Below are 144,179 nucleotides of genomic sequence, written 5' to 3' on the forward strand. Positions count from 1 at the left end.
TAGCTTAGCTTATGCCTAGGAAGAAGCAAAGCCCAGCCAGCCTGTGAGGATGGAAGCCACATGGAGTCTGCTGTGTTCAATTCCTCTCACTGCTATTATCTTTGCAAAAGCAGTTTCAATGCCATGAAGAGATGCTGGGAATAGCATTCCAGACCAAAAAAAGTCATGTGTGAAGGCTCTACTAGAAAGAACATGACACGTTCTAGGAATCTAGGCACCATAAATAGGCCACATGTTACAAGAATGATATGAGAGCCAGTGACTAATTGATCATAAATGCTTTAGTGAGATAAATTCCTAAAGGAACAAATAACAGATTTTGATGGAGTCAAACACCTAAAGCTTGGATTTGCTGCTGGAAAAACATCTTCCTCTATATTACTATGAGCTCTTAGCATAGAATTGCCTTACTTTACCTCTTCTGCTGGCTTATAGAAGCAAGCTTGCGAAAGTCCAGGGCCTAGTGTGCTAATCTCTTTCTGTCTCAGACAGGCATATTAAAATGAACTAGATTAAGTAATACCTAATGAACACCCTTAAGTGTAAAATAATAGTTGCTTTAAAATAATTTTTAAAAAATAAACTATATTGTCAACATTAAATTAAGGGCAGAAAAATGTATTAAAGTTCTAAAACTACAGAATGAATAATTGAAATATTCTAACCTAGAAGAGTAAAAAATTGGTGAATGTTATTAAAGGTTTCTAACAGAAGAGCCACTTAGGAAGAGATGTGGGATACAAATTGCTAGTAAGAAAAGGGAGAGGGGGAATAGAATATATGTATGTTTAAAACTTCCAACATCTCTTTCCTAGCCCCTGGTCTATGCAAAAGGAAGTCTTACTAAGTCTCAAAACAGTATTCTTTACATTTCATTTTCTTTCCTTTTCAATCATTGTTTTTTGAGAAAATCCTAAACCAAAGCAAAAAAGAGAGAATCTGCCAGTGAAGCAGCTGAAGTTTCAGGAAATAACTAAACCAACCCATGCTCACCCCAAAAAGTATTCATTTGACTCTTTTTTTTCTTTTTTTTTAAGACAGGTCTTGCTCTGTCACCAAGGCTAGAGTTTGGTGGCAAGATCATAGTTCACTGTAACCTGGAACTTCTGGGCCCAAGTGATACTCCTGCCTCAGCCTCCTGAGTAGCTAGGACTATAGGCTCATGCCACTGCACCAGGAATTTTATTTATTTATTTATTTTTATTTTTTTAGAGATGTGGTCTTCCTATCTTGCTCACGCTGGTCTCAAACTCCTAGCCTCAAGCAATCCTCCCACCTTGGCCTCAGCCTCCCGAGGTGTTGGGATTACAGGTGTGAGCTATACCACTCCTGGCCCCTAGGAGCTAATTTCATCTTGATGTGAAGAGTAAAGTTGCTATGTATTTTTGTGGAGGCAGCCAGTTAATGCTTGTTAAACAAACAAACAACAACAACAACAACAACAAAAAACAATATATACAAAGGCACCTACAGAAAATCTCATTTCAGACATCCCTATCAATATAAATAGTATCACCATGGCAAGCAAGTGCATTGTTCATGTGTGTCCCAGTGTTACTTTGATGATCTATTAAATCATCAAGTATATTTTTGTGCCATATGAAAAATACACATCTTTCCTGTTAACTCTTGCATTCGATCAATTGTAACATTTACCCAAAAGGTCTAACTGTCCACAAAATTGTCCCTGCCTTTTATCATTTTTGCTTTCTTTCAGGGTTCATTCTTCCAAGTTGTTAAAGGGTCTCAGTTAGATTGCAACAGAGGTTGCAACTCTCATTAATCCAGGAATCACATAAAAATGTTCTCAATTTCTACCACTGCCTCCAGTTAGAAGCCTTTCTGACTATTGATGCCTGTAACTATGTAAATGTACGTGATTTAGGGGAATTGCTAACCTGGCCATATCTATCAGGCTGACTTGAGAAAGGGCACTGGAGCTATCTCAATAATGGCATAGTCTGGCTTTAAGGATTAAGGTTACTATTTTTCTGGGGAAGATTTCTCCCTAATGATACAATTCAAAGTGAAATTCTACTTGTTTCTTCATTTAAAATGAGACTAGAGTCTGTCTTTTCATCTCTCATATAGATAGATAGATACAGATATATATATATATAAAACAGTTCTTCAATAGGTACTAGGTTAAACTACGTACATTCCTATCTATCATCATTCCTAGGATGAGAACAACAGTGAAATGGATACTTATATCTCTGCATGATCTGTTTTGACCATGAAAACATGGCCACCTACACAAACCATTTGGTTCTTAATGAGCCATAACATCTGTACTGGGTAAATGAACACAAAAATAGTGGTTTAGAAACAAGCATTTCAAACAGTTGTGTTTGTATTGCCTAAGAGCCTCACAGGGCCTGTAGAGTTTATTATGAACATGTCATAGGTCTTACACTGGGATGAGGCTTTTTTATTTTTATTTTTTGGTGCACGTTTGAACAACAAATGGCATCTTCACAAGTCTCAAAAGCTTTTATGGGCATTTCAGGTCCTAACATTTTCACATACGTTGGTTTGACTGCTGGACAGTAATGTCTTATCCTAAATTAGTAAGGGACGAATTTCAATAGATATTTCATATCATTTTTCTGAACATCGTAAATTCATAAACATTATTTTCTGGACTTTTCTTTTTCCTCCCTGTGGTCATCACCTACCATTTATCTGATTATGACTCAAAAGGAAACGTGTGTGTTGATTTAGACTGCTTGAACATTCCAGTTCCAATCTGAAGCTATCTATCTTCCCAAATGGAATGTTACGCAGACCTCTTGTCCTCCCTCCTGCTTGTTGTGGCAGACAGTTATACTTGTAATCTCCCAGAACATTTGAATTAGAGATGTGAGTCCCGATGCCAACTGTCTACAGGTTGAAATTATAAAGGTAAAAACTTGGTCCAGCAAATCTTCCTCTCCTTTCACTCCAGGATTCACTTTTCTTAGTGCCCAAGTAATATTTATGAGGCTCTTGTTATTTAGCTGTTGTATTATATTTATGTTAAATACATTTCTAACAAATTCTACTGCATTTACCTTTATTATTCAACAAGACATCACAATATGATAGCAGATAATGATGAATCTCCAGATAATTCTTACAGCTAAGTCTTCAGTTGTCTAAAGTCACACACACACACACACATACACACACACAGAGTCAGAGTTTGGATTACCAAATGAGACATAATTCCTTAGTGTGTGCAGTACTTTTTGCTCTCAAACGTTTCTTTTCTTCACACATACTTATTTGACCCATCCAGCTAAAAGCAACATGCATCTTACTAATTCTATAAATGTGTATACTAGAGTTCTTACCTTTTTGAAAGATTAATTAATACAGTCATGGCTAATTATCTGTAACTGGTTATATGAGCAAGGCCATTATACACAGCGAACATTATAAAGATAATCATTTTTTTTTAGCCTCTCAGCACAGGTCAGGATAAAACCGTAATATCCTTCATAAATAGGAACACTGGCCATCACTGGAGAGTAAAATGACCACTGGTCCAGTCTGGTAAATATTCATTCATGGTTATGGTCTTAAAAAGTGTTTAGGAAATAAGAGAGAAAAAAATAGGAAAAAATCTACAAAAAAAAAACAAAAACCCCAAACACATACAGACTTGAAGAGTTGCTCTCAGATCAAAATATCCTGCAATATTCTGAAGTAGAAAAGTATCATAATGACCTAAGAAGGTTCATGAAAATGTTTCTCATCATAGCAGCCCAGAAGGACTGATTTAGAATGTTGCCCATGGATTTCTGTTTGCTTGCCTGTGTAAATAAATACATGTATAGATGGGGGAGAAATTTGATTTTAACACATAGCCTTAGTGTTCAACTTTAAGTTACATAAGATGGGTCTGGGGACATTATCTTAAATTTGGATTTCTGAAAAATATGTAGGTCTGGCTCTGAAATCTGAGTTTTAATCCATATTCTAAAAATTTGCAAACTAAAGCTTCCTCTTTTTTCTTCACAGAGGCTTAGGCACATCATGTTGAAGGGAGCAATTTGGGAAGGTAGGCAAAGCTATAATCAATCAACCAAGGCTGCTGAAAGTCGGGGTGAATAAATACTCAACAATCAGTCTATCTAATGTACATCAACCCTAACTTATTATAAAAGATCGTTAAACCTTTGAAAGGTCAATGTGTACACTGCTATCCATCACAGGTGGGCACCATTCATTATGTCCTGTCAGTGGCTCTCCACTGGCCAACCCTTCAAGGTGTCAAGCCGAGATGCTCAGAGGCCATGTGGTCATGAGGGCCCAAGCTTCCTCCCCAAATATAGTTTTTATTTTCCATCTCATTCTATTGCCTTGCCTTTTTTCTACTTTGGTTTCTCTTCCTGCTTCCCTCAATTTGGAAGTCTCTCATTTCCCCATGAACCACAGACATTCTTCATTAACCAAGTTAAGGGCCATGCCTTTTTGGGGGTTATTCTTTAGCTATTCATGCCTCTGCTTTGTGAATTCCATTTCAACCAATTTTTGTTTTCATTTTTATAAATGGTATTGTTGTTGTTGTTTTGTTTCCTCTCCGCTACGTCCTTTCAGCCATGAAAGATGCATCTTCTACTTTTATATTCCCCTCAATATCATATATAGCAAATGCTTTATAAAAATTATAATAAAGCAGATTTTAGGTTTTTTTGTTTGTTTGTTTGAGGTTGCTTTTTTTTTTTTTGACAGAGTCTCACTGTGTTGCCCAGGCTGGAGTACAATGCTGCCATCTCGGTTCACTGCAACCTCCATCTCCCAGGTTCAAGCAATTCTCAAGCCCCAGCCTCTGGAGTAGATGGGATTACAGGCACATACCACCAAGTTCAGCTAATTTTTTTGTATTTTTAGTAGAGATAGGGTTTCACCATGTTGGGCAGGCTGGTCTCGAACTCCTGACCTCAAATGCCTTGGCCTCCTAAAGTGCCAGGATTACAGGCCTGAGCCACCACACCTGACCATAAAGCAGGTTTCTTAAACAGCAATCTGTAGACCAGCCTTATAGGAATTATCTGAAGTGTGTGTGCAGTATGCACATTTCTGGGCCACACCCTAGACTTGCTGAACAAGAAACTATATTTTTAAGCTAGAAGGGAGACACATATATGCCCTGAAGTTTGAAATCAATTGACCTAGAAACATAGTTTCCCTAAGCAGTCCAAGCATAAGAATCATTTGAGGCAGCTGTAAAAACTACACATTCCAGATCTCCGTCACATCTTCAGAAGGAAAATCCCTAGAGCAGTAACATGGGAATGAGCCTTTTTCACCCCACCCTGGCTCACTAGATCATTCTAACCATGAGGCAAGGTGACGAAACTTTCTCTAAACTATTAGTAGTGCTTTTCCAAATGGATAAAAGCACATTTTGCAGAATAATGTAATATAATTATTTTCTCAACATTTTGCCTTAATTATAATCAGTTTCATAATTTAAAGCATTCATAGTTTGAGAAATGTAAGCCAAAGAATAATGCATTTGTTTTCTAAATTATTATCCCCTGATTGAGTTAATAGCCTTGTAGATAAACTGCAATAGCATAAAAATAACAAAATTTGCAGCTGCCAAAATTTATCCTACCTTTGACATTTATGGACTGGTGGGCGTGAGAAAGTTATCAAATCCCTAGGAAATTCAGTTTCCTCTTTAAAAAAAATGGGGAGCATGATACCTAACTTGCAAGAAAATAGATGTAGCAGACTACAATGTGAGCCATAATGCTTTATTTATTCAAAACTCTAGAATTCCAGCAAACTGAGGGAAAGTGTGAAAGGTTCATGGGGCTGGCCATAAGAGCCTTCGTGTACCTCTTGGTTCCTCTGTGCCAGCAAACAGAAGACTTCTCTTCACAAGACCACTTGGTAGCCTATGTGGATTGACTCTGCATTACAGATCTCTGACTTCCATACTGGTTTGTGGCTGCAATAGAGGACTCTTCACCTCTTTCTAACCCTCCTCAATTGTAGAAAAATGGAACAGCAACATTCTTAAATGCTCATGTACCTTTATTAAAGTATTATATTTGCAGTGATCACTTAATAAGTAGATAGGCTGAATATTTTATAATCTTTTCTGAGCCAATTGTTTGTGTGTGTTTTGCTGAAAATGACCTTTTTAAAAAATAGCCATAATGTTTATAGAGCATAAAATAATAAAGGGGAAATTAAAACCACCCAATGAAAATCACTATTGCTTTTAAATACACGTTTCATTTTTTTCCTAGAAATATGTATTTTTGTCTTTTTTTAAATGGAAAGATATTACATAGTGATCTTTCCCTAATGTTATATCATGTGCATTGCTACATTCATTCAAATAGTCTTTGAAAAATGATGGCTAATAAATACTTAACATTTCTTACTGTAACAGTTGCATGATTTGTTTAAGTGCTCTTCTATTATTGGACATTTTGTTTTCTTCTGTTTTACTATTATAAGGAGTTTTAAAACGCTCTCCCAACATAAAACCTTGATTGCATCTTTAATTACCTTCTTAGAAGTCATTTCTAGAAGTGATATTACTAGGTCAAAAGGAGGAATGTTTCTTAAAGCTCATGACATATATCTCGCAATTACTTCTCAGAAATGTTGCTAATTTAAACTCTATCATTTTCCCTCCTACCCAAGAAGGAATTTCATTATATCCAATATCAAAGCATTAATAAATTTTTTAGGTTATTGTTTAATAACCCCTAAAGAAAATTTCATGCTTTAATTTGTATGTTTTTCATTAATATTAAGTTTGCTCTTTTGTCATTTACTTTGTTTCTGTGTTTTCTCCTTGTCCCCTTTTTATAATAAAAAGCCAGTGTTTTCTCAGTGATTTGTAATCACACTGTTTATTTGGAGAGTAAATCCCTAGCTATATTAGTTGAACATGTTTTTCCTAGGCTGAAATTTGCCTTTAAATTTATTTAGTTAAAATATTAATATTTATTTTGATAGACATATTTTTTCTTCTTTTGAACATCTTTGAAACATTTTATTATAAACATTTTTAAACATTCATAAAAGTTGCAAGAATTGTACAGTGAACACCTGATATTTAGGACTTCCATTCTTTAAAAAATATTTTATCATTTTCTTTATAATATAGCTAATCATCTACTGGAAATTGTTTTCATACTTGCTTATAGTCAATTATTTTTCCTTAATCCCACTTCTCTGAATTTAATCAAAAGAAATATTTGCTAAAGTATAAGTTTCATTCAAAGTAAGTTCTTCATCTGCCTTGCCTTCCGATGTACCCCACTATCTGGAACAGGACCTATCGCATTGTAACACTCACTAAATAATTGTTGATTGAATGACTTTTCTCAATGAGGGGAAATTTTTCCTGCTCTAGGAGAATAAAGATGACTCTTTAATATGTTGAGGCCTCAAGACTTTAAAATCTACTTGGTACAAAGAAGCATAGCATACTCTAGAACCAGTAAGAGATAACTGGCTTTTTTAATCAGTATGCTAAATTTTTCAAAATGTATGCCTTAAAATATGAGAGACATCAAGTATCTTTTATCTACAAATAAGCAAAGAACTTGTGGACAAACTGTCATAATTTCTGGGTAATGGTTTGCATCTTTTAATGGCAATATCCCATATCTGGGAGAGAATTAGAATTCAAAACATTTTCAATTCCTTCCCGAAAATGATGAGCTAATGCTGAAATGCCTATGAAGACAGAAGAACAAAAGAAAATGTTGCAGGCTAAGGTATCTGACAAGAATGGAGAAAAGTGTGTCACGGATTGTAAAATTTATCTCATTGAGAAGGGAACAGAAAAATGATGCATGATACTTCAAAAGGGGGAAAAAAGTCTGTCATGAAGCTTCTGAGTCCAGATTGTCTGGATGAGCAGAAATATTAGAAACAAGCTAATTACTGTCTGTCTTTTACTCTCCCAGTTAAAAACAAAAGGGAAAAAGAAGCCACTCGGTATTTCCTACGTGTACTAATGAAAAAAACTTTTATTGTTCCTTTCTCAGGAGTTGTGGAGCAAAGGTAACTTTATCATGTGGTTGCACTCATAATCACTTGTGAAACTTAAAAAAATAATGATGCCTAGACACTATTGCAGACCAATGAAATCAAAATCTCTAAGGGCTGGGTATGGTGGGAGGGTTGGAGGCACTGATATAAAATTTCTGCAAGTCATCCTAATGTACAGTTATGAAAGCAAAACATTGGAAGAAATAGTGCAGCAAGGAAGGCATAGACTAGTCAACCTTGTAGAGTGTTAAGTTCTGTTCCAGAATTTTGTTTGTATACAACCATCATTCAAATGGGAGCAAAGAGAAGAAAACACTTTCCAAATATTTCTGATTTCTGCTAATTCTCACCCAAATGTCAGGTTCATGCATCATTTTTTGTGGAAAAGGGTAAGGGAGGTGTTCATCATGAGTCAGATTTTTCCTTTGTATGTTAAGTACTGCATAGGTTAAGCTGATACGAGTTTAAGGAATACTTTATTTACATGAAACAAAATAAAGCAAAAATAGGAATAAAGCACCTAGACCAGGCTCTAGAGTGTTTTGGTCCCTAACTTTTCTGCTGTTGATGTTCTGCAATATAAATGAAATCAAGTATTTGGAGCTGTCCTGAAAGAACAGATTCTAGTTAAGGGGGCAATGAGGGAGAGCATTCTTCTATAAATTGACTTTCTAAATATATCATGTTTTTCATAAGCACTTCATAAGTCTTGACACATTTCTTTGAAAGTATATTATCACCACTTTATAGGCAATGAAATTGTTTTGGAAAACAGAGTTGGGATTTGAACTAGCATTGCCTGATCCTAGTGCCTTATGCTCTTATAATTACTGTTTTCCACATTTACTTAACCTTTTATCAATTTTTGACATTTAGAGCATTTCTCATTTCCAACAATTATAAAATTGTTGGATGGTTTCATGTCTGTATTTTCTTCCCCATGTTTGGATTTACTTCTTTGGAACAGAATCTCAGAAGTTATTCGAGACTGTGACAATGTTTATGTTTTTTTTTTACATATTGCCAAATTGCTTGCAAAGGAGTTGTACAAAATTACAACTCATCCAGAAAGGTATGATAGCTAGGTCTCAAGAATATTTAATTATTTTCAATTTAATAGGCAAAAAAATATATATTTTATCTCATTTCTTAATTTTCATTTGGTTTATCGGTGAATCAGGGCATTTCCATGTGGTAAGTTGGTTTGCTTTGTCCATTTATCTATTGGAATCTTCATTTATGATCTTTGATATGACTTGATTTGTAGAATTCTTGACAGTTGTAATGTACGTTTTTTGTGGCATTATGTTCAATGCCTGTCTCTCCAGATACACAGTAAGGCACCTGAGAACAGATCTTGTACCTGTTTGGTTTATTTTTGCTTTCTGGTAACTCATACTGTGCCTGGCACATAACATGTGCTAAAGCTATACATGATCAGAAAGACATATTTCTTTCCCCATATATGGGAGAACAATACATTGGATTTTTTTATAGTGTTGATTTTATGGTTGTTTTGAGTGGTTTAGGGCAGTACCAAGGCTAGTCAGTAACCTTCACAAAGCCATTCATTCGTAAATGAAATTGTCACTGAAGAGTCATAAAATTTAAAAGGCAATTTGAATGAAATGGAAATAATGTAGAAAATCTTCAGGGAAGAGGTGAGATCTCTTTACTGATAAGACCTTTTCAAATGAAGAAAATAGTTTTGTGGTATCTTCCCTGTTGGGGGTTCTGCTGATAACCTTTTATAGGACCAAGTGGAACAACCTATATTAAGTAGGCTGTAGTGGACTCCTAATTAGTCCAACTAATGTGACGGCTTTAATTTGTACGAGATCTAATGGTTTACAATCTGATTTCTTTGAAATCACTCCTCTCTAGAATGTAAAACAACAATGAAAGGCAGCTAAAGCAGTCCTGGAGTGGCTAAGTACTGCATTTAGTTATTGTATTTCCCACCCCTTCCCTCCTTAAAGAGAAAATAAAAGGTATTTTTTCCTCCATATTATTCCCCCTGGCATGCTGCCTTTGTTAGGACAACAGCAGCCAAGAGCAGATTTGAAATGACTCCTCAGCATTTTCTTAAGATGAGTCCAGTGGAGGCTCTTCAATTAGTAGTGGTCATGTGTGCCGGGGTCAATATTCCAGAATATTTAAGTTTTTGCTCTTTTCTGCAGAAATAAACATTATTATTATTGTTGTTATTAAAATCCAAAAGGAAACTATAATGTCTGAGGCAAACTGTTCTTGTCACAGCCTGCTATTCCCATGAGCCGAGAAGCATCACAATACATTGCCTGCTGTCTCAACCCATGGAAAGTCTGATTAGCTCTCTAGCAATCTGATCTCCGGAAATCGCCCTTTCCTTACTATCTCAACACCCTTTCATGGAAAACAGTATGCGTGCTGCTCTGTTCAGACTCCACTGTAAAATTTTTAAGCCAATTCCCATGGGATTCTGATGGTTTTATGTAAGTAAAGGAACCAAAGACTTTCAATGAGAACTACTGAGCCCGACAAAGGCTTATTGATTTATGTAGTTACCACCTGAAGTAAGAAAGCCACCTTGATATTTAAAAACCATTCTAGGCCGGGTGCAGTGGTTCACGCCTGTAATCCCAGCATTTTGAGAGGCCGAGGTGGGCGGATCACGAGGTCAAGAGATTGAGACTATCCTGGCCAACATGGTGAAACCCCGTCTCTACTAAAAATACAAAAGTTAGCTGGTCATGGCGGCACGCGTCTGTAGTCCTAGCTACTCGGGAGGCTGAGTCAGGAGAATCGCTTGAACCTGGGAGGCAGAGGCTGCAGTGAGCCCAGATTGTGCCACTGCACTCCAGCCTGGCAACAAGAGCGAGTCTCTGTCTCAAAAAAATAAACAAATAAAAATAAAAATAAATAAAAACTATTCTAAATTAAGTGGCTGGCCTTCCTTCCTTCTTTCTTTTCTTCCTTCCATTGTCTTTAGCATATGTTTTGGACAACTTCATGTAAATAAAATGGAAGCACAATTGGGAGCCACCATAATAACGTCAGTAATCTGGCAGGAAATTTTCTGTATTAGTGATTAATAAGCAATGTATTTTTAATGCCCAAAGTTGCATTTGGCACCAGTGTTTGTTCAGTGTTTCTAAAACAATTATTAAAACTAATTTTAATCATTTAGAACTTTGCTGGTTAATATTGTAGCTACTAGTCACATGTGGCTATGTAGCATTTGTGACTAGCCCAAACTAAGTTGCACAACTTAGCTGTCAGTATAAAATACACATTGGCTCTTGATGACTTGTTATTAAAAACATGTAAAATATATCTTTAGTATTCATGTTTATTGCATGTTGAAAGGATAATAGTTTATATACATAATTAAAACATCTTATGAAATTCATTTCACCCATTTTTCTGCTTCTTTAAAAATGTGACTTCTAGAAAATTTAAAATTACATATGTGAAATTGTATTATGTTTATATTGAATAGCACAAGATAGATATATTTAGGCTCTAGCCCTGCTGGAGTTCCCCACTAACAGGATGATCACAATTCTCTATCCAGCAGCACAATGTGAGTGGAACTATGCAGGTAAACGTGTGCTAGTCAGTTACAGAGCTAGACCTCAAGGGGAGCAGATCATAGGCTAAGGAAGTAGACCTCTCAATTCCCATTGCCTGCATGTCCCAGTCTTAGAACGTTATCATCCCTACCATCGCAAACATTTAAGTCTCCAGAGGCAAGTTGATCTGGTCATAGTCTGAGCCTCAACCCTTCAATCTTTAATCTGCACTCTGTGACCAATAAAAATTTTAGAATTCTCAAGCAAGAACTTGAATAGCATTTTTGGCATTTTTAAAACAAAAATCTGTAATGGTTATTAATTGATGTAGGCATGGTTGAATAGACAGTTAGTTTTCTTTGAAAACCTTTGCCATTGAGCAAATAAATACTTAAACCAAATTTCATCAAAGTGCAGTCCTGCTGTAGCAGAATCAAATGCAATAGTTGTTTAAAATGCAGATTTCAGAGCCCCACCACCAATAATGATAATTTAGTAGGTCTAGACCAGGGAACAGAATCTGAGTTTAAACAGCATCGTTCTAGTTATTCTCATGCAGTCTAAAATGTGGGAACCATCACTTGAAGCTATAGTTGCTTTTCTTTAATTGTTCTATTTTAAATAAGTACATTATATAGCAAATATACTGTCATATCATTATCCTATAAATTTAGAGGTTAGGGGTATCTACCCAGGAATATTTGGTTTCTCTATTACTTCATCATGAGAACCTGAACACAATTTACTGTCACAGTTTCCCAACAAATCTAAAAATTTACTGGTGATATTATTTATACTTCTAAAGTTATTTAATAAAAAACATTTAATTAACATCTTATTCTATTATTTGATTATATTTCTAAAATGTAAACTTCTATGATAGTTCATACAGTTACAAACATCAAGCTTGTAAAGAACATATTAGAAAGACTGATTTTTGTTGATGGGGAGGGAATCCCAAGAATTTGTCATTCCCTGGAAATATATTCACCAGGAATTTCCTAGAATTTATGAAATTATACCACATAAATTTCCACCCATGTCTACCCACTGGTAAACTGAGGAGAGAGAAAAATCAGTGATTATTTGTGGATTAAAAATGAGATACATCAGACAGCAACATGTCCTAGGTATCAAAACAAATCAGAGAGTATTAACCTGGAGTCGTGTCATGTAACACAGAGGAAAAAACAGTGCATCACGTTTCGAAGCCTGGATTCTTGTTTGGAGTCATCCACTAACAGTGATGTGGGCATCTGTTTCCTCATCTGAAATTTAAGACTGTGAGACAAGATGATACAGAGACATCTTCTCAGTTCTGACAGTCTGTGTTTTTTATCCACACTTGCAGTGATATAGACCTATCAGGATGGACGACTGGAATCTTGACTAGATTGAGTTAGATTTAGAGCATCTCAGAGATAAGCCTGCGTGTGGTCTCCTTACAGGATAGCAAAAAATATTGCAGGGCACGCACATAGGCAGGAGTGTGAGGTTTCTAGAATGTCATGGCTGCTGCAGGATAAGGTTGAATTGTGGGTCCTGGAAAGAGGTGACCAGGGAGCTCAGCTGTGACTGAGGATGAGGTGATTAGGGGACAGTTTCTGAGTCAGGCTGCCTGAGGTAGGGGAGAGGGCCTGAGGGCAGGGTCACTTCCTGGAGCATTACCAGTCCTGAGCATCACCACTTAAACATCAGAGAGAAAGGAAGAAAGGCGATAGGTAAGTGACACTTCCCGATATCGCCTTGGGAGAATGGCTTTTGCTTTATTTTTCTTTTATTATTTTCAAAAGAAAACATCAGGAAAGCTAGTCAAGCCAGCTGCCTTTTGAGTAAACAAAGAACCAGAGTTCAGGGAGCAAGGGTGGCAGTAAAGATGGATAAGTCAGAGGGTAGATGTTTTTCTCTCAACATGAATTGTGAGAAGTTTCTCAAAACTTACATTATAAATAAATGATAGTACTAACATGTTTTCTTTTTTCTTTCTTTTCTATTGACTGACCATGAAACTTCTGTCTCACAATTCCTCACCATTTTGCCATGAGGTTTTCTCCTTCCCCTTGCCTAGGTTCAGAATAAAAGATGCCTATGTATTAGGTCCCGCCAGAAAAAAAGGCAAGAACTCACGTGTTAGTAAAACATTTAATAAACCTCAGCACACACTTGGCCAAATTCCTGGAAGATCAGAGCTGCATCCCTGAAATTTGTTTTTATCTTGATCCATTTAACTGCCTGTTTAGAGTAAATGATGTGCTCCCACGTTCTTTATACTGTCCTCCCCATATAAGCATATACACGAGAGGATTATACCTGCTCTCCGGAAGCTTATAATTCAGACGTTATTACCCCTTTTGGAAGTATTCTCTGGGAAGCTCTTTTCACTAATGTTCAATTTCAACAATAGTATTACTATAATAGCTAAGTTTCATTTAGTGCTTAGTGTGTTCTAAGCACTCTCAAAAGTGCTTCATATATATTTAATCATTAACTCTTACCATAACTCTATGCCCTAGGTAATATTATTGTCCCCATCTTACAAATAAGAAAACAAGCACCAAGAGATGTTAACAATAGTATTACTATAATAGCTAAGTTTCATTTAGTGCTTAGTGTGTTCTAAGCACTCTCAAAAGTGCTTCATATATATTTAATCATTAACTCTTACCATAACTCTATGCCCTAGGTAATATTATTGTCCCCATCTTACAAATAAGAAAACAAGCACCAAGAGATGTTAAGTGAACTTGCCTAGAGTTACACAAAGAATAAGTGACTGAGCCACTCATTGAAATGCTGCTCTTGCAAGAAAACATAAAATTGTATGATGGTGCCACATAACACATACTTGACATGGGCTTTGAAGGCAGAGAAGCCTGGGTTCAAATAAAATTCAGCCACATACTAGCTGCATGATTCTAGGACAAGTTACAGAACCTGAGGCCATCAGTTATCATCTGTCAAAATGGAGTGAATACTTATAAAGGTTACATGAGGGTCAAAAATAATGTATAAAAGGAGCCTGGTACATAGTTGTCATTCAAAGAGAGCTGTTGATGTTATTAACATTAGTTGACTATGTAATATTACTTAAAACTCTTACTTCCTATTTTGCTTCCTACTGCAATAGAGTTTCTGCCATTTCTTCTCTCTGTGTGAAGTTTTTCTTCTTCCTCGGTCTGTAGCTGGAATGTGCCTTTCTGTGCCAAGCCCACTGACTCATGGTGATATAGCCCACAGAGTAGGGTGCAAGCAATAGAAGGGCCATACCAGGCCACAACATATGTCTGAGATTCCCAGGACAAGCTTTGTTCACGGCATGGAAGAATGGCTGGTTAACTTAATCCCAGGGTTGCATTCTCCGTAATGATACATCTCAGGCCATCGATCCATGGCTTTATTTTCAAGCTTATTTAAGCAGGAGCTATAAAAAACAGAGCATCATGCACGTGCAATATGGAATTAAGCCTCATACTCTTAACACTCTAATTCTCTTAGATACCTATTTGTTTGTCTTGATTTTAGAAAGCAGAATTCAGTAAACAGATTGGGGAATATTTTTTAGGGTTATAATCTTCCACGTAATGATATAAACGATTCTGTGTAGAATTGCTATCTTGCTGGTGAGTTGTTTTCTGAAATAATGTGCCCAAAACAGAAATCAGCATTGTTTTTTTGAGGCAATTCACTGTGGCATTGTGGCTGCTGTGAATGTTCTAGAAATTGTAAAATATGCTTTTGCAAAAGTAGAGATGGTTTTAGTTTTCTTATATCAAAAAGCAGTAGGATTAAATGTAACAGGCTTATGAGAAATGAGGGAAATATTCAATGCATTTTGCGATAAAGAGCAAAGGAAACTCAAAGCTCCTTCAGCCATAACGACATCCTTGTTTCTTCTTCCTTTTTCTTTCCCAGTGTGTGCATGAAAACCAGGAAACAAGGGAGAAGCAAGTGCTGGGTTGGGTGAGGTTAAGAGAATCGGGTTCTCTTCACATTTACCTTGGACTTTTCAGGAACTTTCCTATAATTCATTTAAGCTCAATAAGTTCTATTATCTTATTTGGTAGAGCTTGTGGGGGGGACTATAGTAATCCTGCCAAGAAAATGTTATCTTGTTCCTCAAATAACAAAAAAGTTATTTGTATAAAAGCAAGGTTCATAATGTAAAATCTAAGTATATTTGAAAGAAAAAATTTCTAAAATACTTGAGTCTGGAGTAAATTCCTTGAGCTTCACACCATACAACTTAGTTCTTGGTAAATTAAAAGTAGGGCTTCTAGTGATTTGCATAAAAACTCTCCAGAGGTGGACCTCAGATACATGGCTTATCAAACTGGCACTTCATAGAGTCTGGGCCATATCAGATCCTTGAATTCTTGCTTCTTAATAGTAACTCCTATATAGTTTCTAAGGGGTTTCGGCTGTCTATATTATGAGGAGTGCATGTTTTTAAGAGCTTTACAGGGGTCAGGAGAATTGGCTTCTCTCTCTTCATTTGCATTTAACGTTCTAAAAGTTCTTAAGCTGGAAATGATCTGAGAATGCTCTCTGGGACTCTATCTCTTTTAGTTTCTAAATAATCAAACCTATCATCAGTCAATGCACTGTTTTATCTTCCTTCAGGCAAGTTTAAAATATGTACATATATATGTTATAGAAGCTGTTTTCTTTTTCAAACCTCATTTTATGAGCCAATATGTTTGTTTCCCAAAGAAAAAAAAATGTTTGTTTTCATGATTTTGGCAGAAACAAATGTTTTCTTTGGGCTGTTCAAATAGTCATATTTTCAAGTTTTCTTGCTTCTTTCTATTGGGGGGAGCACCCCCTGGTGGAATACCATGAAAATGTTTGCCACGTGTTTTGACTGTAATATTCAATAGACAGATGTGTTTTGCAAATATTACTTTTACACTAAGCACACTCAGAACCATTTTGCCAATGTTAATGTCTTGGAAAATCCCATGCCTTCTTTCTAATTATCACCACAGTATTCAGAATGGGCTCCCTTGTTTTAGGTGTTACATAGTTGTGGTCAGAGATGCTGCAGCAGTCTCTGTGGGTGAGAAATGAGTGGGGAAGGGCACTCTGGCATTATGTTCCTACTTGTGGGAAAAAAGGGACCTTTTCTCCTTTCCCTCAGTTCTTCCTTCTTTCCTTCCATTTCTTCCTGCTACTACAAACAAAATGCCATTTGTTGGAGGGTCTGACTGGGTGAGAAAACAGTCGGCCATGACAGTGCCCAGTTATAGGTAAAGCCTAAGGTACATCTCTTTCCAGAGTAACGTCCCTGTCACTGCAAACTGGGGGAGATTAACAGAAAGGGAATTTGCTGGGAGATATTCTTAATCCCCCATATCCCCCCAAATATAAATTTAAATTAGTACTAAAAACATATCAGATTAATCAATAAGCCTGTAACTTCTGTATCTTATAGAGAAAAAAGTATCATCCCCAAGGTAACTGGAAAGGATGGGGCACTATTGTTTATCATTGCTGTTGTGTGCTGAATTGTGTCTCCCCTCCTCATAATTCATACGTTGCAGCTCTAACTTTCAGCAACTCAGAATGTGCCTTTATTTGGAAACAGGGTTTTGCAGACGTAATTAGTTAAGATGAGGGTATGTTGGGGTAGGGTGACCAATGTGACTGGCGTCTTTATAAAAAAGGGAAATTTGGACACAGACAAACACACAGAGAACACTACGTGAACATGAAGGCAGAGATTGCAGTAATACATCTACAAACCACGTTTCTAAGAAGGGACCAATCCTACCAACACCTTGATTTTGAACTTGTAGCCTCCAGAGTTTTCAGACGATACATTACTGTCATGTAAGCCACTCAGTTTGTGGTACTTGGTTACAACAATCCTAGCAAATGAACCTTCCTCTGAACTCAAGTGGTGGTCCCTTCCCACACATAACCTTTCTGAGTAGAGACCAGTTTTTGTAGCTGCTGTTGTTTTAAAGTAAGGACTGAAACAGTTTACTGCCTCCATCAACAATTGCATCATGTTATGCAGCCTGTATTTTCTTAAGAATGAAAATAACGTTTTCTTTATCAAAGCAAGCCAAAATGGACTATAAATTACACAGATGTTTCTTGGTTCACAGAGAACTATAATTCATCTGGAACCAAGTAGGAATGGATCTCCATATTTTTAAATTTTTATATTTTTAATTTTTGTGGGTACATAGTAGGTGTATATATATATATATGTGGGGTACATGAGATATATTGATACAGGCATACAATGTATAATAATCACATCAGCATAAATGGGGTCTCTATCATGTTAAGCATTTATCCTTTCTTTGTGTTACAAACAATCCAATTATACATTTAGTTATTGTTCAATGTACAATAAATTATTATTGACTGTAGTTACCCCACTGTGCTATCAAATACTAGATCCTAGTCATCCTATTTAACTATATTCTTGTATACATTAACCATCTCTACTTCCCCATCACCTCACTACCCTTCCCAGCCTCTAGTAACCATCCTTCTACTCTCCATCTCCAGGAGTTTAATTGTTTTAACTTTTAGCTCCCACAGATAAATGAGAAAACACAAAGTTTGTCTTTCTGTGCCTTGCTCATTTCACTTAACATAATGACCTCCAGTTCCATCCATGTTGTTGCAAATGACAGGATCTCATTCTTTTTTACGGCTGAATAGTACTCCATTGTGTATATGTACCACGTTTTTAAAAATCCATTCATCTGTTGATGGGTGCTTAGATTGCTTCAAATTATTGGTTGTTCTGCATAGTGCTGTAATAAACATGGGATTACAGACAGCTCTTTGATTCACTGATTTTCTTTCTTTTGGATATATACCTAGCCATGGGATTGCTGGACCCTATGGTAGTTCTATTGTAAGTTTTCTGAGGAAACTCCAAACTGTTCTCCATAGTGGTTGTACTAATTTACATTCCCACCAACAGTGTACAAAGGTTCCCTTTTCTCCACATCATTGCCAGCATTTATTATTGCTCATCTTTTGAATAAAACAAGTTTTAACTTGTTTTATTCAAAAGAGGTAAGATCATGTCTCATTGTGGTATTGATTTGCATTTCTCTGATGATGAATGAATGATATCGAGCACCTTTTCATATACCTGTTTGGCATTTGTATGTCTTCTTTTGAGAACGTCTATTCAGATCTTTTGTCTATTTTTTAATTGGATTTTTTCCTAGGGAGTTGCTTGAGCCCCTTATTCTAGTTATTAATCCCTTGTCAGATGCATACTTTGTAAATATTTTCTCCCATTCTGTGGATTGTCTCTTCACTCTGTTGATTGTTTCCTTTGCTATGCAGAAGCCTTTTAACTTCACGTGATCCCGTTTATCTATTTTTATTTTGGTTGCCTGTGCTTATGGAGTATTACTCGAGAAATTTTTGCCTGGCCCAATATCCTGGAGAGTTTTCCTAATATTTTCTTTTTGTAGTTTCACACTCCGAGGTCTTAGATTTTAATTCCTTAATCTACATTGTCTTGGTTTTTGTATATGGTGAGAGATAGGGTTCTGGTTTTTACTTTTCTGCATAGGGATATCCAGTTTTCTCAGCACCATTTTATTGAAGAGAATTTCCTTTCCCCAATGTATGTTCTTACCACACTTGTCAAAAATGAGTTCACTCTAGATGTATGAATTTGTTTTTGGGTTCTCTATCCTGTTCCGTTGTTCCATGTGTCTCTTTTTACAACAGTATCATGCTGTTTTGGTTACTATAGCTGAGTAGAGACCAATTTGAATGATCTCTGTTACTACAGCTGAATAGAGGCAAATCTGAATTGTCTCTACTGAGCCACAGTAACTTCCCATGGTCCCCAGGCCATCCCATGGTCTCCTGACCAACTACTTTCAAAAGCACTTAAGACAAAGATGGAAGGTAGATAGCAGGTTGGATGCTGGGCAATATGGCCAGTCTCCCAAGTCCCAAGTGATTCTTCCCTAATACAAAGTCCTAACAATAACTTTCACTGCCACTGCACAGAACCTAAACGTAATGGCAAAACTGCTAAAGACCTCAGAGTCTCTCTCCATGTTCTGTGTTCCCAATAACCTGAGTGTGGTTATTCTAGCAGGCAAACAAAATAGAAACAGAGATATGTGTCACCTGAAATACCTGTGTTGGTTGGAGTTTTCTTCAAAACTCTTCTACCTGTCTTTGATACAGCAGTTAATTACAGCAAGTCTCATCCTGTACTACACAAGGTCATGATTCTCTTGCCCAAGGGACTGTCCTCCATGCTGTTCCCCAAATACAGCAAAGCCTTTTCCCCATTTGATTTGCTCATTGTACAGTCTGCATCTCCCAAAGGCATTCTCTGTTGGACATTTATGGAAATCCACTTCATCTTTCAGATCCAGCTTGAGTCCAGCCTTTTACATGAAGCCTTTCCCAGTCATACAAAACCACATCTATGTCTGAATTCCTGTGAGACTTGTTGACTATGCTTTAGCCTCTGTGAAATTCTCTCCCACTTTAAATAGCAAAGTCCAATAAAAACAATGGTAACTCATTCTATTTCAAAGGTACAACTTACAGTATATTTCAGGCTGCTGTGGATACAGTGGGTAAGCAATACAGGCTTACTTGCTAAAATAAAATGAATAATACTAATTATTTTGATGGATATCTGTCTCCAAGTTATATACATATATGTGAATAATGATTTTTAATTTTTTATTAATGAGTTTTAATTTGCACTATGTCATATAATCCTTACAGCAACCCTGAGAGATAGACATTCTTACAATAGCATTGATGGTTTAGAATTAGCTAAAAGGTAGTCTAAAACAGCTTCAGAGTATTAGGATTTCAGGCATATGATCCTCACAAATTGGTATTTTGTAGAAAAACTACTCAAGAAAAGAAGGAAAACTCTACTCAGAGAGGAACTTTCAGCCTTCAGAGTTGTTTTTCCCCTCTTCATTTTTCTTCTCCTTTCATTTCAATTCCTGGTTAATGAAACCCCCACCTCACTATCATCCTTCCAACAACTATGCAGATTGCACTTGTATTTTTCATCACACGGTCTGTCTTAAACAGCTCTCCCAAAGAAATAAAAAGAATTCTGTGCTATTTACTTTTTTTTTAAATGATGAAACAAATAACAAGGAGAAAGAGCCATCTAACAAACCTTCAGTTTCCACCCTAGCAAAATGCTGAGCTGCTTGCAGCTACCAGCCAGGTTGATTAAGGTGTCATCCCTCCTCTTCATTTATATTTATTATTTTTGGAAGATTTTTTTTCCCTTTAGTGTTTGTTTATCTTTTCCAATTTTTTAAAAGTCATGAATCATAGTTTGATTTACAACCTTGCTCAGGGGAGATAGGCAACTCTAATGAAGGAGCCGTCTGCAAGTGTAATTAATACCCGCCAGACATTTTACCACGTTAGCGTGCCAGTATCCTGGGCTGGGGAAGAATGAAGCCGGGAGACACATGCACTGAGCTATGCAGCCGCTCACCCAGTGCATCACCAGAGATTAGTGATATGAAGTGGGAGGGTGCAGAGGATCACCACCCCACTGGTCAAGCTCAGAAGACTGGAAGAACAGGGAGGTGAGAGGAGCAGAGAGTCTGAGAGCCTGGTGAGGAAGATGAGCAAGGTGCATGGAGGGGGGATGTGGAGACAGAGACACTGCGTGTGGCTGATGGATCACTCCCATTTAGAACACAAAAATAAGGCAGCTTGCCAGAGCAGTTTGGGCCAGTTTCATTAAAACTCTTCATTCATCATACTGAAATGAGGCAGTATTTGTTATTGCATGGGTGCCGTTCTAGCACGAAAGCTATTCCAATACTAAGCAGTAATTCAAGAAAGGCAGAGTAGCAGGTGGGAAAGGAGACTGAAGAAAGGAAGACCAGCATGCATTGGTGTTTGTCCCATTCTCTCCCTCAGCCCTGCACCCAGCAGTACATAGGCATGTGGAAAAGGCCCAGAACCTCCATCATGGTGAAGAGCCAGGGACCCACATTCCACTCTAAAGCCACTCCCATGGGACAAAATAACCAGAATGATCATCATCTGGCTTCTCAGTAGGGATGTTATGGAGGAGCAGCTGCATTTTCATATGTTGCCTTAATGTGCTCATGGAAGAATAAGTTTTCATAAATGTACAAAAATGATTATAAGTGTGTGTATGTGTGTGTGTGTGTGCAGAAAGGTGTTCCTGCCCATCCTTAAGGTGAAATACAACTATGAAAATGGTTAAGATGATAGCACCCTAAAATTTCCCCAGTTATTTTTGTCTTCTTCATCATAAAACTCTTTTGTTTGCCTTTAAATACCTTAATGGGGAAGAGAAAAGACAGAATTAGATTACAATGTAAAAGGCCTGCACTAATAATTGGGTCTAACACTGGTACCGATACTTCCTTATACCCGATTACACAGAGGAAGAGAAAAGAAAAAAATAGCTACACAAGAAAGGCCTGACCATTGCTTCTCATGCATCAGTTGCTGCGTCCCTGGCCATGCTATGCCAGTACAAGACCAGTATGTCTTTTCTTGGTACAATACTCACCCTGAGATATTTCTGACAGTCAGATTATGAAAGCTCATGTAGTAATGTTGTAGGTGCTATAAAATGAACAAACTCCCCCACAGCTGTAAAGACATGACTGGCAGTGATGTTCCAAGATGAGGAGTGAACTGCATATATCAAACTTGTCTCCAGCCTTTTGATGGATTCTTTGTTTGCTGCCTGATGATGCCAAGACTGCATCTGGAGCCAAAGCTTCGGCAGTAGCTAACGGATAGCATGCATTGTTAAATTATACAGAGAACTGCTGTGGAGGATTGCGACTATAGTAGTTTATTTTCCAGGATTGAGGTTGGCATCTGAATAACACAGAGTCCATTTTTCAGCTTGGAATACTGACCAGAAATATGGCATCTCATATGTGATATGAAGAATTATTTAAATTGTGTTCTAATTTTGTTCCTTAACATTAATTCATCTCTCATTTATTTACTTATTCAGCAGCAAGAGTGTTTCTAATGACTGTAGGGCAAGTTGTAGGCAATGGAGATGCAGAGATGAATAAGATACAATTTCCCTGCCAAAGGTGTGCATTTGAGTTATGTTTACAAATAACATATCCATAATAAGTGACATTAGAATGATAAAAGGATTCTATGAAGGAGACTAAGTGCTGACAAAATATATTCTCACAGACACACAAATATACACAGTCTGTCAGCTTATGGGTGTTGCAACTATGAATTTGGCTTTAAATACTAACATCAAGAATACAACAGTCTGACCTTATCCATGGGGGATACTTTGTAAGACCCCCCAGTGGATGCTTAAAACCATTGATAGCAGCAACCCTTACATCCACTACATTTTGTCCTACGCATACCTATCTATGATAAAGTTTAATTTATAAATCAGGCACAGTAAGAAATTAACAACGATAACTAATAATAAAGTAGAACAATTATAACAACATGCTGTAATAAAAGTTATGTGAATGTAGCCTTTCTCTCCAAAATATCTTATTGTACTGCATTGCAGGTAACTGAAATCATAGAAAGCAAAACTGTGGAACAGGGGACTCTACTGTACTGCATATGATTTTCAACATTAAATTAAAAAAAACCTCCACTGAAAACACAATCTCACTTTAGCCCTGCATTTGACTTTTTTGCTGTTTGACCTTTTCAAACCCTGAAGTCAAACTATCTTACATGAGACTCACCTAAGCTTCCTACCTCCTTTCTGTTCTCTAGGATAAAGCTGTTGATGAATGGCCGAAAAAGGACAAGTTAAGGGGAAAAATTGGAACCAAAGAGTCCGGGTAATTATTAGACTGAATAATTGGCTTCTGCAAAAATGAGTGTTGATTGTACATATAAATTACTAGTTAATGAAAAATATTAATATGTAGGTCCAGAATCAAAATTATAACATTCAAAATAGGTAATTTGGTGAGATGGAAATATGCCCTATAAGTCAAATGTTAAAAAGCAAGGTTAACATTCATTTGATGTCAACTGATTAATTATAAACTCACTGTAGCCTAGAATAGCTCACTAACAGGAAAGCAGTGGCTCCATCAGTTTTCCTTATCACTGTAAAAAAATAACTAAATTACCATAAAAGAGTGGCGCCTCCATGTGAGGTCTTCCTGGCCCATTATCAAGCTGCCCAACAAAATATATCTACTTGTCCTGCTAGACATAACCTCAACCATTTTTTATTTATTGTGGTTGGGGAGGGTAGAGATGGTATAAATAAATCTATAGAAAAAAACCCAAGCCTTACATTAGCTAATGGTTTAACCTTCTTAGAATTTCCACTTCTGTCTTTAGAGATGTGGATTTTCTATATATCTGAAAAAGTAAACCAAAGAAAAATATATTAAGTTTCCTTTCTTGTCATGCATAAGTAGCTTCCAAGGAAATAGCTGATACTCAATGAAATGGACAAGAGACACAGTAAGCAAGGTAGGATAGGGCTTAGAGAAACATGCTGAGTTAGTACATTTTAAATTATTTAATTAGATTGCCTTTTGGAGGAATCTATCTGCTACCTTACATGAATTAAAGATTGACTAGTTATAGGACGTAGAAGATAAAAGAGAACTAACATAGTATGCTTTCAGCCTCTGTGATATGCTAGGAACTATGGACATGCTACCTCATTGATTCTTTTATGACATATTTTAAAAGGTAGGTATATTCCATTTAATAGGCAAGAAAATTGAGGCTTAGAAAGTTTTAGTAATTTAATCAAATTTTTACAGCTAATAAATGATAAAGTTAAAATGAAACCTCTGTCTTACCTACTCTACTCCACAGTTTTCCTCCCTAGAACACATTATTTTAACATTTTAACTGTTTGCCTATATTGGAAGCAGCAGGGAACACTGAAGACACCTGTACAGCCCTGAAGAACAACACAGTTTATACACTGGGTGCGCACACACACACACACACACACATACATTCACATAAACATGCTCCATCAAAATGCAAGCTGCATAGTCAAAAACACAATGGATTGATTTACTATCAATAGAGATGTGTCAGACTTGCTTTAGAAAATCCTTGTTAAGGGGGATTTTTCATCTCATTTTGGGCCACTTTTATTTTGACTGGCAATCTTATCTCAGCACTTTGGAGTTATTTCTCAATTCAGTATGCTTTACATCATTCTGCAGCCAACAATGAAGACCCATCTTTTAAATAAGATGAACAACAGTATTTCATGTTACCGTAGGTTCAAATCTCAGTGCTGCCACCTTTTATCTCAGTGACCTTGAAAAAGTTACCGAAACTCTATGTCCCAATTTCCTCATTCATAAAATAATATTAACATACTTACCATGAATGGTTAATACACATAAAATACTTAAAAGAGTGCCTGGTGCCCAGTTAGTGTGATATAATATTTTGCCTTTATTATACTGATAACATAAATAAAGCATATAGCCCGGGGCCTAGAACTGAACAGGGGCTTAACAGTTCCTATTTTCCTTTCCTCATATGAAAACACATAGTCACTTTCCTTCAGAAAAAAACTGTAGCTGAATTAAGTTCATTCACTGTTCAATGTCCTTTTATTTCTTCCACTCCTCTAACTCTCCAATATCCCTACCTTAGATTTTTCCTACTCTTGGGAAACACGTATAGTGTTATTTACATATGCCCTCACATATCCCGAGAGTCTAATTACTGTCATTCACGGGCTAACCCTGGAATTCTGATGGGTTCATTTTATGATAAAAATAAGAAAATATATCAGTATAAACCCCTGCTTAAATTTCACTGAGTCTGAATTACAGTAAAAAATAAAAAGAAGAAGAAAAAGGTAAAATGACAATCGCTGAGCTGGGAATTATCTTAAATCTTATCCTCTCCCTTTGGCATCTGATGCTTAATAGTTAGGTGGTGGAACAAAACAGACTAGGCTCTGTTTAAATATTTACATGCTAAGAATTTTTTACATGATGAACATCATTTAAATATATTTCTTTATTTTGAGCTGAAAATGTCCTCTCTTCCACTCATTGGCCCTGGATTTGCCTTCCATGGAAGTAGCACCCATGGTTGTTTCTGGTATTTGTAGTAGATGCTGTGGTGATTCTCTAGACCCTCAGCTGTAGGAGAAGAACATTCACTCCCCCACTACTGAGTCTCTCACTGAGATATCAATTGAGTCTTCCTTCAAAGTCACAACCTTTCTGGGACAGCCTTTGCCTAATGACTGGTCTGTGCGGGGCCGTAAAGTCCTGGCTCCCAGCCCCATGAGTCCTCTGTTATAAATAAATTGTGGATCAGCAACTCTCTCTGCCCAATCATGCCGCCTTCACTCTCCCACAGGTGTTAAACTCAATATCACTTTGAATGAACTTTGGTCTTTGTCTCAGAGTACGCTTCCTATGGAACTTAATGAGTAGTAGTGTATCTACCACTTTAAGTTTAAATTGCACTGTTTCCAAGACCTAATATGTTACTCATTTGGTTTTTCACTTATTTATCTGTTCATTCATTCATCCATTTAGTCATTCATTTCTTCATTCAACAAAAGGATTTTGAATAAGGTTAGCATATATGTATATGGTAACATGCTGAGTACCACAGGGACAGAGAATGTCCTTTCCCAACCCTTATCCTGATACAGCTTACTGTCTACCAGGTAGGATTGGGTAAGTATAACAGTACACCAACCATAATACTAGGGAGAAAATAGTGCCAAGACAGAGAGAGAGAGAGAGAGAGAGAGAGAGACAGAGAAAGAGAGAAAGAAAGAGAGAAGCAAGCAAATTAAATTCAATAAATAAATAAAACCAAAACAAATTACCATCGAACATCATCAGAGGTGATATGGTTTAGCTGTGTCCCTATCCAAATCTCATCCTGAGTTGTAGCTCCCATAATCCCTACATGTTGTGGGAGGGACATGGCAGGAGATAACTGAATCATGGGGGTGGGTTTTTCCCATGCTGTTCTTGTGATAGTGAGTAAGTCTCATGAGATCTGATGATTTTATAAAGGGCAGATCCACTGCACACACTTTCTTGCCTGCCACCATGTAAGATGTGCCTTTGCTCCTCTTTTGCCTTCTGCTATGACTGCGAGGCCTGCCCAGCCATGTGGAAGTGCAAGTCCATTAAACCTTTTTTTCTATATAAATGACCCAGTCTCAGGTATTTCTTTGTAGCAGTATGAAAATGGACCAATACAAGAAGGATGTATGTATTCACATGAGTGTGATAACTTCTTAAAGATATAACTTTCTATTGAATCTTTTCTACTAAATCCTATTATTTATAGTAGTGTTTTTTCCTGCACCCATGCCATTATTTTCCTCCTCACCTGCAACTCTTTATGGATACCTTTTCTGTATGCAACCTTAGACCCTTATCTACCTTCCTAGCCCCTTACGATTTTCAAGTGTTTCAAATTTGATTTTATGCCTGAAGGATATTGACAGCTTTCTTTCCCTTAAGCTTCCTACTAATCCACTTTCTCCCCTTGGTACTTTTTTCTATATCATCTGAAGTTTGAAGAGAAATGATATCTCTAATGAAAATCCCATGAGGGAGAAGCTGATAACAAGTCAAGCCTTAAATCTCTGCTCACATCTGCCAGAAAGTTGTAGTAAAATATTGTAGTCTTTCATTGACAGAAGAGTTTAAGATTAAAATCCAATGCTCATAAAATATACCAATTTTAGTAAAACCAACTAACATGACACTAAGTTATATCCGTTGAAAAAAATTCATTAATGCAATGAGTTAGAAGTATAAATTTTAAAATGAATAAATGAATAAAACTAATTCAATAGTCCACTCTAAACAGATTTTAAAGTATGATTAGCAGCATTACAGTTAAAATATAATGCATTTATGTTTGGGCTATAAAGTATTACGTGTAACTCATAGATGTCGATCAGGCAAATGTCATCTATCTCCACTGAGCACAAGATCCCAGGTTTTTTCCTTGATAGCAAGAGAATCTAAAAAAGAAAAGTGTCTAGAAAATGTCCACTGGCAATAATTTCACAAATCCCCCCCCTAAAAATAAACTTGCAAATTCCACTGAACTGGTCACATAAGAAATATAAACATCTGCATAAACCTTTTAAAAGTATAGGTTATATGTTTTTCCTTTTGTTAGATTTTTCTTGGTAAATAAAAATAAAAAGTTTCTAACATTTGACTGAGATGCAGTCATCTTTGTTCTAGTCAATGATGAATCACAGGTATCTAGAACTGTGCCAGGTACCAAGTAGGCACTTAAATTTTGTGGAATGAATGAATAAATTCCATCTTGACATCTGTAGGCATATCCTCTGCCACTTTAAATATATTACTCAACAGAGTAGTATATTTGAAGTATATCCTTAGTCATTTATTCAATATTTAACAAATATCTACTGAGTCATGACTTAATGAAAGGTGGTATCTTGGATGTTAAATTCAGGTTTCACTCAAGGGGAGAAAGGTATTCCTAGTTAAGTATAATATCCATTAACACAATTTGAAACTGGAAGGTAGCACTTTAAATCTACTACTCAAAGTTCAAAATCATTAAACTTTTCTCCTGATTATTCCTACACAAGCCATTTTATTTTTTCCTCATATTCTCTGTGGCAATGCTGCTTCCCTGGGATTTTCCTTATGCTTTCTAATTAGGCATCCAATTGGGTGTCTGAAAACAATCTGAAGTAGGTAACATGTATTTTAAATTACTTTTATCTCAAAGGAGACAATATTTTAACATTCCATTATTACATTATCATCTTGATTATTGAAGTGGCTGTTGTAATAGAGTTGTTTTATATTTTATTTGACCAAATCCAAATTAAAGAAACACAAAGACATAAAATCATGAGATATCCTTAAGGGATAGGGGAGAAAAGATGAAGTAGAGAATAAAATATAATAAAGTACATATTATTAAATTAATTAAATAATTTGATACCTATTATTATTCTTGCCACATGAAATAATGGAATTAACTGGATAATAGTGAAGATTCCACTGAAAAAAAATTCTACTTAAAATTTTGGGTTCATAAGACTACAGGTAGGTTTTCTTTCTAACAATAATTCTTATTCTGAAATATCAACAACATGTGCAATGTAAACCAGTATAAATTTTAATTTTTTTATGGAAAAAAATTTTATTTTTGAATGTGGCCTCTGATTTCATATCTGCACTGGTTTCTTCTTGCTACCTTCCAGTTTCAAATTGTGTTAACGGATATTACACTTAATTAGGAATACCTTTCTCCCCTTGAGTGAAATCTGAATTTAACATCCAAGATATCACCTTTCATTAAGTCATGACTCAGTAGATATTTGTTAAATATTGAATAAATGACTAAGGATCAAGTGCATTGAATTATAACATTAAATATGGGTGGGTTACTACAAAAGGAATAAAAGATATTTTGGTTGATGTAATCAAAATTACAGTACTAAAATAAAGACCATGCATTTGTAACAGTTTGTATGTCTCTCATATTTCATACCATAGTTTAATAGTTACACTCTAGTAGTAAATACTAAGCTATTTTTACTCCTACTTACATATAGCTGCGTCTTCTATGTGTTTGCACATGCAGTTTGCCTGGAATGTCCTTCCCATCTCACCCCCGGCATTTGGCTGCAATTTCTGGTCCTCCTTCAGATCTCAAGTTAGAAGTCACACCTTGAAAAGACTTAGTAGACACACCCACCCTTTTAGGAGGTTTTCCGATAAGGCATCATACTACCCTACTCATATCCCTACAAAAAGACTTGAACGACATAAGGAAATAAACTTTAATTATGTCTTTCTCTTTCCCTTAAGATTGTGAGTTCCTTGAAAGAAGAATCTGTGTCTTGTTCACCATTGTTTCTCCTTACCTGTAACAGAAACCCTGGCCCCAGGTAGGCAAGTCTTTGATAAATATTTCTGGATAGATTAAGTTGTATTTATTCATTAAATGTATGCCAATTTCCTTTGTTTTTGCTACTATCCTAGCATTGCATGTTACTTCCATGAAGCTGATCTATGAAAGCAAAATGTTAACATCTTATGGCAGGTAATTTTTGCCTTGATAGCCTGTGATGAGTTACTGACTGCTTGTTAGAAATGTCACTGCCTTGTTCCTGTTAGGCTTACAGCTCACATGTTGAAAAATTTATTCAATGTATAAAAAAGCTCTACAAAGATATTCATTGTATCACTGTTTATAATTGGGAATTGTTTGGATAGTCAAATAAGCTGTGTTACATCCAAACTATGAAACACTATGCAACAATTACGAAGAAGAAGGTAGATCTATGTCTTATAAAATAAATTGATATTCTACTTAAAAAAAAAAGCAAATGGCTAAAAGATACTTTCAGTACAATACCATATTAAAAAACTGCAGTGTATTTTCTGTGGTTACCATAGAGGTATAGTTACAACAGAGGCATATGGACATATGGAAAATAACCATAGAACTCATATTAAACTCACTTATGTGATCAGTGGCTACATCTAGAAAGGTAGAGAGGGGACCAAGAATAAGGCTTGGAGGTCAAAAGCGACTTCTTTGAAATGTTTTTTTTTTTTTTATGGATAATGTTTTAGTTTTTTAATAAAGAGTTCTTAGTTATAAAATTAATCTTAAACATGTTGATACTTGATACATTTGAAAGATAAAAATATATAACCTATGAACAATTATGTAAAAATATACTGTCCATGTATCAATTTATATAAAGGTAGAATGCTAAAAACGAAAATTTGGCCTATAGTAAACATCTCTAAATCAAAACATTTTCTTTCATAATAAATAAAAGAGAAGGAATTAGCTATATTCTATTAGCTCATAATTGTGTGGATAGTAGGATGAAATAAAAATGACTACATAAGTCAGAAACATAAAAACAGCCATTGATTTAGAATCTGTTGACATGAAGGCCAGCCCGGCTCCACCACATCTTGAACTAGATGAGTCATAAACTCCAGAGTATCCATTATGCTAACCTATAAAGTCAAGGTGGAAACTAGAGTAGTGATTCTCAAACCTACAAGTCATGATTCTCTTGGGGGAACACACACAAAAATATTATATTGAAGAATATGCTGTTACATGTTGCTTCATAATAAATTACTGTGCAGATAAATGGTAATATGCAGCACATTTGTTTGTTTCATTTTGTGTTTTAAAGCTTTCTCTTCCAGCAGACTGATGTGAATGGAGGCAGAGAACTTGTTTTAGTCAATGTTGTATCCCTTGCACTTTTCATACTATGTAGCACATTATAGATACTCAATAACTTGTTTTTAATGAATAAATGGCAAAATATCATAGAATAAAATTTTTAAGATGATTCTGTTTATTAAACTATCTCCCAGTACATGTAGATAATCCCACCATTATTTTATTATAGAAAATCTACAGTTGTTCCAACTTCTAAAATGCAATTAAGAACTCCAGTTACGAATCTTTAAGGATCATTCTCCTCTAAGATAATATGTCTCTACAGCTTTTACTGTCTTTGAAAATCCTCTCTGTCACATCTCCTGAAGAAAACAGTTTCTTGTCCAGATGAATTACAGTGAAAAAGGAAAAGCATTTATCTGAACATTAAAATCCCTTTCCATTACAACCCTGAATTCTTTAGAATAATTCTTGTTCATTTGGGTAATTTCCTATTACCTTAAACCAGTATACTTGTTATTCTCATAAAGTGGATGTACAATTCTACCTGGTATAACATGAACTCTGGAACCAGGTTGCTTGGGTTTGAATCCTAAGTCTACCAGGTATAAGCTCTATAACCTTGAACAAGCCACTTAATATTTCCATGTCTCAGGTTCCTGATCTCCAAATAAGTACAATAAAAATAATTATATCAAACCCTTAATTTAAAGTTTAAATCAGTTAGTACATGTGAAATGCTAAGAACATTGTTTGGCCGGTAGTAGCTGAGAAAATGGACCTGTAGTAACTGCTATGCAAATATTCTTTGAAATAAAAACAAAACAAAATAAATATGCCAATCTTTTTACCAGATTGCATGACTATTCAGTCTTAACAAAGTTGGCTAAGATTAGGCCAACATCATCCAGAAAAATGTCGTCAGTTATAAACAGTAGGGAAATCTTAGAAAGAATGATTGAAGCACACGAAGTAAACAACACAGGAAAATTAGTGATACATGTGTCTGCAGAAAAACGAGAACCAAGGGTTCCTGAGGTAGATGGTTAGGCATTTCATGTGTGTAAAAATTCCAATTATAAATCTGGAAGACAAGGCACTGGTAGAGTACCTGACCCTAATAAATAAATACTCATTAAAATTTTGCTTAATTTAGTATAAATAAATTTAATTAATTATTCAGTTACCTGGTAAATGAAATAGTTGTTTGACTATAAGCCAAGTCACTTGACATCTCTAGGTTCTGTTTCCTCAACTGTTAAATAAGGAAAATTATCTAGATCAGCATTTCCTTAATTGTGTTCAACTCAAGACTGGTTTCTTAGAGTTGTTAATCAACTCTTGGAAACAAATCCATGGTTGAATAATTTTAGGAAAACCCATATGCTATCTTTCTCTTGCATTTACAAACAAACTGGTATAGTAGACATTTTAAGATCTTTTATTGTAAGGAAATTTTATTTATCTGACAATTTCCCAAACTTAATTGGCCATTGACTCTTTTCCTCTGGTTTCTAGCCTATTGGTATTTCACAGAATTACTGCTATTCTGAACAAATTTGGAAATAATACTACTCAATGTTTGGTGTGTGACTCAGTGTCAGTCTCCAAATTATTTACCAGTCTATAACAGAATAAGTACAAAAACTAAGAGCAGGCATTTAAAAACTTTTATAGCAATTTGACATAGTAATTTTATGTTTATTGAATCTAATAATGAAAATCAGGGGTTGTATTTTGTCGGTTTTCCCTTCATTGCTTTTTTTCCTTATAAATTAATTTTTATTAGTTTTTTTTTTGTTTTTTTTTTTTTTTTGAGATGGCGTCTTGCTCTGTAGCCCAGGCTGGAGTGCGGTGGCATGATCTGGGCTCACTGCAAGCTCCGCCTCCCAGGTTCATGCCATTCTCCTGCCTCAGCCTCCAGAGTAGCTGGGACTACAGGCGCCCGCCACCGTGCCCGGCTGAATTTTTTGTATTTTTAGTAAAGATGGGGTTTCGCCGTGTTAGCCAGGATGGTCTCGATCTCCTGACCTCTTGATCAGCCCACCTTGGCCTCCCAAAGTGCTGGGATTACAGGCGTGAGCCACGGCGCCTGGCCTTTTATTAGATTTCACTTAGTCTCTTGTACACTGAAAATTTTTTCTGAATGTTCACAGCAGCTTTATTCATAAGAGCAAAAAACAACAAAAAAATTAAAATGGGTTCTTTACCACAGTTTCAGAACACCAATGTCATCTCCAACAAGATTCACATTATAAATCCTTCCACTAATTCCATGCAGAAGTCCATGAAGATGAAGCTTCCTGGGTTCTACTGCAAACTTTTATCAGAATCTTTAGAATCACAGGGAATCTACATTTTCACAGCACCCAAGTAATTCTGACTAGATTTTGAGCATTACACTGTGAGCAACCTGATGGGAGAAGCTGTATTTTTATTTATCTTTGTTCCATCAGTAACGAACCCACAGTAAATAAATATGTTTGTAGCATATGTAAACGAGAAAAATCAAGTAACGATATGGAGTCTCTGAGGTCTATGTTCATGGATAGTTTAGAGTTAAACAAAACTGGAAACAAATTACTACCCCCAAAGAATCAAATCCTATACATCACTTGTCAGGAAAAAAAAAAATGCCATTCTCCAGACACTTCCACTTACAGCCTACTTCATGTTTTAATTATCTTGAAGTGGGTGGGATTTTTCAGCATGATCCTGCAAAACTGTCAATCATTTCTCTTCTTATCCAAGCATAGCACCATAACAGAAGTTGATCTACTAAACAGCTCCTTAGTACTGCAATTTAATATAAAAATACACTCTCAGTCCATGTCATAGCCAACATTATATTCACTATGTGGACACAAATAATTTGAACACTTTGTTAAAATACACTTTTACTAGTCCTTGCCCAGTAAAGCATCAATCAGTTTAATTTTACTGTGGAATTTTTGTACATGTTTTCATGTTCATATCTATAGAAAGCTAAATGTTTAAAGTCCAGTTTGACATGTTTCTCATATTTTTACTCTGCTAATAAGTCAAAATATGTGTGTGAGACATGAATACCTTAGGATATTGTGTGTCTGTTTGTTGAGATGACCCTAAACTCTGACCCTAAACAGTGGTCCTCCACTTGGACCACATTTTGGAATTGTCTGAAGTACTGAGAAATACAGTGCTTGCTTTGGCAGCACATGTACGAAAATTGGAACAATACAGAGAAGATTAGCGTGCCCCTTGAGCAAAGATGATATGCAGACTCATGAAGCATTCCATGTTTTTGAGAAAAAGAAATGCTTTTACATTGTTGGTGGGGATGAAAATTAGTTCAACGATTGTGGAAGACAGTGTGACAATTCCTCAAAGATCTAGAAGCAAAAAATACCATTTGACCCAGCAATCCCATTACTAGGTATATACTCAAAGGAATATAAATCATTCTATTATAAAGATACATGCATGTGTACGCTCAATGCAGCACTATTCACAACAGCCACGACATGGAATCAACCCACGTGACCATCAATGATAGACTGGATAAAAAAATGTGGTATATATAAACCATGGAATACCATGCAGCCATTAAAAGTAACAAGATCGTGTCCTTTGCAGGGACATGGATGGAGCTGGAAACTGTTATCCTCAGCAAACTAACACAGGAACAGAAAACCAAACACCGCATGTTCTCACTTACAAGTGGGAGGTGAATGATGAGAACACATGGAACAACACACACTGTGGCCTCTATGGGGGTTGGGGGAAGGGAGAGCATCAGGAAGAATAGCTAATGGATGCTGGGTTAGATACCTAAGTGATGGGTTAATCTGTGCAGCAAACCACCACAGCACACATCTAGAGTTTCTGATTGAATTCATTATTGGAGTGGTCTGAAAGTCAGAATTTTTAAGGCTTCTGAAATAATTCTAATATATATCCTGAGTTGAGAACCATAAATAAAATCAGGTGCAGTTCTTATAAAAAAAAAACTGCAGTAATTATGAGAGATCCCATATCCAAGGTAAATGGGTGGATTTGTATTTGAATTGAATTAGAGAAGGGACAGCTGTGAACCCACCATGAAAGGGTTTCTTTTCACTTACTAAGAATTAAGAAGACTGATGATGTTCAGTCTTAGGAGAGAAACGTACATCCTTCTCTACACTCCTCACCCGTTTCCTCTGCACACCTTCAGCAATCATTATTTGCTCATCAGACTAAGGTTGTTTATGGGAAAAAAAAAAGTTAAGAGACAGATAATAAGAGACCGAAAGAGATGAGAGAGACAGAGTAAGACAGAGTGAGAGAGAATGTCTTCATTAAATTACTAAAACAAAACAAAACATTTATTACTCTTTCAGCTTCAGGCCCTCATCTCTAATACGCTCCTGAACTACTGGGGTCCCGAAGGCATAAAGTTCTTTTCTCAGGCTCAGATCCTTTCACCTCTAGATACAGCCAGAAGTCCTGGAGAGAGGAAGGGAAAGGAGTAAGGAAGAAAGAAAGGAAAAGCATTACTTTGGGGGCAAGAGAGATTTGTCTCTTCCCTTTCCTTCCTGCATGTATGGAGGGGCAAGGAAAGACTTACTTGACCTTCAGCCAGATAACGGACTGTGGCTTTCTCTTACACACCAAGAGGCCACATTCCTTGATTCAATCTACTTTCAGCTGCACAAGCTCTGTGCCTTCATTTCATTAAAAGGGTAGTTTCTACCACAAACAAGTCTTCGTTCCTGGTACTAGGGTTAGGCCTGGTAATGCTTCAAAATCTTAAGAAAAAATTTAAAACCCCGATTTTATATGTAGAGAACCATCTCTTTTGATTAAGAATATTTTACATCATAATGAAATGCAGTCAAAGCTGAGGGGCAATTTGTCCTCTGGGGTATCACTTCTCTGAGTTCAAAAAAATATTCCTGTTTGTTCTAAATCACCTCTAAATTTACTTTGATTTGCAAATTCAATGTACTTTGTATAAACAAACACTGACAATGAATTAACAATACTATATGACCCCTTTCACTGAATGAATATAGATCTTCATGCTCAGATGATATTTGTGTCCCTGTCACATATTTTACTTCAGATCTTAATGAGTAACCTTGAGTCTTAATAGCTTTTCCTTTAAGCCAAGCTCTCTTATTTTTCTTTGATATTTTCATCAACTACACACCATCCCCTGTAATAAATGAGAAAAGGAGAGGGTGCCCAGTCACAGTGGTATTCTGTCCAGATAGGAGCACGTTTCTATCCTGTCTACTTCCTACTGGCAAAAGCAATGCATGATAATTTGCTGCCAGTATTACTCAACCTTACCATATAGACAAATTATGTTATCTACGAAATCCACTCTAAGGGAAATTATTGTTCTGTTTCAATCGATTTCTTCATTCCTCACTATCACCAAACCATATTCTCCTTCAATTGATTTGTATTTAGTATTCACTCAACAAACCTTAATTGAAACTACCATGTGCCAGGCATCATTGTGTATTTAGGAAATAGTTTAGACTCTTGGTATCAACTCTCAAAGAACTGGACAGCTCACTTGGGTAGAAGAAATAAGAAAACCAAAGATTACAAAAAAGGAAATAGACAGGAAGACTTATTTGACAGACAGCCATAGTCTTTCCACAGGCCTGCAGAGAAAGGTTAGAGCAGCTAATGCATTTTGGCTTGGGAGAGAAGAGTAAGAAATAGTCTAGAAAGACTTTAGAAACCAGACAGAGAATAGAACAGGTGTAAAAACTGATCCCAGAGTAACTCCACATTTAAGGAGTACAACAGAATAACAGTATGAACTGTGATTGGTGTGGGGATATTTTTGAAACAATGTAAAGAGAATTTGAGTATAATTATAATCAGAAAGTAAGGGACCAATGTCTTTAAAAATGTATGTAAAAATAAGGCAAGAACTGATGAACCAAGGTCTCAGAAGAGGTAGAACATGGGACTGTCTCCTACTCTATGGGGTCACCACAAGGGCAGGTTCCAGGCATGGATTACATCATAACACTTATACCACTAATCTCTGTTTAGAAGTGAAATCCCATAGCTGATAGCAGCCATTAAAAGGCATGGGTGACATATGATGACAGTAGAGAATATAGAGACAGTGTGTGCAGGTGCGCAGGAAGACTAGATTTGGACATTGGCTGTAAATGACTTCATGGATTCAACCAAAATGTAGTGAGCACTTGTATAGAGGCCACGGATGTGTGTCATTCAGATGCCGTTTCTGGAGAACCTGACCGTTTGGAGAGAATTGACAGAGAGCCCTGGTTGCTGCCCCTTTGGGTCAACTGCACAGTCTTGTCAAGGCCACCCTCCTGCCAAGCTTTCCTCAGTCAATGCCTGGTCCCAGCAGTGCTACCGATTCTGACCCATTCCTATTGGATTTCTGTAACAGGTCACTTTTGCTTTTCCATCAGTCTGGCTGAGATCTTTCTAAGAACTATGCTAGAGTCTATGACTCTTCCTACAAAATCCTTTCTCCCTTCTCTCCTTTCAGCATTGCAGTCTGAAGCCTTTCCCTGCCTATACCTCCTTTCCCCCCATTTAACCAACACTGGCAGTTCCTACCATAAGTCTCTTGTACTTATAATTCTGTCTTGGCATCTGTTTCTGAGATAGCCTAAACTAACTCATGGGATTAGTTTAAGGGCTAAGGATTTTTAAAAACTGACAAAAAAGACAAAGTTTCTACCACCAAAGGTATGAGAATTCATTGTTTTAAAATATAGAACATTAGTGGGTATATCTTGCCTCTATTTTCAGTTTCTGTAAAGAGAGTGATCTCTTTCTTTTTTTCCTTTTGTTTTGCTTTAATTCATTGCTTTAGTATTGGTATACCCTAGGATACCTAGGGCTGCTTTTCATATCTCTCAATTTGAGTTTATACTGTTTCCCTTACATCTCTGCCAGTATCAGAGTATCATTTTTCCTTACCTTTATGAGCAATCTCATCATTTATAATTTGTCTCTCAAAGCTGCCCCTTGGCACTGTCGCAGAAAGTGAGTCATCCTGCATCTATGAAATCTAAGATGATTCTGAGATAATTTAGTAAAGATTAACTATCTCACATCTTTCCCCCTCACTCTGTTTTTCATTCTGGCTCCCTGCCCCTGGCTGACAACATGTGCACGTAACTTTACTCATTCTGAACTGCACAGGCTAGAATGTCTCTACACTCACATGCCTTTCATCAAAATCCTACATTGATTTAAAATGCATGAGTCACTTTATTCATATCGTGGGTTTTGTTTGGGAAAATGCTGATGCTAGAAAATAGGAGTCTCATTTCTTCCCCCTCCTTTATTTTCAATGTTCCTCCATAGCCTATGTAGCAATTCTGGTTCATGCTTGGTATGGCCCACGGCTTGCAATGCTCCTTAGTCACAAAGGCCCAATGATTCACAGGTTTGGCAGGATTGTTACTTGATCTAGTATGCTGACCCTTTCCCTAAAGGTCTTAAGGCCCTCCTTCTTTGTGGAAGGAAAAATTATTCTTCTTGTATATGTGTATGGAAAGGAGTGGAAAGGGAAGAGGATTTAGGGTGAGATTGAGAGGACAGAGGCATCTCACCATGGAAGTATGATAACTCACTGCCTCTCATGGATGATACGATCCATTTCATTTTCTGCTTTTCTGCTTTACCTGGTATAAAGCCTTATAAACCATTGAAAACAATCCATTTTGCAATAAAATGCTGTTGCATTCCAGTATGACTGTCTGTAGCTCAAGTTAAACTCGACCCCACATCAAAAGGGAGTGAAACGAGTCAGCTGCTAAGTCTCAGCGGACGCTCGTAGGTTGTCTTCAGGGCTTGAAAAATGTTGAAGGAAACCACATTTTAAAGCAAAGTACATTGTATATCAGTGGACATGCTTCAATAGATCAGAGTGTTGCTGCAGGACTCTAAAGCACTAAAGCTCTGTAGGCTGGTGCACACGAGAATCTAGTCTTCTTATATTAATAAATTAATTATTCTTATATTAATAAATTTTTAAATTCAAGTAGATACAAAAATATGAAAAGATGTGAAGGAGTTAGGAACAAGCGTTAGGGATAATGAATCTCAGTGGACTTAAGGGCATAATCTGAAATCAGGAGCACTGGGTAAGCTTCCTTACCTCCTTGGAGCCCTTATGGCAGTGATGGCAAAACAGTGAGATAAGATGCTATGGGGTGAAATGCCTGGCTGAACAATACTGCTCTCCTACTTTGGGAGGATGAATTGGCTCTGGTCTCACTGTGTCTCTCACTGTCTTCTAAAATTATATTCGAAGTTCATTTTTTGGGAAACATTCCAGACTAATCCTATTAGTCAGGTATGTTTGCATAGGTGTATTAAATTAATAAACATGCACAGAGATATAGATGTAAGGGTAGACATATAGCTTCTTCCATGTGTGCCAGTTAAGCTACTTTCTTCCTAGTGCATGGATAATAGAGGCTTTTTTGTATGTTTGTTCTGCCCTCTGCATTAAGTGGCTAACTCTTATAGGGCAAGGATCATAGCTACACAATCCATTGTCTCTAGACACCCATCTGAGAAAGGCAGATTATTCTTTTGTACGAATGGTGAACTTTACAGTCAGAAAATCATGGATCTACTTTTATACAAATTTAGTCAGATAATAATCTCTGTGTACCTCAGACTCCCCTGCTGTAAATCAGGATCAGAAACAATTTCTTTATGGGGGTGGTCTGAGAATTCTGATAATGGAGGGCAAGGGAATGTATAAGGCAAAGGTGGTGTGGAATTTCACAGTGCTGTTTTTTCACTACTCTAGTCTTCCAGTTTGCGAAGAGATTCCATTTTAATCCATTGGCTGTTTATTGAGGACACTTTATTTCTCCATAAGAGCTAACTCTGCCCCCTTGTGCTGAGTAAAATAATTTTTCTATTTTATTCGGTTTAATTTTATTTGCATTTAAGTGTTTACACCTATTTGAAAAATCGTATCCAGCTACTCTTTTCAATAAGTCAAGTTACGTAAGTGTATTTTCTTTAATAGCTTCCCTGGAGTAATTTTTCCTTTTTTTTCATATTTTTTTCCTTTCTTCAATTCATCTGCAACCTTTTATGTTTAAAGTGCAATTCTTCACAAGGTCCCCCTGATGCTATTCATTACAGGCTTTTCTCTGTTGAGTACTGTCACAATTAGTTTTACTGTCCAATCTTTACCATGTCATAAGGAATAACTAAGACTTAAGGGTCAAAAGACCGAAATGAGATAGCAAAAGCTGAGGGCAGCGTTGAAACTTTTTGAAGAGTGTAACAAACGGATCCATCAATTCAAAAAGTGTACTTGGGAGTTTCACAAGGATTGCCTCTTTTTCTGATTGAAGATGTGTTTTCATTGTTCTGATCAATAAGCGATATAGGTCCTTTTTTAAAGAGTTGAGGCATAAATGAATAAAAACATTCTACTAGATTCCATGGGAAACAACTTGTCCTGCAGAGCTAAAAGTCTAATTGCTTAGTTAAATAACAATACAAAAAAACAGGATACAATTAAGAATTACCAATCTAATTGACCAAAAAAATGAGTACTTTTGAACTTCTGAGGATATGTATATTCAAGTGGTCTGAAAAAAGTAGGTGACGAAACTTAAAGTAGGCCTTGAAGGATAAGATCTGGTGATGTATTAAAAATAAATTCAGTAGTTCACAGAATTAATGACAGAACTGGAGAACAAGGCTCAAGGTTATGGGAAAAGAAAATGCCCCAAACCACCTTAGAATTGGTTCTGATCAGGAAAAAAAAAAAGTCTGCTTCCAGAGAGAGAACTTGTACCACTTGCTTCTCAAAGTATCTTAAGCATAGCCAGTGGCCCTGGGATATTTTCTTCCCAAAATGTAGGTCTCAAAATGTAGCTTATGCCACAGCTGAAGGGGAAGCTGAGAATGTCAGTTTCCTCTCCTGTAGTGGAAGTAATCTCTTCCCTGAGACATCAAATGTGGTTAGAAGGGGAATGGAAATCTCCAAACATACACATGGTTGGGCAGATATCAGGCGGCCACTGTGAATGACAAACACTTGCTATCAGCAGCCTCTTTTCAGTCAGCATCAGCTCATGAGATTTCAAAAGATTTCACAGGAAGAGTGTATCCGTGTTCTCAAACTCTCAACATTTCAGAGCTAGCAGGGACATTAAAACTCCTTCAGCCCAATCTTTTCAATAAGTAAACCAAGCCTCAGAGACATGAGAAGCTATATCCAGGGTCACACAGCTGATTACTGGTGCAGCCATGATTAATGCTCTGGTCTTCTAATCCCTACCCGGTGTAGTGCTTGCGAATCTGTTCTATGGGCAATTATAAGAGAAATGCTTACTTCTTGGAAGAATGAAAGCAGCATCATATCTTCTCTACACTTGAGAAAGGCTTCCTTTTCTGCCAGTCAGATGCAAAGTTCTAGAAAAGTCAGGACTGCTCTGCAGGCCTTGAAACAAACCCCTATGGGATTATTCTCTTTCACCAGCCCCAGGTCATGCTCCTTGTGCCCCAAGGCTCCACCACTGGTTTACATTGTGTTTGACTACGACTGTCGCCCAGGCTGGAGTGCAGTGGTGCGATCTCGGCTCACTGCAAGCTCCGCCTCCCGGGTTCACGCCATTCTCCTGCCTCAGCCTCCAGAGTAGCTGGGACTACAGGCGCCCGCCACCGTGCCGCGCTAATTTTTTGTGTTTTTAGTAGAAACAGGGTTTCACCGTGTTAGCCAGGATGGTCTCGATCTCCTGACCTTGTGATCGCCTGCCTCGGCCTCCCAAACTGCTGGGATTACAGGCGTGAGCCACCGCGCCCAGCCATATTTTATTCTCTTTTATAAATCTGAGCACTTCCTTTGGGATAGACTCAGTGGCAATGAATTACTGTATTAAAGAAAAGCTCTGTCCTTCACTGACATGTGAATTTGTACATTTCACTTCTCCTTTCTGAGACTTACTTTCCTGATCTGTAATATCAAGGTATATATCTGTCAGTTTTTTAGTTTTGTTTTGTTTGTGTTCGTTCCTTTTAGGATCAAAAGAGACCACCAACGCACTAAATAGGTACATAATAAATGTTCACTGAATGAATGAACAGTGCATGTTTCAAAATATATATTTATTTGTAGATATAAGAAAATCAAGCTTCTCTCTCACATCCTCATTCTCAGTCATACGCTCTCTCTCTCTCTCTCTGTCTCTTTAGCTCGCATTCTCTTTTCTTTTCTCCTTTCCTCACTCTGTTCTTTTGGCCCGCTTTCTATTCTCTCTCTCTCTTTCTCCCCCAGTGTCTCCATACTGCATACATAAATAATATACAGACATCTACAATAGATATGTATGTTGATCAAAAAAGCAGGTACTACTTCTATCCCTTTATCCATAAACATGTTATTAAGGAACATAAAACTTTGCAAGTCTCTACCAAGAAGCCACAGCTGTTTATCCTCTTTATCCTCCAGTGTTTGGCCTCTGCTTCCAGTTTTGATGTCAGGATAAAGTTACCATTCTCACCATTTCTTTGGTTTAGTAGTCTCCCACACAACAAAGTCCTAACCATGTTTGTGAATTGGGTACCCACCTATGGCCTACTGAGCACTGGTCTTAGCACACTTACACAATATGCATTTTGCCTTTATTCTACAGGAGATATTAACCTTCCTTTGATTTCTTTTACCACATACCCTTTTAAAAAATTTATGTTTTCCACATACACTGGCTTGAATTTTAATTTTGTGTTTTTGGGTCTATGATCCTAAACACTTTATGTCTATGATCCTTTCTGCTTTTCTCAAGCTTTAATGTGCTTGAAACACCTTCTTTCTTAGTGTTCTCCAAATAAATATGCCATCGATGTTATTTATTTAGTTTCCAGATTTCTAATACAGACTTTAATCTCTGCCCACCACTTGTCACTGAAATAACTTCCTAAGTAAGTATGTAGATGGACCAGTTCTTAGTAGAGAAATTTCCATCTGTGTGTAAGTAGTCACATATTTTATCCTGATTGTTTTGCTATCAGATTGTAATTCCTAATATCCTAAAAGTGTTGACCTATAAAAGTTTCAATTGTACATAGTTAAATCCACTGTATCTACTGTGAAAAGAGTACAAGACTTGAAGTCAGGAGCCATGAGCTAATTTCTGCCACTGAGTGATTGTAGGCATTTACTTTTCTTTACCTCTCTAGGCTTCAGTTCCCACAACTTCAGGATGAAGCTTTAAATTAAATGATTTCTCACTTTCCCTCTAGCCTTTAAAAAATCCATATACACCTGTCTTGAAGCTTGTTTAAACCTATCTTAAAAAAACTTTTAAAACATTTTTTAAAGTGTTCAGAGACAGAACATATAAAACACCTTGGAAAATAGTTCTGGAAGATTTTGCATCAGAGGCTATTTGTAGAAATTTGGAGATAAACTCTATCTGCCACAGAAGTTAAGAAAAAAAAATTGTTTTCACCTCAAGTAATACCTACCTATCAGCTCATTGGGAATGCCTGCATGTTTATGATACCCAACGTGTAGGATAGGCCAAAGTGAACCAATTGTCTCTTACAGCTTTGCTATGAGAACTTTACTACAACAACTCATTACTCAGAGTCATAGGCTCTGAGTCATCCTTGACTTCTGCTCTTTGCTTTCTCCATTCAATCAGCTGCCACATTTCTACCCACTTTCAGTTCCTCACTAATTCTGTACTCCACACCTATCACCCAAATTCAGGCCCCATGAACCATTAACTAGATTATTTTAATCATCCAACAACTATCATTCCTGCTTCCAAGATCTACCCATTTTTTAGAATTTATTTTTTTAATTTTATTTTTCACTCAAAGCAAAAATGGTCAATATCCATTTTTAATTTAACCTACATAAGGCTATCAGTTAAAATTCCTTAACTATAACTCTGATCACATTAATCTCAAACACAGCCATTAGCTTACTAATGTCTAACAAAGTTTAAAATCCTTTGGTCTATTAAAAATTATTCTGAGATTTAATCCCAACCATCTCCCTTATCTTGTATTCTGCTGGGTCAAATTAATGTTATTCAAGCTCCAAAGTTAATCTTTTCTTAAAACACCCCTTAGCTGTTACAATAAATCTTCTGATCCCTCAAATTAACTCCCTCAAAGAACTCATGACTTTGTAGCAGAAATCATAATTTCTTGTGTACCCATTAGATCACTTTTTATTGAAGGAAAATAGGGAGTATATTTTCTTTCAATATTACAGCCTCCATTATCACTTGGAGAGAGATTATTATATAAGTATAGCATAAACAGATGATTTTCCTCTTTCCTATGGTAAAAAAGAAATTTACTTTCTTTTAGGTAAAAGTAGGGATGAAATTATTTTGATACCTTATATTTTAAATACAAAATTAAAATTAAAAGGTATATCACATTTATATATCTTCTTTTAAAACATCATACAAGTTTCATCAGCCATTTCTTTAGAGAGAAAGATATTATCTTTATTTAATAAAGATATTTCAGTTTCAGAAAATGTGTTTTACTTATTTATTTAATACATGTGTTTCAGCACTTCGCTAAGTAGTGATATTCTCCAAGTTCAATTCCAATCATAACTCATTGGCTTAGCCATCAAAGTTTATCTTTCCTTTTGAACTATGCACAAGATAATGCCTATCCTATCCATCAGTAAAAGTCATGTGAGTTTCTCTACTTTTCAAGTAAGTATACTTTCCAATCCATCAGGTTGAAGAGCAGGATTAAATACATATCAGGAATAAATAACTCCATTAGTCAAAAAAATAGACTCATCAATCAGCTTCGGAGGTCAAACATTTGACAGGTGCCAATGAGCTTATTTCAATATCACCTTTCAGAAATAAAGACATTAAAGAAGTTAACCAAGGTATAGTCAAGGAGACTACCAACCTAACTGAGACAAAAGACACTAGTTGGTTCCACTCAAGGTTCAGGACAAGCTCAGAACCAAAATGTACTTTATGATATTGTTAGTTGACCCAAATAACTAAAATTGGTGAAATATTTAACATTTTCATAAAAAGTGGTATTAAAGGTTGTTCTAAGATATCAGAGCAGTATATATATTTACTATTATTATCAATCTAGTCAGGATATCCATTGCCTCTTTATAAAGAACTACAATAGGCAACCCACAAAATGGGAGAAAATTTTCGCAACCTACTCGTCTGAGAAAGGGATAACATCCAGAATCTACAATGAACTCAAACAAATTTACAAGAAAAAAACAAACAACCCCATCAAAAAGTGGGCGAAGGACATGAACAGACACTTCTCAAAAGAAGACATTTATGCAGCCAAAAAACACAAGAAAAAATGCTCACCATCACTGGCCATCAGAGAAATGCAAATCAAAACCACAATGAGATACCATCTCACACCAGTTAGAATGGCAATCATTAAAAAGTCAGGAAACAACAGGTGCCAGAGAGGATGTGGAGAAATAGGAACACTTTTACACTGTTGGTGGGACCGTAAACTAGTTCAACCATTGTGGAAGTCAGTGTGGCGATTCCTCGGGGATCTAGAACTAGAAATACCATTTGACCCAGCCATCCCATTACTGGGTATATACCCAAAGGACTATAAATCATGCTGCTATAAAGACACATGCACATGTATGTTTATTGCGGCACTATTCACAATAGCAAAGACTTGGAACCAACCCAAATGTCCAACAATGATAGACTGGATTAAGAAAATGTGGCACATATACACCATGGAATACTATGCAGCCATAAAAAATGATGAATTCATGTCCTTTGTAGGGACATGGATGAAATTGGAAATCATCATTCTCAGTAAACTATTGCAAGAACAAAAAACCAAACACCGCATATTCTCACTCATAAGTGGGAACTGAACAATGAGAACACATGGACACAGGAAGGGGAACATCACACTCTGGGGACTGTTGTGGGGTGGGGGGAGGGGGGAGGGATAGCATTGAGAGATATACCTAATGCTAGATGACGAGTTAGTGGGTGCAGCACACCCTCATGGCACATGTATACATATCTAACTAACCTGCACATTGTGCACATGTACCCTAAAACTTAAAGTATAATAATAAAAAAAAGAAAGTTGAAAAATCTTAGCACTCAAAAAAAAAAAAGAACTACAACATATAAGCAGAAAATTGGACTTTTTTGGTATATTTGAGGAACACTTTGAGTCACATTTATTGAAAATGCTCATAGAAACAAATAGATTTTTAGCTGACTATTCTTGACAACACCTCTTTTCATATAACCCCTGGTATTATGAAAAAAGAAAAAATATTTTATTTGCTTTATTTGAAACACATGAAAATCACATGGTCAAAATGAGGTATTATATATCTGAAAACCCAGATACCTCTCTCTCTGCCATCTGCTTGAGACAGTCCTCACTACTTACTGCTCTTGCCAATAAACTGGAAGCCAAGGTCGGGAGTTTGACATTCTTATTATGTTCTGACTACAGGATAGACCCTTAATTCAGGCAACTGAATGACAAATACCTACAAAAAGACTTGATATGGTTTGTATCTGTGTCCACACCCAAATCTCATGTTGAATTACAATCCCCAATGTTGGAGGTGGGGCCTAGTGGAAGGTGACTGGATCATGGGGGCAGTTTACAAAGGATTAGCACCAACCTACTAGTGCCGAACTTATGATAGAATTCTCATGAGATCTGGCTGTTTAGAAATGTGTAGCTCCTCCCCCTTCTCTCTCTTCCTCCTGGTCTGGCCATGTAAATGTGCCTGCTTCCTCTTCACCTTGTGCTATGATTGAAAGTTTCCTGACACCTCTCCAGAAGCCATCATGCTTCCTGTACAGCCTGTGGAAGAGTGAGCCAATTAAATTTGTTTTCTTTATAAATTGCCCAGTCTTCTTTATAGCAGTGAGAGAGTGGACTAATACAAGACACCAAAGAACCACAGGGTATCACTGAAACCTTTTCAAACAAGTGGAAAAAAAAAACACTTAAAGTTTATGCCCAACACAAGTCTTTCACAAAACTTCCAGGTGATGAAAATTAATCTTGTTTGTTTCTTGTATTTATCATCTTCTTGAGGACCAGATTTAATTTCCACAGAATTAAATCTGGGGAAATTAATTCCCCAGATTTTTGCCCCCTCATTAGACATACTTAGCTGAGTCAGCACTCCACTCATATATAAATAGCAAAAACAACACATGACAGATAGCACATTTCTTTCTCTCAGGCTTTTCTTGCCTTCTACAGAAAATCTTTCACTGTCTACTACACTATCAGAAAATAATAAAGGAGGGACTATCTCCCCACTAGGATCCTCCTCCCAACCTCTACTTCATCAGATAAGGATCTTATTTTCCAACTCAAGGGAGCATATTCCACTGGCCACATTTCAAACCTGGGTGCTAATATTAGGAAACTGAACATTTAGAGCACTGTTTGTGTTACTTTTATAGGGTTAACCTGTATTCTTAATAAGCAATATATTGTTGTCTGTCTCAAAGGATACAGCACTGGGAATAAAGAGCAAGCATCAGTGAATGAACTCAGGAGCCACAAACAAATTACCAGAGACGTGTACCTTCCTGAGAGGCAGAGAATTATAGAGGCAATGTTGCATGATGGGATATGTAAGTACAGCCTTGGAAGATCATGTGTGGATGGAAACCAATTAAGTAAAGCACTTAGGAAAATTGCTTTCTACTGTCTGAATAAGAATTTATCATGAGACATAGTTTTTTAAGTGAAAAACTTATATAAGTAAACCTGGACTAAGTGTTTTGTCCAAGGTGACACAATAAGGCAGGCAACAGAGATAAAAATAGAATGCTTGAAACCAGCCTCCTGATCTAATCACCAAACACTTTGCAAGTTTATCTCTGAAGAGGACCTAATGCAAAGTAGAACCTTTAGAGTGAGAGGTCAGCATAAGGATTGCAGTAGCCAACTGGGCAGCAATAGAAATGGAATTGATTGCTTCCCTAAAAAATGATAAACTGTTATCAATAACTACACAGCAAAAGAAAAAAATTCAGCGATATGCATCATGAAGGAGAAAGCATTTTCTCCACTAAAATAGCTTTTGTTAATCATTACCAGTCATTAGAGAACACAAGGTTTCAGATCTTCCTTAATCCAGGCATTCTGCCTGAAGTTATAAACAAATAATTTCATTATGTCTTTGTGTATTTAAAAAAATGTATTTTGGTATGATTTCTCTCACTCATTCAAAGTTTTACAGAGCATCTGCTAAATATCAAGTCCTGTGAAGGGTATATAAAAATGGAGGGGGCATATTTCCACCTTTCAAGGAACTCAGGTTGTGTTGTACATGGATGCTTAGATAATACTTGTGGACACAAAGTGGTAAGTGCTCTAAAAGAAATAAGGTTAAAGTCCTGTGGGAATACAACAGGGGCAGAAAGAAAGCGAGATTAAGAAAGAAAGATATAGAAGTTCCGCAATGGTGGAGTTAAATCAAGCCACGGGAGCTGATGACTTTGCAGGTGGATACAGGGGAATACCATAGAAGAGAATAGAATTCTGGGCAAAAGAAATAACTTAAGCAAAAGCTCTTCTACTTTATTTAGCAGATTTCCCTTTTCAGACATTTATTTCTCACCTCAACCCAAGCTTTATCCCCCATTGGCTGTTTTAAGTTTCTTAATCTTGATGATTTTCAGTTTCCTGGCTTATAGGATGGTGATTTCTAATATTGTTGTCATGAGGATTAAATGAGATATTCCTTTCAAGGACTTCAATAGAAATAAAACAAACATTAGATGGATTAGGTAATGATTCCCTGAGAAGGATGCATTCAATTAGTTAGTCATTGCAAAACAAGAAATGAGTAAACCAGTTTTAACTAGCAAGAGCTGCAAAGTGGCAGACCCCAAGGAGATGGGAAGCAAGTAGATATATTTTGATATGAAGAAAAATCTGCAGTGTCACAGTGGAGAATACTTGAGGGGCAACAAAATATCAGATGAGCAAAATATTCAGAAAAAAATCACCTACAACATAGTTCTGACTGGTGGAACACCCCAAGAGACTCTAATTAGGGTATCATCTATTGGCTTAGAAGGAATGCTTCAAAAGTCCATCACATAATCAATATGGACAGGATGGTTAGGGCTACAGGGATGATGATAAGACATGAACTATTTCTTCCTGGGAATATTCCCCCTCACCCCCACTACCTAAAGGTACCCAGAGAAACTTATAAACAATTTATGAATAAGATGGTGGAAGGGGAAATACAAATTAAAAATCACCCACCGGGTGCGGTGGCTCACGCCTGTAATCCCAGCACTTTGGGAGGCTGAGGCAGGTGGATCATGAGGTCGGGAGATAGAGACCATCCTGGCTAACACGGTGAAACACCGTCTCTACTAAAAATACAAAAAAATTAGCCGGGCTTGGTGGCAGTGCCTGTAGTCCCAGCTACTCGGGAGGCTGAGGCAGGAGAATGGCGTGAACCCGGGAGGCAGAGCTTGCAGTGAGCCGAGATAGCGCCACTACACTCAGGCCTGGGCGAAAGAGCGAGACTCCGCCTCAAAAAAAAAAAAAAAAAAATTTCACCACACACTTAGGTGTTATTAAAAATTCATTTTACTGGAAAAGGCATTTTGTCGTCGTTGTTTTTAAGACATTGTCTCACTCTGTCACCCACACTGGAGTGCAGTGGCATGATCTCGGCTCACTGCAACCTCTGCCTCATGGGTTCAAGCTACTCTCTTTCCTCAACCTCTCGAATGACTGGGATTACAGGTGCATGCCACAATGCCCAGCTACTTTTTTGTATTTTTTAGTAGAGATGGGTTTCACCATGTTGGCTAGGCTGGTCTTGAACTACTGACCTCAAATTATCCATCCACCTCAGCCTCCCAAAGTGCTGGGATTACAGGCGTGAACCATCGCACCCGGCCTGGAAAAGGCATTTTACGTTGTGAGCAGGTGCTCTTCCTAAGAATTACTGTGAGTGTAAGTGTGTTTGTGGTGAGGAGGGGTTGCACAGGATGCATATAAGAAGTATCTAAATGTAACCTGTATTTGTTACTTCAGACTCAATGATATAGTATGAAGAATAATTATGACGGAATCGCCCATTGAAAAGTGACACAGATGCCCATGCTGTCTTGGGAAGGAAGAGAAAGTGGGGAAAAAAATGATTTCTTACTACATGAATTGCTTTACAAAGAGGAGCCCAGAGAAAATGTGGGAAAAGGCTTTTTTCCAAACCCAATCTTCTCTCTGTATTTTAACCTAGATTAATTTTACACATACAAAAAATGATTCTATTTCTGCATGGTCTTATTATATCTAAATTATTCTGGAAGGTTCAGTGCTCTGAGGCGGGGACAGATTTTGTATTTTTTTTTTTTTGTTAGTAGAATGGAATAATATTAGTAGCATGGAATAATATTGTCACTTCCACAAAGTGACAGTCATAAAATACTTCCCATATATACACTGTACCTAATATTTAACAAAAACTACATCAACAAAAACCCTAAGACAAAAATACAAATCTACCTTAATACATTATTGATATGCTTTGGCTGTGTCGCCACCCAAATTTCATCTTGAATTGTAGTTCTCATAATCCCAATGTGTCGTGGGAGGGACCTGGTAGGAGGTAATTTAATCATGGGTTTAGTTACCCTCATGCTATTCTCATGATAGTGAGTTGGTTCTCATGAGGACTGATGGTTTTATAAGGGGCTTTTCCCCCTTTTGCTTGGCACTTCTCTTTGTTGCCGCCATGTGAAGAAGGATGCGTTCGCTTCCCCTTCCACCATGATTGTAAGTTTTCTGAGGCCTCCCCAGCCCTGCAGAACTGTGAGTCAATTAAACCCCTTCCCTTTATAAATGGCACATATACATCATGGAATACTATGCAGCCATAAAAAATGATGAGTTCATGTCCTTTGCAGGGACATGGATGAAGCTGGAAACCATCATTCTCAGCAAACTATTGCAAGGACAAAAAACCAAACACCGCATGTTCTCACTCATAGGTGTGAATTGAACAATGAGAACACATGGACACAGGAAGGGGAACATCCCACACTGGGGCCTGTTGTGGGGTGGGGGGAGGAGGGAGGGATAGCATTAGGAGATATACCTAATGTTAAATGACGAGTTACTGGGTGCAGCACACCAACATGGCACATGTATACATATGTAACTAACCTGCACGTTGTGCACATGTACCCTAAAACTTAAAGTATAATAAAAAAATAAAAAATAAATAAAATAAAAATAAAAATAAAAAATAAATTACCCAGTCTCAGGTATGTCTTTATTAGCAGCATGAGAATGGACTAATACAATTATCTAAACCAAAACCTTAGCATAAGGAAAATTATTACTATCCAAATTTTAAAATTGAATAAGATTAAATGGAGAGCTTAGCACATGTAGAAAAACAAACTCTTGGAGTGTTAATACAGGGGAGTAGTTAATAGTGAAGACTGTGACATCACGTAGACTTGAGCTGTCCTTTACATTCTGACTCTTACTAGCTATGTGATCTTGTCAAGTCGCTTAATCTAAGACTGTTTCCTCATCCGTAAAATAAAGATAATATTACAGAACTCAGAGAGTTGATGAAAGGAAATAATTCATAAAAAAGTACTTGGCATATGATAAAGCCCTGATAAATGCTATTTATTATCATTGTCATTTATATTAAACAGCATTTTCAAGTCATAAAGCAAGCACGTGACAGAGCTGGAACTTAAACCAGGACCTTCTGCCTCCACATCCATGGCTCTTTACATTTTCTACACTAGTACCGATAATTTTCCCAGGAAAAAAAATTGTATCAGCGAAGAGAAACTTCCCTTTATTTATTAATTTATTAAAGTATCACACTAATATAGTAAAGGGAGTCTTGAGCCCCATGAAACCTTAGAAAAGGTGAGAATGGAGCCTTCATAGACTTTGAGAATAGATCTATATGGTACAGGAAGGAATACTCCCTCTCTCCACGTTCAATGACAAATAAGGTAAATTTGGTAGCATGTGGTGAAGCTTCATGGACCACATCAAGTTCATTTCATTTGTGAATCAACTAAAAGTAAGAGCTGTGTGTTTGCCAGTCCCTTTGCCGATGGCAGTGTGAGCATCTGTCACCACAAGGTCAACAGTGGTGCTCTGACAGTGTCAGCACCCTGTAATATGAGGCATAGGGACTGGCTGGCTCAGAGCACGTCTGCACTGACACTGCAACAGCTTTCTGTATATTTTGCAGGTGACATCAATGCAGTACATGTGATAATCAAACCAATGGATGCTTTCAGTTGAATAAATGAATATTGGGCAAGTACTATGTGAGCGGTCTAAGCCCTATAAATACAGAGGTTGCAAAATGTGAGACTCACTGTCTTCATCCCTTTTTCTCTCCCCATGTTAGGCCTCTTAAGTCTGTTTTATCCACACTCCCCCAGCTCCCAAATTGTAGGACCAGTTGTCACCTTAGGCAGAAGATAGTAAGCACCGTTAGATCCATATTTTTAATAAAACAACTTTATTGAGGACCATATTCTTGAGTTCTGCAATAGGTCATGCTTACTAAAAGTCTATTCAACAACTATTTGAGTATTTATTCAATGTGTTTCAGATTCCGATGTAGGTAAACAAAACAGGAAAAGAGGTAAAAATGCAATTCCACTTTTAAGCCTATCATCTACTGGGTGGAAAGAGACAATAACATAAGTAAATGCAGAGTATCTTAGTAAAGGAATATCATTAATAAAAAGAAAGGATAATTGGCCAAGCGTGATTGCTCACGCTTGTAATCCCAGCACTTTGGGAGGCCGAGGCGGGCAGATAATGAGGTCAGAAGATCGAGACCATCCTGGATAACATGGTGAAACCCAGTCTCTATTGAAAATACAAAAAATTAGTCAGGCATGGTGGCGGGCACCTGTAGTCCCAGGCAGGAGAATAGCCTGAACCCAGGAGGCAGAGCTCGCAGAGAGCCGAGATCGCGCCACTGCACTCCAGCCTGGGCGACAGAGCGAGACTCCGTCTCAACAAAAAAAGAAAAAAAAAAAGACAGGGTAATCAAAAGTGGGTGTCTCCTCAAAGAGTTGGTTGGCAATTTTAAATAAGGGTGATTAGGAGAGGTTTTTCTGAGAAATGTTTTGAAGAACGGAATGAGTAAACCAAGCAGCTACCTAGAGAAGAATGTTCCAAGCAAAGCAAACAAAAAGTGCACAGGAATAAGTGGAAGTATAACTGATAAGTTTAAAAGAGCAGGGAGACAGTCTGGCTGGATTGCAGTAGGGAAAGGAGAGCAGCAGATAAGGTCAGAGAACTAACAGAATGGATCACATACAACTTTGTCAGCCATCATCAATATTTTTGTCCTTATTTTTGAATGGAAGCATAATATGAACTTATTAACTGTTTAACAGGATCACTCTGGCCTGCTGCCTATTTTTGTACAATCTGTGAACTGATAATGTTTTCTGTATTTTTAGATGCTTGAAAAAAAATCAAAAGAAGAATATTTCATGACATGTGGAAATCATATGAAATTCAAATTTCTGTATTTCTGTAAAGTTCGATTGGAACAAATCTACGCTCATTCATTTACCTGTCTATTGCTGCTTTCATGATAAAATAGCAGAGTTGAGTAGTTGTGGCAGAGACTGGACAGCTCCCAAAGCCTAAAATTTTTATACCCTAGCCCTCTACAGATAAGTTTGCTGACCCCTGGACTAGACTATCAAGGGCAAATGTGGAAGCAGAGACCAGTTTAAAGGCATTGTAACCATCGAAGCAAGACAGCGATGGTAACTTGGGCCAGGTGGTCAGTGGTTGGGATGGTGAGAAACAGTCAGATGCGGGGTCTGTTTTTTTGAAGATGAAGCTAAGTCTATTTGCAAATACATTGCACCTAGGGTACAGGAAAAATAGAGGGGTTAGGAGAATTCCCAATTGCAACTCATCAGCCCTACTTCCAAGGCTCCAAACTCCAGGGCCACTCATTCCAGTGTATCATAGTTGTTTTATTTTATAAACTATGCTTTCAAATTGGTCATTGTTCAAGTTCTTATTCATGCAAACTCTTTTCTATCTCATTCTTCTCTAGTAGAGGGCTCTTGCACTTCCTTGCCAACCTTCCCTCCAGATCAAGGTTATGTCTTTAGCTCTTCATTTTACTGTCTTTGTTTACATAACGGAAAGTGGAGAGAAGAGGAAATAGAGCTAAATAAAAGATATTAAAAGAGGGTCCTTGCCCTTTTTCCTACAGGTCAATGCTTAGTAAGAAGCAGGGATTCTTTAGAAAATCTGGTGCTGAGCAACTTTTGTATTTTGTCTCTGCAAGAGAGAGATCTCGAGATTCAGAAACAGATCTCTAAAATGGCAAGCTGTTCTTGCAGAACAAATCATCTAAAATGGTGTTTCTATAAAGAAAATAATTAACTTACTTGTATTTTCATACAATATTGTCTTATAGAATGCTAAATAAACATGGATTCCTCATACATTTTTGCCAAAGAGCAGAAACATGAGATTTCACAAAACTTGCTATAAGAGTTTGCCAGAACTATTTTTTACTGTTAAAATTATATGACTTAATTTATAGTATTTCACTTGTGATCTACAAAGCAACTAAAATATATGTTTGTCATTAGGGCTCTGATTTTTTTTTTCTTTTTGTCACAGATTCATTAGACATCATCTTCATCAAAAAATGGTATAAGTGCATCTCTTGCCAGTTAGAATGGAGACTACTAATAAGTCAAGAAACAACAGATGCTGGCGAGGCTGTGGAGATATAGGAATACTTTTACACAGTTGGTGGGAGTGTAAATTAGTTCAACCATTGTGGAAGACATTGTGGAATGTCTTCCTTGAGGAATCGCCAACTGTAATGGAGATTCCTCAAGGATCTAAAACCAGAAATACCATTTGACCCAGCAATCCCATTACTGGGTATATACCCAAAGGATTATAAATCATTCTACTATAAAGACACATGCACACATATGCTCATTGCAGCACTATTTACAATAGGAAAGACTTGGAACCAACCAAATGCCCATCAAGGATAGACCAGATAAAGAAAATGTGGCACATACACACCAGGGAATACTATGCAGCCATAAAAAAGAATGAGTTTATGTCCTTTGCAGGGACATGGATGAAGCTGGAAGCCATCAATCTCAGCAAACTAACACAGGAACAGAAAATCAAATGCTACATGTTCTCATTCATAAGTGGGAGTTGAACAATAAGAACTCATAGACACAGGGAGGGAAACATCACAAATCAGGGCCTGTCAGGTGGTGGGGGTTAAGGGGAGGCAGAACATTAGGATACATATGCGGGCCTTAAGCTAGATGGAGGGTTGATAGGTGCAGCAAACCACCATGGCACATGTATACCTATGTAACAAACCTGCAAGTTCTGTACATGTATCCCAAAACTTAAAGTACAATTTAAAAAAAATGGTATAATAAAAGCGGGCTGGGCATGGTAGTTCACACCTATAGTCTCAGCATTGTGGGATGCCAAGGTAGGAGGGTGGCTTGAGGCCAGGAGTTGGAGGCTATGATCGTGTCACTGCACTCCATTCTGGGTGACAGAGCAAAACACAGTCTCCAAAAATAAAAAAAGAAAAAAGAAAATGCATAAGTGGATTAAGCTAGTTTTAAGGGTTTTTATTTATTTTTTCTTTTCAGCGTTTTGTGTTTGTGAGTACCCTTGGGGTTTGCTAATATTCAAGACATTTAGGGAAGAAGACCCTACATAAAACATTAAGTCTTGGAGGCAAAATCCAATTCCTTGCATTTTAGGCTGCCTACTTCCTGCTATCCTTGTCTCCTATTTCTGTCCGTACAAGGTTAACTTTTTGCATAGAAACAGTCTCTTTGCCAGGTCTTTTGTTCTCTGGAATCAGAGGTCAAGCTCTCTGCTTATAATGTCACAACTACCCCAACTGGCTAAAGACTGTAGTGAATGCCAATTACTACACCTGCAGTTAGAAACCAATTATTTTCTCTTAAAATAATGTGTGTTCTGTAGTCAAAATGAAGAATGCAGCTTAGTAATGGAGGGCAGTCAGACTGAGCAGGAGGTGAAAGAAAAGGGCAGTAGGGTGAGAGAAAGGTTAGGATACAGTATTCATTGAGAGGAATTGTCATAGAACTACAGAATGTTAGAACTAAACAAGATCTTAGAGATCATGATATCAGAAATATAACCTTGGCCCTGACTCAGTCTTTGGAAATAGGATGTACCCCTAGCTGATGATTCAGTAATTCAGATGCCTCAAATAATATCATTTCAATTTTACATATATTCTGCAATGTAATGAAAAAATAATAAAGCTTCATTGAGAAAGTCAGACATATCTACACATGGATATGAGTCTACCACTTCTAAGCTCTGAATCCTTCAGCAATTTAACTACCTTCTCAGCATCCCAAATCTCATATAGAAAAAATGAGGATGATCATAGCTACCTCGAAGAAATTGTGAATTCTATTCATGATGTAGGTACTAAATAATCACTTAACTAATAGTGCTTTTACCATTTTCTGTGCGTAGTTTTGTTTAAAGTGCCACTCCAACTCATTCCTACTTTTAAAGTTTTCTATAGCTCTATTCTCCAACCACCTTGATCTTTCTTGAATGCTTAATATGCCTTCCTCAACCTGAGGATGACCCAAAGATCCTTGCATATTCTTTATCTTTCCTATGTCACTTGGGAATTTAAAAGTTCTCAAGTGCCCTTCTTCATCTGCCACTATTATTCCCTGCTGACATTTCTTAGAACTGATCTTATATGAGGTCAACTCCATCCTGGCAGTTGTCTTTTGGTGCTTCAATGTAGAATGAGGTACAAATGTGTGCATGTGTATGCATACACTCTTCAGATACACCACATGCTTACATATCTGATGGGGAAGGGACCCTGGAAGTGGAGTCGAATCCTGGTAAGGATTCTCAGGAAGAGCTAAGTCTATATCCAGAAAGATGTACAGTGCCAAGAATCCATACTCCAAGCCTCGGTAAGAAGAGGCTGAAGCATTTTTCTCTTGGCTGGTAATGAGGAAATAATGATTCTTCTCTTTATTTCCTCTTTCCTCTCTGAGGCAAATGAGGGTGTAGAAAGACAACCAAATAGAGAACACATAGGTTTGATTTAATTTTTCTGAGTATAGCACTCAAACCCCTAGGATACTGTTTCTGGGAGAACATCCAAGGTTAGGAATCCTATAGATACATTTATGTTCTAGAGTCAGCTTAGAAGGGTAGAAGAGAAGAAATTTTATAGCTGCTCCAACACCTCTAGAAAAATTTAAGATCTTTCCCAAATAAGGCAGAAGAAGTGGAGTTCACTGCCCTTAGATGCTACCTTGTAAGTCAGTAATTAACCTAAGGGGAAAGGTGGTTTAAAACATTTTTTCTGCTTCTATGCAAATGCCATGAAAATCCACGTGTCACATTTGCATTTGTCATGGGATCCAGCATTAATGGCATATTTAAAAGTCATGATGTCACTGCCATTCATCAGGCCCCGTGGTGCCAGGCTTCAGTGTCATCCATTAATCACCACTGTCTGCAGACACGTGTATTTGGAAAGGCTAAGTTAAGATCTATAAAGCATGATTTACTTTTTTAAGTAGCATGACTGAAGTTGTATTGCCAACTTTCTTTGCTTTAGAATATCTTACTATTGTGTCCTTAGGAAAGGTCTGGCATTTCTCAGCTGGTATTTAAACAGCTATTCTAAAACAGAATGCAGTTTTGGAGGTCCTGAAAAAACCCGTGCTGAATATCTTGCTTCACCATCAAAAGAGTACGGCATTCTGTGCAGGGAGTTTGGTCTTGTTCTTTCTGAGCCACAGCTTCAGGAATAGAGGGGACTTCACAGGAAGGTGAGGAAGACACACTTGCAAAGGATAGCAATCTTGAGATAGGACACTGGATCAAACTCCAGCAGATTTCTTTCTACTGGGTCCTGCTTCTTATCTGATTTCTGAAAAAAGAAGTTTCTGGGGATTTATTTGTTCATGGGTTGTTATGCAGTCCTAAGGTTGAGTGCAATACAGAAGAGTTGCAAGGGAGAATTACTCCAGTGGTTGAGAAGAGGAAATAAAAGAATAAAATGGAGGGCAGGGAGATGACAGACAAATGTAACAAAACAGAAAACCAAAAAAGGAGGTGATAGATACGATGAGAAAAATAATTGAAAAGTTAATAAAATGAAATTGATTTTATAAAAGAAAAAAAATGAGTAGTAGAGGCGGCAATAGGGAAAGATCTGAAGGAAATCCAGGCAGAACCATGAGAATACTATGTAAAGACTAAGATATCAGTGTGGAGTACTTATTCTCCTCATGGCAACCTTTTCTTAGATTAGTGTGGCCTGTTTACATGTTGTTCTGGATTCAACATCAGACTGTATGCTTTATGCAGACTTATACATGTCTTAGCATAAATAAATAATATCACCAGGCTGGGCATGGAGGCTCATGCCTGTAACCCCAGCAATTTGGGGGAATGAGATGGGAGGATTGCTTGAGGCCAGAAATTTGAGACCAGCCTGGGCTACATAGTGAGGTCCCGTTTCAAAAAAAAAAAGTTTTTTTGTTTGTTTGTTTTTAATTAGCTGGACTTGGTAATGCATGCCTGTAGTCCTAGTAACTTGGGAGGCTGAGGCAGGAGGATCGGTTGAGCCCAGAAGTTTGAGGCTGCAGTGAGCCATGATGGTACCACTATTCTAGCCTGGGTGACAAAAAGAAACCCTATCTCAATAAATAATAAATAAATAAATAAAATAATATAATCTATTTAGTCAGTCTGACAAGACACTAGAAATGTTACATGTGAATTGCTATGTGATGCAATTCCCTTGTTATGTCAACATGATTAGAAAGGTTCAGCATTTTAATAACTTCTACTGTAAAGTCTTGTAGAAAAATGAAAAAAATAATCCATACAACAATCCTTTAGCTTTCAAACTTGGAGTTACAGTCCCTAGAATAATCACGAAGATTCAGCAGGAATTTGAGCATTATGCTTTATTCAAAGAAATGAAATCAAGTTGTTGTCAATTACAGAAATCCACCAGTTTAAGATAATATCCTTTCTTTCTACTGTGTCTTTCCTGAAACTCTAACCATGTGGTCTTTCATATACACTCTATTCATACATCCCAGGAATGCCATGAACGACTTCTCGGTGGAGACTAGTTAGTTGGAAGTTATTATTACTAAAAGATCAAGGTGGTGTTTCTCGTGTGTTCATCCTTTCTCAGCCTTAGTTTTTATACATTGGCTTTTGGGACCTGGAGGAATTTTTTTTGTTTGTTATTACCTTGCCTCCATTTACATGGTTCATTTTGCTTCAAATCTCTGCTTAAGAAAGATTTTGCATGAGGAGGAAGTAAAGGAAAAGTAGAGATGAATGAGTTCCAACCACATTTTTTACTGTATTTCTCTGTGACTAATGCAACATAGTCCCTGCCTTCAAAGAATTCATACTTTTGGGAAAAGGTTGGAAACAGACTCCTAAACAAGAAAGGGCCATAAATTGTTAAGGTTCTACAATAGAAGCCCATCAAATGAGAAAGCATTATCTCTACTACTGAAATAAAGTAGAACTAAAAGGGAGATTGGTAGGGGAGGGAGGGAAATTTGGTACAGAGAACTTATATTTGAGATTAATGTTCTAGAGAAAAAAATTTTGGAGGTTTTGGTTTTGCATACCATAATAAAAAATGCTATTATAAGAATCAATTTCTTTCAGAAATATTCTGTCTTAACAGAAATAATTATCAGATACTTTGTACTTGAAATTTCAGCCATTACTAGATAACCAGACATTATAAGACACATAGCAGAGTTCATGTTTCCATCTGGAGTTTTAAAATATGGGAAAATTTCTATAGACAAATATTAGGGTCCACCCTAAAATATGCTGAGTTGAAGTATATAGAAATTAAGCTTGTGACATTTTCCAATATCTTAGCAAAGGAGACACTAAAAGGACAGCACACCAGTAATCTAAATAAATGGGGAACATAAATTACACTAATGTTAAATATTCTTGATTCTAGATAGAAATTATCATTCTGCCTTCCTAGGAAGCAAAGTTTTGTGCATCTCTACAAATTTGAATAGCTGTAAGTATACGTATTTTAAAAAATTGTACAGTCCCAGCCTAGGCAACAGAGTGAGACCCCGTCTCTAACAAAATAAAAAAATTAGCCAGGCGTGGTGGTAGTGCATGCCTGTAGTTCTAGCTACTCCAGAGCCTGAGGCAGGAGAATCATTTGAGCCCAGGAGTTTGAGGCTGTAGTAAGCCTACCATGCCACTGAACTACAGCCTGGGAAACAGAGTAAGACCTGGCCTCAAAATAAATAAATAAATAAATAAATAAATAATAAAAGCCAAGCACAGTGGCTCATGCCTGTAATCCCAGCACTTTGGGAGGCTGAGGCAGGAGAATCTCTTGAGGTCAGGAGTTTGAGACCAGCCTGGCCAACATGGAGAAACCCTGTCTCTACTAAAAATACAAAAATTAACCAGGCGTGGTGGTGCACACCTGTGATTTCAGCTTCTTGGCAGGCTGAGGCAAGAGAATCAGTTGAACTGGGAGGCGGAGGTTGTGGTGAGCTGAGATTGCACCAGTAGCCTGGGCAACAGAGCGAGACTGTCTGAAAAATAAAATAAATAATAAAATAAAATAATCTAGTCTTTCGCACATATGGAGACTTAGATTCCCTTTTAATTGTGATTAAAGTAGAAAAATGTACAAATAGGTGATATTCCTTTCATTTTTCCCTCTCAATGTTTTCATGTAAAAGACCGTTTTCCTATAATAAAATTAACTTTGGGGTTCAAACTCAACCTTTGTGTTTCAACATCCAAGGGAATGGTAGCAAGCAAGTGTTAATGAGAAGAGCTATAAAGTCTCTTTGGACAACAAAGAATTAGACCCAATTTTTATCAATATTTCCACTACACACACACATTCTTCTCAAAAATCCTTGTTGTTCAATTGTGACCTAGGGGAATGAATATTTCACAAGAGGTTTGATCCCATCCTGCAGGCTGGTTAGTTTTACTCTTAGATGTCTCCAAAGAATCATGTAACAACAGGCTCCTCAACCCATTATTATTTTTTTTGGTCTTTGATCTTTCTCTTTTTGTGAGGATAGCCTTTGTCCTTTGCTCATCATTTTCCCACAGGGGCCCAAACTCCAAAAGGCAGAGCAGGCACAGGAAACAGAAGCAGAAGTGGTCCCATTTGGTCCAAAAACTAGAAAAACACTCAGTCTTTAAAATTAGATCCTTTCCTTGACCTCCTATCTTTCTCCTTAATCTGTTTCCCTTATAAGAGGACAATCCCAGTAGAAACATGTCCTGCCTTCTTTTTGCAGCCTTATCCAGTTTCCCCAGGTAGGTAGGTCTTTGGTCTTCCTTACTCCAAGAGCAGTATCTTTGTTATTGCATTTATTCTGCTAGAATAGAAACTATTAAAAAAGAAGATAGCCTTTTTTTTTTTTTTTTTTTTTTGAGATGGAGTCTGTCGCTCAGGCTGCAGTGCAGTGGTGCGATCTTGGCTAACTGCAAACTCTGCTTCCCGAGTTCAAGCAATTCTCCTGCCTCAGCCTCCCGAGTGGCTGGGATTACAGGCGTGCACCACCATGCCTGGCTAATTTTTGTATTTTTAGTGGAGACAGGGTTTCACCATGTTGGCCAGGCTGGTCTCGAACTCCTGACCGTAAGTGATCCTCCTGCCTCGACCTCCCAAAGTGCTGGGGTTAGAGGCAGAATGGCTTAATTTATAATGTTGAGTGGATGAATAAATAATAACAGTATTTAGTAAAGAATCTGGAGAGAAGTCTATCAACTCAATGGCTTTATTTAATAAAACTATTACAATATTCTAATTAAACATGCACATAGATAATAGCTACTGTAAAAGTACCAAAGTATTGACTAAAAATATAAGTTGGACTCTTGATTTAATTCATGGGACAGTTCAAATAAGAGAAATCCAAAGAGCTATTTTCAATGCTTTTCATAACAATACACAAGATCACATTTCATCTGTGGAATTAGGTGCTGCTATAATCAGGCTCAAAGAGAAGGCAAAAGCATTATACTTTTGTGACTGACCAGGAAAACATTCTACCTCCTCCTTCCAAAGAACTAGTGAAAAACAGTATTAGGAAGTGAGGAGATGAAATAGTTTTATAGTAGCACCTGGGAGCGACTTGAGGAACAGTCCAATGTTGTATTTTAGCCATGGATAAAGATGGGGCAAAAAAATCCTAAAATGAACCTTATATTTATGACTGCTGACAAAGAATTAGACCAGAGGCATAAAAGAAAAGAAAAAAGGCAACTAATAGGTGGTCGAATTAGAAAAGTCTTAGTGTAGAAACCAATCCTAAATTATTAGAAAAAAGATGTCACATATAGACATACTGTCTCTTAATGTTCCACTTCAGGTAATTCAAGAAAACTTTAGCCTTCCAGGTTTGGTTATGAAAATAGAGCAATCAGTCTGCCCAGACACAGAATAGTAGTGCTTCAGATACGCAATATGTTTTTAAAGGTGTGTATGAAGCAAACATTTTACATTAATTCCATTTTATCATTTATCTTCATTAGAATAAGGATGGCATGAAACATATTTGAGGCTTACTTAAAGAGAAAAAATAAACTTAAGAATTGTAATGGTTATCTCGACATTCACACTTTTTTTCATACAACATCTGCCTAGAGCTCTTCTCAGTCTCCTCAGCCAGAAGCTAATCAAACTTCCAACTAATCCACATCATTGGATTGAGACTTCTGCTTCCAGCTATGACAAAATACCTTGTAACAGACCAACACTCCCACTGTGAACAAACATAAAAGCTCCATAAAATACAAAACACATATGAATGGATCAGAAAGCAACCACAGCAGCCAGAATATAATGATCCAAGATTCCAAGAAGGAAAACACATTGAAGTAAATACTCCACTGCTTTTCCCCTCAAAGCATTTGCCAGTTTGTAAGCTGTGCAGGATTGAAAGCAGAAGCAGAAAGTAGGAGCTCAAAACTTTTGACAGGCTTGTGAGACTGGGGAAATGAAAATTGAAGTTCAGGATTAGCAAGGTAGTCAGGATATGAGGGGGCTGAGACGGAAGAAAAAAGGGAACCTCAGACAAGTGAACCCATCTTTATATGCCACTTTTTGTACTTTAAGTTTTCTAAGCAGTAGTAGGCAAGAGACCTAGAGGCCAAAAGAAAGAAAAAAAAAAAGGGCAACTAAGAGAGAACAAAATTCAGCAGAGTCTTCAATATTCTCCAAGGACTGAGAAGGCAAAAATTGGAGTTCAGGGCCAGCTAAGGAAGGATACACAGTCCAGGCTTTTTGTTGAGAACTCTGAAAATCTACAGCCTAGGAATAAGAGCACTCACAAAGACTGAAAATTAGCCTCAGATCACCTCAGTGCCTTACTGGGTCAAGCTGATCAATTCCCAATTCGTGTATTCTCAATAGGAGTGATATTGCTTCCAAGGGAGTGAAGATTGGTCCTTGGATAGTAAGAAAAAAAAAAAAAACCTGGATGTTTAGTTTGTAGCCCTCCAAAGCTCAACTCTACACAAGATCATTTCCTTAATACTTATTTTATTTCATTGGGTTTTCTTGGGTATCACATGAGCAACACTGACAATAAGCTTACAGGAGATAGACAACATATATGCAAGATAAGTCCTACAAATCTCAGCCAAATAGTTAGCTGTGATGGTGTGACCTTCTTTTGATTGATTTTTAAATCTCAAAGTCATATTACCAGAGGTGGCTTGCATGAACCTAAAACATTGGCTACTTTATGGATGTTATTTACGTTTGATCCATGGTGTTTTCATATGTGACTTGGACTTTGAAAATGTAATAAAAATTGCTTATATTTTATAACTATATTCTGTGAAAATTATTCAACCCATCATTAATTATGTCATGTGCTTAAAGAACAAGTGTTAATAATATCTGAAGGAGTATTTGGCACTACTTAAGTTAAAAATTATTTTTTCATATCACGTAAAAGTTAAGAAAAATTCACTAAAAATAATTTTAAGAAACTATTTTTTCAGTTGTTTTACCTTTGGCAGAAACATTATTTTTAAATGATTTTAATGTGTATTGCTATTATTATTATGTATTTATATAAGTTGCTAATTTTGCATACATAATGCATTGAAAGTTGCTCAGCAAACACAGTTGTAAAGTTAAATGTTAAGAGTTTTTTAGTTGCTAAATTAACATTTAAAAAAATTATTTTATTTTAGGTTCTGGGATACATGTGCAGAACATGCAGGTTTGTTACATACGTAAACATGTGCCACGATGGTTTGCTGCACCTATCAACCCATCACCTAGGCATTAGGCCCCACATGCATTAGCTATTTGTCCTGATTAACATTTGTCTTGTTTTGATTTGTTTTGTTTTGTCTGAGATGGGGTCTTTTTCTCTTGCCTAGGCTGGAGTTCAGTGGTGCAAACACAGCTCACTGCTGCCTTGACCTCATGGGCTCAAGTGATCCTCCTACCTCAGCCTCCCGAATAGCTGGGACTACCAGTGCATACCACCAGGCCCAGCTAATTTTAAAATATTTTTTGTAGAGATGAGGTTTCCCTTTGTTACCAAGGCTGGTCTTGAACTTTTGGCCTCAAGCAATCCTCCCACCTCAGCCTCCCAAAATGTTGAGATTACAGGCAAGAGCCACCATACCTGGCCTAAACTAACTTTTAACTTAATTTGCTTATTCAGTCATTCTTAATCATGTATTGAATAAAAAAAGAATAAGCTTTATGCTTACTCTTTTTATGTGTAAAGCACAAATATAGAGACATTCAAAAACAGATATGCAGTCTATCTGGGGCATGAAATTACAATTTCATGGGAAGAATGCTTAGAAACAAAATGTCTAAAAAGTCTGATTAGTAAGGTAATAATTTAAAATGCTTAAGAAACGTGTCCTAATCAGTCTTCCAGAGGAAAGCAAAATTTTCACTGGAGGAAGGTAAAATTTTATCCAGAGCCTCTAAAATTTACCATGGACAATGTCTGGCACCCGGTTAAAAATTACCAGTTGTGAAAAGAATGCAATATCAAAACCACAAAGAAAAAATATATAAATACACTAGAAACAGGCCCATAGATAAAAATAAATATTGGCACTATTAGACACAGGTTTAAAATTACTATGCCAAATATATTCAGAAAATAGATGACAAGATGGGAAATTTCACCTATGAACTGGAATCTACAGGAAACAATGAAATAGGAATTTTAGAACTAAAAATGTAATAACTGAAATCATTGACTCAATACATAGTTTAACAGCAGATACAGCAGAATAAGAGATAACAGAAACAGTAGTAATACTTGAAGAGATACTGGCAAAGAATTCTTTATATCAGATCAAATACATCAAGGCACTGATTTAAGAAGCTATACAAACCCCAAGTAGGATAAATACAAAGAAAAGAATACCTGGGTTTTGTTACTAACACTACCAAAAGCGAAAGAAGTTAGAGGGGGGAAAAATAACACCTTGCATTTAAAGGAACAACTATAAGAATAAGAGCTGGAGTTTTGTTTGTTGTGTTTTAACTTTTTATTGACACATAATATTTGTACATATTTATGAGGTACATGTTATTTTTTCACATGCATGGAATGAACAATGATAAAGTCAGAGTGTTTATGGTACCTTGAATATTTATTATTTTTATGTGCTGGGAGCTCTTTAAGTCCTCTCTTCCATCTATTTTGAAATATATAAAACGTTGTTAATTATAGTCACCCTACTCTGCTATTAATCATTAGAATTTATTCATTCTTACTATGTATTTGTACCTGTTAACCAACTTCTCTTCATCCCCTCCACTCACACACCATTCCCAGACTCTAGTAACTATTTTTCTACTCTACCTCCATGAGACCAACTTTTTTTTAGTTCCCACACATGAGTGAGAGAACATGAAATATTTGTATTTTTGTGCCTGGCTTATTTCACTGATCATAATGACCTCTAGTTCCATCCATGTTGCTGCAAATGACAAGAATGTATTCTTTTTTTATGGCAAAGTAGTATTCCATTGTGTATATATACATAATTGTCTTTATACATTTGTCTGTTGATACACACTGAGGTGTTTCCAAATGATTGAAACAGCTAAAAGAATGACAGCTGAAGTTTTAACAAAAATAATGGAAGATGGGTTATGAATGACATCTTCAAATGCTAAAGAAAAAGTAAATTTTTGGGAATTCTACATGTCTCAGTTAAAAGTGTTAGCCGTATATTAGAAAAAGTGTAAACTGATACCATAGGAATATTAAAAGTTGTTTTGTAGAGGTTCTTATGCAGACAGGTAACTGTCAACTGAAGGTTTCTATGAGCTCAGTTTATGCAAAGGAAATAAACAAATTTCTATTGTCATCCCTTTCCTTACACACAGATCCAAGCCCATCTTTTTCAATTCAGAATGTAACTATTGTTCTTGACCTGATTCTCATACGCATCCCAACACATAATTCCTCAAACACCTTAGTAACTTACATACTAACAGACAAACACATATACCTGTCATCCAATTTATCTAAATATATTTGATATGGTCTTTCTCTGTGTCTTCACCAAAATCTCATCTTGAATTGTAATGTGAATTGTAATACCCATGTGTTGGGGGAGGGACCTCATGGGAGGTGATTAGATCACGGGGGTGGTCTCCCCATGCTGTTCTCGTGATAGTGAGTTCTCATGAGATCTGATGGTTTTATAAGGGGCTTTTCCCCACTTCCCTCATTCTTCTCCTTCCTGATGCCATGTAAAGAAGGACATGTTTGCTTCCCCTTCCACCATGATTGTAAGTTTTCTGAGGCCTCCCCAACCCTGAAGAACTGTGAGTCAATTAAACCTCTTTCCTTTATAAATTACCCAGTCTCAGGCAGTTCTTTATAACAACAAGATAACAGACTAATATATTATCTTAACATAAATTTTTTATATCTTGTAAAAAACCACAAAAGTAATAACAGTAGAATAATTGTATTGTTGGTGGCACAAAATCTATTACTTCTCTTACACTGACATCTCCTTAAAAAAATAGTAACCTCTTCTCCAGGTCCTTATATCTCTAATCCAGATTACTACATTGGACTATTATTCTGTGTTGTTTTCTTCATATATCTACTCCTCAGAGGCACCTGAGTGAAGATATGACATCACATTACTCATACTTAATTCCTTGCCTTGGGATAAATTCCAAGTTCATTAATATATCATGAAAGCCCATTTTATCAGCTAAGCCTTGATTAATTCTTTTTTTCCCTTTTGCCTTTGGAGCTACTTTTAGTTACCCTATACTCCACCACACACACACACACACACACACACACACACACACACACACACACACACACACTCCATATCCTGTTCATAATATTCTCTCTAGCAGGACTAGCTTCTCCTGCTTCCTCACAAAGCTAAATCATATGCATCCTTAAAAAAAATCTGTTTAGGTGTTATGCTCAAGTGGCCTATTATGAAGTTTTACATTAGGGTATAGTACTTTTCTCCACATTCTCTTTATACACTATATTGAAATTTATGAATAAATTTATGTATACATAACAATATACATCTGTTCCCATTCTACTAGAATATAATCTTCTTTAGCTCAAGGGTACTAGAGCCAGTAGGTATCTCAGCAATCAGAAGACTGTAGATCCTCAATATGTGCTAAAATGAGAATAATGTAGCTCCCAAGAAAACATAAGATCTAAAATGTAGGCTCATTGGCCATATTAAATTTAGAATATTCGGTGGCACTTTGAAATTACCAAAATCTTCTCTGGACCTAGATATCAAATTATTTGTTACATGGGTTATATTCTTCTCTGGTTGAATTCCATGACTGAAAAGATTAGATGGCAAGTGCCAGCGTATAGCAAACATCATCTGTTGCCAAATCATACCTGATTCAGTTGTAACTATGGGCTTCAAAGAGGAAGGCAGGTGAAGGCTCTCATTCATTTGAAGGCAAGCTCTTTGTGCCTTTTTTTCTTTTAAAATCTGAATTGCTTACCTGTTCCTGTTCCTTACCTGTTCATCCTGTTCCCACATAGGCATTTGCACTGAATTCTGATTTTACTCTAATTATCTAGAGTGGAAGTCAGCCTTGTTTTAAGATTTGGATTGCCACATAACTCCTAATCCTGCCACTCATTGTCCTACCCTTATGCAGAACAGCTGTCTTGCTATGAAACAAAAGTTTTGATTCTTTCTTTAACACAGCAGTGTCTGATTTGATTTCCTAAGCATCAGTACTGGATCCTGACCTTGAAGTTCAATAAATAGTTCATGGAAGATAAAAAAGGGGTCTATTTCCTGAATAAGTGTATCTTTTCTTGATTAAAACCGTTCTCTTGACAAATACTCACTAGACATTGAATAACATAATAAAAATAGTTTCCTATAACAAAATTGTTTAACTTCTTCAGATGCAGTGGAGGAAGAAAGAAGACAGATAGAAAATAACTTCCTAGTAAAATTTGATATAACTATGAGGCTACTTTTAAACCTTCAAAAGACTTGGTTACTTTTCCAGATTTGACCTTTCCCAATTTTGGATACACACTGTACAATAATTCCCATGGTGCAATTTAACAACATTGAGTGCCATCTGAATACCTAGTACCGAAATTGACCTACGGTTCTGAAATATATTAACCCACTGAAGGTAAGAGAATATAGTTTGTAAGAACTTCATAGTCAGTGTCATGATGGAATTTTACAAATACTAATTTTCCAAATTCAAAAATATGATATTTATTAATTCAATAAACGTTTATTAAGCATAATTTGATCTAGGCTTTGTGCAGGATACCAGGGATATAAAAATGAACAAGGTATGTACTTCTCCTCATAGACCTACAGATATAGATAACTAAATAAATAACCAAAAATTATATAAGTGATAAGGAAAAAATACAGTGTTCCAACTACATATAGCAACAACACATAACCTGGATTAGGGGTTATCTGGAAGGAAGTGTTTCCTAAGAAAGCATGAAGAATAAGAAGGATAATGTAAGTTCAATAGAAAGGACAAGGAGTAAACATCAAAATTATATCTGGCTAAACAGTGGGATCAATTAAGAACCATGATAAAAATTAGAGTAACTTACAGAAAACTTCTGAAAGAGAAACTTCTCTGACAGGTGTTGATTTAGAAAATCACTTTTTCTCATCTATGCTCAGAGATAGCTTGAATTTTTACCCCAAAAGGAAAGACCGAGCTTTCATAACATGAAAATTATGTTTCTCAGCATTGCTGAAGATAGATTATGTGAGGGGAAATTCCATTATCTCAGCCAACACAAATGTTCAAGAATTCTAGCTATAAAAAAACGTTAATTATTCTAATTACCCAGATGTTGTTCCTTTGGATAAAAAAAAAAAAAAAAAGGAGAAGAAGAAAGAGGTTGGGGGTGGCTGAGAGCCCTGATATCACTGCCATACAGTCTCTACGACGGAAAATAACTAGTCCAGGGAAGAATAAAATGGCCTGTCTTACTGCCTAAGCTTTGTCCACCGAATGAAATGTTAGCTAATAGAAGCGGCTGTCATCTGCTGTACAGAGTGGAGAGGGAGGTGAGAGGGACATATCACAACTTACACGTGAATCGACACCATTCAGACATGTCTGTCCTGGCTCTCAACCCTCTTTTCAGCCTGGAATGGAAGTGGATGTGTATAAATCTTCCCTAATAGATAGGGTTGTCCACAGTTTGCCATGCAATTCTCTGACAAGAGATTCAACATTCTGTCTGACAAGAAAAACAAAAGCAGAACTTTCTGCTTATTCAACCTGACTCCCTGTCTCCTGATAATTTTTGCTTCCTCTGCTCCAGTTCCTACCCACAAACCCAATTATGATCAAATCTACCATTCAGTGAGAAAGAAAACATGGTAAAAAATAATAAAATTTTAAAACTTCATTTGTCCCTTTCTGGATTACCCAGGGATTTGTGTAAATTATGCTTGATGACCTGTAACAGTATTTTTAATTTTCTAAAGCCATGTGACACTTTCTTCAAACAAAGCTTTTTGAGCAAGTCCATATATAAAACAGATGAAGTAATGCTGCATTGGTTCAGCTCTAGCTGAACCTTCTCTAGGGACTTCTCTAGTCCCTTCTCTAGGGATTCTAAAGTCTAGGCAGTTTCATCACCCTGACCTAGGCACCAGGGAGCCACAGTCCTATAAAGAACCCATCTCAGACCCATGAGGACTGTCCCACCTGTGTCTCTTATTCTTGCTTGCTTCAGTCACCACTGTTAGCAGCGGACCTTACTGGATATTTGTTTTCACCCAGACTCATCTCCAAATTTTCCAGTTCATCTCCTATTCAGACCCAATCTTTATCCTCTCCTCACTTCCTCAAGCTGCTTTCTACTGTTCATTTCTCAGAACATTTCTTTTACTTCCTTATCTTAGCTGAAACCTACTTTTCCTCTGAGAACAAAATTTTTCTACAACCTCAAGCAGTGATTGTGTTTTCTCTTCTATATCTCATTACCTCAAGGCCAGAAAGTGAGGCTAGTGTCCTCCTTGCTTCCCCTTGTGGCTTCTAGACTATCGCCTCCTTGTCCCTCATAAAAACCACTACTCCTTTAAGATGTCCACCATCTTGATAAATCACGGTCTTACTTTACTGGCTACAGTTACCTCCCTATCTCCTTGTCACTTCCTTTATTTCATGAAAAACGTTACCACATAACTCCTCTCCACCACAACTGTTGCCATTATTCATAGTGAATTCAACATCCACATTAATGAATCATTCAACCTGCTTCTCCTTTCCTTCAAGGCTCCACTTTCTCCACATCCTCTCACCAATTCAAGTACATTGTCAAGGGCACACTCCAGACCTTGTACTTATGAGAAACTCAATTTTAAACATTCTAATATTTAATTACTACTTCTAATCCCCCCTTCCCCCACCCCCATTTGCTCTGATACTCATATTGCCACAATTCTTTCATTTCCTACATATACCATTTATCCTCCCCTGTCTCCTTTTTTGCTTATCTGTCATTGTTTACATTCTCTTTGCAAATGCTCTCACCTCCCTCTATTAGAGTCACTTGGCAAAACTCCAACTCTGAGTGTATTATATATACCATTAACTTTTCCTGTACTTATGCCTAAACAGCTAAACATCACTGCTAAAAATTTCCGCAAAAATCACACCTTTAATCCTCTAACTCATTTTAATTGCATAATCATAAACCTTAAATAAGAACTCAATAATGTCCAGCAATCCCACCCTAGTGTGCTAGAAAATTCAGTTTTATTCATCAAGAAAATTTTCATACTTTTCACTCTCTCCTCAAAGTCCCTACAATCCCCTTTTCATTTACAGTCAGCTGAAGACGTTACCTCAGATTTTGTTAGGAAAGACAAGGGCAAGTCACCAACATGGACTCTCTTCATTTTCTTATCACTGGATCTGTTTGTAAACCCGCCAGTGTCCACACCCCTCTTCCTCCTGCTACAACAAAAGTACCCCTCATGCCATCAAAGCCCAGTTCCACATAGTTTCTGTCAAGGTTCTATTCATTCTCACCATCTCAAAGACACTAATTATTCAGTTGTTCTTCTTCCTCCAATCTGAATCCCAGCATTTCAGTCACAAACTCTGAAAAGATCTATATACATATGTTTCCTCCAGTTCCTTCCGGCACTTCTCAACCTATTATAGTAAAAATAGGTTATAAATCAAAGTACAGGGTATTATATCTTCTTTAAAAAGAATGTATCCATATGTATACATAAATTGAAAGGGTAGACATCAGAAAAGATCTAGTTCCTTCCAAGGGATGGGATTACACCTACTTATTTTCTTAATGCTTAAAGAAATCTTAGCGGGGCGCGGTGGCTCACGCCTGTAATCTCAACACTTTGGGAGGCCGAGGAGGGCAGATTGCCTGAGCTCAGGAGTTCTCAACCAGCCTGGGCAACACGGTGAAACCCTGTCTCCACTAAAATACAAAAAAAAATTAGCCGGGGATAGCAGCGTGCATCTGTAGTTCCAGCTACTCAGGAGGCTGAGGCAGAAGAATCGCTTAAACCCTGGAGGTGGAGGTTGCAGTGAGCCGAGATCATGCCACTGAACTTCCGCCTGGGTGACAGAGTGAGACTCCATCTCAAAAAAAAAAAGGAAATCTCCTATGTTTGTGCAGTCTCCCATAACCACATATTTATAATAATAAAGATAGGGTATTAGCTAGAATTCTGATTTGCAAAGCAATTTCCTGCATATTTTGTGAATGCATGTCATGTCACTAATAACCAAGTGATCTTGGGACAGAGGCAACCGCAAAAAGATTCAGGACTACCCACCCTCACAATTCTAGCAGGACTTATTGCTAACACTTTATTTAGCTATTCCATATTCGATTTCAGTGATCTGCAATCCATATGCTTGCTGCCATGACTGCCATCCTTCTTTGGAAGGAATCTCTTAGAAAGCCTCAGCCCTCAGGCTAGATTTTTGATGCCCTGATAGGCAGCTTTAAAGAGTGTGTAAATGAATAATACTCTTGGAGAATAGTGAATAGCACAAGAGAAACAAGCCAATTACATTATTGAAATATTAAAGAGAAAAAAATTTTGTGATAATAGGAACAAAATACAGGTAAGAAAGAGAGAGTGTATTCTTTGGAGGAAGTAGGGAGATAGAGGCACAAAAGAAACATGAAGGTTTTCTTTTAATTTCTTGGGTCATTGGTGAAGAGAGGGTAGTGGGGACATTTTCTTGCACTAAATTTATGGCTGAAGCTGTTTGTAGCTCACAGATGATGACTCCTTCAAATGTTTCTTTCGCTATTTCTTATTCTTTAACACTTTTATTTCTCCACACAGGAATGGCAAGGTGCTATCATTCTTTAATTTGGGTGCCTCTCTGGGATGCCTTCGCTTCCTTCCCCTCTCTGATTTTAATGCTTCCATGATTGGCCATTTCAGGCAGAAAACATGTTGTGAGATTTTTCACATCATAGCTCTATTAAATCAATCCTATTTGAACTCTTCCTTCTCATCACTTCACTGAAAATAACCTCCTGAGGATTGGAGGGTTTGAAAAGGGCAAGAAGCTTTAGCTATTGCTTGAAGAAAACTTTGTGTATAAAGGAAATATCAGACAGAACTACTTGTATTCACATATCATGTTTACATGTCCATTTAGGGCTGCTTTCAGAGGTCATCTGTCATAATGGCTGAACGGGGAACTGGCTGTAATGGAAAATAAGCTGAAATATACTTTATAGGACAAGGAGAAGAAGATGCTACCCATGGTTAATGATAACAGCAATACAAATACAAAACTATGTCTGAATGCCACTAAACTGTTTAGGATTCAAAGAAGCAGATATAAGAATTCCTACAAATATTTATCACAGGATATCTACTTTCTAACTAAAGGAATTAATTCTTCCTTTTTTCCCTACTCCTACCCTAACCTTACATATAAAAATTAAAAAAAATTAATGCCAACACATTTAAATGATTGGAATAGCAGCTTCCCAGAGTTACCTACTACAGACAGCCCTCCATTTTCATGGGCAAGATCCCCTTATCCAATGAATGCAAACTTTGCTCAACAGTTGAGAGTCCTACACATATCACCTGACAATAATATCAATAATACTATGCAATTGTAATGCATGTTTATGGCCTACCGTTTTCAATAATGACAAGAATAAAATTTTTGTCACTGTTCCAATCTCTCTATCAAAATCTACTACTGCAGTATGTGAAAAGTTTTGTAACATTTTTCTCAGCCATACAGGATGGTCTGAAACTCTAAGTTTTTTGTTATTTATTTATTTGTTTCCTTTGAGACAGGGTCTCACTCTTCCACCCAGGCTGGAGTGCAGTGACATGATCAAATCATAGCTCCTTGCAACTATGAACTCCTGGGCTCGAGTGATCCTCCCACCTCAGCCTTCTGAGAAGCTGGAACTACAGGCGCACACCACCATGCCCAGCTAATTTTTTAATTTTTTGTAAAGGCAGAGTTTTGCTTTGTTGCAAAGGCTAGTCTCAAACTCCTGACCTCAAGTGATCCTCCCACCCTGACCTCCCAAAGCACTGGAATTACACACATGAGCCAAAACACTAAGTTTTTAAGGAAAATTAATACTCCCAGGTCAATGCTACAGCTCTGAGCCTCATTCTGAGCCTAGGGTCTTCTCCGTCATTTATTTCTTTATTTCGTATCATTATATCCCCCCATTCTCTTTCCTTTTATGATTATTTTCAACACCCTATCAGACTAGAGTCCCTAAAGTAACCCAATGCAATTATTTGTGTTTCATAGTTAATATGTTCCATAATGTGCATGAATACACTATCCCATATCATCCCCATAATTATATGAGGCAGACAGTCCTTGAATGAACCTGGTTTTCCAGACTATAAAACCCAGAGAAGAAACGAGTCCAAGGATGTGGATGCAACATGTTGCACACCAGCATTATGACCCATTATGCCCATCTCTAACTGTGTGCGCTGTTCCTGACCAAGTCACCATGACCATGCACACACTACCCTATGTCAGTTACTAAAACCAGTGTGTTAAGACCTCCACATGTGAATCAACAATCTAGTCATTAGAAGAGGAAGACTTAAAGTGCAGAAAAAAGTGCATCTTGAGTTTAGTATATAAGTCTGAAATGTATGGGCATGAACATTGAAAAGCAAACTTAGATATTAAATAAATAGCACTTTAAAAGTGTTCTAAATGATGAGAACACATGGACACGAAGAAGGGAACAACATGCACTAGGGCCTTTCAGAAGGTGGAGGACGGGAGGAGAGAGAAGATCAGGAAAAATAACTAATGTGTATTAGGCTTAATGCCTCAGTGATGAAATAATGTGTACAACAAACCCCTATGACACAAGCTTACCTATGTAACAAGCCTGCACTTGTACTCCTGAACTTAAAATAAAAGTTAAAGAAAGTGTTTAAAGATGTCCTAATATAGAACATAGTATTAATTTTTCTTCAAATTGCACTTTACTCCTATCAGAATTCATAAAATGAAATAACTAGTATTTAGCTTTGAAAGTTGAATGCCATATTAAATAACACATTTAACTTAAAAAATGAAATATGCATATTAATCTCCAAGTCCAGAACACTTACGTATGTGACTAAGAATTTAATACTCCTCTTGGAAACTTTACATGGGACTTTATATATACCAAGGGACACAGTTACAACAACTGTAGGAAAGACCTGTGTCTAGGGTCCCTACCTGACAAACGTAACACTATTTTATCAGCAGACATTCTGAGTAAAGTAGGAGGAGTGAGTGCTTGGAAGGCACCTTGTAAATTCAGGAGACATCCACAGGTGTAATGGTGTCAGAACAACCACCATCATTTCTAAGTTTTATAAGGACTGGCCTTTCATTTTTATTATATACTTGGGAGTTGGGAGCTCATACAGAAACATAATATTCAAGGTATTTTCAGGTCATTTTTAGTGGACACATATGACTTAGCAGAAAGAAAATTAGACTTGATGGCAGAAGACCCTTTGTTCCAGTTTTGGCTTTAACTCTAAACAATTTCTTGTCTGTGAAACAAGGGGACTATTCTTTCCAGCTCCTGTAGCTTTTGTGATTTAAGTGATATACTTGTCAGTTCTTTTTTTAAGACTCCTTTAAAGCCAACAGAATCTGGGGTAAGTGTGGCAGCAATGTGGGAGGGGCCCATGGGAGAGCATGTTTTAATTAAAGAATCAGGAGGAGAAAGAGACAAAACAAAACTGGACCACTTCCAAATATTAAATAAGAGAGGTTTGCCACACTCCAGTTTTGTTTATTGTTTATAGCTTTCAGATCCACAATCAGTCCAACATAGACTAGCAGATGAAAAATCTTTCTACTTATAATCCTTGGTTCTACTGAGTTATTTTTTACGATGGTAAGTGCCTAAAACCAGTAAACACAGACAATATTCAATGTAATAACAGAGAAATTGAAATATTATTGTATTACTCAAATGAAATGACATGTTCAATTAATTTAATCAAAATAAAGTTGTTTATTTACACCACTATCTAGCATGTTATTTTAAAATTATTTAAAAGAGATTCATGAGGCACATAAAACAAAGCAAGAATAAATATATTGCTGTTACACAAAGAACTCTCAAGAGATATGAGAAATTGGCCTGGAAAATATTTGCCAAAGCTCTTCAAACTTCAGGACAGGGTGTCTAATTTCCAAACACTGTAAACATCCTCAAATAACAATCATCTAGAATACTGTCTTTTTTCAGAAGACATGTAATGTTTACCTATATAACAAACCTGCACATCCTGCACATGTACCCAGAACTTAAAATAAAAGTTGAAGAAAAATAAAAATATAAAAAAAGTAGATGTGTAATCTTGGATTATTTTTCTTTCACATGCTATAATGAATGAAGGCAATATTGTTTATTTTTAAATTCCAGTTCTAAAGCTGATCACTTCTATTCAAAAAGACAAATAAATTAACCATCCATAAGAATGGAGATATGGTCATAGTCCTCCAGACAATGGTAAGTTGGGTGAATGTTGTGGTCTATAAAGTACAAGAAATCAGACTTTTTGCTAAGACCAGTTTGCTGGATAACTCAGAAGGGAGACTGTAGGGCAGCACTGTCCAAAATAAATACAATGTGAGATATATATAATTTTAAACTTTCTAGCAGCCTCATTTAAAAAATTACAAAAAAATATGATTAACTTTAATAGTATATTTTCTTAGATAAAATATATCAAAAATATTACCATTTCAACATATAATCAATATAAAATTATTAATGCAATATTTTACATTATTTTTTTCATAAGTCTTTGAAATCTAGTATATGGTTTACACATAGAGCACACCCCAGTTTGTTAATGCTAAATTTTAATTAGAAATATTTGATGTGTATTTATATTTCATAAAATTTAGAGCTGGGAACGTAAATTCACATACCTAAATTGTTTTGAGCGTACTTTAAAAGTTTTCCAATAACTGAATCAAGTTTTAAAAATTTAAGTTAATTAAAATGGAATAAAATTAAAAATTCAATTCCTCAAGTCCCAGTAGCTACATTTTAATTATTCAATAGCCACATGTGGTGGGTGGCTACAGTATTAAACAGTGCAGCTGTAGGGGAAGGAAGGAGAGGGTGGTCATGCCCAGGAGTCGTGCTGATGAAGATCCTAAAGAATTTCGATAATTTAAGAAGAATATGAGGATTATTAAATCCTCATAAATCCTTAATAAGACTATGAGGATTATTAAATCCTTCATAAATAAGACTTATTTATGAAATATATTTATGAAATATAACACTCTATATGAGTTTTTAGTTTTGCTTGTTTTAGTTTCCCGAGGCTGCTGTAACAAATTACCACAAACCTGGTGGTTTAAAACAATAGAAATGTATCATCTTACAGTTCTAGAAGCTAGGAGTCCAGATCCAGCAAGGCCACCCTCCCTGGGGACTTACAGGAGAATGCTTCCCTTATCTTTTTCAGTTCCTGGTGGCTGCCCTAGTATTCCTAGGTTTGTGGCTGCACCACTCCAATCTCCGCCTCTGTCTTCACATTGTTTTCTCCTCCTGTGTCTATATTACCACCTGTTGCCTCTCTCTTATAAGGGCACTTATAAAATAGATACTGGCACTTGTGAAGGCATGCAGGATTTACTGGATTAATCCAAGGTAATCTCCTCATTTCAAGATCTGTAACTTAATTACATCCAAAAAGACTCCTTTTTTGTATAAGGTAACATGAACAAATTCCAGGGATTAGCACTTGATATCTTTGGGTATCTTCTGTTCCACATACTATTCATAAGATCTGTGAAATCCTATTTTTTCTGTATCTGTATCATGAAAGCTCACGGTTTGGCAGAGGGGTCTCTTTCTACCTGAACAACAAATGCATTTGAATATAAACAAATCCAGGTTCACTAACATCTGCATTCCTACCCTGAAGGGCAGTGACAGAGCAGCCAGAGGGATCCTGAGCCAGCAGAGCACTGATAAGTTGCAAGAGGCCTAATGGGAACAATCAAAGAGACATGAGTTGATTAACACAATCTTGATTAGCACATAAACACTTCCATTAAAACACACACACACACAATCTATGGCTTCCTTGCAAGTGACTTGTTGGCAGAACCCTCAATTTTAAATTATAATCCTATCTGAGGTGATACAGCTGCCACTGCCCAGTGTAGAATGGTCTAGAGCACAGAATTTTCCAAAATGAAAATTATAAACTATAGAAATGAGCAGTCATGAAGAGACATAGATGCTCTTAAAAAGAAGAGGTGAGCAAATGGTTTATGCACGCAATTGCACAATTTCCAGTACTCCAGAAATATAGTGATGATGGTCTGCATGTATGTTAATATTATAATTTAAAAGATACTGACTATAAGAAAAGAGGAATATTTTAAAAACTTTTAAGAGAGGTGAAATTTGAATGTAAACAAAGCTCTGGCGAAAATAATAAATAGAGAAGTCTCTTCACATGGTGCCTTTCTCACTGCCAAAGTTGATGGATAGGACTAGGGGTTCAGAAGAATTCTTAGTGAAGCTGAGAAGTCAGTCATCTCCTGTCTCTATGAATGATAGCTCTTGATTTATGAGCAGACATCTAAAGGTAAGTAAGAAGAGCACAGACTCCAAATAACAGCATATTAACAGCTTTATTTAAAAGAAAAAGGAAAAAAAAAAGAAAAGCAGCACTTATGACTTTATTATGGAAATTAAGCATTTAATAGATATCTATATAATCCTTTTTTGAATTGATAAGGAAAAACATCCTCAGAGGGAAAATAAATTTTGGTTTCTTTTTTTTCCCTGGATGGAACTTTTAACAATAGCCTGTAACAGTTTAACAAGGGCTTCCTCACTTTTCAGTTAAATCTGAATTGGGTCATTATTCCTTAATTGCAAAGCAAGAGAAACCTGTTCAAAGTGTTAAACTAGGTAACAGACAAACACATTAGTTTTCAGCTTTTTTTTAAACTTTCTAGAATGCTTTGGTATTATCTAACTCATGAAGAGAAAACACAGGGTCTACTTAAAAAAAAAAACCACAAAACAAAAAACAACAGAAAGTTTTCCTCAAGTCAATATATAATAGGAAACATATAATGGACACAAGCTTGCTATGAGATTTCATAGTCTGTGGAAAAGCCATTTCCCCACAATGGTTAAGGTTATTAAAGCACACATCAGGGCTTCTGGTAGTCACCTAATCTTTTAGAGCCTTGAGTCACTGATGAAAACAATTTCATTCTCAGAACAGTTTTCTTTTTTCTTCCTTGTCTCACCCTCCACCTCTATGCCTGTTGCAGCATATCCTTTTCTGATTTCAGAGAAAGTTCACAATAAGATTGCAAACAAGTGTTGGTAATTGGACTATTACAGGCTTCCATGGATAATCTGGGTAATTCTCAGCATTGTCACCAAATGTCACTGCAGTCTGTAAGGAAGCTGAAAGTAAGGCAAGCCCTTACATGGATTTTGAGATGGTTTCTATTTTGAAAGGCAGCCAACCACCACCACAATTGGCCCTAATTGCTTCTCTTGTTGGCAGTCTCAGGAGAGAGGACAGGGATGAATGAGTGAGGGAGGCTTAAACTGTTTCTCATTAGGAGCTCGTCCTGTGTGGGTCAAGGCTGAAGCACCCAGGAAAATGGTGCATACAGCAGGGATCCTTACGGCTCTACCTTACTTACGGGTAAACGAGATGCCAGTCTAGGACTTTCATTTAACATCCTCACTGCAATAATCTGAATTGATTAAATGAGAAGAATAACGAAGAGGACAGGATGAGTGGTACTGGAAATGAGGGGAAGCTATTTTGGGTTAGGAGAACTGGGAGAAATAACTGGCCACTAAAACTCAGGAATTCAGAGAGGTTTTTCCTCTAACTTGAAATGTGGGATCTAAGGTTTCATCACCTCTAAGCTCTTGTGAATTTGTGGGGATATTTTCTTCCTTTCCTTCTTTTTCCCCATTATGAAAATGATATTCACTAATGAGGAAGAGATGTTCAATTTCATTTCAAAATTATATTTGAAGAAAACTACATAAAACTAATATAAGCCACTTAAACATAAAAATCACATATTTATTTTCTATTTTAGATTTTTAAAAAATGAACTTCTAATTTTTAAAGAGTTTAATATTTACCCAAACATTGCAAAGATAGTAGAGTTCACATGCACCCAATTCCTCCCACTGTTAACATTTTGCATTAGTAAGGCACATTTTGTCACAATTAATCAATATTGGTCTAATCCATATTTTAATTAGATTTCCTAAGTTTTTCCCTCATGTCATTTTTCTGTTCCAGGATCTTACCTAGAATACCACATTACATTTATTTATGTCTCCTTAGGCTCTTTGTGCTGTAACAGTTTCTCGGACTTTGTTTCTGATGACCTTGACAATCTTAAGGAACACAGGTCAGGTATTTTATGGAATGCCCTTCAATGTGGGTTTCTTTGATGTATTTTCTTATGGTTAAACAGAGGTTATTTGGGAGAGTTTCTGAGTTTGGGGGTGGGGAAACCACAGAGGTAAGGTGCCATTGTCATCATATCAAGAGTACATATTATCAACATGACCCATGACTCGATGATGACCTTCATCACCTGGCTGACGTAGTGTTTGTCAGGTTTCTCCACTGTGAAGTAGCTGTTTTTCCCTCTTTCCATACTGCAATCTTTGAAAGAATGTCACAATATGCAGCCATATTTAAAAGGTAGGGAATTATGCTCTACCTTCTTGAGAGGGAAATACTCGTATAAATAATTTGTAATTCTTCTGCATGGGAGATTTGTGATCTGGTTCTTCTCTCCTATTTAATTATTTATTTATTTAATCATTTATTTATATCAGTATGAATTCACAGATACTTATTTTATTCTCTGGGTTGTAATCCAACACTACATTATTCATTTTCTTGCTCAAATCCTTCCAGCTTTGGGTATTGGAAGCTCTCCCTGTTGGCTTCTGTATTCCTTTGACCTTTCTCCATCATTGTGGAGGGTTTTAATTTTTTTAATCATTTGTTTGTTTTGTTTTGTTTGTGTGTGTGTCTTTAGCTCTACGCTCATCGTATATATTCCCTGACCCAGCCCTAGAATCAGACATTTCTCCAAGGGACCCTAGCTTACTTTATTGGAGAATGGCATTAGAAACCAGTATCTGAATTCTGGGTATTTTATTACTACTGGGTCGCCTTTCCTCAAGGCCCACTCAGCTGACAGAGCAACAACATATATGTATCTACGCTAACTGATGTGCACACAAGTATCCATAAATACCTCTATGTATATCCATCTCTATTAAAGTAAATATGAGTTCATATTGATGTTTCCAACTGTCAACCTGTACTACATGGATCATTCTGGTCTCCCTTACACCTTGCATACCGGTACTCTCCAACTCCGACAGTGAAAAACCTAGCTGATGCCATAAGCTATCTAATTTATTTAACTGCACAATTCCAGTATATATGTAAAGTGGTTTCAGAATTGCTAGCCCGTACCACTACGGAATAAAACTTTGCCAATTGGGTTTAGTGCTTACAGTTCCTTTTGCCATTAATCTTATATTGTACACTAATTTCTAAAGGCACTTAGATCTGTCCCTTTTCCCCCATCCACCTCAGTTGGATTTTTCATACATTTTCAATATGGTAAACTCTTTGTCACAGTCTGTATTACAGCCTGGAATCACCTGACCTCCTAGATGATTTTTACTGGGTATAACTCTTTGGGGAGTAAAATTTTATGGGTTTGGATAAATGCATATTGTCATGTATCCAACAGTACACTATCATACAAAATAGTTTCAACACCTTACAAAATCCTGTTTTTCACCTTCACCTATTCTACTGTCCCCCTGCAATAAACCTCAGCTATCACCGATCTATTTATTATCTCTAAAGGTCATTTTTTTCTAGAATATTATATAAATGGAATAATCCAGTATATAGCCTTTTCAGATTGACTTCTTTCACCTACCAATATGCATTTAAGGCTTTGCTATGTCTTTTCATGGCTTGATCACTCATTTTTTTAAAAAAATCATTGAATAACTGTATGGATCTAATTACAGTTTGTTTATTCATTCACTTATTGAAGGACATCTTGGTTGCTTCCAGTTCTTAGAGATTATAATAAAGCTGTTATAAACATTCACATGAAGGTTTTTGTGTGGACATAAGTTTTCAAATCAGTTAGATAAATACCTACAAGCACAAATGCTGAATTGTATGATGAGATTATGTTTAGCTTGCAGACTATTTGTACCAGGAACAAAATAAGAAACCAATAGTTGACTGCACTCTTGTCCTGCTGAAAACCACATATACATGCCTATTATGCTCTCTTAAAAGGCCCTGAGAGTATTTATGTGAGAAAAAAATGGAAAAGGATCAGCTTCAAAGTGGTGGTGAAGAGAAATGTATTCTTGCCACCCTTATAGTATGAAGACAAAGGCTGACCTTAAAACACACTTCCTGCAGGGCTTCAGATCTATACAGGCCAGTCTCAAGATGCTTTTCAGTTTACAGTCATCTTTGTCACATGAATTCTGATGGTCCAAATTCTATGATTTTTAATCTGCTATTTAAATTGCATAAAATGAAACGAAGTGAAAGGAATCTGCATAAGTATATTTTGGGTCATTTAGCAGACCACTTTACACCACCTCAACTTTGCCAACTCAACTCCATGCCCACGTTTTTATCTATTACCAGCCATAAAGGTCAAGTGACACTGTGGAACACTGATGCAGAGATCTCCCAATAGTTTAGCAGTGTAGTAATATTCATTCTTGGATTGTCTCAAAGCCGTATTCTTAGGACTATATGAGAATAGTTTTGCTTTCTTTTTTTTTGTTTAGAAGTGCTCTGTATATTCATTCACGAGCAATTCTGTGGTGGAGCATAGGCAGTCACAGGACGCCTTTTGAAGAAATATCAATGAGAAGGAATCCCTTACTTGCTGAGAGGATGAATCAAAAGATAGAAGTACTCATTACAAAGATAGAATTCACACCTAGCCCTAGCTATTTTTCCCTCAGATTAGACTCATGCACATTTATGTTCTTTACGTACGTACCTAAAATAGTTACCTAGAATTTTTTTCTGGTAAGATTAGATATGCAACCTTTGAGGCTAGAGGTCTTCCAAAACCAAAAGTCCCTGTCAAGCTCTCTGTATCTGTCTCTGTCTCTGTCGCTGTCTCTGTCGCTGTCCCTCTGCCTCTTTCTCTCTCTGTCTCTCTGTGTATGGATATGTGTGTGTATGCACATACGAGTTCGCATATATGTACTCAAATTATGCCTGCAACTACAGAAATCAGAAAGCAAACAAGGGTTGGTGAAGATACTATTTGAGGAAATCCTACTATTGCTATAAATTATGCTATTTCCATAAATTAATGCATTTTATCTTCTCAGCAACACTGTATGGTAAATATTTTTATGATCACCATTTTACAGATGAAAAAGGACTCTAAAATGAGTTAAGGGGGCTGGGTGCAGTGGCTCATGCCTGTAATTCCAGCACTTTGGGAGGCCAAGGTGGGCAGATCACCTGAGGTTAGGAGTTTGAGACCAGCCTGGCCAATATGGCGAAAACTTGTCTCTACTAAAAATACAAAAATTAGCCGGGCATGGTGGCATGCACCTGTAATCTCAGCTACTTGGGAGGCTGAGGCATGAGAATCACTTGAACCCGAGAGGCGGAGGTTACAGTGAGCTGAGATCGTGCCACTGCACTCCAGCCTGGGGGACAGAGCGAGATTCTGTCTCCAAAAATAAAAATAAAATAAAATAAATAAAATAAAATTAATTAAAGGACGTGCTGAATAACACATAAAACTACTAATAGAGATGAAATTCAGAGCTCTGTGTTTTCAGACATCAGCGTCTGGTATCCTTCTACATCTGGTTAAACACAGTGTCAAGAATCTCTTGTTAAGTTTACCTTAAAGAACATTTCATAGCATTACGGCTCATCTTATGCTGCAACCCCTTTTGCACTGCCTTTTATAAAAGAGTAAATTAGCTTAAATACCTGCTGATCTAGACAACATCCATGTAATAGTAGAAAACGTTGTGATATTTCACAAAGCGTAATCCAAGTATTATCTGTGTCATAATTACCTGGGGTGATGATTAAAATGTTGATTCTTGGGTCAAAACCTACTCTGCAGGTATTTTTATATACACCTAATCTTAAAATTTGTCTATGATGCCCTCAAAGCTTACTTTTCCAGTTTTCAAATAAACCAGCATGCTCTTCATTTTAATTGGGATAAAAGTTGGTTTAGATACCTTCATTAAGTGGAAACTGAATTATAATCCTTCCTTTTATCAGGAGCTTCATAAAGGCAGAAATAATATAAAAGCCAAAAATATTCTGAGATGTCAAGAATGGAAGACAGTTGTTTTAAAAATAATTATTATTTAAAACAAAGTCAAATGTGCCAGAAAATGCAAAATAGGTACCTAATAGTGGTGGAAAAGAGTTAGAAGATCAAGGTTTGTCTTGAAGTTGAGGGAGTATGTGGGAAGTTAGGGGTGTGTTGAAATACAACTGACACAGAAAGAGGTTCAGGACAAAATCATGATAAGGCAGAAAAAGCTCCAAGTACTGGAAGAAGCTGGTGAAAAAAGTCCTTTTACCCTCAGGAAGTCATAGGACTAGACCTCTGGGGCCTCCATTAAGTCCAGTCTTTTAGAGTACTGTCATTTATGACTTTCTCCTTGGGAAAAGGATACATTTATGGCTTTTTCCTTGGGAAAACTATACCTGATGACTAAATCAGGTATAGTTCTTAAGGGAGGGTGGGGGTGGTGTCTATATGTTCAGTAGGACTAAATGACTTCTCTTAGGGGGCTTCCAGGCCTTTAGTATACAGGATACAGAAAAGGCCAGAGCTTGCCAAAAACAGAGCACTGCAAAAAGAGTTGCACGAGGAATGCCTGTGAACAGGAGGGGCTAAAGATGAACACTTTGCCTTTAATTTTCTAGGAAACCATAGACTCGAGAATTTGATAAAATTGAGTAAAAGAGAATTGCCTTCCTTGTTCAATTAAAAAAAAAAGAAAGAAAAAGAAAAAAAGGACAGGCACGGTGGCTCACGCCTATAATCCCAGCACTTTGGAAGGCCGACGCGGGCGGATCACGAGGTCAGGAGTTCGAGACCAGCCTGGCCAACATGGTGAAACCCTGTCTCTACTAAGAATACAAAAATTTGCTGGGCATGGTGGTGGGCACCTGTAATACCAGCTACTCGGGAGGTTGAGGCAGGAGAATTGCTTGAACCTGGGAGGCAGAGGTTGCAGTGAGCTGAGATCACACTACTGTATTCCAGGCTGGGCAACAGAGCAAGACTCTGTCTTGGAGGGAAAAAAAGAAAACAAAACAAAAAAAACCTTGTGATTGCAACTTTCCACATCACAACTAATCTTCCTGCTCTCCAGTCTGACCCTTTAATATTCCAGAGATTTACCCCTTACAGACTTGATATCTGTTTGATCCCAGTTCTGTGGACCTTGATTCAATTCTGACCCAAGCTTGGAAGCTTCTAATTTGCATTTTCCACAGTCCTATCTTGAAGGCTGTTACTCAGACTGCTTTGACTCTCAGCTTTGTGCAAATGCAGCCTCTAATGCTTTGGAAATAAAGCAAGACCTTGCATTTACTTTAATGTCTGTTGCTGACAATTGTTCCACTTTATCACTCCAAATGAATTCTTCCTCCCACACCAAGGTCATGCTCTGACTCCCATGTCTCTGCCACTATCCTTCTTGCTAATTACTGCCTTTTTCTAAAAATTCTGCTGCTGTTTCATTATTCTAATATTTCCAGTAGCGTAGACAGCACAGGCATTTAACTGAAAATATTATAGAAAACAGAGGAACATCTATAACCTAAAGAAGCCAGGGATTTTTTTTTAATATTTAAAAGAAAATTCAAGATGCTGAAGTCAAACTCCACAGCCTTCACCATTTTGCCGAAGGTCAGACCTATATGTGGACAACCATGCTAAATCCAAGAAAAGCTGTGAATGTGATATATTTTCATTTATACCTGACAAAGACCCCTTTCCACTTTGTACAGTTTACAGAGATGGTAGAAATATTCTATAAAAATGTGTTTTACCATTGTTTATTAATCAAGACCACTATTGTGAAATTTAAGAGAAGGTTAAAGGAAGCAGATAGTTCATTTTCCAAAAAGCTCAGAGAAGACTAGCTTACACAGAAGAAAACAATTTCATGAATACTTTTAAAATTAAAATGATCAAATTGTCTAGGCAAACTGATGTGCTATAAGACCCACAGCAAAGTCTGGGAGGATTTGTCTGTGGTAGGTGGGGCAGGAAGTCCCATTGGGGGAAAAAAATTAAACTTGTGACTTGCCTATGTGTGGGGGTGATATGGTCCTTTTAATTTATTTTTTTGGAGTGTGATAGCATCTCTTCAGATGGGAGATATGATGAAATCACAGGAGAGGCTGTTCCATGTGACTTCAAGGCTAATAAGAGGGAAACTTGGCAATGACAGGGCCAGCAGACAGGGAGAAAAATCTCCCTTTAAAGCTACAGATCGAAGGGTTGGAGTGATATCTATGTGACATTTCACCACTGATGTTCCTGATTAATTATCAACAATTCAAAAGAATATCAGGGTAGAGAATGGGAAGCTCTTGACAGTTAAAAGGGACATAACCTCATTAAATCTTTGGGATACAGCTTCTCTCAAGTCATTTCAGAGATGGGAAAAATGATCTTAAGTGTGTAAATCAGAAAGAAATTACATTAAATTCTTAGCATCAATGTGATTTTAAGAGCATTTATTACAATAATAGGATTTGCCATACCAATTCTAACACATGTTCTAAAAACGTGTTATAAATTGATTAAATATTTATAGCAGGATTATTTGCAATAACACAAAATTAAGAGTCTAGATGTCAATCAATAAGGATACTGCTAAATAAAATATGGTATATTCATGTTACAATTTACTGTGGCAGTTAAAGAATGAACTTGATCTATTTATAACACATATAGCTTTTGCAAGATGTCAGGCACTATTTCAAACGGTTTATGCATCTTAAATAATTATCACAACAAAGCTGGGAGTATACAAAAAGTAGAATACAAACCTATTGTATCCCAGTTGTACAGATGAAGAACTGGGAAACAGAAAGATTAATAATTTCTTTAAGGTCTCACAGACAATAAATAGACCCAGGTAGTCTGGCTTCACAATCCAGACTCTTAACAATATGCTTTATTTTCTTTGGTCTACTTTAAACGGTATATGTTAAAAAAATAATTTGATATAAAAAAGACAAGTTTAATAATACTAAAAAGCTACGTCAGAGAAAAACAACAATATCTTACACATCGTACTCTACTTTGGATATATACTGGGCATATATGTATACACATACCTATAAGAATGTGTTTGTGTGTGTATTATATGTACACACAGAGAGAGAGAGAGGAGAGACAGAGACAGAGAGAGGAAAAAGTCTACAATGCTGGTAAAGGGAGTTTGTCTTTCTTTTCAATATTGTAATTCCTATGTTAAGAATGTATCTATGTATCTCTCATAAAATTGTGAAGAATTAAAGTAAAATTAAATTAAAGTAAAACAGAGCTGGAGTCCTTTTCCCAAAACAGAGGACAGATGAGAAAACACCTTCTACATTTTTTCCAAACTAACTATAAACTACTTAAGGGTCCTGCCTACCCACACCTTCCTTTTAGACCTTGTCTCTCACCACTGCCCCTGGCTAATCAAATCAGACACTGTTTTTCAAACATGCTGCATTTCCCAAATCTAGACTTCCACTTAGGCAGGCTCTTCTGTTTATCAAAACTGCTTTCTCTTTCCAACACACTTAAGTCCATTTTGATGAAAGCCAGCCCTTGCTCCAAGGCCCATCTTGAATGCTAGCTCTTCAGAAAAGCCCCCAATGGGTAGTGCTAAGCATTCTTCTTTCAAGTCGTCAAGGCTTTCCAAAGCTTCCACGTGGAACCAAGTTCTGCCTTAGGTTTTTGCAATGTCTTATAACCCATGTTGAAATGTAGCATCCTGAGGATGAGCACTGGGTCTGGTTCCTTCATGTGTAAACTGTTTAGTTAAGGAATCTCAAAGAGTTGAGAATATACATGGGAAATTGTTTCACTTTTTTTTTTTTTCAATTTTGGTCCTCTAAATATGCTTTGTCTTCCTGAAATGAAACTTTGGCTTAATAACTAGTCCCAATTCTAACAGCTCACTCACTTGCATTTATTAAAACAATCTACTTCTGGCAGATAGGATGCTACCACTTTCCTTTCAAAATGTCAGCCTCAAACTCAGTTCAAAGTTGTCTTTCCCAGCCCCTAATACACGTTAGCCCCTGTGGCTCTGGTGGGCGCGTAAGTAGGGGAAAAGAGAGACCATACACTTTTTTCACACCTGTTTCTCCCTTTATTTCTGACTCTTCTTCAGAGGTATATGGAAGGCTACGTGTCTCTTGGGGGTGAGGGTCTCATCCTGTTTCTGGTCATTATTTTACTTATTGATTGATTGGCTAGTGCCACTTCTCAAAACTCTACAGGGTAACAAGTGATCAAAAAGCTGATATTCTCATGGAACATTTGTATATGCACTTTGGACAATCCTGGGGTGTCTCCCTATTATCTGGTTCCCTGAGATGAGAAATAAAGCTGTGATTCAAATATGTCCTTTGTCTTTATTTCTCACCACCAGGAGTTTTGATACAGCTCCTTTATGTGGAGTCTTCTCACCAGGACTTCAGGTGGAGTGCCAGTAATAAGCCTAACTTCTTCTCAGTGTCCTGGAGACATACGGGAAATTCATGTACGATTGCCACACTTAACTGCTTGTGCTGCTGTAACAAAAATCCATCAGACTGGTTGGCTTAGATACCAAGTTTAAACAACAAATATTTCTTTCTCACGGCTCTGAAGGCTGGGAGTATAAGATCAAGATGCCATTTGATTCAGTGTCTTATGAGGCTCCACTTCCTGGTTCATAGACGGTTGTCTTGTCACTGTGTCCTTACATGGCAGAAGGGAAGAAGAGATCTCTGGGGTCTCTTTTATAAGAACACTAATCCTATGAGGGCAGAGCCCTCATGACCTAGTCACCTACCAAAGTCCCCTCCTCCAAGTAGCCATCACCTTGGGAGTTAGGATTTCAACAGATGAATCTTATAAGAGTGGGGGAGAAAACAAAGGTTCAGTCTATAGCACATGCCAAATAGTAGGAGAGCAGGAGCCACTCTGAGGTTATCTCACAGTCTTGCCATCTCCCTCCAGATATCTCTACTTCAGGTTGTAAAGAGTCAGATCAGTAGAACAGGTGGCCAAATCCCAACCAACTGTAGAATGAAATAAATCTACGCTTTCTACATTTTGATTATTTCCCCTCACCTGAGAGTCTTAATCTTCTTCTTACAGTGATGTGTGTTTGTATGTGTCTGTGTGTGTACGGTGGAGGTGTCAGAAGCGAAGTGAGCAATGAATTGATTTTGCTTCACCTCAGAGAGCATCCTCTCAGTAAATTCCTTGGGGAAATGTCTGATCACCATTGATGGTGGCTCTTGGAATCTAGAATATGGATACTTAGCACTTTTTGACCTGAGCTTTGAGCGTTGAACACAATTGCAATATAACAGGAAAATTCTTGCTCTGCTTCATGATGAGGTATGAACCTTCCTCAACAATCAGCTCTGGATCTGGGACAGAAATGGGTACACAATAGAGATTGCTGAATAGAATCCCTGAGAGGCTCCAAATCAGATGATGTTTGGGAGAAGACAGGCTCAGGAAAATGGACACACTATTCTCTGGAGTGGCATTGGGGAAGTTTCAGTAGCACAGATTCACTGCCTCCCCATTCCTTCCTGCTCACCACACAAAACAGATCTCTCTCCCTACAAGTCTGTGTTTCCATTCAAGGAAACAGAATTTGAAAATAGCTGTGTGTCCTAAGGCCCAGCAGCAACCATGAAGCCTACTGGGCTCTGGAGCAGGATCCAGCCTGTCTCCTCCCCCTGTCTCACATTGCCTCACATTCCTCTCCAGCCAGCTCCACAGAAGCCCGGCACACCTGCGTTTGCCTTATTTGCACCTGCCTCTTGAAGGAAGCCCTTTTTTGCCTGTTCCCTCCCATTCATTAGTTTTCTGTTCTCTGTTCATTTCTCTAGATTCGAACTGAAACTTGGTGGGGAATCTTCTGTTTCTTCAACAGCTACTTGAATGTACATCCCAGCCCAACAGGTGTTCACACACACGTTCAGATCCCCACTGATTTGTTTTTGCCTTTAGTTTAAATTTCACAGAAGTGTCAATAAACTAATCTTAAAAGGTACAGGCCTCAACAGGAGCCAAAAACCTAAAATATTGACAAATGAGCTCAAAACACCATGAATCCAGTAAGTTAAACCTGATAGTTCTGAAATATATATTTCTTCTTTCATTATTCTACCTGTAATGGGAAGCACGGAAGAGCTAGGGTCAAGAGAAAAAGACAACATGTCTACATTCACAGTTTTCTATAAAACTGTCTTATCTCCCTCTCAGAGACAAACACTTGGATATACTAAGAACTATCCATGTCCTTACATCCATAATCACACAAGCACAGGCTTCTGTGTTCAATGACTCACAAGACCTGGTTGGAGGTTGGAGTGGGAATGCATAGGTCAACATTTACTCAGCCAGAATATGCCCCAGAAAGTCTATATACCACCCCGTAAGATGTATTCAGGCTCAGAGAGGGTAGGTAACTTGTCCAAGTCACACCCAGAGAAGCAACAGAGGCAGAATTTAAATTAGTTCTTCCCGATGATACTTTCCCATTACACAGTGCTGCCTTCTGGGGTAGCAGGGTTAGCCTCTGAACAGTATTCCCAAATCCTACGCATATCGGAGTCAGTTGGAGAATCTTTTTAAAAATATATATTTTGAGGTCTTATTCCTAGATATTTTTATTTTTAAGTCTTAGTTGGAACTATGGGAATGTATGTATAGTTTTAAAGTACCCCCAGATGAGTCTGATCTACTGATGGATTTGAAAAACACTATTTTACATTATCCACAGCAACAGTTAATAAGCACTGGTAAACATCATCTGGCTTATTTTTGATAATTCATTATGTGTTTTTCAGCTGTAACGTTATCAAAATCTGTTTAAATTCACTTAGTTTTTACTATTTAAGAGTAGAGAAATGCATAAATGTACTCTCTGCTATGTAGCATCTACCACCTACGCACCTCTCTACCTGCTAGCTTCTGTGGTTTTCCCATGGCCATGTCACTGTAGGCTCTACCCATCCAGTTTGTGTTTACCTTATCTATGCCCTTTATCTTTTTGTAGAGGTCAGCATGTAGAAAGGTAATCATTTTAATCTGCTCTCGCATAGCACCCTTTTTAAAAATCCCTCTGATCATTTTATCTGCCCTTCTTCAGACCTTTTCTAGCTCCATTTCCTCTCTTTTAAGGTTCATCAACCAGAACCACATATAGTGTAGATGAACGAAGGTTTTGTACAAGGGCATTGGCCTTGGTGTTCCTGGGGGATGCAACGTAGTTATCCTAAAAAAGGCAAATCCTAGGGATTGAAACGTAAAATAGAACTGGAAATAGAAAGAGAGAGGAGATAGGCACATGAATAAAAATTCTTCCTTTTTTCTGTCTCAGGCTATTTATTCCTTCATTTCTTTTTGCTTCTTAAGTGGAAAATGGGTGGGGATTGGATGACAGGACATTAGAGGAGCTGCAGTGACTTGGGGAAGCAGAGATGTTCATTAATTCCAGCTGGTCCGCAGAGCAGTTGACAGGATTCTAGGCAAAATTGTTTTTATTAGCATCTATCTCCCTTTTTAAATCCATGACTCCTGGGTTTCTGTTCTTCCCTTTGCCTTTCCCTACATTTCTTTAAGAGGTCTATTGGCTGTCCAAAATATACCCCAAATCACCATCTGCTCCCATATCCTTGCCTTCCCTACCCCCTCCTACTCTCAAAACAAAAGTGCAAATTTGCAGAAGAAATTTTGCTGAGCTGGCAGCCCTCAGGAGCTGGTGATCTGATTATCTCATTAAAGCAATTTACTCAGAGTGTGAATGAGCCTTAACCCTTCCAGGGATCACATGAATTTTGAAAAGCATTTGTCAAACCTAAATAATCTATGATTGATCACATTTTTGGGCGCATTGGAATATGCATAAGTGCGGGGGTGGGAAGGAGTCTGTTTTGGAGAGATGGCTGCTTCTTTCTCTTTTTTGCACACTTCCAGGCATGGGTGTTGTGTGCCGGGGAGTAGGAGGGGTGACATCAAGAGAGAAATGCACAGACACCGCATTACAGCTGCACAAAATGCATACTTGGTTAAGTAAAAACAGAGAGTCCTTTGGGGAAGAGAAACAGATTAGCTGATGAAATCCCAATTTTTTCAAAATTTAAAATCTCATAACTGTGGAGGGGTATTTATGCTTTAAATGGACTCCCCATCAATTCCTTTTCTTGCTCACAGCACTAATTTGCTATATTTTCTTGAGTACTGATCATACCTTCCTTGGAGTTCATCAACAATTCCTTCTGTGTTTCCTTTTGTATACCTCTCCCCACAAACCTTAGTGCCAACTGCCAAGTTGAATAGCAATCTCATAGGATCGCGACATTGGAAAGAACCTAAGAAATCACCCAGTTACATTTTTCATCCTAGTTTTAATAGACGTCTGTCATTTTTGCAGCCCATTGTCTAGACGTCTTTTTTCCAGATAGAAGACTAGCCTGAATTATCTTTCAGAAACAACCCGTCCACACTGTCAGCCCAGGCAATTTGCCTGAGTTTGACCCTATTTTCAATTGGGGGAAGGGTAGGCCCTGACTGACTTTTGTAATGAAACAACTATCCCATACCCAGCTGACCACAGTAATTGCCTCAGGAGTGGGAAAGGAAGCCAATTATGGGTAAGGCAAATCAGGTTTGGAATTTTCATTCTACCATTTATAAGAGAGGTTTTTCCTTAGACGTGAGATACAGGGTGGGAAATCTAGAGGGCTGTAGCCATCTGGCTATCATGAAACCAAGCTGCTGTCAGAATGAAACCACAAGAAAGGATGGGAAGTGAATTTTGTGGGCATCATCAGAGCCCTGCATGTAGCTTCTGCAAAACTAAGCTTGATTAAGCCCACCACTTCTCAGCCACTACATCTCCTTTTAGATTTACATAGTTTTGAGCAGGATTTTCAATCACTCGCATCAGAGAGGAACCAAAACGACAGGCCTAAGATGGGGAATGAAATTATTTCTACTCTAGCCTGCCACACAGTTTTCTAAACATTAGGAAATCCTTCTGAATATTTTATTCTCTGAATCTTCTGCCCATTTACTCAAGTGTTTTATTTAAGGTTTTGTTTAGAGATAATCAGAATTTCTTTCATTCTGTTATCCCTCAGGTACTTGAACACAGTTAGCCTGGCTCATCGTACCTAGGTCCCTGATTTGTCAATTCTGTGGGAAAAACATCTTGAGTTACTACAACTTTTCTTTATATGACAAGTTGCCACCCCATGAATGATACATATTGTTGCAGTCGTTATTGAAACGTAGTTCCTGTAATGCAGGATCACAGGTCCCTGTGGGTTTATAGCTCTGTGACATCCCTCCATCCCTCATAGCCCCCCACCACTGTTAAAACTCTATTGTTATTTATGCAACCTAAGTTACAGTCTTTTTCATTAGCTACTATATCACACTGTGGGAATTTCTGTCCTCCAAATAACCAGAAAAATGTTTTCATTTTAAATGGCACGCCCCTTAATCTTATATTTTCAGGATAATATTTTTATCATAAAATTAATACATGTATGTTATGGAAAATTAGAAGACATAAATAAACATAAAGAAGAAAATTTTATTCCTAAAATTATTAACCAGAGAAACCACAGACATACTCCTGGATAGCCCTTCACACATTTCTTTTCATGTCTTTGCATATCTATATAAGCATAACATTTATTTTGTAAAAATAAAGTATATAATATTCTTCCACAGTCTTTTTAACTGCTTTATCATTGATATATTCTCATATGAATAGGTAAATAAAACATATTTTTAATGGATATATAGTATTGCCTTGTGGCAGGGGTACAATTTGACCAGCTGACTATTCATGTTTTTGTTTTTTTTTCTGTCAGTAGAGATGTTCCTGATTATTTTCTTAGACTAATTCTCTCTGATAGAGCAGCAAGTTTAGAGGTTATGAATATTTTGGAGCTTCAGTTGTTTATTTCCTTATTTCCCTCCAGGAGGATTAAACTAATTTATCAGCTCATTAGCAACATCCCCACCATCATGAGGTGTCATTTAAACAACAACGAAAACTATCATCAGGACTTGCAACTTAATCATCTTGATGTTGGCCCAAGAGTTTAGCCTGTCAGCATTGTTTGAAGTCTTCATTCTCATTAATGCATTATTGATATTCACCTCTTGTCACATTATTATTTATAATGGAAAAGTTACTTCTCTGACACAGTTAATAACAGATAAAAATCTTGAGCAGGGTCATGCCTTGTTAAGGTTAAATACTTTGAGACCTCTTTCCAGGTTCAAGTGAATTTGTAAGTTAATATCATTTGGATTGTTATACCTCTTTTACTATAACCCAACCCATATTTTCATCTTCTCCACCAGATTTGGTGGCTTGACAGAAACCTAAAATTAAGATATGTCTCTGTGGGTTTCCCTACCACATCTCCAGCTAGCTTTCCTTTGAGATTAGAATTAAGCCCAAAGTTACAATTCCCCCATAACATCTTCTACCTTAGGAAAGATGAAACTGTCAGCACAGTAAGTCAGGTCAATAATTTATCAGAGTCTGCTTTTAGTAGATATTTTAGTGTGAATTCCCTCATCTAGACCATTTATAAAAGTGTCAAAACTGGCCCTGGGAGTGATTCCTCTGAGTCTTAATTATTAGCCTTTCTCTACATATAGAAATGTATATGTATTCCTATATCTTTTCTTCTTCTGACTTCAAATCTAATCCCCTATTATAAATTATTTCCTCTACCTCCATAGTGATTCATTTTAATAGTGTATATTACAGGAAGATGGTAATGACTTCTGATGTTCTAAAAATTCTCTGAAACTCCTTAGGAATGTTAGTTTATGAGAGCATATGTTACTACACAATGGAGATTTTAAAAAATAAAAAGCATAAGTGCTAGAGATAAGGACTGTTTGGGTATCTGAAACTGGAATAGGAAAAAGATAGGTCTTAGACAAATAAATTAGTGCCATAGCCTTAGTTTGTTCTTTTATCTACCAAGTAATGAATACTTGCCATGTGTACCTCACAGAGGTCCCAAGAATATCAAATAAAAGCACACACACAGGGTGTGAATGTGCCATCGTGAAGCACCAAATAATGTATAAACATTAGCATATTTAATAAAAATAAATATGTATAAGAAATATCTCATTTAATCTTCAATGATGTCAAGGCCTTTAATCTCAGTTTTAGTAGATGCCAATACTGAGGCTCCAAGAGTTTGCTGTAACACCCAGGATTATATGGCAGATTTGTATCCCCAGTCCCAGTTCATAAGGCTCCAAATCAATGGTCATTTGACTTAATGGGTTGTGAGGCATGTGGCTGAAAGTCATTCCCTACTTATCATCAAATATTAAAGTCTGGAAATTTAAAAAATAAATATAATTTAGAATTATATTCAATTTTGAATTATACAAAATTGTATCTTTAATTATGTCATTATCACTCATTGGAATTTCATGCTCTTTCCAGAGTGACAGAAAATAGGGGTGGAGGTACAGCTAGCATGAAATTAATTATTTATGCTTAACATCCAGCCTTTCTGAGGTGCCCACAGGGAGTAACAGATACTGATGCCACTTTAATAATTATGTTGACTATGAATTATTGCAGTGCTTGACTTTACTATAAACGTTGTGGTGTTTTTTCAAAATCTGGGTACGCCTATGGGAGTGTGTTGAGTATATGAATGTCATCTGTCATATGTGTCACAGCAGAAACAGTAGCTGGGGATGCTGGACAACATCAGTCTGCAACTCCAGAAGAGGTATAAAGGAATTTATATACTTCTTAAAAGATTTTCATCTCTTCATTGAGCTATCTGATGTGTGAGATTATCTAATCCTCCAAGGGCAGGAAATTTCATTATTTTAAGATTTGAACCCATATAACTTGACTTACTCTGTTTTCATAAGGGGGATCCTATAGTAATCCCTCAGCTACTTAGATCCCTTTTAATTAAGGTCCTTAAAACAGAGAAAATACTTTTTTATAAAGTGGAAGCTTGGTAGATAGAAAAACAAGTTCAGATGCCTGCAATGTCTGAGACTTCATAGTTATTTTGAACAAGAGCAAACAGGCCAGTGAAAATAAGATGCACAGAGACCTATAGGTAGAGAAGCAGATGTCAGTCCCAGCTTTTGGTGACCTGCAGCACTGAAAATATTTAAATTGAAATGACACATCTAGTCTGGTGAGATCCCCCTTAAACAATGACTGTTTGTTGAAACAGGCCATGGAGTTCCTTAGGGGTATTTCTGGAAAGACAATTCTGGTTGATAATATAAATTTTCAACAATGGGTATAGCTTAATGAATCAACTAAAGGTTACTTTCGGTAAACTACACGTAATTTAAAAGATACTACAGATGGCAGGAAACTCACTTATTTATATTACCAGAGAAGGTGGTGTTACACATAGATGAAATTTTCTGTATAATTAAAGCCCAACCACTTTTTGTCAAGATCTGCAAAAGAATGTAAGAGTGGCTAACCCTACCTAAATTTGTTGCAACTGCAATAAACTTTAAGCTCTTGTTTCTGCTCTGACAGTAAGCAATCTGACAGCAAAGAATAACGGCATGGGCTGAAAAACCTGATAACCAAGTCTAAACAAATAATCTCATGTGAGCGTAATAGGTTCTCAAAGAGAGTTTGAGGAAAAAAGTCCTGAAACATTGATACATGTATAGCGTGCCAGACTGTGAGTGGGGAAAGAAAGATCCTAGTAGTCACAAATAAGAAGTCCACTCCATGTTATGTCTCAGATATTACACAGTCAATGTCTCTGCCTATGAAAAATCCTGTTGATTCTGTCCCCAGTTGAGAGCTGACTCTTCCTGCTGTAGTCAAGGTGTAAAAATTTCACCCCATCTCTCTCTCACCTAAACATGGGGGGAGTGTCCCAGGCAAATCTAACAAAGCAATGCTCAATAAAATACTCAGGGCAGCAGTCACATACATGTAACTTCAGAGTCTGTTGTCAAATAGTCAAAGAATATCTGCCCCACAAAAACAAAGAGAATTCATCTTTGATCTCTAATCAGTGGAAGGCATAATGCAACTCTTCTTCATCTACAGGTGAAGAATCTTTAAAAAAGACCTGAACTCTGAGTAACTACTGAAGGCAAGCTTAGGTTTCTCTGCAATTAAAAACAGGGACCCCGGCCGGGCACAGTGGCTCACGCCTGTAATCACCCAAAATTTGGGAGGCTGAGGCGGGTGGATCACCTGAGGTCAGGAGTTCAAGACCAGCCTGGACAACATGGTGAAACCCCATCTCTACAAAAAAAATACAACAATTAGCCAGGCATGATGGCAGGTGCCTGTAATCCCAGCTACTCGAGAGGCTGAGGCAGGAGAATCACTTGAACCTGGGAGGTGGAGGTTGCAATGAGCCGAGATCATGCCATTGCACTCCAGCCTGGGTGACAGACTCCGTCTCAAAACAAAAATAAAAACAAAAAACAGGGACCCTTACTCAAAGTCGTAATCAGCCTGGGAACATTCTGGAAGACAGGGAGGCGAATCAGCAGAACCAACACAATGAAAAGAAAATGGAAACCAGGAGCACAGCAGACACAGTGCACTATAGCCATTTCAGAGAGACGGAGAGGAAATTAGAATATCAGAAATGCATTGCATATTTTATATTGCTTATTGCATTTCATTATGCTTAAATTAATGGTATAATAAACTATATTAAAATGCCTTCAATAGTATGCATTTAGTCTTTGTAAGATCCTAAATTGAAATTTCCCAACAGGTATTATAATACTATTGTCAATGACTGAACCAAGGGGCACCCTAAATGACAATTGCAGTTAACATTCTGGCATGCAAAGAAGGTAGGCAGGAGTGCAATCATCTCTTACATATGCCACACACAAGCTAACACAGCTCATTCACGTCACTCCAATAGGTAAAACAATTCATCGTTTTCTTAGAGGAATTTTATTTTTGCTTCCTTTAGAAAGAAGTGATGCTGTAAAAGAGCAATTATTACTCGACATTTAAAAAAATAAGTATCTCTGCCATAAGTATAAGCACTTGAGTTTTTGAAATTTAATTTGAAATCAGAGTGGACCAACTTGATATATAACAAACAATAAATAACGTTTAATAACTATAATGTTGCAAAGTATCAGGACCTTACTGCTTCCTCAATGACTTTATTTCATTTGTTTCTAGTTTCTTCCTTTATTTACATGCATCCATGGTTAAGCTGACTCTTGCCCTGTGTAGAATGCCAAGCAAATTTAAGAAAACATATGCTATTGGTTTATACCTATTTTAATGTTAAAGTTTAAATAATCACCTTTTCATTTAAATAATCATTTAATCAATCTTTGAATAAAGGTTCTAGCTTTTAACAGTACTATAAATTACTTAGAACTTGTTCAAAGCTCAGTCAATACTGAAATATTCAGAGTCGCGAAGCCCAAATTGGTACCATCTTCCTTATATTTCATTATACATTTATTATAGTTCATACCTCTCTTTCTCATAGCATACTGTGTCTGGAGTTATTCCTTCTGGTGGGATCGTGGTCTCCCTGACTTCAAGAATGAAGCCACGGACTTTCGCAGTGAGTGTTACAGCTCTTAAAGGTGGCACAGAACCAAAGATTGAGCGGCAGCAAGATATATTGTGAAGACCAAAAGAACAAAGCTTCCACAGCTGGAAGCGGACCCAAGCAGGTTACTGCTGCTGGCTGGGGTGGCCAGCTTTTATTCCCTTATTTGCCTCTGCCCATGCCCTGCTGATTGGTCCATTTTACAGAGTGTTGATTGGTCCATTTTACAGAGTGCTGATTGGTCCATTTTGCAAACCTCTAGCTAGCCACAGAGCACTGATGGGTGCGTTTTTACAAAGTGCTGATTGGTGCATTTTACAAACCTCTAGCTAGCCACAGAAAAGTTCTTCAAGTCCCTACCCAACCCAGAAGTCCAGCTGGCTTCACCTCTCAATACTACACTTATTCATCACGACTTTATTCACATAAGATAGCTCCCTCTTAATCTTTCCCACACCTCTGTACAGCCTCAGCTCCTCTGCCCCAGAAATCACTCAAAAAGTTAAGATACTCTATATCCGGTTAAACATTTTCATGGGCTGGGGGGTAGGAAGAGGAAGACTGATTATGACAAGCTACTGGTGAATAGTTTTATGATATCCAGAAATTGACAAAATAGCCATAAAATGTGATATATGTTAATGAAGTCAAAGTCACCACATGAAATTAACACCAGTATAATTATTTAACCATAAAATAATTTAGTGCATAGTGCATGCTTTCTGTTTCTCTGTCTCTCCTTGCTCTCCCTGTTAGCTGACAACAGGATTATGTATTATTCTTTTTTTCTTTTATACCCGTTTGATGGTGACAGAAATTGAAAACTTTACTACAGCCTAAGATTACTGAATACTGAACACAAACAAACATACATACGTATTCTCAAAACACAAAAGCTAACATTATTTTGCAGGAAGACAGGTCTCCAGATAGCGTTGGCTAACCCAGGTCTCCCCACCCTGCCTATTGCAGCTCTCAGAATAACTGTAGAATAAGTCAATAATGAAATGTCCTGAGATAAAGAGGAAATGTCTGGAACATTCCAGGCTATGTCCTTTTTCTTCCTAGAACAGGATGTCCTACAATGCTTGTGCTCAGTGCAAGGTTGTGCCAAGGTTATAAAACCCAGGGCAGAGTGCCTCTAGTGTCCTCCAGCTACAATGTGAAGTGGGGCATTCGCAGACAAGACACTTCTCACCCCGGGCAGCCTTCCTGAGACTTGGGGGACAAGTTTGCCATGGACTTTAGGTTTCTATTTATTCTTGCTCTCTATCTGTGAGTAATGTGCTGTGCCTGCTGTGTTGTGCTACTGTTTTGTCTCACCAGACTTGGGAACCTTTGCATATTTATACACAATTACTTAAATATTGTTGAAGCATTTTAGGAACATTTAGAATAAATCAAAATATCAATTAACATGCATATTAACATAGGGCAAAAGGTGTTATTGGTCAATAGCAAGGCTAATTTGTTTATGAAAATCAAATCTTGTTGAATTAATTTAATTACTGTCTAGAAATGACAAATTAATGTCACAGATTACAGGGGAGTGACAGAGATGATCCTCCTTGGCATCATCAAGACCTGGGCCTGCATGAAATTCCTACAAAAGGAGCTAAATTTTAAATTGCTTTGCTTTATTCTTTCAACAGTGTCCACAAGTTGTAAAATTTCATAACTAAAAGTCGAGCCTCTTTACAGGGAGGATCACAACAGGCTGCAAAATTGAAAACTGCAAGTTTCATCAGAAAGAATACGTATCAATGTTAATTAAGCATTCATTAGAAAGGCTAAGTGAGCCATGGGGGGGAAAAAAGAGTACCATGTAGCTGTTGGTAATTTAGAAAGTCAAAATAACCTGCCTTCATTAGAAGTTAAGGGTCACAGTTTCAGGGGAGGAATACGGAAAAAACAGAGAGCAGAGGGTTTTATTTTTCCCTTGCTTTTTATGTTTTTCATTTTAGACTTCAAGAGCAGTTGTGCAAAAAGACTGAATGGGTATTTGTAAAAGGTCAGTGTGTAGTAAGAAAGGAATCATGATGCGAGTTTAAGATCACCTCACGAGAACTGATTAAGAAGGCTATTGTAAGAAAGCTAATTAAGGCAATTAACTCAGCATCAGGTGGAACAGCTGGTGGGGATTTTCCTAGCAAAGCCTGAACTAGCTTAGGTGTCCCACTGTCAATAGCATAGTCCAGGGGCTCCTAGCCTTCACAAAAAGATAAGAGGAAATTGTAATTCAGGTCCGGGAAGGAATCCAAGGGTTTGATTTAGTTAAGTGATAATTGATAATTGCTGAGGAGAAATCAAAATTGTCTAAGTGTACTTAAAAGTAACAATGTGTACAGACAGCGCCTTATAAACTGCAAGAGGCAGCCACATTTGGACTTGTTAATTCATATCATTTTAACATTGTCTAAGTTTTATTTAGAATAATCTAAAACTTTTCTTGCTTTTGCAAAATATCCTTTGTGATTGGAACCTGAGCATCACTTCTAGGAACCCTATTTTCTAACCAGAGGTCAGTGCCTACTACCTCAAACCTGATGGAGGCAATTTGAGTGGCTCTTTTGGTCTGTGGCACTTACCTTTCAAATTTCAATTAATTATTTGTTCACAAACACATAAGAAAACAGCACGTAAAAATGCTTGGCTGAACGTGGAGGTAAGAAGAGAAGAAAACTGCTCAAGAAAAAGCAACAAACAAAGAGACCTAGAGTTCATTATCAAGAATTTCCCACTGATGGAAAAAACAGAGACCTGAACAAAGAAAAGATATGAAGCAGAGAAAATGGGGGAAAAAAGGTCTAGTGATAATGAGTAGAGCAAAAATAAGATGAAACTGTGAGTTGAAATGGTTTTGAAAGAGGAAATAAGAGGTTTGTCAACTTAACTATAACAAATGTGGTACATACACACCATGGAACAACGCTGTCATAAAACATTTTAAAAAAATCATATCCTTTGCAGCAACATGGATGCAGCTGGAGACTCTTATCCTAAGCGAACTATCACAGAAAGAGAAAATCAAATATCATTTATAAGTGGGAGCTAAACATTGAGTACACATGGACATGAAGATGAAAACAATAGACACTGGAGAATTTAAGAGGGGGCAAAACTACCTACTGGGTACTATGCCTGCTACCTGGGCTACAGATTCATTCGTACTCCCAACCACAGCATCACGCAGTATACTTTTGTAACAAACCTGCACACATGTACCCCAATTCTAAAATAAAAGTTGAGGCTGGTTGTGGTGGCTCACGCCTGTAATCCCAGCACTTTGGGAGGCCAAGGTGGGTGGATCATGAGGTCAGGACGTCTGGCCAATATGGTGAAACTCCATCTCTACTAAAAAATACAAAAAAATTAGCTGGGCATGGTGGCGGGCACCTGTAATTGCAGGTCCTCGGGAGCCTGAGGCAGGAGAATCGCTTTAACCCGAGGCGGAGGTTGCAGTGACCTGAGATGGCGCCACTGCACTCCAGCCTGGGCAACAGAGCAAGACTCCTTCTCAAAAATAAAAAATAAAATAATAAAATAAAAATAAAAGTTGAAAAAAAAGAAGAAAATAATTATCTACACAGGGTCTGAGAGAAAGAAATCTTAAAAGTGTGTTTAGTCTTATGAGTGAATTGGAAGTCTATGCTAATAATAATTTGAGTCCAATAAACATGTACTTGTTTGGTGTATTTTGTGCAACACTATTGATGAAATAGAAGAAATTTGCATTCTATTGAAAAGAGCAAAGGCTTAAGAGTCAATATACTTTTATTTATTCAATTATAATGGCTTATATTGAATAAGCACTTCCTAACAGCTTTATTTGATTGATACTTTAGAGATGTTATCTTACATGAGTTTTTTGTCAAATTTTTGTGGTAAGTACCATTTCACCTCCATTTCACACCTTGAGGAAATATAGGCTTAAGAAGACAAGCTACTTCAGCATCATAGTTAGTAAACACTGCTGCTACAAGTTTACTTATATTTCAAAAAAGTAAAATTAGCAAAGAAACAATTAAAATTAAATTTTTGTGTTGCTTTGTTTAAAAACAAGATCATTATACTTCATTTTAGAGTCAATTTGTCAGAGTTCAAAAAATACTCTGAATTTTTATTGAAATTACATTACATTTAAAATTTAATTGAGGAAGGTTTTTACAATTTAAGACATTGAGATTTCTCAACTATACGCATATTTTATTGTATAATTTTAATTGTCTATAGCATATCCTTATTAATATTTAAAATTTTCTTCATAAAGTTTGTGCTTATTTTTAATATTTATTTCTAGTCATCTTACAGTTTGTTTTTATTATGAGTTGTGTAATTTTCATTGATTACGTTTTGAATTAGTTTTTGTTGGCATAGTGGAACACATTTGATTTTTGCATGTTGATCCTCTAAGCTAACATCATCTGGCCACTGATGTTCACTCTCGCTTAGGCAAGTTCTAGAGTTATTCCTTCATTTATCAAATAATCTTTGAAGGAAGATAGGAAACCCATGAAGTATAACTATGCTATGCAGAGTAGTCAGTAAAAAATAGTGAAGGAAGGCCCAGGCTTCACCCATCCTCAGTAATTAATACCTGCATAGCAATTCAGGGGGAAAGTGGGCAAGGCATCCTAAGGCTCAGAAGGAGCAAAATGCTATACACGCACACACATACACACACACACACACACATGCACGCAAGCACACACCAATGCCTCTAACTTCATCGAAACTCTTCTTTCTGGAACTCCTCTTTACTCCTTTTTTAAATTTAAGTTTTTAACTTAAGTACATGTTAATAAACTGTATGAATCGGAAGTGCACAGCTTGAATCTTTAGAGGGTGAAAAGGTCCATTTAACCAATACTTAGGCTAATAAACAGAATGTTGAGAAGTCCCCACATACTCTTAAATTCATGACAGTCTATCCATTCAATGAAGATATAAAACCTGGAATCTCTGCTGTACTCTGTCCTGTATATATCTACATACAACTATCACCAACTCATGTGGATGGTACCACATAACCTTCATATCCATCAGCTTTTTCCTACTTCCAATCTAACATCTCTCCTTACTGGAGATACTGTAACAGGCTCTCGCCTGGCCTTCCCAGTCTCCATTGCTGTTCCAGTCGTTTTTCTCAAATCCATCATGTGCACTTACTGCTTATGTGCCATCTCCGGCAAGAAGCCTTCCTTGAACCTTCCAACAGAACCCCACTGCCACTCTCCTGTCAGCCATATCCTTACTCTCTCATTCAATTTGATCACTGTTTGAAAGTATTTTTGTTTATATGTCTGTTTCTTCAAGAAAATTTTATTCATAGTTATACCCACAATGATCAGTAGACTGACATCTAGTAGATGGTCATCAGGTGCTTATAGAACTAAAGCCAAGGGTTACACCTGCCTGTCCTTCATTTAACAGTCAGTATTAGCTGGTGCACACCTGTAATCCCAGCTATAATACTTGAGAGGCTGAAGTGGGAGGATCAGCTGAGCCCAGGAATTCAAGGCCAGCCTAGGCAAGATAGCCAGGCCCTGTCTCAAAAACAAAACACAAAAGTTACACAGGCAATCCTGCATTACTTTTTTCATACTAATCAAATAAGCATTGTGTTTGTTTTTTTTCCCCTTTCCAGGCCACCCTTTTATCTCTATTTCAATTTGATTTTACCTGGAAAATTCTACTGGGTGAAAGGGGTGCCATAAGGGTTGTATGCTTTGGTTTATAGCCTCAAATGATGGGTGTAGATTGATCCTCAACTGGACGAAAGCAAATGCTCTAGCATGGGTACAGAAGAAAAAGGGTGTTTGTCACTATGATGAGAGGGAGGCCCATGGGCATTCTCGTAATTACAATTTTAAGAATACATGCAAGAGAATTTAGGTTTGCAGTGACATTTTTAGTTCTGCTTTATATAGAGTCACTATAGGTCCTTATTAAATTAAGAACCAGAGAAGGGTCATGCCTGATACGGAAGTCTTTTCTGTAGTTCACAACGAGTCTAATACACAGGTTCAAGTACTTCTCCTTATTACTACTGCACAGTTACACATCATTCTGTGGGTTTTATTTCTTTTTCTTTTAATATCTGTGATCAGGAAAAGAAAGAAACACTTCAGAAATGAAAGATTAGTTTCCTAAATCATAAAGATGAGCTTTGTAATCATTTTCCTTTAAGCAAGGAATTAAGGGATAATAAAAGCCCTAATTAAGGACCTTGTTAGCTTAACTAGATTTTCATATGCAAAACATAGTTATGAAGTGCTGCTATAGAATGAATGGAGATGCCTCCTGTCCACAGCAAACCCAAAGGGAAGCATTCTTGCCAGGGCTTTTCTTTTGCTTCTTCTGTCTTTCTGTCCATGAGGGGTCATTCTGTTTCTGCATGAGCACCAATTCTCTTCACCCTGGCCATGATTCCTTCTTCTCATTTTGGTTGTCCAGCCTTTTCGCTTTCTTTCATCGTCTTTTAAAATTTGCCATGATTCACTCATCCATTTATTAATTCAACTAGCATGTATTGAGACTTCATTGTGAGCCAGGGATAAAGCCAGTAGATCGAAGGCACAGATTAACGTAGCATGTTCTTTTCTGTCTTCCTTATCCTCTGGCCCATTCATTCATCATTATCTTCCTATGTAATTACTTCTCTGAGTCCTTCTTTCTCTGAGAGCAAAATATCTTTTCCAGGGTGGGATTACAACCTCCTACTTTCTTTCAGCTCTCTTCCTCTCATGCAATAACCTAATACTGTATTCGCCACATATGACTTACTCAAGTCCATATTTAATATTACCATATGATATTATTGGGTTATTCTATGCCATTTATAATCACTGTATATTAAAAGAAGTCTTTAATGGAAACAACAGTTATACTGGCTAGGACTGAGACAACTACAAGCAAAATTATTCTCTCTGTGAGTCTGGGAAAATGGCAACAACATATTCTCATTCAATAAAATGAGTACTTCTAGAAATAATATTTAACCCAATGTTTAACGCAATGACTATAGAAATCATTGGGAGAGGGGCCAAATATTCTCAAATTATTTTACATAAAATTCTCTGGTTTTTAACATTGAACTTGAAGAGGAAGAGGTGGTTTCACAGAGTAAAGTCCTGAGATTTACTCTAGGCTTATTGAATAAGAATCTCCTGCAGATGGGGCTTGTGAGTTTGAATATTTTAAAAAAATACCTAGGGAAGCTCAAACACTAAACTTTCAGAAACTGTTGGAGTGAGTTTTGAAGCCAGAAAATTTTGATGAAAATCCTGGCTCTACATTGACTCCCTTCTTTGAGCTTTGGTGTCCTTATTTGAAAAGCGAGATGAATAATATCTACTTTATGAAGTTGTTGTTAGAATTAAATAAAATAATGTACTTTGTGTAAGGTGTCTAGTTTATAAAGAGCTAGATATGCAGCATTTGCAAACCCAGTATATGAAATATAAAACAAGTAATCAATTAAAAATATTTTCTATGCATATTAAGAATAAAATTTCTTCTATTTTTATATTATTAAATTAAATCACAATTGGTTCTTATTGATACTTTCTTGTCAACTTTGTGAATCAAAACAATATCACACTGAACTAGAACCAGGAAAACCAAATAGAAAGTTTCTTTGAAAATAAAACTGACTAGTAAAATTATTTGACCAAATAAAGTAGAAAAGATGAGCTACACGAAGAGTGCAGAGATGCATTTTTGTTTTCCTTGGCAGTTTTATTCTCATTGCTGTTAATAACAGTTGGGTGCCTATAATGCATTCGGCCTTGAAAAAGAGCAGAAGTAGAAAGTGCCTTGGCCCACAGGAGGTACATTATTGATCCAGAAAAGGCCTTATTGAAGATGTGAGCCTAACAGAAGAAGACAGATGGTCAGTGGGAGGTAGTTCTAGAATTCTTGGTTAGTAGAAATGGGACAGTGTTGGAAGTGAGAAAAGGGAGAATATGGAATCAGAAAGAATACAGATTCATTCTTTCCAGCACTATAGGCTGCAAAGCCAGACAGAGATGCTGAAGCCATGAGGTAGAAAGTGGCAAATTGAAAAAAGGGCAGAAACATGGACTATTCTAGAATATTTTATTTTAAAGAATGAGAAGGTGTTTACTGAATGAACAATAAGTAAGAGAGTGATTAAGTAAAAGTGAAAATGAATATATTCATAAGTGCAAAAGATTGTACTGATACCCAATTAGCACCTAAATGTATAATATTCTGTGCTCTATGTGTGTGTGTGTGCGTGCGTACGTTCATGTGTGTTTGGTGAGGCCTGGATACAAGGATAAATAAGACTTTAGCTCTGACCTCAAGTGTTTGGAATATCAAGAATAATAATAATTCAGGCATGTAGCATTTGAAAACCCAGTATATTAAATATAAAACAAGTCATGGCAATTCAATATTTATCACATTATTAAGCCCAAGAACAACAGGATATATTGGCTTTCCAAAGCATCCATTTCATATTTTTATGTTATGAAATGATAACTCTAATCAATATTGGATTTTATTTCACTTTAATCTATTTGGATATTTAGTAACATAAGAAAGCTAGTATAAAATGATTGTCTAAGAAAAATGCCATGTGTTGGCTTGAAGGTCAAATGTATCTTCCTTGCATATCCTGTAACAGCAGCTTCTGCTTCTGCTCTTTAACCAGTCCTCTTGGTGAGAAATGGTTTTCCTAAGGTTTTCAAGGTCTCATTATATGCCAGCCAAATTTGCTGAGCTATAATTTTCTTTCTAGTCACTTAAGGATTTTTTTTAACAAAACTTGGCAGAAACAAGAGTTTCTTAAACTCTTGTTTGTTAAAGAGTTTTAACAAAACTCTTGCAGAAACAGAAAACCAAATACCACACACTCTCACTTATAAGTAGGAGCTAAACACTGAGTACATATGGACATAAAGATGAGAACAATAGCTACTGGGGACTATTAGAGAGGGGAGGGTGGGAGGAGAATAAGGGCTGGACAAATTACTATCCTGTGCTGTGCTTACTACCTGGGCAATGGGATCATTCATACACCAAACCTCAGAGACACACAATTTACCCCGTAACAAACCTGCACGTGAACTTCCTAAGCCTAAAATAAAAGTTGAAAAAAATAAAAAAAGCGAATTAATTAATTTAAAAAATAATTAATATTGTCTAAAATTGAAGAGGTTGGGCATGATAGCTCACAACTCTAATCCCAGTGCTTTGGGAGGCTTAGGTGAGAGGATCACTGAGGCTAAGAGTTCCAGCCCAGCCTGGGCAACATAGCAAGGCCACTGTCTCTACAAAAATAAAAATAAAAAAAAAATTAGCCAAGCATGGTGGCCCGTGCCTGTAGTTCTAGCTTTTGGGAGGCTGAGGCAGAGAGTTGGCTTGAGCCCAGGAGTTTGAGGCTGCAGTGAGCCATGACTGCACCACTGCACTCCAGCCTGGCATAATAATAGTGTAAACAGACACTCTATTATTAGAGAATAATATTTAATAATACTCTTTAAAATGATAAATAAAATTTATTGGCAACCTGCTATATGACAGAAACTGTGCTAAGCACTTTATTAATTTCATTTACATTTCCCAACAATCCTATGAGATAGATAATGACATGGTTTGGATCTATGTCCCCACCCAAATCTCACCTTGACTTGTAATAATCCCCACATGTCAAGGGTAGTACCTGGTGGGAGGTAATTGAACCATGGGGGTGGTTTCACCCATGCTGTTCTTGTGATAGTGAGTGAGCTCTCATAAGATTTGACAGTTTTATAAGAATCTGGCATTTCCTCTGCTTGTGCTCATTCTCTCTCCTGCCACCCTGTGAAGATATGCCTCCCACCATGATTGTAAGTTTCCTGAAACCTCCCCAGCCATGCAGAACTGTGAGGCAATTAAACCTCTTTTCTTTATGAGTTACCCAGTCTCAGATATTTCTTCATAGCAGTGTGAAAATGGGCTAATACCGATATTGCCTTGATTTTACAGATGAGGAAAACTGAGGCACAGAGCGGTTAAGTAAATGACCAGGTTGTAGAGACATATTGCTTCTTTTTATCCAATTTCAAACTTTAAAAATATAAATACTTGGTTAAAAATGTCATATTCTAGAGCAAAAAGGGCCACACTTATTTTTATCCTCTGGATAGTCTTTTCAAAATTTACCAGATAAAAGAGAGGGATATAATAAAAAGTGAAATATAATCCCCTTTGACACTCTAAGAGAAATGAGTAATATATATATTGTGTTTCTTTAGGAAATCAGAAATACATTTTATTTTTAACTGTAATTATTCAGCAAAGGTAAAGCCATACGTCTCTTAGGATACCTCTCTCTAACAAAAGCAGAGAGAATATCTGAGTTTGACATTTTCATTTTCTCGGAGCCAATATACCAAGGAAGAACAGGATGACCGGCAGAGAGCTGCCCAACGAAAGTGATGGTGGTGACAGCAGCAGATGGAAAGCAAACCATTGGCGTAATAGAAATAATCAGATATCATCCTACAGCTGGGAAATCAGCAAGAAATGAAGATCAGGCTTTCTCCTCATTAAATCGTAAGGCTTCACTCTGCTTTGTTGAAATCCTGCTGTGTTGGTGGGTAATATCCTCTCTGTACTAGGGTGAGGGAACCCCTACAAATGTCAGAGTGATAAGTTAATCAAAGGGTTATGTTGAGCAAGTTTGGTAAGAGATTTGGATGGAATGACAAATACCAATGAAATAGTTCAATTTCCACATGCCTATCCCAATCTGATGTGGAACTTGAAGGATATGGAAAAACATTCAGGAGTCTGTGTTTGCCAATCTGAATTTTGATGGCAGGAATAAAAATCAGAATCTATGTTGCAGGCTGAATAGATATAATTCTCTGGAATATATGAAAATAATAAACTATTTAATTTGCATTAGATCCTGGATTAAGACTGTAAGAAGTACCAAAAGTCAGATCTGTGGCATATTCTACCAAGAATTTAAATTTGACAGAGGCAATCCAAGATGATTTACAGAAAAGAATTCTTACTATGTCACATCAGCATTTGAATGTGAGGCACATATCCAAATATTGCCAGACTTATTTAAAAGTCCAATCATGATCTGTCATTGATGAGTTTACATAAACACATTTAATTGTTATTATCATACCAGCTTATACAATCTCTTGAGGTTGAGGTAAGAGTATGATACTAAAAAGTTTAATTTTGGCATAGTTACCTTTTCTATTTATAGATCCATAAATTTCCTCTTTCAGACTTAAGAAACTTGCCTGGCTCTCTTTTACCTGAAATTTAATGTACCCACACTGACCTTTCATAACTTGGTAAACTAGAATTATAGCCCGCTGAGTTTTTCTCAATTGGAAAATACTCGAAATAACCTGTTGAATAAAATCCAACTGGTTTCTTGGATAACTTTCGGTATTGTTTTCAAAATCACAATGTATTATTCTTGTCTTCATAAAAGGGAAAAAAGTGACACGTAATGGGTTACATGTAAATGAGATATGAAACTCAAATGTCTAAAGCAACTATAATACAGAAGACACTATCTTGAGAGAAGAAAGAAAATAGGGGGCCTATAGCCTTTTGTTTTGTTTTTATAGCTTAGACATAGACTTGAAATTCTCACATACAACTAGTTTCTAAATTCTGTCAATACAAGAGTCTCAAAGAAATATGGGCTCGTCTCACTTTGCTATAGAGTAGAAAGACCCAAGAAACAGAAGGTCTGGACTTGGACCATGAACCTGGCACTCAACTATGCTCAGTGATAAATCCTCTGAAACCATTTCTTCACACAACAAATGGAGATAAAGATAATACCAAACATAACATTTATGAAAGTGTTTTGTAAATGGTTAGAGACTACACAAATATTAGCTAGCTGGTGCAGTTTTAGGGCCTAACACATTCCTAATCTTTACCCTTACAAATTTCCATTGCCAAATACCAGGCCCCCATGACCACTTAAGGTTTTCATGAGCCCAGAAACCAGGAATGACTCCATTGCATTTTAGAAAAAGTATTTTTTCAGGAGGCAGATAACCAAACAGTTCAGCATCATTATTGTGCCATTTCATGAAAACTTTCAGCTTTAGGATATCTAGCTTTTAACCCATGCTCCAGAGCAAGGCTTCTCAAAATTTAGTGTGTATCCAAGTCACTAGAGGGGAATATCCTTAAATACAGAATCTACTATCAAAAGTTTGGAGTGGGGATTGAGATTGTGCATTGCTAAAAGGTGCCATGTGATGTCAGTGCTGCTGGTCTTTTGGCCACACTTTGAGTGGCAAAGCTCTAGACCTTCTGGAGGTACATTCTCCAATGTGGTAGCCAATAGTCACATATAGCTATTTACATTTAAATATAATTAATAACATTAAAATTCATTTCTTTTGGTCAGGCATGGTGGCTTATGCCTGTAATCCCAGCACTTTGGGAGGATATGGTGGGAGGATTGCTTGAGACCAGAAGTTCAAGACCAGCCTGGGCAACATAGTGACACCCCCATCTCTTAAAAAAAGTAATCATTTCTTTTGTTGCACTAGCCACACTTTGAGTGTTCACTAGGCCATGTGGCTCGTGGCTACCACACTGGACGTCAGACATAGAACATTTTCTTCACTGCAGAAAGTTCTACTGGAGCACAGCAGCAATACTCAAAGTGGAAAAATTGCCTTGACCTAATTGGTTTCTTCTCATCTCTGTGGGTTCTAAAATCATATCTTCATGTGTCTTCTAGACATTAATGGTTTAATCTACTGTAGCCTTTACATATAAGAATGATATAAATGACCTCACCATGACACACTGTTGGGGCTGTGAAGACAGGAGGAATATGAGTTTTCTGTGAGTCTGAGCTTTTAGACAAACAAGAGAAACTGAATGTCAATTCCCTATCAGCAGGAAGAAGAGGGTCCAATGATGCCCAATGAGAGAATGACTAAGAGCCAGCCTTGCTCCTCTCGAGGGAAGAGTGAAGTGATATTAATCAGCACACTATTGTGCACAAAGAGTGTTCTCTCAGGAGAAGAGCAGCACATCTGTCCCACTCACACATCAAAGAGGCCCAGCAGCTGAAAATGCTTGTGTCAAATCTCCACTCAGCCTCTTTTTCTCCTTGCTTTCCTTTCCTGGTTCATTTGCTATTCTGTGGGCTGTTTAGCAGTAAACCCTTCATCTGATTAACATTTCAAACCCATTGTTGGTCTGTGCTGGCTTAAATGAACTAATCATCATTAGTACTTCAAAACCTGTCTGGCTATGCCTGCAAGGGGGAAAAAAAGGAGGAAGAGAAGAAAAGGAAAAGGAAACAAGCCTGACTCATTAAATAAGTCATCCATAAGTAGCTGGCGAAGACTGAAACAAAAGCAGAATCCTGAGTATTTTAATCACTAAACAAGTCATGGACAGGACTCAGAGCTAAAAGGCGTAAGTGGGACCTTAGGCGATGACGGAACAGAGGCATCTTCCTCTGGAAGAGGAGGGAAGGAAGCCTGGGGCCCCATCCATTTCCTTTGCTCTGATTCCCTTTCCCCTGGAAAATACCAGTTTACGAAGCAAAACTTGTTGCAGAAGCCATTTATTTGCTATTCTTTCTGCTTTATGCATTTCGACAGAATTATATTCCTGAAAGTAGTTGAGGTCGGTCATCTTTCTGATTTTCAGTGATATCGCCATACTTTTAACCCATGATCTGCATCATATTATATATAATGTGTTTAAACCTATTACCTTATTGGACCAGGTAAACCATTAGCTTGGCTTAACCTAAAATTACAAGAGGAGCTTTTTTTCCCTAAATCAGACTCTCCTAGGAAGCCTATCCATTGTTTATTTTACTTCATACTAAAGTTTTCGTCATGATTCCTATAATTCTGATAACGAAAAAAGGAAAGAATACATCCAGGCCATTTTTTGTGCTTGTCTGCAAGACACAGTGACATTTTTAAAGAACGTTCTAGATTTAAAAAGGTTAATGTCAAGCTTAAACAATAACTTTTTATGGCTTTTCTTGTGAAATCAACATTTCCCACAGATGACTGAGTCCCTGCAGTCTAGAAGTATAATTCCTCAACTGTAATATGTGTAAGAGAGATGACTGGTGCAATATCACAGACTTACATATTATTAAATTATATAGTGTGCACCATTTCTCTTTTCGATTCTCTTCCAATCCTATGATCAAGTCAAGAAAAAAGTCTCTCTTGGTACCTCTGCATTGAATACTACTTCTACCTGTCAATTCCCATTTTAACAAGCAAAGCAGCCCTTAAACTCAGAGTCTTCTGAGGGAAATTGTGTCTAGTTAAAAATAAGTAATATTTTGTTTCCATTGTATCAATTATTTTTAACATTTTTTCATTTATTTATGGCACCTGAGACTGGTTTTTCTATTCATGGTAGCAATAAAATGTTTCTTAGGAATACATTTAAGTAAAAAAGTAGTCTTTAAAGAAAAATATTAACTTTATAATAAAGCATGTGGATATGGAACAAATCATGAGTAGCCCGGATTTGGAGCACTCTTTTTATTTGAGGGGTGAGAAAGAAAAAAGTGGTGTTGTTCCTTTGCTGTCAGCCACCTATATACATAGCAGGTTTGATTTCTCCATCAAAAACTGTATTCATGACAACTTCGGGACAATGTTTCATAGAAACTGCAAGTGGGAAGATGAGGGAGGAACTGTCTAACTTTTCTATAGAACGATTATTTGGGGCTGAAAAAAGTCCCAGGGAACACACAGGTGGCTGAGTGGCAGGAAACGATGAAGCGCAAATGCATCCACAGCAGAAGGGTGTGCTTAAGGATCAGCAGGGAAAATTTGAGAAAATAGTTCCCATCCATTCTAGCTTGCTTGGCTTCAGTATGGTAAGTTGCTTAGAGTTTGTTACAAGTTTTCCCAAAGGTGAATTTTTAAGTGTCTTCTTGCAATCTTGAGGAAGGAAGTAGAAACACAAGATTTGCTCACTATGTTTCAAATCAGTGTCACTGTCATTTTTTGACAAATGGGACCAAATTTATTCTAAGCAGCAAATATTCTGGAGGTCTCTATCATTAATTACCCTGTTATGATCTCAAAATATTAGCTCTCACATGCTAATATGTTTTAGATAAAACCCTTTGCCAGTGCTTAATGAATAAACATTTATTGCACCCCTATTATTCATGAGGCAGTTTATGTTTGTTGTGGCAAGGATGCGATGTGGTATCTTGACACTCAAAGTGTGATTTGTGGACAAGCAGCCCCAGTATCACCTGGAAACTTGTTAGAACTGTAGTATCTCAGGCTCCACCCCAGACCAACTGAATGAGAATCTGAGATGATTCATATGTACATAAATGTTTGGTAAAATCTGTTATGAAATATAGACTCTCCTCAAATAACTACATAGTCCAGCTTTGAAATAATACTGATACTAATATAACGAAGCAACAAGTGATAGTAATTAGTATAAGTGGTATAATCCAAATTTAGACAAGATAATGATATTCAAAAATCGTTGAAGAAATAAGAAAGGAACCATGTCTAAAAGTCTATCCAGAATTTGAGGATAGAAGCAAGCCCCCACCTTGGAATGCGGATGAATTTTAGAAAAAGGGAAGATAGAACTATACATACCTCTTAAATATGCACAGAGAAAACCTGCTTGATTACAGTGAGGAATACATGCTGGGGACTTGTGGTAAATCAAACTCAGTGAAAAGTGCAGGTCAGTTTTGGTAAACAGAGAAGTTCACTTTTTAATAGCACAGGAAATATATGCCATCTTTGAAGACATGCAGACAAGGGAGTCACAAAAGTAGAATAAATGTCAGTGTTTGCAAAATTGAGTTGGTTAAACTGTATGTGTGGAATGATTCCTCTAGCCCTGCAGTGGATAAGATGAATTACAGGGGGGAAAGCCAGGATTCTAGAGGCTATAAATACCCTTGGTGTGGGATCAGATGCCTTGAATAATGTCTGTTTAGCAGAAGATAGTCAAAGGCCCTAAAAACAATAATTACATGTAAGAGACTAATATAGTCAAACTACTGTATCACAATGACTATGCTGATTTGAATTTGCCTCAATTAGGGAGCTCTTTCATTGAAATAAAGTTTCTAAAAATGTTACTTAATGGCATTACTACACTTCTACTCAATTCATTCAGCTGAAACCCATGTGCTTGTTATGTATCCTTTTATTTCTATGTTCTGTTGTAGAATAATAACAACAAAAATGAGTATAAACCACTGCATTTTCAGTCAGGAAGTAACTTTTCTTCAAATGAGGCAGCAGGTTGTGTCTGCAAAACCTTAAGCTGTAGAACTACGCTTGTAATTGAAACCTCGGCTATAGCACTTTCTGGTAGGGCACTGGCGCTGCACAACACTGATCAGTGGCTTAACTTCCCCTATCCTCACTTTCTTTATCTGTAAATTAAAGTGAATATAACTCATTTCACAGGGCTGTTGGCGCAAGACCTGACACATAGTTGAATCTTTAATATCTGTGCTGTTATTAACATCTCGATCATCATCATACTTATAATCGTCATCACCATGATAACTGACTCGATTAGGGATTCAAACCTAAGACACACATGTTCTCAAGTTTGAAAGTATGGCTCTGATTTTACACCAGACCAAATTTTGATATAGTGGTCCCGTAGTTAAGCCAGAGGCCTTTCCAATAAAGAAGAAAAACAAGCCAGTGTTTTGTTTGTTTTGTTTTGAGATGGAGTCTTGCTCTGTCGCCCAGGCTGGAGTGCAGTCGCGCTATCTTGGCTCACCGCAACCTCCGCCTCCGGGGATCAAGTGATTCTCCTGACTCAGCCTACTGGGTAGCTGGGACTACAGGCGCATGCCACCACGCCCGGCTAATTTTTTTTTTTTGTATTTTTAGTAGAGATGGAGTTTCACCTTGTTAGCCAGGATGGTCTAGATCTCCTGAACTCGTGATCTGCCCAACTCGGCCTCCCAAACTGCTGGGATTACAGGTGTGAGCCACCACGCCCGGCCAAGCCCGTGTTTTATTGAAGCTGCACAGTGGTTCTCTATAAATATAAAACTGCACTTAGTGACCAGCAATGTGTTGATATGGGAATTCAACGTGAGAAAGGCTAGGGAACCTGAAATCCCTTTGCCTGACTTTTTATTCCTAAGTTAGGTCTGATTCTGTGAGTTCCAGTTCGCCTTTACCCAGCCAGTTTTCTGGCTGATCTCAGCCCTCCTCTTCTGCTACCTCCTCTCTAATCCTAAGTGTGGCTAAAGCTACAAGCAAAGCCCTCCACATCACTTCACTTTCCTCCCCTAATACTAGATCAAACTGCCCACCAAAATATTATTTCTTCTGAAGAAAGGAGAAATTCAAGAACGAAAGCACCTGAGTCACAACTGCATAAACTTTTCTTAAGCCCCAGGAAGTCTAGCACTTTCTAGTTGTTACCAACTCTCCAGGGGTTATTGATAGAGCTTCCCTGGAGGAACTAAAAGAGGCTTTGACTAACAGTGATGATTGCCTTGGATCAAGTTCATGTCTAATCTTTTCCCAGCACTCCTGGTAGTTAAAAGCATGCAGGTATGTCCTCATTTGAAAAATAAATAGTATGTTCCTAATTCATTTATAATTGAACTAGTTTTTATCTGAGAGTCATCAGGTGTGGTTCCTACAGTTAGTAGGAAAGACTTGAGTCTACTTTACCGACATATTCAGGATTTAATCCACAGCATAGATTCTTGTAGTGACAAGAACTGTTCCAGAGCCTAGAGGAATCTCTTCACTGCTCATGAGTTAACATTCACACACTATAGAAAACCAAAGAGCCTAAGATAACTGCTTGAACATGTCCAAATTTCTCATTTTCCAGTGGGGAAAGAGACCCCTGAAGCCACTTAACCAAATTAAGTCAGGGCCAAAACCATCTTTGTCTACATCAGTAATTCTCAAAGGTTGTATCAGAAACATGGGAAGAGCTTGTTAAAATAGATTGCTGTGCTCTACCCTAGAATTTCTGATTCAGTAGATAAGGGGTGTGGTCTGAGAATTTGCAAGTTCTCAGTTGATGCTGATGTTTTTGGCCTAGGAATCATACATGGAAAATCACTGCTGTATATTATATTGCCTCTCGACCATGCAGAAACAGAATGTTCACTAATTTTTAATATTCATATTAAGTATTGTACTTGCTATTTGTTAGGGGAAAAACAATTTTGAAAAACTGTCCAGTGTAGTGACTCTGATGAAATTTCAAAAAAAAAAAACAAAGAAAACTGGATTATATATAAAGTTTTATTATCATCATCTCTCCTTTTCCCAGCCCACTCACTTGTCATTATTTTAAGAAAATTATTTCTTCTACGTACTTACTGGCATGTTTTTAGCTCCATTTTGGGTTGTAAGGAATATATTCAATGATAAATGAAACTAAACTAAAAGTCATTGTTGCTCTCTTTAAAAGAAGATGGTTTTTATTAAAAAGCAAGTTTTATTGAAAATATTAGTGTGAACTTTTCTACAGTATTTTGCATGAAAAGGAAATGGTGTTTAAAACAAATATTTTTTGGAAAATTAAAAGGCTTTGATGGGGACTGAGGAAAAAAGAAAAGGAAAGGAAGACAGCTTGTGTTTTGAGCACCTACTGTGTGTTTGGCACCAGAGAGGTGCCTCCATATAATTTCAAATGAATATTCAATCAATCTGCATGTTCCTGGTGCAGCTTCTTGCATTCTTCTTTTTGTGCTAAAGGACAGTTTATACCCTCTACCATGCCCCCTCCTCATATGCATTCGTAGTTACACCCTTATCAATGACACTGATACAATATGTATAATCTGTATAATATGTCAATTACTTTTTATAGTAAGCCTTTGTTCATGTGACAGATATAAGATTTTTAGAAGCTGGAAGCCATCATTCTCAGCAAACTAACACAGGATCAGAAAACCAAACACCGCGTGTTCTCACTCATAAGTGGGAGTTGAACAATGAGAACACATGGACACAAGGAGGGGAACATCACACACCGGGGCCTGTCAGGGGGGTTGGGGGCAAAAGGAGGGAGAGCATTAGGACAAATACCTAATACATGCGGGGCTCAAAATCTAGCTGGCAGGTTGATAGGTGCAGCAAATGACCGTGGTACATGTATACCTATGTAACAAACTTGCGCGTTCTGCACATGTATCCCAGAACTTAAAAAAAAAAAGATTGACAATCCTAAAAAAAAAAAAAAAAGATGTTTACAGTTAAGTGTTCAAAAACAGGCAATTTACTCTAGGTCACATTGCTATTGAATGCTATTGAATGGTAAAGGTGGAAATGTAACACAAATTTGCTTGATTCTAAATTTACTGAGGGAACTAAAAAAGATTTTATTTTTCCTTTTATGCTGGACACTACATATGAGACTTTACTTACAAAAAATTAATACATAAATACAGAACATAGATCAAAGAAAAGGTCTGGGACATGTAGCTCTGAAGTGTACTTCTTTCTTCTTCTCTCTCTCTCACCACAGTCCTTCACTCTTTCTGTATGGCCCTAAGATCTGACTTGCTCAGACAGAGGCAGGAGAGGGGCAAAATAAAAGTTCAGGAGGGGAGGGGTGTGTCCTTGCTTGCTGCCCTGCAAATCCCCTAAGAGTGGTTTCTGGGCACTGCCACAGCCTCTCGAGAGCTAGTCCCAGATGCATTTCTCTGAATATCATGAGTTTCCTTTTCATTCTTTGAGTGGGTCAGCACAAAGAAAAGCAAACAAACCTAAATTACTGTTATTAAATGGCAGGCTGCCAAAAATCTGAGAAAGCACACAGCAACACAATATCTGAAGTCTAAAGGGAGAATTCCAAGCCAAGATTAGCATCTCACCCGGCTATCCAGCCAATCAGCCTCAGGGTTTCCACTCTCAGACACGTGACCATTTTACTGGGACATTCAGAAGTCATCTTGCAGATGTTCCAGGTGCAGACTGAAAGCAGTTGCTTGTATTTCTATTTTGGTGCTTAAGGGCAGTTTATACAGTTTGTACTATTCCCTCTTCCCCACTGCCATCCCCATATGTAGACATAGAGAACTGAACCTGTATAACATGCAATATTAATAAAAGAGTATCCTTCCCTGAGGAACTCGGTGCATTTGTTTTCTCCTTGCTTTTGCAAGGAAAACTAATGCAGGGGAGAAAAAAATTCAATATCAGAAATAGCACGTAGGCACCCAGGGGAAGAAACCTGCTCAGGTGTTTGACATAAGAGCTCTTTCGAGAAGCAAGTGTCTGATCGTGGAGCGGCGTTTCCTCTTGATTCTTATGGAGTCTGGTATAACTTTGATGTTGGCTACTGAATTGAGTTCTAAATTGAATTAATTTACTTTTGACACCGCCAGCACAGCACAGCGTGAGATGAAGCAGATGCTGCGTTAAGTGTAACATTATGAGTTCCTGGGTCTAATATCTTCTAAATAAGGAATGTTGCTGTGGATATAAAGGAAATTTTATTTGTGTTTGTTCAGAACTTATGCAGGCCAAAACTAGGTTCAGAATTTATTAAGTTAAATGATGGACTGAAGAGAAACCTAGTTAGGGTTATGCGAATATTACCCAGAACTTTTACATCTGTAACTTCGAAGTACTATAGATCTGAAAAGATGTGGACTAGAGGAAGAAGGGCCCAGTGATTCCATCATGCTTATAACTGGCATAAGTGACCATAAACCACAAGGAGTAGGATAACAGCTGAGAGCCAAACATCTTGGCACTGAAGACTAACAGACTGGCCAGATGGCAAACCTCATTCAAGTGGATGTCATATTTTGATTGGGATTATCTCTCAATACCCTCAATAACTCTTTAAATTCTACAACAGAGACAAATCATTGCAGTATACCTACATTTGCCTTTCCCCTTCCAGAAATTATATAATAAATCTCTCAGGCAGAAGCATTTTATTTATTGTCAGTAGAGAGTTTATAATCTATGGTCAAAGTAGCATAATAATGCTTAAAAACTATCTTCCAGATGAGAATTCTAGCACATTAGCTTATGAAATCTTACTATTTGTTATCTACAATTGTCATTCTATAAATTGTTATCACCTTTTTCCTTAGATTGCAATTATAGGTCATGGTTTTGTCTTTTATTTTTCTCATGGTCTTTTAGAAACTAAATTTTCACTACATTTTACTGTGTCAATTGAATTAAGTCTATAAATTCAGCAAACAAGATATGAGTGAATAGCTACCATATGCTAGGGGATGGGAATGTAAAGAAAAAGAAACACATTTATTGGTCATTACTCAAATTGAACTCTTAGTTTCAAGACCAAAATTAGTCATCCTATCCTTAGTCCAACCCTAACTATTATGTTTCATTTGCTGTTATTTTTGAAGCAATGCTATCTCTAAAGTTAGACTAGTCTCCTCACTCCCCTCAAAGAATACTGTTAATTATTTAATTCTCCTCTCCTGCTCTGCCTTGAACACCTGCTCCTACCTATGTGTTTCAGTCAGGGTGGACTAGGTTATCTTATAGTAATGAATGACTCCCAAATATCAATGTCTTTACCACAACAAAGGTTTATTTCTTCTCTTGCTACAAGCCTACTATGGGTTGGCTCTGGTTCTGTTTCACAATGAATCCTTTATCTGAACCATTGCCAGTTGTGTGGAAGAAGGAAAATAACCATAACTAAGCAAACACTGATCCTCTAGGTTCTTTCCTGGAAATGGCACACCTTCCATTGGCCCGGAGCCAAACACATGGCCAAGCCTCATGCCAATAGGCTCGTGAAATATAATCTTCTCCAGGGAAGGGTAGTGAATATTTGATGACCACAATACAGTCTATTCCTCTAAACCAGTCTTACTCATCTGGCAGCTCTCAGCCCAAGTCCCCTATTACATTTTCCCATTTCAGTTCTTACTAACTTTTCTAATGTTCTTCATCAAGGTTTATCTATATTACACATACAAGCATTTATATGCAATATAGTATCTTGCAATATTTTAAAATACTTCATTTTTTTTGTTGCATTTGTCTTTTCTACTCAGTTGGAAGTTATTTGAAACCAGAAACCATGTTTGAAATTTTTTCCTTGCACATACACGGTTTACAGAACTCACAGACAGTTGTATATTTCAGGGACTTTAGTAGCCTTAAGTATTCTCTGTTGATTGGCCCCCAAAATAAATCATCCTATGCATGTGCTGGTTTTCCATCAAAGCAAGTAAAAACAAGGCCCTGCCCTCTGCAAGGACATTAAAACTGGGTACTTGTAATATAACTTCCTTTTAGAACACACATGAAAACCGTGTTAGATATAGTATTACCACAAAACATACAAAAATGTATTTGATATTATATAGAAAAGTAAAGGTTGTCATCATTTTAAGAAACAGAATGTTTAGGTCACTTTTCAAGACTATATTAAGATAAGCTAGGAAAAATACAAAGTAATCCAAACAATGAGCTAGGTAAAGATTCGGCTGAAGATACCTCATTAAAATGACTAAAGAAATAATAGATTTAGCCTACATCTAATGTTAGAGAAAAATTCTCCATGCACATGTGTCTTACACTAGATCCAATGTTGTATTTGTCAAAATACTCTATTTTCTGCTATGTTCCTGCTTATAATTATAGAGGAACCAGATGCATGACCTTGTATAACATTTACTTTGTAACAAGTGCTTGGAGGATTAATAAAATAATTTGTTTGGCAGTTGTGGTATTGAAGGGGGAATACAGTAGAATCTAATATAGACGTGTTAACCATGTATGATTCAGAGAGGATGTACAATTCGGAAATGCAAACATCAGCAGGCAGATATGTAACAACATCAGGATTATAAGAAGCCACTTAATAACAACTAACCAAGTACATCATATGTATTTAGCTCCTTGAAATCATTTCATTAGTCTGAAAATTAAGCATATGCTGCTTCTGAGGGGAGGAACAAGGAAGACTGGTTTGCTCAGGAGATTGGTAAATGCATGCAAAGCTATTTATCTTGAGATTATAGGTCTGGCTTCAACCAAGAAGCTAAAGACAGTTATTGCTACTTTATGGCCCATATGAAATGAACTGTCATTATCAGTTTAGATGCTCATTTCAGCAGGCTGTCACCACAATATGGGTTTGGATAACCCTAATGGATATGTGGACAAACGTCTGTTTGGAGAGATTGCATATTGAAAAGAGCCCTTGGCTGAGAATCAGGGGGATTGGAGTCTAGTTCCAATTCTGCCTCTAATAATAAGTAACATGAGAATCTCCTCTCTGGGAAGGGAGCAGGGAGATAGAGAAGGGTCAGATGACCTCCAAAATCTCATCTGGACCTGAAGCTAGATAATATCCTGTGAAGGAAAGCTCCTTTTGCCTCTTCACAATAGAAACTTTCTCCTTATCTTCCCCAAAGTTATTACCCAAATAATGACTGGCCTTGATTTTGGATTTCAGTCTAGATCTATTTTCCCCTCTGATAAAGGGATAGGATGCCATCTTCCTCTCCCTTTCTTCTTCAAATGTGCAACGTCTAAATTATCCCTCAATCTAGAACAGATTCTTAGCCCTAGTTATATGGCTTGTTTGCCTCTTTAAACTCTTTTGTCTTCAGGATATGCCACCACCTATCACAGAGTGTCAGAAAATTGCCTAAAGAAAATTAGGTTCAAATACATTTTTAAGCAAATATGCTATATATTTTAATGTGATACTTTTACTTTTTTAAGGCAAATAGGCTGAGATGAGTTCTGGGTCCCTGTAATGCTGAGATGTCCATAGCTCTTTCAGACTCAAAACTATTGATAAAGAACAGCTGCCAGGCCAGAATTGTGCATCTGTAGCCTGATTAACTACAACCCACCTGTAGTGTTCCGGTTCCTTGGTTATTTCTTGCTGCTTTCAGTGAAAGCCTAAAGCTGCATGTTTCTTTGTGAGAAAGAATGACATGAATTGCAGATGATGGAAAAGAAGATGGTGTTACATTTGCCTGGTTATGTTTTTCTTTTGTTTTCTAATTTGAAACTTGGAGTTTGGGGGCCTAAGAAAAGTGAAACCGACACTAAAGGCTTAGATCAAAACTGGCATCATGCCACCAAGTTAGAAGTGTTAAGGAAACAACATTCACAGGTGACAGATGGAGGGAATGAGAACTAACACTCAGAGGCAGCCAGGGCGATGGTGCTGTGCTCTCTCCACCTGCATTAGGTCTTTTAGTCTTCCTGGCCTGGCAGATGAAGAAACTGAGGTCCGCAAAGTTTAGGTCACTTGTTCAAGTTACACAGCAGGGATGGGGCCAGATTTGTCCTTCAGCATCCTACCTCTGGAGCTGATTCTATTAACCATTAAGTGCTACTGCCTTGTAAACCCGTGTGCAGGGGCTGGTGGGAGGATCAGGCTTCATTTCTATATCTATCTGGCTTCAAAACTCACTAGTTCAAGCTTCCTTCCAATAATGAAGAAATGACAGTGATTGGGTGTGGAATAACAATAAATGCCAGCCAAATTCCTCCTCCTAGCATGCTCTAACCTATACCCAGAACTGTTGAGCTGCCTCTGATGTTTCTTCATGTATTCTGAAGGGGAAAACAGTCCTGCTTGGGAAAACTCACTGAACAGGCAAAATCATTTTCTAAAGATTTAGTGGAGGTGGATGTTTGTTTGTTGGAGATTTAGTGGAGGTGGATGTTTGTTTGTTGGTTTATTTGTTTGTTGAGACAGGGTCTCTCTCTGTCATGCAGGCTGGAGCGCAGTGGTGCAAGTATAGCTCACTGCAGGCTCAATCTCCAGAGGTTAAGCGATCCTCCCACCTCAGCCACTGGAGTAGCTGGGACTAGAGGCACTTGCCACCATGCTTGGATTTCTTTTTTTTTCTTTTTTTTTTTTTTAAGTAGAGACAAAATCATTCTATGTTGCCCAGGCTGGTCTTAAAGTCCTGAGCTCAAGCAATCATTCTGCCTCACCCTCCCAAAGTGCTGGGATTAGAGGCATAAGTTGCCACACCTAGCGGATAGACAGATGTTTGGAAGGTTGGGTCTCATCCTAGCTTTGCCAGTTACCAGGTGTTTGGCCTTGTCTATGCCACTCAATGTAGACGAGTTTGATTCCACAGTTGTAAAATGAAAACACCACGCATAATTTATTGTTTTTCAAATTTTTCTCCAAAGCAATAGAATCCATTGTTTCAACGATATTTTAAGCCCAACCTCAACATATGAAACAAATGCAGTGACTTTGTCTGGGTGACACAGGATTCACTCCCACCCCTCATTCCACCCCAGGTCAAAAAAGAAGCTGGAGACTTCTTACTGCACAGGAACAAACACCTAGTTTAGTTGCATTAGGTGGTCTCACAGCCCCTTCACCACCTTAATAGCCAATGACAGTTCTAAAATTGCAAATTGCTTTGAACAGTATCAGGTAATCTCCTTTTTTTTTTTTTTTTTTTTTTTTCCAGACAGTGTCTCACTCTGTCACCCATGCTGGTGTGCAGTGGTGGGATCTTGGCTCACTGCACCTCCACTTCCCCGGCCCAAGTGATCTTCCCACTTCAGCCTCCCAAGTAGCTGGGACCACAGGCATATGCCACCAGGCCCAGCTAATTTTTGCATTTTTTGTAGAGATGGGGTCTCGCTGTGTTGCCCAGGCTGGTCTCCAACTCTGGATCTCAAGTGATCCACCGTCTTGGCCTCCCAAAGTGCTGGGATTATAGGCACGAGCCATCCCACCTGGCCTCATCTACGATTTTTAATACAACACTTACTATCTTCTTCAAGCAGTTCTAGTCATAAACCTTACAATTAGTCTCCTTCAAATTACAGATGTGACTTATTTAGTTTTAAACACACCAAGACATGCAGCACTTTAGATAGATTTACTCTTCGGTTCAGAGGAAAGAAGAACTGGACTTTGATCCATTACCACTGTGCCAGGAATTGATTTTAGGGAAGGATATGTGATTATGGGATAGAATGTGAATGGGGGCCGTTTGGGCCGACCTAGACTCTGATTCTCCATTTGTGTGTGGTGCGGCATGAGTGACGCGGGGCGTGAGGAGTGCTTCATAAGATGTAAAAAGAACTGATTGATTTATCGATCTAAGGAAGACAGTCTCCTTGACGGAGACATGCTGTCAAACAGTGGCAGGATGCGCTGCTAAAAGCCCTCCAGATTGATTACCCTACCTGGCACCTGATCCCTCATCACTGTGGCAGGTGAAGAGTTCTGGAAATGTACTCATAGCTGCATTAATAAGATAGCAGGAGAACAAACAAGGAAACGTGGGTCAGGCAAGGTTCTGACAGAGGAAAGGGTTTTCCACTGCTCTGAATTCCCTCAAAATGGAAAGTCTCTCAAACCGTGTGAAACACACAGGCTGAAAATGAGACAAAATAGCTAATCGAGCTGAAAATGCATGTGGCAGCAATGACACCTCTGGGTTCTGAAGTTCTGTGATTTGGTTTTCCCATCTGTTACTGCTTCTAAAATTTGACAATTCCTGTTTGAATACTTATGTAATTAGAAAATGCTTTGGAAATAGTGTACTAAATGACACACCTGGTATAATTTGCAAAACACTTCTTTTAACCATGCTAGAGAATCTCCACACGCAAACATCGTGCATCCTACCATGTGGATCAATAAGAAAACTTAAAAGCCACACATATATGCATCACAGAAGTGATCTTTATACACACACTCTTAGCAAGTCATTGCCAAAGATCAAACGCCAGGTGATAATCAGGGAAGGCGTCTAGCTAAGACTGGACAAAAATAGTACGGGTAAATAAGTCAATTATAATGGTGTTGAAAGAAGGTATTGATGTTATCACTTTTTCAGATGACTGGTGTTGTCTGTGACAGGTAGAGTCACACCTTTTTAAAAGGAGACTGTTCAAAGCCTTGACGTGTTAAAAGAGAAATTAGTCTGCTCCAAATCCTGAAAGAAAATGAGAGTTTTGGCATAATGTGTATTTGTTTAAAAGGATGAAAGTTGTAGCTACAGATGTGAAGCATTAAAAATGTTATTTCAGTATTTCTAGCACTAAAATTTAAACTGTAGAATTGTAGGAAATCAGAGCCAGAGAGACTAGAGAATTCTCTATCCCCTTATTTTACCTATGAAAGTTTTCTGATAGGTAAGTAAGCCCCAGATATGTTAAAGAATTTGCACAAGTCCCACCATATGTCGGTGAAGAAGGAGACGGGATTTGAACCCAGTCTCCTGATTTCTCCGCTATATTATGAATGTATATTCAACCTCTTCCCTTTTCTTAGATATTCCTATCACTTTTTAAATATGCTTGTCTTCCTCATTAATTATTATAACAATAACAACAGCAGCAGTAATAACAATACTAATAGACAAAAATCCACTCCGTGGCCACAATATCACTTTCTTCTTTTGCGTTTTTTGTTTTGTTTTGTTTTGTTTTTTGAGAAGGGGTCTCGCTCTGTCGCCCAGGCTGGAGTCCAGTGGCGCGATCTCTGCTCACTGCAATCTCCGCCTCCCAGATTCACGCCTTTCTCCTGCCTCAGCCTCCCGAGTAGATGGGACTACAGGCGCCCGCCATCACGCCCGGCTAATTTTTTTGTATTTTTAGTAGAGACGGGGTTTCACCGTCTTAGCCAGGATGGTCTCGATCTTCTGACCTCGTGATCTGCCCGCCTCAGCCTCCCAAAGTGCTGGGATTACAGGCGTGAGCCACTACGCCCGGCCTCTTTTGCTTTTAAAGTCTATTTACATAATTAACTAGCTAGTCAGAACCCAATTGAAATAGGCCTCTGTTCTCACCTGGGAGATGATAACATCACAGATGGAGACCCACCATCATCCTAGAAAATGTACCCTAACTTTCAGTGTGGTACCACAGACTGAAGGGATAACCTTGGGAAGAGAAAGGACCATTAAAGCAAAACTAATTTCCTAGCTTCACGGAAATAAAATCTGGCAAAAAGAAGCAAACAGTTTATCAACCATAATTTTAGAGAGGGATAGGGACACCGAGTTAGATCTTTGAAGATAGGGCTTCATCGTTTCTCAGCCTTTTGGCTAAGATCAAGTGAAGATAATGCTTCAGATGGAGCAACGGTTCCATCAGGCAGTTACATAACCTACTGAATACTCCTTCTGCACAAGGGGTTTTTAACATGGGATCCGTGGACCGGATAGGAAAAAAATTACATCAGTGTTCTCATTAAGCACTAAATAAATTCATTCTTTCTCTCAATTATGAATGTATTCAACAAACTGTGATATAGTGTTAAAATTAACCATGATCTTATCCTTAGTAGAATCACAGATATTTTTGTATTGCACTAATTTGGATGTCGCAGATTTTCAAAATGTAATTTACACTCTTCTCTATTTTGAAGTTATAGCATAATCGAACCTACTTCTACATCTTGTTATTTAGTATACCTTCCATATCCATGGTACGTGTTCCCTAGTTGCAGTTACCCGTGGTTAACTGCAGTCCAAAAGTAGGTGAGTACAGTATAATAATACATTTGAGAGAGGGAGAGAGAGAGAGAGAGAGAGAGAGAGAGACAGAGAGCGAGCACACACAACTGCGTTCACACAACTTTTATTTCAGTATGTTGCTATAATTCTTCTACCTTATTATTAGTTGTTAATCTCTTACTGTGCTTAAGTTATAAATTAAGCTTCATCATGGGTTTTTATGTATAGGAAAAACAGTATACATAGAGTTCAGTACTATCCACGGTTTCAGGTATCCACTGGGGTTCTTGGAATGTACGGCCTGTCAATAAGGGGGTTATATAATATTAGTATACTTTCCTAATACTAAGTATAATTATATACTTTCTAAATATAGTATGCCCCATGGATATCTGGTTTGCTTCCAGTTTTTGACTATTATGAATAAAGCTGCTATGAACATTTTTTACAGGTTTTTGTGTGAACTTTTCATTTCTGTGGGAAAAAAATGTCTTGGAGTGCAATCACTCGGTCATATGGCGATTTCATGTTTTGTTTTGTTTTTGTTGTAAACTACCAAATTGTTCTCCAAACTTTAGGACGTTTTTTATTCCCTCCATCATTGTGTGAGCAACCAGTTCCTCTGCATCCTCATCACCAATTTGGTGTTCTCATATTTTAAAAAGTAGTAATTCTCATGGCTATAAACTGATATTTCATTGTGATTTTAACCTGTATTTCCCTAAATATATTAAACATCTTTTCATGTGATTATTTTCCACCTGTATTGTATATCTTCTTCAGTGAAATGTTTGTTCCTGCCTTTTGACCATTATGTAATAGGATTTTTTTTTCTTTTACTTTTGAAATTTGGGAATTCTTTATGTGTCCTAGATAGTAGTCGTTTGTAGAATATGGGGATTAATTTTTTTTCTCCAAGTCTATAGCTTGTCCTTTCATCCTCTTGCTAGGGCCATTTGCAAAGATAACAAAATTAATTTCACTGAGGCTAAATTTGTCACTTTTTCCTCTTATGGATTGCGCTTTTAGTGTCAACTATAAAAATTATTTGCCTAGCCCTAGATTCCAAAGATTTTATATGTTTTGTTTCTTAAAAGGTTTATAGCTTTATATTTTATAATTAAGTTTGTGATTTTGAATTAATTTTCGCATAAGGTACAAGGTTTAGTTTGAGGTTTGTTTCATTTTGTTTTAATTTTTTGGACTATGAATGTCCAATTGCTGCATGATCCATTTATTGAAAAGTGTATTCTTCCTCAATTTGTAAAATTTTGTTAAATTCAGTTGAGCATATCTATGTGCATATCTCTGGGCTATTTTTTTCTGTCTTATTGACCTATGTGTCTGTCCTTCTGCCAGTACCATACAGCTTTGATTACTATAGCTATCTAACGAGCCTAAAATCAGGTAGACTGATTCCTTCTATTTGTTTTTATTTTTCAAAATCGTTTTGGCTACTCTGTTTTTTTTTTTTTTTTGTCTTCCTATGTAATGTTTAGAATAATATTGTCTATATCCACAGAAAAATCTTTCTGGGATTTCGATAGGAATTGCATTAAACCTGTCTACCAATTTGGGGAAAATCGACATATTCACTACGTGAAGTCTTTTTTTTTTTTTTTTTTTTTTTGAGACGGAGTCTCGCTCTGTCGCCCAGGCTGGAGTGCAGTGGCGCGATCTCGGCTCACTGCAAGCTCTGCCTCCTGGGTTCACGCCATTCTCCTGCCTCAGCCTCCCGAGTAGCTACAGGCGCCCGCCACCACGCCCGGCTAATTTTTAGTATTTTTAGTAGAGACGGGGTTTCACCGTGTTAGCCAGGATGGTCTCGATCTCCTGACCTCGTGATCCACCCGCCTCGGCCTCCCAAAGTGCTGGGATTACAGTCGTGAGCCACCGCGCCCGGCCTACGTGAAGTCTTCATATTCGTGAACATTGTCTGTCTTTTTATTCAGATATTCTTAAGTTTCTTTCTTCAGAGTTTTGTGATTTTGAGCATACAAATTCTGAACATGTTTGGTTTGATTTACAACTACATATTTAATTGTTTAGCAATTGTAAATGGTATTTTATTTTTGATTTTGGGGCCCAAGTACACATTACTAATACATAAAAATTTGATTTTTAAAATGCTGCATTGGAATGTATATTTTTTATAGACTTGAATATGTATTACATATTTTACAATTACAAAGTAGGATTTTTCTGGAGACAAAAAACTGTAGTCAAGAAAAAAGAAAGTTACGCTTTGCTTGCATGCAATAATGTACAATAGGGGTGAGCTATGTTAAAAATTACCCCTGATGGATGCTATAATGGAATAACTTAAGGACTCAAAGCTGCTTTGCTTTCAAATCTAATTATCTGTTGCAAAGTGAACATGGCCTTTAAAACAGCTAGTTATTTTCTATGCTTTTTTTGTTTTGTTTTAAAGAAATAGCTTTCTTATTTTAAAAACAATGTCAAAATTTGGGGAAGCCAAAAGCACAAAGTAGAAAATTTATATCACCCATAATCCTACCTCTTAAAAGTAACCACTATGAATTAACATGTAGATATTTAACCTCCTAGTCTTCGTTCTGTATTAACATAATGTTATTATAAAAATGAGATCATCCTGTGTTTATTGTTTGGTAACAACTTTACCAATAAAAAATAAAGGCAAGATTTTTACATCATTAAGTATTCTTCTATGACACGCAGACTATAAGCACTACAAAATATTTCATTTTGACCTTAAGAAAAAATGCACTAAATTTGAAGACAGATGAAAACAATAAATTGGTTGTGTTTATTAATGTGCCTTATTTATCATGTAACTTGTGACTTTTTCTTTCACTTATTAGTTTTAGAAGTTTTCTTACAGATTCCTTGCAATTTTCTACATACATAATCATACCATCTGCCAGTAGGGACAGTTTTATGTATTTTTTTAATTAATATGCCATTTATTTCCCTTTCTTGCTATTGTGCTGGCTAGAATTTCTAGTACTATATTGAGTAAGATTGGTAAGAGCAGACATCCTTGTCTTGCTCCCAACATTAGGGGAAAATCATTCAGTCTTTCACCAGTAAGTGCAGTGTTAACTGTAGAGTTTTTGCAGATGCTCTTTATCAAACTGAGGAAATTCACCCCTATTCCTCATTATCTAAGAATTGTTATGATGAATAAGTTTTGAATCTTGTCAAATGCTTTTTGTTACATCAATTAATATGATTATATGATTTTTTCTTGTTTAGCTTGTTATTACAGCAGATTACATTGACTGATTTTCAAATATGAAATCAGCCTTGTATTCCTAAACACTTAATCATATTGTTTAAATCTTTTCATATATTGCAAAATTCTATTCCTAATATTTTTAAAGGCATTTTGCATCTATATTTATAAGAGACATTTTCCTGTATTTTTCACTTTTGCACTGCTTTTGTTTGGTTTTGGTATATGGAAACCACTAACATAAAATAAATTGATATAACCTCCGTTCTCTCTGTTTTCTGGAAGAGATTTTGTAGAATTGATGTTGATTATCTATAAATATTTAGAAGTATTCTCTCATGAAATCATCTTGTCTTCAAGATTTATTTTGGGGAGTTTGATAATTGCAAATTCAAATTTAATAATTATAGTAGTATCACAATTTCTAATTCACATTGGGTGAGCTGTGGTAGTTTGTACTGTTTGAGGAATTGGTTCATTTCATCCAAGCTGACAAATTTGTTAGTATACCCTTATCATCTTTTTGACTTCTGCAGCATCTGAAGTGATATCTTCTGTTTCATTTCCAACACTGTTAGTCTGTTCCTTCTGTTTTGGAGGGGCATGCGGTCATCAGTTTTGCTTGATGTTGGTCAAAGGACCAGTTTTTTGTTTCATGTTTCTCCTCATATTTATTTTTTCAGTATCATTGATTTCTGCTCTGATTTGTATTATTCCTTCTTCCTGCTGGCTTTAGTTTTATAATTTTTCTGGGTTTGTCAGGGAGGAGCTTAGATTATTGATTTAAAATTTTTCCCCTTTTCTAATGTAACCATTTAGGGTAATACATTTCCATCTCAGCCCTACTGTAGATATGTCCCACGAATTTTGGTATATTGGATTTTCATTTTAGTTCAGTTCAATGTACTTTTCTAATTCCTCTTGAGACTTCCTCTTTGACCCATGGATTATTAAGAGTGTGTTGTTTAGTTTCTAAGTGTTGGGATTTTTTAATATTATCTTTCCATTATTAATATCCAGTTTGATTCCACACTAGTCAGAGAAGACACTTTGTATAATTTTATTTTATTTTAATTTATAAGGTTTGTTTTGTGGCGTAGGATATGGTCTATCTTGGTATGTATTTTATGGACACTTGAAAATAATGTGTATTTTGATGTTATTAAGAGAAATGTTCTATAAATGTTGTTTACATCCTGTCGGTTGATAATGTTTTAAGTTCTTCAATATTATTTGTGGTTTCTCACTAGTTATATGGAATGTTGAAAGGGATATTTCAGTCTCCATCTCTAATTGTGGGTTTGTCTATTTCTCCTTTCACATCCATTAAGTTGACTTCATCTATTTTGCAGTTCTTTTGTTTGGCGCATATACACACATTTAGACTTGCTATATCTTCTTGGTGAATTCACCTTTCTATCTTTATATAATGTTCCTCTCTATCTCTGTTAATTTTCTTTACTCTGAAGTCTACTTTATTTAATTCTAATACAGACATTTCTGCTTTCTTTTGATTAAAGTTTTTATATTTTTTCCATCCTTTTACTTTTAGTTTGCTTATACCATTATAATTGAAGTGTATTTCTTTTAGACGACATACAGATAGTTCATGTTTTTAAATCCTTTCTGCCAATTTTTGTCTTTTAATTGATGTATTAAGCCATTTAATTTAATGTATTATTGAAATGTTGGGGATTAGGCATAGCGTTTTATTTTTTGTTTTCTGTTTGCTCTGTTCTTTCTTTCTTTCTTTTTTTCTTTCTTTTTTTCTTTCTTTCTTGTTTGTTTGAGATGAAGTCCCATTGTTGCCCAGCCTTGAGGGCAGTGGCACGATGATCTTGGCTCACTGCAACCTCCACCTTGTGGGTTCAAGTGATCCTCCCACCTCAGCCTCCCGAGTAGCTGGAATTACAGGCACACACTACCACATCTGGCTAATTTTTGTATTTTTAGAAGAGACGGGGTTTCACCATGTTGGCCAGGCTGCTCTCAAACTCCTGACCTCAAGTGATCTGCCTGCCTTGGCCTCCCAAAGTGCTGGGATTAAAGGCATAAGCCACCGTGCCCAGTCTGCTCTGTTTTTTATTTCTATCTCTCCCTCTTTACTTTCCTATGGGTTACTTGGATATTATTTACTTGGATATCATTTTTGTCTATACTATTTTCAATTGCATGTCTTTGTATATAATTTTTATTGGTAGTTCAAGGTATTTACAATATAAACATAATTTGTCACAGTCTATCATTATCAACATTTTATTGAGTGAAGGGTAGCAACTTTACCTTCCTATATGTCCCTTTACCATTTATAATCCAGCTGCCTTAAATATTTCTCCTATTCATATTGAGAATCACATCAGCAAGTGTTAAAATATTGCATCAACCATCAAATATAATTTTGAAAACTCAAGAAGTGAAGGACAATGTATTACTTTCACACATATTTTTATGCTTTATTCCCTTTTCCCTCCTAATGTTCAAAAAGTCCTTCTTTTATAATTTCCTTTCTGTTTAGTGAGATTTCTTCGGCCATTATTTTAGGGTAGATCTACAGGTCACAAATTCACTTAGCTTTCCCTCCTCTGGGAATGGCATGATTTTCCCTTCATTCCTAAAGGATAGTTTTGCTGTATATTGAGTTCTGGTTTGGGAGTTCTTTTAGCATTTGAAAAATGCATCACTTTCTTCTGGTGAGAAATCTACTATCATTCAATTTTCTTTTTCTTTATAGCTGAGGCACCATTTCTCTCTCACTGCTTTCAAGACAATTTTTTTCCTTTAGTTTTCTGGAGTTTTACTGTGAAGTGCCTAGATATAAATTTCTCTGGGTATATCTCTTAGGGGTTTACATTAGCTTCTTTAATTTTTAGGTTGATTTCTTTTGCCAAATTTGGGAAATTATAGTCACTATTTCTTTGAAGACTTTTTCAGTCTTGCCCTTTATATCCTATTGTTTGCAAACCCCAATGTCATTAATATTAGATCTAGCCCCATAGGTTTCTCAGGCTCTGTTTTTTTTTTAAGTCATTTTCTCTCTTACTCAGATTGGGTAATTTTTATTGTTATATCATTGAGATCATTCACTATATTGTCCATTCCTTTCCATTCTGATGTTGAGCTTATTTGCTGAGTTGTATTTATTTTTGTTATTGTATCTTTCAGTTCTAAACTTTCTATTTCTTTTACTTTGATTTTAAGATCAAGGGTACAGGTGCACGTTTGTTACATAGGTAAACTTGTGTCATGGGGTTTGTCGTACAAATTATTTCATCACCCAGGTATTAAGCCTAGTACTTACTAGTAATTTTTTCCTGATCCTCTCCCTCCTCCCACCCTTCACCCTCTGAAAGGCCCCAGAGGATGAAGGCCTCTATGGAAAGACCTCTATGTCCATGTGTTCTCATCATTCAGCTCCCACTTATAGGTAAAAACAAGTAATATTTGGTTTTCTGTTCCTATGGCAGTTTGCTAAGGATAATGGCCTCCTGCTCCATTCATGTCCATGCAAAGGACATGATCTCATTCTTTTTTATGGCTGTGTAGTATTCCATGGTGCATATGTACCACATTTTCTTTATCCAGTCTATCATTGATGGGCATTTAGGTTGATTCCATGTCTTTGATATTGTGTTTTTTTATCATCTTTTTTTTTTTTTTTGCTAAAGGTTTGTAGCTGTTTGCTGAGTTTGCATTTTTTCATTTGTTTCAAGTGTGTTAGTAATTGCTTACTGAAGCATTTTTATAATGGTTTTTTAAAATTATGTCAAATAATTTAATATCTCTGTCATCTCACTATTGATGATTATTGATTTTTTTAAAATTCCAGTTGAGATTTTTCTGGTTCTCTGTTTAAAGATTGACTGGAACATATACATTTTGGGGTTTATGTTTGGAGACTTTGGATCTTATTCAAACCTTCCATTTTAGTTGGCTTCTTCTGACAGTGCTTCAGCATGGAAGCAAGGAGGGGGCCTCGTTACTGCCAGGTAAGGGTAAAAATCTAGTTTCTCTGCTGGGTCTCCATTGTCACTAAGAAAGGAATGGCTCTGTTATTGCTGGGCAGGGTTGGCTGTTCCAACTGATAATCCTATGTCTGGGAGGGCTAGGAGTGCCTCCTTGCTGTTCCTCTTGTTGTTTCCACTGACAGTGGAGTGGTCTTGTTACAGCTGGGTGGTGGTTGAGAGTTCTGGCTCTCTACTAGGGAGGACACAACCTCAGTGTATAGAGGCGGGGATACCTTGTTACTGTCAGGCACAGGCGGAGGTCCAGTCTCCTTACTCCACCTACCCAACAGGGTAGGTTGAGGCAATTCATTATTGCCTAGTGAGAGTGGAAGTTTAGGCCTTCCACTCCCTTCAGTCTTTTCTGGCCAGGGTGAAGATTGGGCCACAGTATTTTCTGTGGTGTTTGGCTGAACTAGAATAGTTATTGTCTAAAAGTTTCCTGTTTTATGGTCTGCTCCTTTCCTGGTATTTTGGCTAGAGAGAGCCAACTTTTGCAGACACTTGTATATTTGTTGTTGTTGGTGGTGCTGCTGTTTGTTTCATTTTTCTCTGTACGTGTTGGTGTTTTTTGTTTCGTTTTGTTTTGTTTGTTTGTTTTGAGGGTGGAGTCTTGCTCTGTCACGAGACGGAGGTGGATACAGACTCCACCCTGTACAGGGTGAGTACAGGGTGGAGTCTTGCACCGTAGCCCAGGCTGGAGTGTGGGTGGCGCAACCTTGGCTCACTGCAACCTCTGCCTCCTGGGTTCAAGCAATTCTCCTGCCTCAACCTCCCGAGTAGCTGGAATTACAGGCGTCCACCACCATGCCCACCTAATTTTTGTATTATTAGTTGAAGTGGGGTTTCACCACGTTGGCCAGGCTGGTCTCGAACTCCTGACCTCAGGTGATCCGCCCACCTCAGCCTCCCAAAATGCTGGGATTACAGGCATGAGCCACCATGCCCGGCCACCCGTTGGTATTTTTAAGTTGCTTTTAAGTTGCTGGCTTCTTCACCTACAAGTATGAGATGAATGATACAACAAACTAACAAACCCTGGGAACTCACCACTGTATCAGTCTTAAGGTTACTAACCTATCTGCCCTCCTCTCTACAACTTTCAGAGTCTTCTGTTTGTTGTACATGTAATGTCTAAGGTTTTTAGTTAAACTTAGTGGGAAAAAGAGGAAAAAACACTCTACTTCATCTTCCCAGACATGGAAGTCTAAATTCTGGATTTTTAATTTATGCATTAAGTAATTAATCTTGGAATAGGTCCGATGTCTTCATCAAACTGACAAAGAAGTCTGTGGCACACAATAGGTGAAAGAGCCCTTTACTAGGCATCCTCTCAGAATGAGTCATCCAAGCCACTCTGCCTATCATTCTGTCCTTAGAGCTGACAAAGCTGACCAGTTGTTTTCATGGTATTAAACCCATCCACTGTACTCTACCTGTGAGTTGAACACCAAATGCCCATCACAATTTCTCATCCAATTCTTCTACCTGTAAGCCAGGCTCTGTCTAAATCTATACTTTGTCTGACTATGGGTAATATTGTATATTTAGTTCCCACCTACATGAATATGGGCACCAATTATGACATAAATCATAAGTTGGACTCAAAGTCAGTGTCCCAATCCTAGATCTTACTGAGATCACTATAACATGTTGGAAAATAAAATGTAAGTAAAAAAACTTCAGTTAGTCAAATGTATTTTTTTAATCATCTTCAAGATACTAGGGTAAAAACATTCATTCCTTCATTTTGAAATAGTCACTTGCAATGAAAATAAACATCGACATGATTCAAGTTTCAAAATCAACAACTGAATCAGTAAGTTACTCTCAACCTAAGAACATGAATTTCAGTTTGGGGAAAGAAGGGTAAGCCAGCTGTTGCCTATCCAGGTAATTCCTTGCATCTTTCTGCAGGAATAGAAGTTCATCAAAGCCTCACAAAAGCCTCTTTCATGCATAAGTTCTCTTAGTGTCAATTAGCACAGTTGCACTAGCAGTGCTAAGAAGGAGAAAGAAAAAAAAAAGAAATAATAAAAAGTAGGTAGATTAAAGTAGAGGTGCAACCTTTCTTGACCAGGATGAAACCTGTCATGCCGACTAATATTCTTTAGCCCCTAAGTGGTCTTTGCTGTCAGCTGCAGCATTCTAAAGTTTTGAAAACGAGGGTATTATTCACGGAATACATTTATTGATCTTCTCAAAATGTGGTGGGTATGAGATTTATGATTGACAAATAGTATTAAGTAATTAATTTATTTACTTATACAAGTGCTGATCTTGGATTCCTTGTAAATTAAATTACCTACAAGGACAGAGTCATGAAAAGGACAACCATGCATCTCTGTGTAGTTAGTAAGAGTAACTGAGTCAGGAAATATTTTGGGCCTAACAACTGGCTCACCTGACTTGGCTGGATGGCCAATCCTTAGTCATGTATAATTTTTAACAATTTGTTAATCTATGGTTCAGATGAAGGTTTGTCCAAGTAAAAAAAAAAAAAAGAATGTTGAAAATGGAAAAATACTAGGCAGATGTATAATTTTCCTCTACCCCACTCTTTCCCTGGGCATTGGAATTGTTTACATTGAGCAATTTGAGATACACTTAAGATTCAAGCAGTAACTTTCCCTGAACACAGGAAAAATATGGCTCCAATGTTTGACTACAGCTGCAATCTATGGATTTAAATAACAAAGAAACTTAAAATTTAAGGGTAGGATTAACCAAAGGAAAACATGACAAATTTCCAGTTACTTATTTTCCAGAGGGGAGATTTTACTTATTCTTACAGTGTTTCTGGATACCAGCTGACTACAGGGGTACCTGCCCCGCTAAATCATGCAGTCATCATTACAGTAATTCCCACAACATCCTCAGGTTCAAGTGGCTGCAGGGTGAACGTGACTGGGCACAGATGGTCAGGGAAAAATGGAGTTGCTATGCAGATTAGCATATGAAAAAATTAGTGACCCACCCTCCTGAAGCCTGTGCCCAGCACTGCTCCCTCAGGCCTCCAGACTGGAGGACTGCAGAGGAAAGTATGTTCTTTCATATCCCTTTCCCGTCTTGGTCAGTATTGCACCTCCAAACAGCTAGGGGATAATGAGGTGAAAGCCAGAAGGACTGCTAAAAAGCATTACCAGAGAAAATGGTTTTGTGCAACAAATATGCATGAAATGGAATTACGGCCTTGTGTTCTCCAGTCACACAAAAAAGGGGACACTTGTGGAATCTTTCCGTCTTTCTCTGTGTTTGACTGACAGAAGATATTGAAGTGGCTTGATGATGAAAGGAGTGCTTAAGACTCAAAATCATAACTTTTAGTTCATTTTCAGTTATATTCAAAACTAGAGCGTTATGATAGGTAATCTCTACAACATACTCCTTCAGCAAAAGGGAATAGAGGTGACAAAACACAGGGGTAGCACAGGGATTCCTTGCTCTATGCTTCGCAGGCAGAGCACCAGCCATCTCTTTGTACTTTCTGCCCATTTTTCAGGTGATTGGGAGGAAGGCCTGAGAGGAACACAGGTCTTCTCTGTGAGTGACTCTTTCCCACAGCCCCTCCTTTTATTAAAACTCTGTAAATTTTCTGCAAAGCAACCATCCTTTCTTTTTACTGGCTTCTAGATCTCACTTCAACAAACAGTGAAGAAGGAGTGTGGTAGAGGGGAGAAGAAAACAAAAGGATGACAGAGCTAAGAAGGACAGAAATGAAAAGAGCATTCGTTCAGTCTGTTCTCTCATTATTGTACCTGGGAACCTTGGAAGATTCTTTTTTGAGCATTCTTTTCATTATGATGCTAGGAAAATGATAGACTGGAAAAGCCAGAAATTCTGAAATTCTATAAAACATGATCTCATCCATAATGTATACCTTCCCTACAACTTGCAGAAATAAAATATTAAAATGTCCAATTTTAAAGAGGAAACAAGGCTGTGTGCTGTAATATTTTTCATCCAATATCAATGCTCTTGCGCATACATAATGTGTTCCAGTGATTTCCACGGTTTCTTCCCTGACTGGCTCCCTGACTTGGATACCTATTCCTCTATTAGAAGAGAGGAGCCCTGGGCTCTCAGTCTAACACAAAACATGCTGGGGGTTCGGGGTGGGGTTCACAGGATATCATTATTTGTAGTTTGGATATCCTCCAAGTACTTTCTTTAAGCTACCTTGGGGCTGCTCCTCCCCATCATTTTTTCATGCTCCATTGTATAGTCAAGGTGTTGGCTTCACATTGCTCATCTGCAGTACTAAAACAGGCTCTCCACTTGCTCTGAAATATAAGACTGGTTATGGAAAAGAGATTATAAAAAGCTAAAGGATTCAGGTAGGTTTCATACTATTCCAGCTCAAGGGAAATGTTAATGTGTCTTGATGGGACATCATTAAGTCTTTATGATAGCATAAAAGCAAAGTAGGACTGGTAAGTGAGACATAATATCCTTCGGATCAGATTTGGAAAGCTGGTCTTCAGGAACTCTAGTATTTCAGCTGGAAAATGTGCACATACAGGATCATTGATCATTCTTGTGTGTTTCACTATTCCTCCAAAATATTAAGAAAAAAACCCTATTATAAAGAATAATTTAATAATATGCTTCTTGTTTAGCTGTCTGAAAAAATACAATTAATACAGTCTTAAACATACTTATTGACATCAAATTACATTATATAAGAAATCTAAGATAAGTACAGATGACTTTCAGACTTCAGGAATATTGGCGCAAAAGAACACCAGATACTATCTAATCCAGTGGTTTCAAACAGATTTTTGAAGAACCCTGGAACTATATTGAGGTACCTCAGAGGCTCTGGGATAAGGGCAGGAAAGAGGTGGGTAGATACCAAATAAACGGAGTCTGAATGCTTTAGTTTGCTTCAACTGGAGGTTTCGTTTGTATCTGTTTTATACTGTCTCATAGTATGACATTAAAAAAATTATATACATACTGATTGAATCTATCTCCTCTTTATTTTTAAGAATATCATCTTTTTGCCTTTTGAAAAAGATTAAGTAAAATATAATAATATTGTAAAAAATCATATATAAAGTGTATATTTTAAAATAATAAAAGTAACATAAATCATATATCTTTTGTAATTGATACCAAAAATAACCCTATTTTTTGGTAACAGTTATATTACTTATATGTATCACTAAATACTACAGACTCCCCACGCTGCCAGACTTTTATGTCATAATTTTTCTCAACTTAAGATTGCATTATCATATCTACTAAATTAACATCCTAAATTACTTAAAATAAATATGCATGGATGTGCACCTGTGTATTGGCCATGCAAATTAGCCCATGCAAATATGCTTATAGATTAAAATGAATCAGGGTATAGAACTAAATCAAATCAGTTGGTCAATTTAAATTTTAATAAATCCTACTACTCATGTACATTTAGGTTAAATGTTCATTGTGATTTGTGAGAACTTTGCACCTCATAAGGCTTCAGATACCCTGAGCTGTGGGAGCAGCCTGTGAGGGGCAATATTAAACGCATTGCTGACGGAGTCACTAAAAAAGCTAATATGAAGATGATGTTGTAAAAAGGAAACAAGAAGAAAATAAACATGTTCATGGAAAAGCAAGTTAAAAATTGTGCTATGATGCAAGCTGTTGAAAACAAATTAGATGTACACTGTACTTGCAACCCAGCAGTTGATCAACTGACCAGTTCAGGCTTCAGAGAACAATTATGAATGAAATTATAAGTAATTACATAGGTGGAAGGATATTTCAGAATCAAAGGATAACAGATGCAAGAGCTGAAAGTGATACAGGTAATTATAAGTAGTATTTAAAACCCAAATGCCTACAAAGGCATTTATAACCTGATTCCATGAAATGGCTTGGGTGGAAAGACCACTGAGCAGGATGATTATGATAAAGTGTAAACAGTCTAGACAGGCTAAAAGGGACAATTTTCATCAGGTTGAGCCCACTGCAATCATTCAGAAACTATGTTACTAGTGATTGAATTCATCAAGAAAATTTAAATACAAATCCCCTCATATTTTTAGCTGGGTACTTAATGAACAAAATAGAACAAAACTCTAAGGACTAAATAAAACATGTATATGACTTGCAATCATTGACACATATGCTCTCAGAGTTTATTGTTGAGAGAACTGAGTTCCAGAGAGGTCGGCAGTACCCAGAGTCTCCTGAGTGGTCATTCACAGCTTCGTTTGCAGATCTTCTCATCTCTAAACAACTTGGAAACAATGAAGGGGAGAAAACCTTCCCTCTGTCCCACTTCTCATATTATCTCTTTATTGCTGGAGGCTTAAGTGATTGTCAGTTGTGAAGGCTGGCTCCTCAGTTTCAGCCTAATGACATTTTGGGCAGCTCAGTGGTGGCCCTGCCACAAATGAGCCACTGCCTTTGCCCGTTTCAACTTTTGCTTATTCCCCTTCTTTTGATGGCTGTAACATCAGCACTCTTCTTGGGCCAGGACTAATCCATCAAGACCTTGAGGGGCAAGAGGTTACTTCTCCCTGCCAACTCCTCCTCCTACACAAAATTCCAGAGAAACCATGCCCTCCCACCTACTAAAAAAGCTACAAGTTATTTTAAAGGTTTAGGTCAGAACATATTCCAATGGCATTCATTTTTCATTTCTCCTTCATGTGCCCAGTTTTGAAATTTTTCCACTTTAAAAATATTTTTATTTTGCTATTTTGGTTTCTACTTTTTGGCCGACATTCATTTCTGCCAAGAGGAAAGAAGCAGAGAAGCGGTATTGTACGTGTCAGATGGAAGGAATCTGCTAAGTGTCATTGAAATAAAAGACAACGACCTATATTCTGCAGCTGTTATGCATGAGCACGCTATCCTCAAGAATAGGGTTAGGGTTAGAGTAAATTCTTCCTGAGAAATAGCTTATGCAAACACTGCAATCTCTAAATATTGTCTAATAAAAATGAAGCAAGCTTCTTTTTTAAAATCTAATTTCTAAGTAAATGGGTGTCTTGCCACTGAGCATAACCTCAAGAGAAGTAACCTTGCCATGTCTTGCCAACTGAATAGGATTATAGCTTATCAATATGGACAGCAAAGTTCTGCAGCAAGTTCCTCTTGCAAAAGGAAAACACTCTGGTTGACGAGGAGAATGAAGCATTGTGTGTGTTCTTATTAGGATAATGTCAATTGGGAACTTACACCTAACCTTAGGAGGTGAATGAGGACAATCAAGTATTCTAAAGATATCTATAAAGTTATCCTTCTAACTCTTCATGTGATGTGAAGAGAATGGATTCAATTGGACTTTAACCCATCCAAAAAAGTTACGCTTTTTACTCATTGGGAGTTCTCCAAGAAGACATTAAGAACTAACATATCTGGGGTCATGCTAGGTACCAAGAACCAAAAGCAATGTAATATTATCTCCCACTTCCAGGTGTAAAAGTAAACCACAATCAATCAAATGAGAAGAGAAGCCACAGACTGGGAGAAAATATTTGCAAAAGACACATTTGATAAAGGACTGTGTTACAAAATACACAAAGAGCACTTAAAACTCAACAATAAGAATACAAACAAGCAAATTAAAGATGGACCAAAGACCTTAACAGACACCTCACCAAAGAAAATATACAGATGGCAAATAAGCACATGAAAAGATGCTCCACATCACATGTCATCAGGGAAATGTGAATTAAAATAAAAATAAGATACTACTATATACATATTAAAATAGCCAAAGTCCTGAACACTGACAACATCGAATACAGGAAACTCATTCATTGCTGGTGGAAATGCAGAATGGTGCAGCCATATCAGAGGACAGTGTAGCAGCTTCTTAGAAAACAACGTATTCTAAAACACATGATCCAGGAAATGTGCTGCTTGGTATTTACACAAAGGAATTAAAAACTAATGAGGACACTAAAACCTGTCAGTGGATATTTATAGCCGCTTTATTCATAATTATCAAAACTAGGAAGAAATCAAGATGTCCTTCAGTAGGCGAATGGATAAATAAACTGTGGTACATCCAGACAATGGAATATTATTCAACACTAAAAGGAAGCTATCAATCCATGAAAAGGCAAGAAGAAAGTTTAAATGCATATTACTAAGTGAAAGAAGCCACACAACTTATGATTCCAACCCTGACATTCTGGAAAAGGCAAAACTGTGGAGATAATAAAAAGATCAGTGGTTGCCAGAAGTTGGGTAATAAATACATGAAACATGGAGGATTTTTTAGGCAGTGGAAATACTCTGTATCGTACCACAATGGTGGAGACATGTCATTACACATTTGTCCAACCCTGTTGAATGTACAACACCGAGAGTGAACTCCAATGTAAACTATGAGCATTGGGTGATTATGAGTTGTCAATGTAGGTTCATCAGTGGTAACAAATGTACCACTTTGATGGTGGATGCTGACAGGGGAGAAGGCCATGCAGGTGTGTGGGCAGGGGGTGTATGGAGAATCTTTCTACCTTCCTTTCAATTTTGCTGTGAGCCTAAATCTTCTCTTAAAAAAATCTTTAAAAAATTCAAGTACAACATATAAAGGAAGTATTTTGACAAGATGGAAAATATTATCAAGTATTGGTATGCTTGATATTGCAAATACGATTTCCTTTGATTGGCTTTGCCTGGGGAGATGCCCTTTACTAGGATGATGACATAAGGGCACAGGGTGGAATTTGGTGCAGAGGAAAGTCAGGATAGGGGAGGGAAGAGGAGACCATAGGAACTGACAGCATTGAGCCCTGAAACCGCAGGGTTACATCACCTGTGGTCACATGCATTCACATGAGGCTGAGTGGGGGAGTGAAATAAACCTTCCCCAAAGAGGAGTGGTGGAGATTCTACAGTCTAGTCCTATTTTTGCTACAAAGTGATTATTCTTTGTTTAAGAATATTTCATATTGGAAGATTGAATTACACAGAAAAGTAAAATGGGATATTATATAGAAAGTACTCGTTTAGGAGACAGATAAGAAGGCTAAAATATAGATCCTTCCCACACAAACACACACTACCCCACGATCTAGAGGGTGACCCTTGGAGATGCTTTAATTTGCCTCTCTTTTCCATTTGACTTATCCATAGGTGGGCAATGCAAGCATTAGGAATAATTCTCATTGAGGCCTCAGTAAGGGAGCAGCTCCATAAGTCCATGCCATACCAAGAGAGGACATGCACACAATATATGCATCCTCTCAAAGTGAAAGCAGTTCTGTTCAAATATTGCAAGAGCAACTGAAGGACAATCAAACACAACTGTGAGGGTTCTGCTCTTGCACAGGATCCCAAAGATAATTCACTCTGGCTGAACTGGGCTTGGTTTTCTTGGCTTAAATCTGCAAGGCTGTCTCCTGTTGGACAAGCAGGTTTCTGACAAGAGGCGATTGTTTTCAGCCACACTCTTAAAGACTTAGAGCTTCAAGCAAGAGAACATAACTGAATCAATATCTCTGAAATTGCTCTTGGACCAAAAATGATCCCTCATAAGCTTGACTGACATATATTGAGTTGCCACATTAGAATATAAGCCCCCTGAGAACAGGAGATGTGTTCACTTGAGCCATTGCTGTGAATTACAGATTGAACATAGAGTCAGCATATGGTAAGTATTCATTTCATACTTCTTAAATTAATGTCTTAAATATTTAGGGTATTTATTT

General features: G+C 37.2%; 1 long non-coding RNA gene and 1 other non-coding gene across 2 annotated transcripts; both read left to right on the forward strand.

Annotated features, from left to right (window-relative positions):
• Positions 1-2,764: 2,764 nt before the first annotated feature.
• Positions 2,765-49,940, forward strand: LOC109026200 (uncharacterized). The gene is made up of 7 exons (XR_002005162.3): positions 2,765-2,904; positions 4,006-4,045; positions 23,322-23,389; positions 29,396-29,475; positions 29,570-29,630; positions 47,246-47,371; positions 49,806-49,940. It is a non-coding gene; the product is annotated as an uncharacterized lncRNA (long non-coding RNA).
• On the forward strand, positions 33,922-34,028 carry LOC115934102 (U6 spliceosomal RNA). Its single transcript, XR_004069950.3, has one exon. It is a non-coding gene; the product is annotated as a U6 spliceosomal RNA (small nuclear RNA).
• Positions 49,941-144,179: the final 94,239 nt, after the last annotated feature.

This window comes from Gorilla gorilla, chromosome 2 (assembly GCF_029281585.2).
Source record: "Gorilla gorilla gorilla isolate KB3781 chromosome 2, NHGRI_mGorGor1-v2.1_pri, whole genome shotgun sequence".
Classification (NCBI taxonomy): Eukaryota; Metazoa; Chordata; class Mammalia; order Primates; family Hominidae; genus Gorilla; species Gorilla gorilla.